This window comes from Armigeres subalbatus, chromosome 2 (assembly GCF_024139115.2).
Source record: "Armigeres subalbatus isolate Guangzhou_Male chromosome 2, GZ_Asu_2, whole genome shotgun sequence".
NCBI classification, from domain to species: Eukaryota; Metazoa; Arthropoda; class Insecta; order Diptera; family Culicidae; genus Armigeres; species Armigeres subalbatus.
This window is the reverse complement of record NC_085140.1, coordinates 395243905-395351615: the sequence shown is the minus strand read 5'-3', so window position 1 is coordinate 395351615 and position 107711 is coordinate 395243905. Positions and strand designations below refer to the sequence as shown.

At 40.8% G+C, this 107711-nt stretch overlaps 4 protein-coding genes across 14 annotated transcripts; all 4 read right to left on the bottom strand.

The window, feature by feature from the left end:
• Window positions 1-18962: 18962 nt before the first annotated feature.
• LOC134217449 (cytochrome P450 9e2-like) lies at window positions 18963-21408 on the bottom strand. 2 transcript variants are annotated; one of them, XR_009981042.1, is made up of 3 exons: window positions 21176-21408; window positions 19648-21116; window positions 18963-19587 (listed from the first exon to the last, which is right to left on the bottom strand). XR_009981042.1 is itself a non-coding variant. In XM_062696215.1 (2 exons), exons 1-2 carry the CDS (start codon window positions 21385-21387, stop codon window positions 19721-19723), a joined length of 1608 nt encoding a protein of 535 aa, XP_062552199.1. In that variant the 5' UTR covers window positions 21388-21408; the 3' UTR covers window positions 18965-19720. The 2 variants fall into 2 exon arrangements, 1 of the variants encoding a protein (XP_062552199.1); XM_062696215.1 differs by having other exon boundaries at window positions 18965-21116.
• A 4241-nt stretch (window positions 21409-25649) lies between these two features.
• LOC134217448 (uncharacterized) lies at window positions 25650-30276 on the bottom strand. 2 transcript variants are annotated; one of them, XR_009981041.1, is made up of 2 exons: window positions 29859-30276; window positions 25650-26166 (listed from the first exon to the last, which is right to left on the bottom strand). XR_009981041.1 is itself a non-coding variant. In XM_062696214.1 (2 exons), the coding sequence occupies exons 1-2, from the start codon at window positions 28669-28671 to the stop codon at window positions 25882-25884; spliced, it is 306 nt and encodes a 101-aa protein (XP_062552198.1). In that variant the 5' UTR covers window positions 28672-28676; the 3' UTR covers window positions 25650-25881. The 2 variants fall into 2 exon arrangements, 1 of the variants encoding a protein (XP_062552198.1); XM_062696214.1 differs by lacking the exon at window positions 29859-30276 and adding an exon at window positions 28651-28676.
• A 2272-nt stretch (window positions 30277-32548) lies between these two features.
• On the bottom strand, window positions 32549-70244 carry LOC134213217 (endothelial lipase). Of its 9 annotated transcripts, none has more exons than XM_062691963.1 (8): window positions 61769-61908; window positions 48993-49189; window positions 34097-34163; window positions 33761-34010; window positions 33539-33696; window positions 33251-33468; window positions 32773-32938; window positions 32549-32708 (listed from the first exon to the last, which is right to left on the bottom strand). In XM_062691963.1, exons 2-8 carry the CDS (start codon window positions 49012-49014, stop codon window positions 32630-32632), a joined length of 960 nt encoding a protein of 319 aa, XP_062547947.1. In that variant the 5' UTR covers window positions 49015-49189; window positions 61769-61908; the 3' UTR covers window positions 32549-32629. The 9 variants fall into 9 exon arrangements, with proteins under 9 accessions (XP_062547947.1, XP_062547948.1, XP_062547949.1 ...); XM_062691964.1 differs by having other exon boundaries at window positions 61735-61870; XM_062691965.1 differs by having other exon boundaries at window positions 61813-61830.
• Window positions 70245-81611: 11367 nt separating this feature from the next.
• Window positions 81612-98813, bottom strand: LOC134213216 (serine/threonine-protein phosphatase PP2A 65 kDa regulatory subunit). The gene is made up of 6 exons (XM_062691959.1): window positions 98649-98813; window positions 98352-98464; window positions 84950-85597; window positions 84124-84889; window positions 82367-82636; window positions 81612-82298 (listed from the first exon to the last, which is right to left on the bottom strand). Exons 2-6 carry the CDS (start codon window positions 98442-98444, stop codon window positions 82291-82293), a joined length of 1785 nt encoding a protein of 594 aa, XP_062547943.1. The 5' UTR covers window positions 98445-98464; window positions 98649-98813; the 3' UTR covers window positions 81612-82290.
• Between the last annotated feature and the right edge of the window lie 8898 nt (window positions 98814-107711).

The following is a 107711-nucleotide window of genomic DNA, read 5'->3' as shown; positions in this document are numbered from 1 at the left end:
TCCAAGAAACCCCTGGAATAGGCCTTAAGATCTACACGCGTAACCAGAAATCTTTCGCCTTGTTTCACAAATGGTTCAACCCCTTTGTGGTACAAAGAACAGAATGCGTCCATTGCATAGGTTCACAGTCATCCAAGAAAACCCTGGAATAGGCCTTAAGATCTACACGCGTAACCAGAAATCTTTCGCCTTGTTTCAAAAATGGTACAACCCCTTTGTGGCACATAGAATAGAATGCGTCCGTTGCATAGGTTCACGGTCATCCAAGAAAACCCTGGAATAGGCCTTAAGATCTACACGCGTAACCAGAAATCTTTCGCCGTGTTTCACAAATGGTACAACCCCTTTGTGGTACATAGAATAGAATGCGTCCGTTGCATAGGTTCACGGTCATCCAAGAAAACCCTGGAATAGGCCTTAAGATCTACACGCGTAACCAGAAATCTTTCGCCTTGTTTCAAAAATGGTACAACCCCTTTGTGGCACATAGAATAGAATGCGTCCGTTGCATAGGTTCACGGTCATCCAAGAAAACCCTGGAATAGGCCTTAAGATCTACACGCGTAACCAGAAATCTTTCGCCGTGTTTCACAAATGGTACAACCCCTTTGTGGTACATAGAATAGAATGCGTCCATTGCATAGGTTCACGGTCATCCAAGAAAACCCTGGAATAGGCCTTAAGATCTACACGCGTAACCAGAAATATTTTGCCTTGTTTCAAAAATGATACAACCCCTTTGTGGTACATATAATAGAATGCATCCATTGGATATGTTCACGGTCATCCAAGAAACCCCTGGAATAGGCCTTAAGATCTACACGCGTAACCAGAAATCTTTCGCCTTGTTTCACAAATGGTTCAACCCCTTTGTGGTACAAAAGAATAGAATGCGTCCGTTGCATAGGTTCACGGTCATCCAAGAAAACCCTGGAATAGGCCTTAAGATCTACACGCGTAACCAGAAATCTTTCGCCGTGTTTCAAAAATGGTACAACCCATTTGTGGTACATATAATAGAATGCGTCCATTGCATAGGTTCACGGTCATCCAAGAAAACCCTGGAATAGGCCTTAAGATCTACACGCGTAACCAGAAATGTTTCGCCTTGTTTCACAAATGGTACAACCCCTTTGTGGTACAAAGAACAGAATGCGTCCATTGCATAGGTTCAGAGTCATCCAAGAAAACCCTGGAAAAGGCCTTAAGGTCTACACGCGTAACAAGAGATCTTTCGCCTTGCTTCAAAATGGTACAACCCTTTGTGGTACATAGAATAGAATGCGTCCGTTGCATAGGTTCACGGTCATCCAAGAAAACCCTGAATAGGCCTTAAGATCTACACGCGTAACCTGAAATCATTCGCATTGTTTCAAAAATGGTACAACCCCTTTGTGGTACATAGAATAGAATGCGTCCATTGAATAGGTTCACGGTCATCCAAGAAAACCCTGGAATAGCCCTGAAGATATACACGAGTAACCAGAAACCTTTCGCCTTGTTTCAAAAATGATACAACCCCTTTGTGGTACATATAATAGAATGCATCCATTGGATATATTCACGGTCATCCAAGAAAACCCTGGAATAGGCCTTAAGATCTACACGCGTAACCAGAAATCTTTCGCCTTGTTTCAAAAATGGTACAACCCCTTTGTGGTACATAGAATAGAATGCGTCCGTTGCATAGGTTCACGGTCATCCAAGAAAACCCTGGAATAGGCCTTAAGATCTACACGCGTAACCAGAAACCTTTCGCCTTGTTTCAAAAATGGTACAACCCCTTTGTGGTACATATAATAGAATGCGTCCATTGCATAGGTTCACGGTCATCCAAGAAAACCCTGGAATAGGCCTTAAGATCTACACGCGTAACCAGAAATCTTTCGCCTTGTTTCAAAAATGGTACAACCCATTTGTGGTACATATAATAGAATGCGTCCATTGCATAAGTTCACGGTCATCCAAGAAAACCCTGGAATAGGCCTTAAGATCTACACGCGTAACCAGAAACCTTTCGCCATGTTTAAAAAATGGTACAACCCCTTTGTGGTACATAGAATAGAATGCGTCCGTTGCATAGGTTCACGGTCATCCAAGAAAACCCTGGAATAGGCCTTAAGATCTACACGCGTAACCAGAAATCTTACGCCATGTTTCAAAAATGGTACAACCCATTTGTGGTACATATAATAGAATGCGTCCACTGCATAGGTTCACGGTCATCCAAGAAAACCCTGGAATAGGCCTTAAGATCTACACGCGTAACCAGAAATCTTTCGCCTTGTTTCACAAATGGTACAACCCCTTTGTGGTACAAAGAACAGAATGCGTCCATTGCATAGGTTCACAGTCATCCAAGAAAACCCTGGAATAGGCCTTAAGATCTACACGCGTAACCAGAAATCTTTCGCCTTGTTTCACAAATGGTACAACCCCTTTGTGGTACAAAGAACAGAATGCGTCCATTGCATAGGTTCACAGTCATCCAAGAAAACCCTGGAATAGGCCTTAAGATCTACACGCGTAACCAGAAACCTTTCGCCATGTTTCAAAAATGGTACAACCCCTTTGTGGTACATAGAATAGAATGCGTCCGTTGCATAGGTTCACGGTCATCCAAGAAAACCCTGGAATAGGCCTTAAGATCTACACGCGTAACCAGAAACCTTTCGCCATGTTTCAAAAATGGTACAACCCATTTGTGGTACATATAATAGAATGCGTCCATTGCATAGGTTCACGGTCATCCAAGAAAACTCTGGAATAGGCCTTAAGATCTACACGCGTAACCAGAAATCTTTCGCCTTGTTTCACAAATGGTACAACCCCTTTGTGGTACAAATAACAGAATGCGTCCATTGCATAGGTTCACAGTCATCCAAGAAAACCCTGGAATAGGCCTTAAGATCTACACGCGTAACCAGGAATCTTTCGCCTTGCTTCAAAAATGGTACAACCCTTTGTGGTACATAGAATAGAATGCGTCCGTTGCATAGGTTCACGGTCATCCAAAAAAACCCTGGAATAGGCCTTAAGATCTACACGCGTAACCAGAAACCTTTCGCCATGTTTCAAAAATGGTACAACCCATTTGTGGTACATATAATAGAATGCGTCCATTGCATAGGTTCACGGCCATCCAAGAAAACCCTGGAATATGCCTTAAGATCTACACGCGTAACCAGAAATCTTTCGCCTTGTTTCACAAATGGTACAACCCCTTTGTGGTACAAAGAACAGAATGCGTCCATTGCATAGGTTCACGGTCATCCAAGAAAACCCTGGAATAGGCCTTAAGATCTACACGCGTAACCAGAAATCTTTCGCCTTGTTTCAAAAATGGTACAACCCCTTTGTGGTACATAGAATAGAATGCGTCCGTTGCATAGGTTCACGGTCATCCAAGAAAACCCTGGAATAGGCCTTAAGATCTACACGCGTAACCAGAAACCTTTCGCCATGTTTCAAAAATGGTACAACCCATTTGTGGTACATATAATAGAATGCCTCCATTGCATATGTTCACGGTCATCCAAGAAAACCCTGGAATAGGCCTTAAGATCTACACGCGTAACCAGAAATCTTTCGCCTTGTTTCACAAATGGTACAACCCCTTTGTGGTACAAAGAACAGAATGCGTCCATTGCATAGGTTCACAGTCATCCAAGAAAACCCTGGAATAGGCCTTAAGATCTACACGCGTAACCAGAAACCTTTCGCCATGTTTCAAAAATGGTACAACCCCTTTGTGGTACATAGAATAGAATGCGTCCGTTGCATAGGTTCACGGTCATCCAAGAAAACCCTGGAATAGGCCTTAAGATCTACACGCGTAACCAGAAACCTTTCGCCATGTTTCAAAAATGGTACAACCCATTTGTGGTACATATAATAGAATGCGTCCATTGCATAGGTTCACGGTCATCCAAGAAAACTCTGGAATAGGCCTTAAGATCTACACGCGTAACCAGAAATCTTTCGCCTTGTTTCACAAATGGTACAACCCCTTTGTGGTACAAATAACAGAATGCGTCCATTGCATAGGTTCACAGTCATCCAAGAAAACCCTGGAATAGGCCTTAAGATCTACACGCGTAACCAGAAATCTTTCGCCTTGCTTCAAAAATGGTACAACCCCTTTGTGGTACATAGAATAGAATGCGTCCGTTGCATAGGTTCACGGTCATCCAAAAAAACCCTGGAATAGGCCTTAAGATCTACACGCGTAACCAGAAACCTTTCGCCATGTTTCAAAAATGGTACAACCCATTTGTGGTACATATAATAGAATGCGTCCATTGCATAGGTTCACGGCCATCCAAGAAAACCCTGGAATATGCCTTAAGATCTACACGCGTAACCAGAAATCTTTCGCCTTGTTTCACAAATGGTACAACCCCTTTGTGGTACAAAGAACAGAATGCGTCCATTGCATAGGTTCACGGTCATCCAAGAAAACCCTGGAATAGGCCTTAAGATCTACACGCGTAACCAGAAATCTTTCGCCTTGTTTCAAAAATGGTACAACCCCTTTGTGGTACATAGAATAGAATGCGTCCGTTGCATAGGTTCACGGTCATCCAAGAAAACCCTGGAATAGGCCTTAAGATCTACACGCGTAACCAGAAACCTTTCGCCATGTTTCAAAAATGGTACAACCCATTTGTGGTACATATAATAGAATGCCTCCATTGCATAGGTTCACGGTCATCCAAGAAAACCCTGGAATAGGCCTTAAGATCTACACGCGTAACCAGAAATCTTTCGCCTTGTTTCACAAATGGTACAACCCCTTTGTGGCACAAAGAACAGAATGCGTCCATTGCATAGGTTCACAGTCATCCAAGAAAACCCTGGAATAGGCCTTAAGATCTACACGCGTAACCAGAAATCTTTCGCCTTGCTTCAAAAATGGTACAACCCCTTTGTGGTACATAGAACAGAATGCGTCCGTTGCATAGGTTCACAGTCATCCAAGAAAACCCTGGAATAGGCCTTAAGATCTACACGCGTAACCTGAAATCATTCGCATTGTTTCAAAAGTGGTACAACCCCTTTGTGGTACATAGAATAGAATGCGTCCGTTGCATAGGTTCACGGTCATCCAAGAAAACCCTGGAATAGGCCTTAAGATCTACACGCGTAACCAGAAACCTTTCGCCTTGTTTCAAAAATGGTACAACCCCTTTGTGGTACATATAATAGAATGCGTCCATTGCATAGGTTCACGGTCATCCAAGAAAACCCTGGAATAGGCCTTAAGATCTACACGCGTAACCAGAAATCTTTCGCCATGTTTCACAAATGGTACAACCCCTTTGTGGTACATAGAATAGAATGCGTCCATTGCATAGGTTCACGGTCATCCAAGAAAACCCTGGAATAGGCCTTAAGATCTACACGCGTAACCAGAAATATTTTGCCTTGTTTCAAAAATGATACAACCCCTTTGTGGTACATATAATAGAATGCATCCATTGGATATGTTCACGGTCATCCAAGAAAACCCTGGAATAGGCCTTAAGATCTAAACGCGTAAACAGAAATCTTTTGCCTTGTTTCAAAAATGGTACAACCCCTTTGTGGTGCATATAATAGACTGCGTCCATTGGATATGTTCACGGTCATCCAAGAAACTCTGGAATAGGCCTTAAGATCTACACGCGTAACTAGAAATCTTTCGCCTTGTTTCAAAAATGGTACAACCCCTTTGTGGTACAAAGAATAGAATGCGTCCATTGCATAGGTTCACGGTCATCCAAGAAAACCCTGGAATAGGCCTTAAGATCTACACGCATAACCAGTGCTCTTTCGGCTTGTTTCAAAAGTGGTACAACCCCCTTGTGGTACATAGAATTGAATGCGCCCATTGCATAGGTTCATGGTCATCCAAGAAAACCTTGGAAAGGGCCTCAAGATCTACACGCGTAATCAAAAACCCTTCAGCTTGTTTTGAAAGTGGTACAACCCTTTTGTGGTACATATAATAGAATGCGTCCATTGCATAGGTTCACGGTCATCCAAGAAAACCCTGGAATAGGCCTTAAGATCTATACGCGTAACCAGAAATCTTTCGCCTTGTTTCAAAAATGGTACAACCCCTTTGTGATACATATGATAGAATGCGTCTATTGCATAGGTTCACGGTCATCCAAGAAAACCCTGGAATAGGCCTTAAGATCTATACGCGTAACCAGAATTCTTTCGCCTTGTTTCAAAAATGGTACAACCCCTTTGTGATACATATGATAGAATGCGTCTATTGCATAGGTTCACGGTCATCCAAGAAAACCCTGAAATAGGCCTTAAGATCTACACGCGAAACCAGAAATATTTTGCTTTGTTTCAAAAATGGTACAACCCCTTTGTGGTCCATATAATAGAATGCATCCATTGGATATGTTCACGGTCATCCAAGAAAACCCTGGAATAGGCCTTAAGATCTAAACGCGTAAACAGAAATCTTTTGCCTTGTTTCAAAAATGGTACAACCCGTTTGTGGTGCATATAATAGACTGCGTCCATTGGATATGTTCACGGTCATCCAAGAAACTCTGGAATAGGCCTTAAGATCTACACGCGTAACCAGAAATCTTTCGCCATGTTTCACAAATTGTACAGCCCCTTTGTGGTACATAGAATGTAATGCGTCCATTGCATAGGTTCACGGTCATCCAAGAAAACCCTGGAATAGGCCTTAAGATCTACATGCGTAACCAGAAATCTTTCGCCTTGTTTCAAAAATGGTACAACCCCTTTGTGGTACATAGAATAGAATGCGTCCATTGCATAGGTTCACGGTCATCCAAGAAAACCCTGGAATATGCCTTAAAATCTACACGCGTAACCAGAAATCTTTCGCCTTGTTTCACAAATGGTTTAACCCCTTTGTGGTACAGAGAATAGAATGCTTCCATTGCATAGGTTCACGAACATCCAAGAAAACCCTGTAATAGGCCTTAAGATCTACACGCGTAACCAGAAATCTTTCGCCATGTTTCACAAATTGTACAGCCCCTTTGTGGTACATAGAATGTAATGCGTCCATTGCATAGGTTCACGGTCATCCAAGAAAACCCTGGAATAGGCCTTATGATCTACACGCGTAACCAGAAATCTTTCGCCTTGTTTCAAAAATGGTACAACCCCTTTGTGGTACATAGAATAGAATGCGTCCATTGCATAGGTTCACGGTCATCCAAGAAAACCCTGGAATATGCCTTAAGATCTACACGCGTAACCAGAATTCTTTCCCCTTGTTTCACAAATGGTTTATCCCCTTTGTGGTACATATAATAGAATGCTTCCATTGCATAGGTTCACGAACATCCAAGAAAACCCTGTAATAGGCCTTAAGATCTACACGCGTAACCAGAAATCTTTCGCCATGTTTCACAAATGGTACAGCCCCTTTGTGGTACATAGAATATAATGCGTCCATTGCATAGGTTCACGGTCATCCAAGAAAACCCTGGAATAGGCCTTAAGATCTACACGCGTAACCAGAAATCTTTCGCCTTGTTTCAAATATGGTACAACCCCTTTGTGGTACATATAATAGAATGCGTACATTGGATATATTCACGGTCATCCAAGAAAACCCTGAAATTGGCCTTAAGATCTACACGCGTAACCAGAAATATTTTGCTTTGTTTCAAAAATGATACAACCCCTTTGTGGTACATATAATAGAATGCATCCATTGGATATGTTCACGGTCATCCAAGAAAACCCTGGAATAGGCCTTAAGATCTAAACGCGTAAACAGAAATCTTTCGCCTTGTTTCAAAAATGGTACAACCCCTTTGTGGTGCATATAATAGACTGCGTCCATTTGATATGTTCACGGTCATCCAAGAAACTCTGGAATAGGCCTTAAGATCTACACGCGTAACTAGAAATCTTTCGCCTTGTTTCAAAAATGGTACAACTCCTTTGTGATACATAGAATAGAATGCGTCCATTGCATAGGTTCACGGTCATCCAAGAAAACCCAGGAATAGGCCTTAAGATCTACACGCGTAATCTAAAATCTTTCGGCTTGTTTTGAAAGTGGTGCAACCCCTTAGAAAAAGGCCTCAAAATCTACACGCTCAACCAAAACTATTTCGCCTTGTTTCAAAAGTGGTACAAGCTCGTTGTGGTACATAAAATATAATGCGTCCATAGCATAGGTTCATGGTCATCAAAAAAAACTCTTGAAAAGGCCTTAAGATCTACACGCGTAACCAGAAATCTTTCGGCTTGTTTCAAAAGTGGTACAACCCCTTTGTGGTCCATAGAATAAAATGTATCCATGGCATATGCTAATGGCCATCCTAGAAATTTATGGAGTAATACTTCTAGGCTTACACCAATAACTAGTTGGTATTTAACCTGATATAAATACGGTACATGGTCTATGCAATATTAGCCCGTTTTTTTCCTTACGTTTCCGGCGTGAAGTTGTCTCGTTCCAATTTATTCATATTTTGCATTTCCAAGGAATAAACAGTTAATTACGTGATACGAATGAATTTTGTATACTACCTGGAACCCATGACAACAAGAACTACTTGGAATGCAAATATTTCAAAATGAGGTTACACACCGTGTTTGTTCTTCAATAACTGCCTGAAGCTAAAGACAACAATTTTAACTACTTGGCATGCACACATTCCAACAGATGGAGTTGCGCAACTTGTTATTTTTTTCAATCAATGGTTCCATCATGAAGGGTAACCAGTAGACCTTGACTCTACGGAGTTCGTAGATTACTTCGAACCCATGACAATAACAAGCAGTACATGGAATGCGAAAATATACAGTTCATTTTCATTTATTTAGTCTACATCTAAACAGATAACACTGAATCAACAATTTGACGCCACAATACACGGTTCGAGGCCGCATCTCTCCATCCTCGAATACGCCCCACGCTCGCCTAGTCATTTTGCACCTGATCTGCCCAACTCGCTCGCTGCGCTCCCGCAATCTCGTACCGGCCGGATCGAAAGCGAACACCATCTTTGCAGGGTTGCTGTTGCAACATGTCCTGCCCAACGTACCCTTCCGGCTTTAGCTACCTTCTGGATACTGGGTTCGCCGTAGAGCTGAACGAGCTCGTGCTTCATTCTTCGCCGCCTCACACCGTCTTCTTGCACACCGCCAAAGATGGTCCTAAGCACCCATCTCTCGAATACTCCGAGTGCTTGTAAGTCTTCCTCGAGCATTGTCCATGTTTCATGTCCTTAAGGACAACCGGTCTTATTAGCGTCTTGTACATGCCACATTTGGTGCGGTTGCGAATCTTTTTTGACCGCAGTTTCTTCTGGAGCCCGTAGTAGGCCCGACTTCCACAGATGATGCGCCTTCGTATTTCACGACTAAAATTGTTATCAGCCGTTAGCAATGATTTGAGGTAGACGAATTCCTCGACCACTTCGAAGGTATCCTCGTCTATCGTAACACTTATATACAGTATTGACCCGATTTTGTCATCTACCCTACTCTGATTTTGTCGACCCCGCATTTTTGTCGTTTTTATTATTTTCAAATAAAACCGCAAACTAAAATGATTTTCGTGAAATAACGTTCACCGCCTGTGGTTTATTATGAATTAATTCAGAGAACCTGTCAAGAATTTTGTAAGCCTCTTCGACAAGAAATTACGGATTCCGTTCACGTATTTTGCCTTTCCAAGACATAAACTGATTCATATTAGAGAAACAAAAAAAAAATTAAAATAAAAATTGTTCCAATTTTGTCACATTGTCTATTTCATCACCCAGAATTCACTAGGAATGATAAAATCGGGATATTACTGTACCAAGAAGAGGCCACAACAAGTGTTAAACGCTCAATAACTGCGTCCATTACGGAGCCCACGACCACAAAAAGAATTACTTTAAAGACAAACATAGACCAAGAAGGGGTCACACAACTTGTTTATTTTCAAATAACTGCCCACATTAAGGAGGTTGATTCACCGACCTTGACTCTATGATCGTAGACTACCAGGAACTCACGACAACAACAAGAACTACTTTAAATACACACATATATAAGGAAGGGGTCACACAACTTGTTTATTCTTCAATAACTGCCTCCAATTCGGAAGTTGATCCACAGACCTTGACCCTTGGAGTTCGTAGACAACCTGAAGGTCACGAAAACAACAAGAACTACTTGGAATAAAAAAACATACCAAGAAGGGGTCACACAACTTGTGCACTCTTTGATATCTGTCTCCATTATGAAGGTTGATCCACAGACCTTGACTCTTGGAGTTTGTAGACTACCTGGATACCACAGCAGCAAAAAGAACTATTTGGAATACAAACATATACCTAGGAGGGGGCCACACAACTTGTTTATTCTATAATAACTGGCTCCATTACTGAGGATGATCAACATACCTTGACTCTACGGATTTCGTAGACTATCGGGAACCCATGACAACAACAAGAGCTACTTGGAATGCAAAAATATATCAAGAAGGGGTCACACAACTTGTGCACTCTTCGACAACTGTATCTATTACGGAAGTTGATCCGTAGTATTTGACTCTATGGAGTTCGTAGACTACCTGTAACTCACGACAATAACAAGAACTGCATGAAATACGAGCATATACCTAGAAGAGGTCTCCCAACTTTATTTATTTTTTAATAACTGTCTCCATTACTGAGGTTAATCCACAGACCTTGACTCTATGGAGTTCGTAGATTACCTGGAGCCTACGACAACAACGAGAACTACTTGGAATACAAACATATAACAAGAAGGGGTTACACAACTTGTTTATTCTCCAATAACTGTCTCCGATACGGAGATTGATCCACAGACCATGACTCTATGGAGTTCGTAGTCTACCTGGCGTCAATGACAACATCAAAATCTACTTGAAATACAAATATATACCTAGAAGGGGTCGCACAACTTGTTAATTCTTCAATAACTGCCTCCATTACGGAGGTTGATCCACAGACCTTGACTCTATGGAGTTCGTAGACTACCTGGCATCAATGACAACATCAAGATCTACTTGAAATACAAATATATACCTAGAAGGGGTCGCACAACTTGTTTATTCTTCACTAACTGCCTCCATTACGGAGGTTGATCCACAGACCTTGACTCTGTGGAGTTCGTGGACTACCTGGAGCCTACGACAACAACAAGAACTACTCGGAATACAAACATATACCAAGAAGGGGTTACACAACTTGTTTATTCTCCAATAACTATCTCCGTTACGGAGGTTGATCCACAGACCTTGACTCTATAGAGTTGGTAAATTTCCTGGAACCCACGACAACAACAAGAACTACTTGGAATACAAACATATACTCAGAAGGGGTCACATAACTTGTTTATGCTTCAATAACTGCCTCCATTACGGAGGTTGATCCACAGACCTTGACTCTATGGAGTTCGTAGACTATCTGACATTAATGACAACATCAAGAACTACTTGGAACACAAAAATATATTTAGAAGGGGTCTCACAACTTGCTTATTCTTCAATAACTGCCTCCATTACGGAGGTTGATCCACATACCTTGACTGCATTGAGTTCGTAGACTACCTGGAGCCCACGACAACAATAAGAACTACTTGGAATACAAACATATACCAAGAAGGGGTCACACAACTTGTTTATCCTCAAATAATTGCCTCAATTACGGAGGTTGATCCACAGACCTTGACTCTGTGGAGTTGGTTAACTTCCTGGAGCCCACAACAACAACATGAACTACAAGGAATACAAACATATACCCAGAAGGGGTCACACAACTTGTTTATTCTTCAATAACCGCCTCCATTACGAAGGTTGATCAACAGACCTTGACTCTATGGAGTTCGTAGACTACCTGGCATCAATGATAACATCAAGATCTACTAGATCTTCACAAATATGTACCTAGAAGGGGTTGCACAATTTGTTTATTCTTCAATAACTGACTCCATTACGGAGGTTGATCCACAGACCTTGACTCTATGGAGTTCGTAGACTACCTGGCGTCAATGACAACATCAAGATCTACTTGAAATACAAATATATACCTAGAAGGGGTCGCACAATTTGTTTATTCTTCACTAACTGCCTCCATTACGGAGGTTGATCCACAGACCTTGACTCTGTGGAGTTCGTGGACTACCTGGAGCCTACGACAACAACAAGAACTACTTGGAATACAAACATATACCAAGAAGGGGTTACACAACTTGTTTATTCTCCAATAACTGTCTCCGATACGGAGGTTGATCCACATACCATGACTCTATGGAGTCCGTAGACTACCTGGCGTCAATGACAACATCAAGATCTACTTGAATTACAAATTATACCTAGAAGGGGTCGCACAACTTGTTAATTCTTCAATAACTGCCTCCATTACGGAGGATGATCCACAGACCTTGACTCTATGGAGTTCGTAGACTACCTGGCATCAATGACAACATCAAGATCTACTTGAAATACAAATATATACCTAGAAGGGGTCGCACAATTTGTTTATTCTTCACTAACTGCCTCCATTACGGAGGTTGATCCACAGACCTTGACTCTGTGGAGTTCGTGGACTACCTGGAGCCTACGACAACAATAAGAACTACTCGGAATACAAACATATACCAAGAAGGGGTTACACAACTTGTTTATTCTCCAATAACTATCTCCGTTACGGAGGTTGATCCACAGACCTTGACTCTATAGAGTTGGTAAATTTCCTGGAACCCACGACAACAACAAGAACTACAAGGAATACAAACATTTACCCAGAAGGGGTCACATAACTTGTTTATGCTTCAATAACTGCCTCCATTACGGAGGTTTATCCACAGACCTTGACTCTATGGAGTTCGTAGACTACCTGGCATCAATGACAACATCAAGATCTACTTGAAATACAAATATATACCAAGAAGGGGTCGCACAACTTGTTTATTCTTCAATAACTGCTTCCATTACGGAGGTTGATCCACAGACCTTGACTCTATGGAGTTCGTAGACTACCTGGCATCAATGACAACATCAAGATCTACTTGAATCACAAATATGTACCTAGAAGGGGTTGCACAATTTGTTTATTCTTCAATAACTGCCTCCATTACGAAGGTTGATCAACAGACCTTGACTCTATGGAGTTCGTAGACTACCTGGCATCAATGATAACATCAAGATCTACTTGAATCACAAATATGTACCTAGAAGGGGTTGCACAATTTGTTTATTTTTCAATAACTGCCTCCATTACGGAGGTTGATCCACAGATCTTGACTCTATGGAGTTCGTAGACTACCTGGCGTCAATGACAACATCCAGATCTACTTGAAATACAAATATATATCTAGAAGGGGTCGTACAACTTGTTTATTCTTCAATAACTGCCTCCATTACGGAGGTTGATCCACAGACCTTGACTCTGTGGAGTTCGTGGACTACCTGGAGCCTACGACAACAACAAGAACTACTCGGAATACAAACATATACCAAGAAGGGGTTACACAACTTGTTTATTCTCCAATAACTATCTCCGTTACGGAGGTTGATCCACAGACCTTGACTCTATAGAGTTGGTAAATTTCCTGGAACCCACGACAACAACAAGAACTACTTGGAATACAAACATATAATCAGAAGGGGTCACATAACTTGTTTATGCTTCAATAACTGCCTCCATTACGGAGGTTGATCCACAGACCATGACTCTATGGAGTTCGTAGACTACTTGGCATCAATGACAACATCAAGATCTACTTGAAACACAAATATGTACCTAAAAGGGGTCGCACAACTTGTTTATTCTTCAATAACTGCCTCCATTACGGAGGTTGATCCACAGACCTTGACTCTGTGGAGTTCGTAGACTACCTGGAGCCCACGACAACAACAAGAACTACTTGGAATACAAACATATACCAAGAAGGGGTCACACAACTTGTTTATTCTTAAATATCTGTCTCCATTACGAAGGTTGATCAACAGATCTTGACTGTGTGGAGTTCGTGGATTATGCCAACAGCTAATACCACTGCGCATGCAAGCCTATATTTTGTTTCTAGAACATCCGCAGTACTTAGATCATCTAAAACCAACCTCCGAAACTAATCCAAATTTGCCTCATATAAATGCTTGAAACTTTTTTTACGCTCCTATAGGGCGTAAAAAGAGGGAGCGTTATTTCGAATTTGGAGCGTAAAAAGAGGGAGCGTTATTTGGAATTTTGAGCGTAAAAAGAGGGAGTGTAAAAGGAGGAAGCGTAAAAGGAGGGAGCGTAAAAAGAGGTTTTACAGTATTCCATTTTTTCCACCACTTGATTTTAGAATCAACAACCAAGTGGTGAAACTAAATGGAAAAGTACTAACTCGTCTTATAATAATCATGATTGGATCTCAGTCGATTTAAACATTTCCCCGTTCAAATCAAGTTTCAGTAGCGCCAGATATATATGCAATTTAAAGCATGTGCTGCTTTCCAATGCAAAGTTTTCGCCCCGAATTGGCGATTTAGCGTTGAAATAAACGAAGAAGAGAAGAGAAGACATTCGAAAATGTTGTTGACTTGCTATGGGATAACATCGCTTCTAACGTTCTTACACTTCTGCTTCCACTGTAGTAGAGGATATCGTGTAGAAAGGCAAAGATTTGAAATTAGTATGGAAAAACGCTTCAAAACTAACCAGGTTTTAGCTACATCGAGTTAGAGAGCATGTCGAGTAAGGGGAGTTCACTGTACATACTAATCTAAAACATCCCTAATTTTGGACCACTAAAAGGTTTTTGGGATCACCGTTAAAACGTTAGAGGAGAACAACCCTATATGAATCCCTTAAGCTTCGTCGATGTTTTCACCAATTAAAACGTGCAGAGGCAAAACTTACAAAACTATTTAGGGGAGAACGGTCAAAGATGCACCACTTAGGCTTTTTCGATGTTTTTACCAATATAAACAAGAATACCGAACCATTTCAAGGTGTAGATGCAAAATTTACAAAACCTACATTTCACAAAGAACTCCTATTCAAAACGATTAAGTTTTCATGACTTTCTAACTCATTTAAAAAATGTTTAAAATACAGGCCTAGGGCAAAACGCCCGAATCTTGGTGTAAAATGACTCAATTGCATGTAAAATAATGGTAAAAGTATGGTTGTTTGTTTTTAGATTGAATTTGTTTGGATTGGAATTTGTTAATGGATTGAACTACAATTTTACGGGTGAGGTGGAATAATCGCAAATCGTTAAATTTGAGTGAATATTAAGGGATTTTGCTAACTTTTTCCAATGGAGTTTAATAATAGATAACTAATTATGAATTTAAATTTAGGGCAGCAGGGACTATGTCCAAGGGATTGACGATCCCTTCCCAGGCCATCTGCGAGTTGTAGCGCCTGCCTAGGATGTGGTGGGGTTTGACAGTGGGCCCTGTTAAACCTCTATTAAAAGCTGCATGAATCCGCAAGTAGGCTCCGCCAAAGCGACCGTGTGCCGCTAAAAGCGCACAAGCCCAAGTCCTGGTGTTAGGTGGGACGCTAAACAGCCCTGACACGACGGCCCTCCGACGAGACAGGAGGTTTGCGCAGGCCCAATAAGCCGCCTAGAAAACCAATCATTACGAACAATATAAGAGATAATACGACTCGATACAATCGGCAACGACCTAGGCGACGAATAAAGGATCACGATTGGAAGCTTGGAACATGGAACTGCAAGTTGCTAGGCTTAGCAGGTTGCGACAGGATAATCTACGATGAATTACATCCCCGCAACTTCGATGTCGTAGCGCTGCAGGAAATCTGTAGCACAGGACAGAAAGTGTGGAAAAGCGGGCATCGAGCGGCTACCTTCTACCAAAGCTGTGGCACCACCAACGAGCTGGGAACCGGCTTCATAGTGCTGGGAAAGATGCGCCAACGCGTGATTGGGTGGCAGCCAATCAACGCAAGGATGTGCAAGCTGAGGATAAAAGGCCGTTTCTTCAACTATAGCATCATCAACGTGCACTGCCCACACGAAGGGAGATCCGACGACGAGAAAGAAGCGTTCTATGCGCAGCTGGAGCAGACATACGATGGATGCCCACTGCGGGACGTCAAAATCGTCATCGGTGACATGAACGCACAGGTAGGAAGGGAGGAAATGTATAGACCGGTCATCGGACCGGATAGTCTGCATACCGTATCAAACGACAACGGCCAACGATGCCTAATTTTACAGCCTCCCACGGAATGGTAGTCCGAAGCACTTTTTTCCCCCGCAAGAATATCCACAAGGCCACATGGAAATCACCTAATCAAGTAACGGAAAACCAAATCGTGCGAATATTGAATCCGACCACTACCTCGTTGCAGTATGTCTGCGCTCAAAACTCTCGACGGTGATCAATACGCGTCGGAGTCGTCCGCCGCGGCTAAACATTGGGTGGCTACAAGACGGTAGACTAGCCCAAGACTACGCGCAGCAGCTGGAAGTGGCACTCCCAACGGAAGAGCAGCTAGGCCCAACATCTCTTGAAGATGGCTGGAGAGATATTCGATCCGCCATTGGAAGCACCGCAACCGCTGCACTAGGCACGGTGGCTCCGGATCTGAGGAACGACTGGTATGACGACGAATGTGAGCAGTTAGTTGAGGAGAAGAATGCAGCATGGACGAGATTGCTGCAACACCGCACGAGGGCGAACGAGGCACGATACAAACGGGCGCGGAACAGACAAAACTAGATTTTCCGGTGGAAAAAGCGCCAGCAGGAAGATCGAGACCGTGAAGAGACAGAGGAACTGTACCGCGCTAATAACGCACGAAAGTTCTTTGAGAAGTTGAACCGTTCACGTAAGGGCCACATGCCACAGCCCGATATGTGTAAGGACATAAACGGGAACCTTCTTACAAACGAGCGTGAGGTTATCCAAAGGTGGCGGCAGCACTACGAAGAGCACCTGAATGGCGATATGGCAGACAACGGTGGCGGTATGGTAATGATCCTAGGAGCACGCGCGCAGGACATGCGACTTCCGGCTCCGAATCTCCAGGAAATCCAGGAGGAGATCGGCCGGCTGAAAAACAACAAAGCCCCTGGAGTTGACCATCTACCAGGAGAGCTGTTTAAACACGGTGGTGAGGCACTGGCTAGAGCGCTGCACTGGGTGATTACCAAGGTTTGGGAGGATGAAGTTCTGCCGCAGGAGTGGATGGAAGGTGTCGTGTGTCCCATCTACAAAAAGGGCGATAAGCTGTATTGTTGCAACTACCGCGCAATCACATTGCTGAACGCCGCCTACAAGGTACTCTCCCAAATTTTATGCCGCCGACTAACACCAATTTCAAGAGAGTTCGTGGAGCAGTACCAGGCGGGATTTATGGGTGAACGCTCTACCACAGACCAGGTGTTCGCCATACGTCAGGTATTGCAGAAATGCCGCGAATACAACGTGCCCACACATCATCTATTTATCGACTGCAAAGCCGCATATGATACAATCGATCGGGACCAGCTATGGCAGCTAATGCACGAAAACGGATTTCCGGATAAAAACCTTCGAAACGCGTAGAGGGTTACGGCAAGGTGATGGTCTTTCGTGTCTGCTATTTAACATCGCTTTGGAGGGAGTAATACGAAGTGCAGGGATTGACACGAGTGGTACGATTTTTACGAAGTCCGTCCAGTTATTTGGTTTCGCCGACGACATTGATATCATGGCATGTAACTTTGAGAGGATGGAGGAAGCCTACATCAGACTGAAAAGCGAAGCTAAACGGATTGGACTAGTCATCAACACGTCGAAGACGAAGTACATAATAGGAAGAGGCTCAAGAGAGGTCAATGTAAGCCACCCACCACGAGTTTCTATCGGTGGTGACGAAATCGAGATGGTTGAAGAATTCTTGTACTTGGGCTCACTGGTGACCGCCGATAACGATACCAGCAGAGAAATTCGGAGGCGCATAGTGGCTGGAAATCTTACGTACTTTGGACTCCGTAAGACGCTCCGATCGAATAGAGTTCGCCGCCGTACCAAACTGACTATCTACAAAACGCTTATATATAAGACCGGTAGTTCTCTACGGACACGAGACCTGGACGATGCTCGTGGAGGACCAACGCGCACTGGGAGTTTTCGAAAGGAAAGTGTTGCGTACCATCTATGGTGGGGTGCAGATGGCGGACGGTACGTGGAGGAGGCGAATGAACCACGAGTTGCATCAGCTGTTAGGAGAACCATCCAAACCATCCATCGTTCACACCGCGAAAATCGGAAGACTGTGGTGGGCCGGGTACGTAGCCAGAATGTCGGACAGTAATCCGGTGAAAATGGTTCTCGACAACTATCCGACGGGAACAAGAAGGCGAGGTGCACAGCGGGCAAGGTGGATCGATCAGGTGGAGGACGATTTGCGGACCCCCGAAGACTGCGGTGGGCCGGGTACGTAGCCAGAATGTCGGACAGTAATCCGGTGAAAATGGTTCTCGACAACGATCCGACGGGAACAAGAAGGCGAGGTGCACAGCGGGCAAGGTGGATCGATCAGGTGGAGGACGATTTGCGGACCCCCGAAGACTGCGTGGTTGGCGAAGTGCAGCCATGGACCGAGCTGAATGGAGAAGACTTTTATGTGCAGCACAGGCCACTCCGGCCTTAGTCTGATAATAAATGAAAATAATTATGAATTGTAATGGTAATATTCGTTCATAAATGTCTTACAACAGATTATATAAATGATTTTATGAGTGAAGCCATTTTGCCCCGGGTTGCGTTATGCACTATCCTACATTTTAGATTATCACCAACTCGAAACGACAAGTTTTTGTGACTTTCTAACGCATTTAGAATATGTTTTAAAATAGACTAAATTGTATGAGAAATTAAAGGTAACGCATGGTTGTTTGTTTATCGAAACGATTAGAGGGAAAATTTCAAGAATGAGGTGAAAACGATGGGATTTTTTTTAATCTTTCATTGTACTTCAATCAAGAATAACTAGTATTGACTTGTAATGGTAATATTCGTGTAGTATAAAGTGTAAAATGTAATAAAAATGATTTTACCGGTGATGTTATTGGTTGGACCATTTTACACTATGGGTGCATGGGTTACACTCTCCCCTTCTTCCAACTCTTGCTTAACAGTAAACACGTAGGACAACTCATCTCCGATCTGCGGTAGATGAACACAACTCAAATCAATCACCTTTTAAGACTGCATCCTGATCCATTATTTCCTGTTGATACACAAACAAAGCATTACATAATTATTACCGCTGGATGGATTTTCTGTGGTAAAAATCTGTGATAACTGTATTGGCTTAATTGCGGCTTGTTTATTATTTGCATTTTTATCTTATCTTCCAGACAGCACAGCTTGAATGAATAGATAACACAGTTTTGAACAACGAGAATTGTCTTAGCATTAGGGTAGAGTCATCAATATTATGTAGCAGTTCTACTTCATGTATAATTGAGGAGTTTTTACATTTATAACTAATTCATTCTTCTTCTTTGAATTGAAGTAAACTAAGCATTTTCTGTTTTTTTTTCTAAGTTTTTCAGGTTATGTGGAGTGATACCGCAAAACTAGGCTCAAGGAAGTATTTAATCTTACTGAAAAGGATAATTTTCGATTACACTGAGGTCGTTTTTTACGCTGTAAATATCGTTTACCATATCAACATCGTTTTACACAAATCAATATCGTTTTACCATAACCGAGCTGATTAAAAACAATCTCCTGAGTTCATGTCCTCAGCTTCAATCGTAAATGCAACCCATTTTCAATCTTCAGTCCGATGAACCCTTTCGAAATATTCAGGGGTATTTGTGTTTTATCATTCTTTTCTATTGAAAAGTCCAACAGAAGGGCATACATCAGTGCCTTTATCTCCATCAGAGCAAACCTCGATCCAATGCAGTTCCTTGGTCCACTTCCAAAAGGCATGTACATAGTCATGTCAATGTTTGTTTTGTTTTCTTCACTGAACCGCTCTGGATCGAAACGTTCCGGATTGGGGTAGTACTTTGGATCATGATGGATTCCATACACCGGAACCCAAATGCATGTGCCTTTATCGATGGTGAACTTTAGACCATTTCCATCATCCACCACGTAATCTCTAGAACATTTTCGGTCGAATGCTGGTATTGGCCACATACGCAAGGACTCGGAAACTACCATATCCATGTACTTCATCTTTTGCAGCGTATCGTAGGACAAAGGCTTCCCGTTGAGCTCTTTATTTGTTGTAACTATCTCCTCGTACAGCTTCTGTTGGATGTCATAGTTTATGGCAAGCTCATACGCCATGAACATCATTGCAGTAGATATAGTATCGAATCCTGCTAGGAAAAAAATTAGGCACTGAGCGATAAGCTCTGGTTCAGTCATAGTTTTACTGACAACAGTTTTGCCGAGATCCGATTCTTCAACGGTAGCAAACCCTGCACTTTCTTCTGCTGTTTCTTGATGATGCTTCAAAATTCCCTTTCTTGCTTGCATTAACAGATGGATCATATCTGGTCGAACAATTCCATGTTGTTCTCTTGTCCGGACAGCTTCCTTGATTATATTAGAGAAGTACTGTATATGTTCCCTGTCAATAAAGTCAACACCCATTTTGTTCATCAATCCAGGGAAAAATCTAAATCCTAACACACGAAACAGAACAATCAATCTGTTGAAATTCATCATATTCTTTCCCATCGAGAAGAATTCGTTTTCACGACTGCTCAGTGATTCAACTTGTAATCCGAACGCACATGTGGCTATGATGTCGTTGGCCATTCTAGAGAAACAATCTTTCATTTCGTAGTCTACAGAACCGCTTTCTTCTGACTGCTTCTTCAATATCGAAACCATTCCTCCGCACTCCACAATCAATTCAAACATTGCGCGCATTTTGCTCCCAGTGAACGCCGGGCTAAGGATCGCACGCATATCGCGCCACTTTTGATCATTCAAGCCCACTAAAGTTTTAGCGAACAAGAAGTTTTCATTGTCATCTTCATACTTGGTATCACCGAATATTGGTCGTCGGTTTACAAAGTGGTCAAAATCCCTTACGGTAATCTTCTTGATGAGTTCCGGATCACGTATGACAAATAGTTTCGTCGACATGTCGAACAATCCAAAAATTCTGTAATGCGTAATTTATAACCATGGCTAGTCATTAAAATTTAATTTTACTGAACTTACTTCACTCCTGGATATTTGTTGTAGATAGTAGTGATGTAATCATTAAAAGTGCATTTCTTCAGCATCAGTGGGCCAGTGCTTCCGAACAACGGATTTGTAGCCAGAGAGGGTATGGGTTTGTCGTGGAAGTAATCAAAGTGCTTTTTCACCCGACGGTAAACTGCAAAAATGATCACAACAATAATTACTAGATAGAGCAAATTTATCTCCATGATAGCCGTATGATTTGATTGACTGCGGAAGCTACACTGATTGCAGAAACGAAGCGCAATTGCGACCCCTGAAGGAATTGACTGTTTGAGTGAGCATAATATGTACTACTCGATAAGGCAGCCGTTGTTGTGTTGGATTCGACAATATTTCTAAGAATAAGCGATTCATAGGGTAAGACGGTATAATATGCCCCCCTAAACTAATACCTATGATAACTTTTTACTGTTCAACGCAATTTATGCAAACTTTGTGTTAATTGGTAGTCCAAAAAGTGAATTTGCCTGTACCTTTTTTTTCTTGAAAAGTCGTGAAAAAATGGATATCAACAAGTACCTGGGCCAAACGCCCCACTGTAAGCAAACACGTTTCATGGACCTTCATTAGTATTTTATCTATCCCATAATAAAAAGGTTCCAAAACCCTATGTACTTGACATTAAAAAATCAACATAAGTTCATACAAGCAGGTTTGATTTACATTTCAATAGTTTCCATATCATTTGGAAGCAACTGCTGCAGGCTCGCCGCGCTTGTGTGTAGTTGATAAGGACATGTCGTCCTCCCTACACTGGGGCGTGTTGACCAGTGAAACATATATTCGTAAAACGTTATATTTTTGTATTTTGCTATTATTTTCATTTTGTAATACAAAAAACTTTCACATTAACATAGTTTAATAATACATAATTCCCTAACAAAGTTGTGACAAAACGTTCTATGCTAAGACAATGTAACAATAAAACGGGACATGCTAAGACAATGTAACAATAAAACGGGACTTAGTTAAATACTTGATAAAGGTACAATATATGTAACCGAAACGTCGGATAAAAACGTAAAACCCGTTTCTGAGAATAAGAAGACTGAAAGCCATAACCTCAAATATTTATTGATGTCTCACAATCTGTAAATTGTTGTTTTTATTGATATACCTACAATCGAAATGCTGTTTAAAATCGTTTTATAATCTTCCTAATGCTTTAAAAAAAAGTTACACATTGTGCATTGGGGTCCACTTGGACCCAAGATTTCATAAGCATTACAATTAGCATTTAGCAGTTCGCACAAATTCGTAGGTGGTACAAGCCAAGGGGCCCTCCTTAGCCGTGCGGTAAAACGCGCGGCTACAAAGCAAGACCATGCTGAGGGTGGCTGGGTTCGATTCCCGGTGCCGGTCTAGGCAATTTTCGGATTGGAAATTGTCTCGACTTCCCTGGGCATAAAAGTATCATCGTGCTAGCCTCATGATATACGAATGCAAAAATGGTAACCTGGCTAAGAAACCTCGCAGTTAAAAACTGTGGAAGTGCTTAATGAACACTAAGCTGCGAGGCGGCTCTGTCCCAGTGTGGGGATGTAATGCCAAGAAGAAGAAGAAGAACAAGCCAAGACTATTGTATGAGAGTAGCATCACTTTCATCCGTTACCACAGATATTGATTTGGGACTAATCACTAACTCTTAGATGGAAGCAATGCATTCTCTAATAGTTGAGATCTGTCCTGGCCACGTCCTTGCGAAGGAGAAGGATGGTTTGTTGGACACCTACTTAAGAAAGATGCAGAGAACTCTACGACCTCTCATAGGTGCCACGGGGGGTTTTTTGATTGTGTGGAAGGTTATAACAGTAGGAATCGTTTTAGTATAACGCTAAACACAGAAAGAAATAAGATATAAATACAAAATAGGTCCTAAGCCTCTTACCCAGCAACTCCTATCCCTACCTCCCCGTGGTGCTGGCCGGGATACGAACAACTTTAGGGAAGATCGGGTAACCAACCCCGGTGGGAACTATGGTCCGAGAATAAGGAGGAATGGTCCACAGGAAATTTAGGGGGTTTGGTGTCAGGCCCTGCAAGCCAGCCTTTAAAAAAACATACGCAACGAACAATCAACAATATAGTACGGACCGGAAACATCGGCGAAGACCACTGCGACGGAAAGGGACTAGCGATTGGAAACTCGGTTCGTGGAACTGCAAATCTCTCAACTTCATCGGGAGCACACGCATATTCGCCGATGTGCTCAAGGACCGTGGATTCGGCATCGTAGCGCTGCAGGAGGTTTGTTGGAAGGGATCAATGGTGCGAACGTGTAGAGGTAATCATACCATCTACCAGAGCTACGGCAACACACACGAGCTGGGAACAGCTTTCATAGTGATGTGCGATATGCAAAGGCGCGTGATCGGGTGGTGGCCGATCAATGAAAGAATGTGCAGGTTGAGGATCAAAGGCCGTCAACTTCAGCATAATCAACGTCCATAGCCCACACTCCGGAAGCACTGATGATGATAAGGACGCATTCTACGCGCAGCTGCCCAAGCCACGACGTCAAAATCATCATAGGAGATTTGAACGCTCAGGTTGGCCTAGAGAAGGAGTGTAGACCGACTATTGGGAAGTTCAGCGCCCACCGGCTGACGAACGAAAACGGTCTACGACTAATTGATTTCGCCGCCTCCAAGAATATGGCCATTCGCAGCACCTACTTCCAACACAGCCTTCCGTATCAGTACACCTGGAGATCACCACTGCAGACAGAATCACAAATCGACCATCGATGTTCTGATTGATGGACGGCAGTTCTCCGACATTATCGACGTCAGGACATATCGTGGCGCTAACATCGACTCTGACTACTATCTGGTGATGGTTAAACTGCGCCCAAAACTATCCGTCATCAACAATGTTCGGTACCGACGAACGCCGCGGTACGACCTAGAGCGACAGAAACAACCTGATGTCGCCACTGCATACGCGCAGCATCTCGAAGCAGCGTTGCCGGAAGAGTGTGAGCTCTATGGGGCCTTTCTTGAGGACTGCTGGAATACAGTCAAAGCAGCCATTAACGACGCAGCGGAGAACAACGTCGGGTATATGGGACGAAGTCGACGGAACGATTGGTTCGACGAAGAGTGCAGACAGATTCTGGAGGAGAAGGACGCAGCGCGGGCGGTCGCGCTGCAGCAAGGTACCCGGCAGAACGTGGAACGTTATAGACGGAAGCGGAGACAGCAGATCCGCCTTTTTCAGGAGAAGAAACGCCACCTGGAAGAAACGGAGTGCGAGGAGATGGAAAAGCTGTGCCGTTCTCAAGAAACACGCAAGTTCTATAAGAAGCTTAACGCATCCCGCAAAGGCTTCGTGCCGAGAGCCGAAATGTGCAGGGATAAGGATGGGAGCATCTTGACGGACGAACGTGTGGCGATTGAAAGGTGGAAGCAGCACTACGAGAAACATTTGAATGGCGCTGAGAGTACAGGCAGTGAAAGTCAAGGCAGAGATGACTACGTCAGTCCATCGGACGATGGAAGCCAACTAACACCCAACTTGAGGGAAGTTAAGGCTGCCATCCAACAGCTAAAGATCAATAAAGCAGCTGGTAAGGATGGTATCGGAGCGGAGCTCATCAAGATGGGCCCGAAAAAGCTAGCCATTTGCCTGCACAAACTGATAGTCAAAATCTGGGAAACTGCCCCATCAACAAGAAAGGCGACAAGCTGGATTGTGAGAACTTTCGAGCGATCACCATCCTTAATGCCGCCTACACAGTGATATCCCAGATCATCTTCCGACGTCTGTCACCATTAGTTTATGAGTTTGTGGGAAGTTATCAAGCCGGTTTCGTCGACGGCCACTCGACAACGGACCAGATCTTTACTGTACGGCAAATCCTTCAAAATGCCGTGAATACCAGGTCCCAACGCACCATCTGTTCGTTGATTTCAAGGTGGCATACTATGGTAGAGCTATGGAAAATTATGGACAAGAACAGCTTCCCTGGGGAGCTTACCAGACTGATCAAAGCAACGGTGGATAGTCTGCAAAACTGTGTGAAGATTTCAGGCGAACACTCCAGTTCGTTCCAATTGCGCCGGGGACTAAGACAAGGTGATGGATCTAGATCCAGTAAATTTATTTGTTTCGCGGATGACATGGACATTGTCGGCCGAACATTTGCAAAGGTGGCATAACTGTACACCCGCCTGAAACGTGAAGCAACAAAAGTTGGACTGGTGGTGAATGCATCAAAGTAGGGGAGGTGGGGGTAAAATGGACACGGTGGGTAAAACGGACAGGGGTCGCGTTTGAGCTAAATCGTTACAAATTTGGCATTCCATCAAGTGGATCTTATTACTTTTAAAGAGTATACTTAAAATGAATAAGGGTATTTAACTAAATGGGTTCCTCGATCAAGAGCGGTGAAATAAAGTAAACTGTTTCAGTTGAGGTTTCAGAACAGACTGACTATCTGGTTTTATTAATTATATACTCGAGCCCTTCGACTCAGTTCGTTTGTCCGAGCGACAAACGTCAAATGACATTTCAGAGCGCATAGGGGTGCGCAAGTAACTATAACAATTCTCCCCCTTTTACTATGTTATAACAATAATCGGAACGCGAAATAAATCCACGAGAGTTCAAACAATTCAAGAACAAATATCGAATTCAAATCATTGAGAAACTAAATCTAATCCGAAAATTTCCAAAATTCAATCATAATGATAATCAGCACTTCGGTGTTCTTTCCTAGGGCGTTTCGATCTTCGGAGCTCCACCACCCGAGCCTGTTCCTCTTCCACTTCGCCACTGGCCAGTGGGCTACTCGTCACATCGCCAGTGGGCGGCTCGTCTCCCGGGGTACTCATATCGTCGTTCATTCCGCTGGCTCGCTCCTCCCTCGTAATCAAAACATTCGGCCCTCGCCATTGAGTTGTTGCTTTAGAGATCCTGACCTGTGATCTTTGCGCCATTATCACCACGTTTCCAACGCATATCTGTAAAACATGTTGAGAGTACTTTTTAATAAACGTGGCTTTAATCCATCTGGTCTGATGTTGGGGACTATTATTTTTGTACCACACTTCATCCCCAGTCATCAGATTGTCAATAGCATCATGGTAAATTTTAGGAGAAATTCTATTCTGATGTTCTGTATGACCTTCATCATCTACATGTGGTACTTCCATATGACGTTTAAAACTATTTTTAGGATTAACTAAATCTAAAATAGTTTTTGGTTTATACGAAAATATTCTTTCAGATGGAAAATGTCCATCTTTCGTTAAATTATTATTTCTAAAGTTGAATAAAAACAAATTTATCTGGTCTTCCAGATCCAACTCCGAAATCTCTGGGTCCATTAGAAACCTTTTAAGTACTTCCTTTACCGTTCTAACCAGCCTTTCTGCTTGACCATTACTTGATGGATTATATGGTGGGCTTTTCATTACTTTAATGCCTTGCTTTTCTAAAAAGTCAACAAATGTCCTGGAGTTGAAAGGAGGACCATTGTCCGAAACTAAGACGTCCGGTAGACCGAACCGCGCAAAAAATTCTACCAGTTTTTTAACACTTTGTTTCCATCCGTACCACGTCTCATCAATTCAATTTCGATCCACTTGGAGAAACTATCAACCAATAACAGGTAAGTACAGTGTTTGTAAAAGAAAAAATCAATATGAATCCTGCTAAACGGTCTCGTAGTTGGTATCCATTTAGATATTTCTTTTGGCTTATGAACTATTGACATACTGTTACATGCCTCACAGTTATTAACATATTTGTCTATATCTGCATTAATACCATACCAATATACTGTACTGCGTGCTAATTGCTTCATTTTGATAAGTCCTGAATGATTTCCATGCAACAGTTTTAAGATGTTTTTTTGGAACACCTGGGTATAATGACTCTGTCCCGAAAAAGGAGACATCCGTCTACCAATTCTAAATCCAAAAAAATTGAAAAGACATCTGAAAATTGTTTGTCTATTCTTTCGGGCCACCCATTGACCATAAAACATATAACTTTCTGCAGGAACGGGTCGTTTTTTGTTGCTTCCGCTATTAACTTAAAGTCGATAGTTATTTCCTTAGTAAAATTTATACTTTTAATGGCTTCTGTATCCAAATAATTAGGAACTTCTTGTGGTAATGGAAATCTTGAACAGAAATCAGCGTTCCCTAATTTATTTGATGGTCGATAGATAATGTTGAAATTATATATAGCCAAATCTAAAACAAATCGTTGCAATCTCGTCACATAAATCGAGTTTTTTCCTTCTTTTCCGAAAATTCCCACTAAAGGTTTGTGGTCTGTATAAACAGTAAAACTTTGTCCGTAAAGATATTTGTGGAACTTTTTAATACTACATACTAAAGCCAACGCCTCCAAATGTAGAATAGGATACTTTCTTTGTGCACTGTTTAATGAGAATGATGTAAAACAAATCGGTTTTTCTGTTCCATCTATCACGTGGGCTATTAAACCCCCAAGGCCGTAGCTCGACGCATCCGATATTACAACAATCGGTTTTTTAGGGTCAAAAAACTCTAAAAAAATTGTTTTTACATATCAGTAAACTTTTACTCTTGGAGAAAGCTCTCTGACAATTGTCATCCCAGATGTATTGTACTTTATTTTTCAATAAATTATATAATGGAAATAATTCAGAAGATAAGTTGGGAATAAACTTGTGATAATAATTTAGTAAACCTAAGTATGATTTCAACTCTGACTCATTTTTAGGAGCATTTGCTTTCTCTATAGTTGATATTTTATCGGGACAAGGCTTAAGCCCTTTGTCACTAATAATGTGTCCTAAATGTTGAAGCTCCTTAACAAAAAATTTGCACTTTTCAAAGTTTACCTTTATGCGAGCCTTAGCTAAACGTTCCAATACTAACAAAAGCTTGATCTTACAATCCTCAGCTGTCGTTCCAGCAATTAAAACGTCATCCAAATAACAAGAAACATTTTAGATACCTTCCAATACTTTATCCATGACTTGTTGAAAAATAGAGGCACTTGAGGATGCCCCGTTTTTGAATTTGTTTTTCAAATCATCAACGGCAATTCCGCCGGATTCATCAATTCTGTTGATTTGTAAGGAATTTGTAAAAAAAAATGTCTCCAATCGGGGTAAAACATGTCCAGCCAAGTTCGACCAAAAAGCGGGTAAAAATCATTGTCACAATCTAACACTAGTAGCTGCATTACCGCCTCTTTACCGTTTATTTTTACCAAAACCCTTGCTTCCCCTTCAATTTTCAATTTTGTTCCGTTAACAACCATTAATGGTTCATTGTTTTTATGCAGTTCATTGATAAAATTCGACGAATATTGTCTTTTACTAATAACAGACACAGACGCGCCCCAATCAATTTCCATTTTCAAACATTTTTGCTCTATTTCCACTTCTACTAAACAAGGGTTACTAATTTTGTTTATAGACGCCACCATCATACATTGAAGATTACCTGAGTCGCTGTCGTCATCATCTTTGTTGTCCCTAGTACGCATTCTCTCCAAGCTCCGTAATGTGACGGTCAGCGGAGGGTCCTGGTCTATACGGTTCAACTAGCTTGACTGCATCACGGTTAAGGTTCTTTAGTTTGAAGCACTTTTTACGGATGTGACCTTACACACCGCAAAAATTGCATATCATTTGTGAATATTCAGGTCGTGTCCACTGTCTTTGTCTTCCAAACTGTTCTCCCTGCTGCCGAAAATTCCATGCCTCCGATCCTTGGATTCTGTGCGTTCGCTCTGCCGGTCGAAACCCTAATCTGCTCCTTACAGGCCCTCTGCTATTGCTTTCCCTACCATCACTTCCTTCTTGGTCTTTCCGAACGAAATCATAAACCTTGGATAACCTTGTCGCCGCCACGCTCATGTGTACATTTGGCCTATTTGCAACTGCGGCTAACATAGCTGGATGCACTAAGTTCGGTTGATTAGCTGTCCCTGCATTCGCTCGAGCTACTTCCCATGTAGCGATTATTTTCTCTGCATTTGCTTCACTTAATAGGCGCTGCCTAAGATTGTTATCAGTAATGCCGGCAATAAGGCAGTCGAGAATTGCGACCTCCTTAAAGTTCTCAAAGCAACAGAATTCTGCTTGAAGTTTCAAGTTTAAAATGAAATCTTCCGTTGACTCATCTGGGTTTTGTACTCTGGTACCAAATTTGTACCTTTGTACTGGATCAGGGTCTGTTTTGTCCAGACGATTCTTCAACTTGGACACAATATCATCTAGTGCTGCATGTTCAAAGTTTCCCCCCGGAAAAAGAAGCTTCATTTCTGCGAATATTACTGGACCACTCATGGTGATGAAATAGGCCAGTTGGTCTTCTTCCTTCACCTTATTCACCCTGAAGAAATATTTTAACCGGGTGAACCAATCGTTAAACGATGTTCCCCTACGGTAGGGTTCTAGTGAGAAGGCTACACTGGAGCTCATTGTACGAACTACCAAAGCCAACAAGTTTCCTGAAATACAAGTAACCAGTCTGCGGCTTGCTTTTAGATTCCGTCGAGCACCACTAAATTTCCGTGAAAACCAAAGGGACTGAATTCTTCAACGGATGGAGAGAATTATCTCGAATCCAGCTATCCGACTCCGTTGAGCCCTTTTGCCTGAAATACCGGAACGAGGCTCGATGCTTAGCACGCTGCTTAAAAAAACGATTCAGCGACGTCTGCGGGTTTCGGATGATTGGTTGTAGAATAAACTCAATATCTTAATTCTCGCCGGCGTTAGGAGATAGTTCAGCACACAATAATGGCTACACCAACGATGTGCGCGGTTGGTAGTTTCCGATGGTTATTCGCTTCCAATTTGCACCGTCGCAATCAATAAACTAGTGGGTTTTTAGTCACTTTTTGCACACGCGTTATGTTCTTCTGCTTGTCGCCACTTTTAAAGAGGATACTTAAAATGAATAAGGGTACTTCACTAAAGGGGTTCCTCGATCAAGAGCGGTGAAATAAAGTAAACTGTTTCAGTTGAGGTTTCAGAACAGACTGACTATCTGGTTTTATTAATTATATACTCGAGCCCTTCGACTCAGTTCGTTTGTCCGAGCGACAAACGTCAAATGACATTTCAGAGCGCATAGGGGTGCGCAAGTAACTATAACAATTGCTTGTTTCAAATTATGAGTGTAACATGTTTTACTACATACAAATAATGAAAACTATTCTGTTTATTAAAGATTTAATGTAAACTATGGCTGAAATGCCATGGTGATGTAATTTTTGATGTGCAGTATTTAAGCTTTTAAAACAGAAATCGGCAAAACTATTCGGTAAGATCCTCGAGGATCTTAAACTTAGTCTATCCAAAGATTGTGTACGGGTTGAATTGATGATTTATCTCAAAATTCGATTTTTTGAGATTTTTTAAAGAAATTGGATCATGGTGGGGTAAAACGGACACGTTATGATGTGGGTAATATGTACCATATGAAGTAGGTTCCAATCCTTTTTTTCAACGAAATTTTATTTCGAAAAGCTCGTATTGTTTACCTCCGAAAACATCAAGCATTCATTAGGAAATTCCAATTTCCGAGTTTTGTTCAGACAAATGGCATTTTTAAGTGATTTTTATTTATGTAACATGCTGTTTTAGTAAAATCAATGTAAGTTACCAATATATTTATTATTATCCAACATTTTTATTTCCAGAGACGCATTTTAGAGATGCTTAGCCTATGCATACAGGGTGTCTGCAAATTATCCGTACAACAAGACAGGTTTTTAAATATTTTTTGGAATAAATTAAAGAACCAGCATGCATTGCATGTTATTATAATAGGACTACATAAACCAAGCTGAATTTGTTCACATTAAAATGACCCCTGTATCCTGAGTTGTACGCCTTCGATCGTGTTGGAAAAAAATCACGATGGCCGCACGTTTCTATACAGATACTTTTCACACATTTTTGACGATTGTGACATGATTTCAAATGTCTCGATAATATGTTCGGTGTTTTGATGGCTGTTGATTTCAAGATGGACCATACCGAATGATAAATTCAATCCAAATCGGGTGAGTAGGAAGGCAATTCCTTTTTGTTCGGAAAACCGGAAAAAAAGCATTCACAAAGATTTTTTTTTATACATGAAATGACGCTCAGTGTTCTCAGAATATACATCTGTTACAGCCTGCTGAGTTGTTATGCCCATATAGCTACCGATTCAGTCCATTATTGTCTGTTTTTGATTTGTAGAAGCAAACTATCAAAATCTGTACGGATAATTTGCAGACACCTTGTACAATTCATCAACTAAATTCATTGTTTTAAGCTTAATTTCTTAACATCAATGCGATTAAAGCCCGGTACATACGAAAACTAATGATGAAGCTGGTTTTGGAGAATGAAGACTTGTCTCTAGAACAACGTCTGAAGAATGTGTCGTTACGACAGAGTATTGATTGGGTCTCTGACGCGTGGGATGAAATCAGTAAAGCCCTCAGTACACTGTTTGTCATGATGACAAATATTTGTCAAGTCAGCCTGAAATCCATGTCGATTTCTAATCAGTCTAATAGATGTCCAGATAAACTTGACAAATATTTGTCAATATGACAAACAGTGGACTGCAGGCTTAAAGCCGCTATTGAAAATTCTTGGAAGAAACTCATTGATGAATATCCGATTTCTGAATGAAGCGAAGCAGGACAGGCAGAACACATTTCTGATCAAATTTCTGATGATTTCAAATATATCTTGTGTCGTCAATCGACATTCTTGCCGGTCCAAACACTACTAAAAAACAAATGCGACTCTGGCTGGAGGACCGAGTTCTTGATAAGGATGGTAGAGCATTTAATAAACTTAGTTTTTCACAAAGGAGTAGACTGCTTGAATGAAGAATGGGCAAATACTTCGGAAACCTTGGAGGTCAGCGTCGGTGAATATGATGAAAATGAGGATGCTGTAAACATTGATTTTGGAACCGCTATGGAATCACGTCATCCAATATAACGTCATCCAATATGTAGAGACAACCTTCAGCGCATGGCCGAATGTGAGTAAACAGAGAGAATAAGAGTAATTGTGTTACTGTTGCTACATGTCCGTGTTGGGAATGCATGAACGAGATTGGTTGGTTCTGATATGTTTACTGGGTAGGACAAGAATTGAAATTTTCAATAATTTATTGCAAATCATGAAAAGTTTCAATGAAACTGACAAATTGCTTGAGAACTTCCGAGTCGAGTGATATATAAATCTTGAAAATCCATCGAAAGATAAAGGCTCTTATAACGTTCAAAATGTTACATGATTTCGTGACGGTCCCCAATTTTAGATTCTGATTTGACACCCAGTACCTTCGGGTAACGCGTTGTCCAACGTCAAAAAAATCCTTTGTATATGATTCCAAAATATTTATTAAATACAATTTGTACTAGTCTAAAATTGGTAATGCTATTCAAAACACGGCTATGCTATTCGTATTTCGCTCCAGCCACTCCTTTGGAGTACGGAGGACTTCCGTTCGTCTGCAAATAGTAATCTCCTTTGGCCCTGAAAAAAAATATTTTAATACAATTTGTTTACGTTCTGTATCCTCAAATATTATGCTACTAACTCTGGACTGCAGTCGATTCCCATATGTACAATTTGACCAGACCGATCCACCTTGCCCTCTTTGAAGTCGCTCCAGGATTTGCATCGGATCGAATGGAAGCAAGGATTTGATCCTTCGGCCACGCTTTCCGCCCAGAACCACCATGACCGCCGGTGACTGCAGAGGTCTGTAAAATACACAGATCGGTATGACTCATTTGTAAGCATTGAAAATTGATTAATGCAAGAAAAACAGTTCGAACTCGAAAGTATCGATTATGATTACAAACATGCATAGCTACAGGCATGGGCTTCAGGGGAATCCGACTTGTATGGCACGTCTGGAGTAGGATGGATTAATTAGTTAAGTAGGATATAGGGTCCACACAGAAGGAAGAAAAGGCATAATAAAAGCAAACTAGTGTTAGAAAATTATATCAATTACAAGTAAACAATAAGATAACACCTTTCACCATATTTTCAGCAAAGACAAAAATTACCGTTGTCCGTCAATGGTTTGTAATTCCTTTTGGGACAGCCAGGCTGCAATGTTTTGCCGTTGTTGGGCCAAAAGTCGGCCGTACCAGTACTAACTGGAGCTCCGTACAACCAAGCGTCCGTATGGATAACATCCACAAATTCTGCATCTTTTTCGCTCAAATGTGCCACTAACACACCCGGATAAAATGGTGGGAAGGCTGGATCTAAAGCTGAAATTCTAAAACCAATGATATGGTGGATTAATGAACACTTCCTTCCTGAGGAAAAATAAAACCAACGCAAAGTACCTCTTAAGCTTAATCTTCTTATCAGAAAGCGATATCACAGTTCTACCAGCAAATCCAGCCAGCTGACCTCCAAGCGAATGTCCCACGAGATGTAGTTTATCAACGTCTAATCCGGAGTTGATCATCGCCAGTATGATGGATCCGAGCTTGTATCCAAACTGTATGACGTAAAACGATGTGTTTATCAATTTGTTTTTAATGGTACGTCAACAGCATTCATACCTTTTTACAGTTCGGCACAGCTTCGAGCAGGTAATTTCCGTCGACCAGTTGTGTCCAATCCAGAATAATCACGTTGTGATCATTTCGCTTTTGGTATGCATCGACGATCACGTGAACGCTCTCGACCTCCGGCGATTCGATATATCCGTGGAAGTACATGACCGTTTTCTTCGTTCGATCAAATCGTGGGTGCTGGATAATATCCTCCGCCCGGCTCAGGTCGAACACTTCATGGTCTTCGAATTTGGATCTTAGAAAAAAGAGCAAGCAAACGAGCGTAATCGTAAATTCGTAACTCGCAAAAATGTTTATTTTCACGAAATTTCACCACCTTACCCGTAGAAAAACATAAACTTCGCCGTGTCCAGTTTCGCTTTGATTGGCTTCATGCCGACCCACAATCCTGTGTTTGAAGAAATGATAAATAATAAGATATGAAATGTTAGCGGTTGTATATCTTATGTATAACACAGAGAGCAGTTTCAATATTTATTTAAGCTTTGCATGACTTTTCAAAAGCAATTGAGCAAATTAAGAATCATTGACGATCATGGAACACATATTCATGTAATCATCGTAGAGCCCAACCTAAACGAGGTATGAATTAATCACGACTTTTATTCTGTCAATCCACCTCTGGATTGGCTATTTTAGCATGGTCTGCATAGCAGCTCCAGTTCCAGTTTTTATTTTACACTAGCCAAATAGTTACAGACTGTAGTAATCTTAACCCTATCTCGCCCACGAATTTTTTCAAAGATCTCAATTGGAAGGAATCATCTTTAAGAAAAATGGTGGAACAAAAGTGATTTGGCATAGCTAAAATGATTGAAAACGAAAAAAAAGTCTTCTTTTGTAAATCAATAGTTAACTGATTGTTTTCAATATTCACTATTTGTACTCAAAATTGATTATATGTGCAGTCTAATGAAACCATAAAGATGTGCGAAATATGATTTTTTATTGTTGACACAATTCGCTAGAAGGTGCACAATTTGATGGTGCTCTACATAGACACTATGGGTGGAAGAGGGTTAATGACATGCATGTAACAAATTTTCTGGTGGCTCTGAATACAATAATAACTTGATCGATAAAATATAATATGGCAGTATTTTGGGATTATGCAAGTAAACCCCTAAACATGGAAAAAAGATTCGACATTCCATTCACGGTTGGACATTTCAACCTGTGTGCTCAAACTGTCTTGATTAAATTTTATTTAATTTTGATAAATTTTGCATTCACCAAGCAAAACAAAAAATATGCTAAAATATGAGTTTTCTGACATAATCAATTTGCCTTCCATCTCTTTATGATCACATAATCAGCTAACATATTTCCGTCAACGAAATTTCTATTCCGGTACACGCGTCGAATGACCTTGCAGACTTGTTCACAGATCCGTTCTATGCATGGAAAGCGCCAGTACGTACAGGTCGATTAACACTTGACACCAATCTCCGTAGGGCATAGACTCTAGTGAATAGGGGCCTATGTTCGAGTATAATCAACTCTCAGGTTACTTCCCTCTTGCTTTGCATCGCAGCATGAGTCCAATTAAATATTCCATACAGTCGCCGCCACTTGCCAACGGCAGCGATGATGATTCAATACGTTGAGCATCCAGCCAAGAGAGATAGATAAGTGCGGGATTTGGAAGGTTTAGCCGCGCGACGTACTCAGAGTACCGCTATCTGTCGTAGGCGAAAGACGCGATCAGCTGTCACAACACAGTGACGGCTAAAAGATTATGAAGCAAGAAGAATATACCTACATCAAAAAGTGTTATCTATTGACCAATAAGACATAATGAATGTCATGTACACAAACATTTTTTTATAGATAAGATATGACAGGATTAATTACGCTAAGGTTCATATAAAGGCACAATACTGCTTTTCAAAGTGCAACAAATTAGATTGATAACAAATATACCTAGTTCGTAGATTGCCTTGACAATGACCTACACGCTAAGCCAGATCTATATACCCAAATTAAACATGCTGTTACACCCGAGAATTATTTACAATTTGTATGGTAAGAAAATTATTTTGAGCTTTTAGTGGAATGTCTTTACTTGTCACAAGACGAATTCCACCACTTGATTGTGCCTTAGACAGATACGTATTTCGACCTCAACGAGGTCGAGACACTAAAGATGGCCTTACTGTCAAAGGTACAAGTGGTGGAATTAAATGGAGTACGAACTCGTCTTATGACAAGTACAATTTGTATGTTTTATGAGGGGCCTTCCTTAGCCGTGCGGTAAGATGCGCGGCTACAAAGTAAGACCATACTGAAGGAGGCTGGGTTCGATTCCCGGACCGGTCTACGAAATTTTCGGGTGGGAAATTTTCTCGACTCCCCTGGGCATAAAAGTATCATCGTGTTAGCCTCATGATATATGAATGCAAAAATGGTAACTTGGCTGAGAAACCTCGCTGTTAATAACTGTAATGCCAGGGGGATGTCGGACTGGTCGATTGAAGAAAACTGAACTGAACTTTGAAACTTTTTGTCATCGTTTGAAAAAATCATGTTTGCTCAGCAAAATGCGAACTATCATGTTTGTTTATTTGGCAAAAAACAACTTGGAATTTGTTTTATACAAATGTTCTGCGCTCATTTGTTTACTTGTCTCAAACACTCGACGGTGATGATCCTCGGTGTAAGTGCTACTTGCTGTTCATCGCACAAACATACCGTCTCATTGAATATGGAAGCTGTGCATAGGTTAACATTTCCATTTTCTATTTCCCGCTCAACACATGTTGATTCCAGCAAACGAGCGTACTAGAGATGAGATTTACTGCTCACAGTGTTTGCAAAACTGGAGCTCCTTGAAGTAACATTATTCCTCGATACCGACTAGCTTTTCTACTTTTGATTCCATTCATCCCACCGTGTGATGCTGGGCAGTTTAAATTGACATGTCCGAGCTTACATGAAACAGCATCAACGTTTGCGGCAAGAGATAGCCAAATAAGCTGCAACCAATCACAACAGTGATCAAACAGGAAGAAGCCCTGTAATCGATTTTATTGCATTTTGCAGCATCAGTCGGTCTCGGTTGGTGCATTTGTTGGCTATCCATAGGCTGACAAGTTGTCGTTGGAAGCTAGCGTAGCTAGAAGTATTAACAACGTGCAACATGTGCAGATTGAAACTAACTGTGAAAGATTAATGAACTATCTAACAGCGTTTCCTTGTCGATGATTTACAGCAAATGCGGAAATTAACCTTTACGGTTCAGATGAAACGGAAATCCAACATGATCAGTCAACACCGTCAACACATTAGAAGCGATATCTCACAGATGTTCGTCTTTAAAAACTTTGGTTTATTTAAATAGTGGTGATTCTTTATAATTAACCAAGACAATAACCCTTATGGTTTGGTGCTCTGCATTCGTTGTTTCATTTAGGGGAGGAAAAGATTAAATCTCAAATAAATTATATCTGATATGCAAACAATGGATTTTTTCTCTTCGTATGCAACTTTTTGCATTGCATTAACATATGTAGCTCGTGGTCTCCACAAGTCAATGCAACAATGTTTTCACGGACCAATTTGATTGAGCATCAGATTACGAACGTGTCACAGTTCAAATAGTTAAAAGTAAAATGGATTTCCTTGGAAGTCATTTTAAAGATGACATATTCTATCTGTCGGATACGGAAGAATCCAGGTGCTTGAAATGTTTCAGAAATCAAATATGATTCCAAATAGTGTAAAACTGCGGGCAAGATTTATCAAACTGGTTAAATTTGCACAACGTACTGACGAGTTGATAAGATAGTAAAAAAGTAGTATTTCTACAAGTAGTATTAGTAGTAGCTGCTACAAGATGGTAGACTGGCCCAAGACTACGTGCAGTAAGTGCCACACCAGTGAGTGTTGAAAAATGTCATCTGCATGTTATTTGACTAGGGTAGATGTACCAGTCGTGGTCGTGGAAGTCGTGGTCATAGGACCAGTTGTCACCCTAGTGCATTATACACCAAGTGCCACAGCATATCACCACAGAACACTTACTGATCATTGAACCATATTCATATGACATGACATCACCTTCCATTTCCTACAAAACATATGGTTTTCGTACGGCCAAGTGGCCGAAGAATATGCAATTAATTATAATTGTTATTTTTTTTCACGCTGGGCGTTGAAGTCAGCGTTTTGTACTAAAACGCAACGCCAATGAACGTGACGCCAATGAACGTTCACGACCACAATGCAACGTTCGCGTTGTGCGTTTATTTAACAACAATAATGGATTTTAAAATGCATGATTTATTGCTCATCAGATATTTTTAAATAAAGTGAGAAAATTATTAACGAACTTAGTATTCAGAAAGAATATAAAATCGGCTATAACAATTATTATAAAAATCCTGCATTCTTCCATAAGTTTTAGAAAACTAGAATCATACATCTGAATTTCTAAACAAATCCTCTCTGAAATAATATTTATTATAAAATAGGAAGAAAAAACAATATCCAAGCTTTCTCCAGGAATTCCTTCGACAATAGCTCTAGGCATTCTATCAGGAATTCTATCAGGGATTCTTTAGGAATGCCTCCAGCAACTACTTCGTCAATGTCTTCAGGAATTCAACCATCAATTACGCCGGGAATCGATCCGAAAATTCCACCATTATTTAGTTGTATTGAACATTCATATATTATGGATCATGGATACCCTAATAAGTTTTTGGGAATCTTTTAAATTTCAACCGACTATTTCTGAATATGATTGGATCGTAAAGCGCGCATGTTTAAGGGAATTAATTTCAATATCCCTTCAATCTTATCACCCCCTCTGGCTACCCCCTTGTTTCTGCCAATATATAGACATCACAGGAAATGTATTTCTATCAGTTGTTATGGATCTGTCAGCCACTATTCAGTGGCGTCTAGTAAACTCACTTTTTACCTGTTCAACGACACAAAAATTGAAAATTTGGATATTTTGACATCCCGAATAGGAAACAAAATAATCAGAATCCACTAAACTTATTGAAATCTATTTATTCCATGCATTTACGCGTCGAAATTTCTCAAATTTGAATTTGTTGAACAGGTAGATTGAGGTTAAGGAATCGCCACTGCCACTATTACTGGTATTAGTGACTCTAGTGCGTGCTGTCGCCTTTGGTATGAGAGCGTAAATGGAACATTTCCTGCAGCGATCCAACGACAATATCGCGACGACTATTTGTCGGCCCAACAAAAGCGTCTGACCCGTAGCGGGCAGCTGAACAAGAAATGCGATGTCTCGTCAGCTATTCCTAAAGTGGCAGCCCCATCACTTGACTAGGTATCGAAGCCCTGGTAAGGCGACATAACGAAAAACCATCATCTTCTTCTTCTTATTCTTATTGGCATTACATCCCCACTAGGGCAGTTCAAATTTCAAAAATGTTCGAAAATTCCAACTCCCATATGTCTATTAGCATCATTTTGATAATATAGGAGTCCTGGCAAAATTTCAGGCAATTCGGTGGCCATTTAGGGGTGGCGCGAAGTCAATTTATGTTTATATGGAAATTTGTATGGAAAAACTTAAAATTTATTCAAATCCCCCTACAACTCTTAAATCGTGATGAATTCAAATAAACATCCCCAACCTCCATTTTTGGAGTCTATTGGAGCTCAACCAGTGAATAACTCATTAATTTTGATTTATATTTTCACTGCTACGTTGAGGCTAATTACACCATTTTAGCCATTTATCTCATATTCACACTGTTAATAGAACCGTTCAATCCACTCATAATCAATGTGTTATTCGGGGGTCCCTTTTATATAGATTCCAAAAAGGGAGGTTGGGGATGTTTCTTTGAATTCATCACAATTTGACAATTGTAGGGAGACTTGAATAAATTTAAAAATTTTCCCATACAAATTTCCATATAAACATAAATTGACTTCGCGCCACCCCTAAATGGCCACCGAATTGCCTGAAATTTTGCCAGGACTCCTATATTATCAAAATGATGCTAATAGACATATGGGAGTTGGAATTTTCGAACATTTTTGAAATTTGAACTGCCCTAATCCCCACCCTGGGACAGAGCCGCCTCGCAGCTTAGTGTTCATTAAGCACTTCCACAGTTATTAAGGTGGTTATACAACAAAGCCACAAATCGGCCATCTTGGAAACCACGTGCTTTTTCTAGTGATTTTTCAAGAGCACGAATTCAGAGAACCACAACGCCCATGTGGATGAAGCATCCGTAGATCGTTTGCTTACTTATGCTGAACAATCGACTTTAATTTCAGCATTGTACGAACATTATTACGCTAGATTTGAACTTTTGATAATAGCAGTAGAAAACCGTGTGGTGAATTTGAAATTCACCACATGGCTTGATTGTATAATCACCTTAACTGCGAGGTTTCTAAGCCAGGTTACCATTTTTGCATTTGTATATCATGAGGCTAGCACGATGATACTTTTATGCCCAGGGAAGTCGAGACAATTTCCAATCCGAAAATTGCCTAGACCGGCACCGGGAATCGAACCCAGCCACCCCAGCATGGTTTTGCTTTGTAGCCGCGCGTCTTACCGCACGGCTAAGGAGGGCCCCCAAAAACCATCAATCAGCCCCATAAAATGTAATTGAAAATACAGGATGAACAATCAGCAAAGGATACGAAAATGTTGAACGGAAACTGATTGGAAACTCTGTATTTGCGGGCCCTCCTTAGCCGTGCGGTAAGACGCGCAGTTACAAAGCAAGACCATGCTGAGGGTGGCTGGGTTCGATTCCCGGTGCCGGTCTAGGCAATTTTCGGATTGGAAATTGTCTCGACTTCCCTGGGCATAAAAGTATCATCGTGTTAGCCTCATGATATACAAATGCAAAAATGGTAACCTGGCTTAGAAACCTCGCAGTTAATAACTGTAGAAATGCTTAATGAACACTAAGCTGGGAGACGGCTCTGTCACAGTGTGGGGATGTAATACCAATAAGAAGAAGAAGAAGTATTTGGAAAGTTGCCGCTCCTTGCCTGATGTGTGGCCCCAAATGGCCGGAGAGAAATGCAATGACAACAGCTCTCCGTGGCGTGGGTGCGTGTGCACGCCACGGAGATCTGGCAAGAAGAGACCGAGTCATGGCTTGCTGCTCACCGATTGACACGCTGAGGTGACACATTCCTCTTCTTCTCTCACGAAAAAGGCAAAAAATCTAGCATAGGATGCAAATGCAACGATTTTTGTTATTTGCGCGAGTTGAAGATTGATCTCTCAAGAAATATTATAGATTGCAGCAATAATCTAAACATCTTATTTCGTCTATCTAATCCAACTATCAGCCTCGTGTATTGTAACACCATCAAACTGCCCTTCAACAAATAAATGTTGAACCGTTTAGAAAATTATGTTTATCTAAAATTTCGTAGAGATATCATACTTCAATGTATTGCTTTTGTAACTAATAGTATTATTAGCCAATAACTCCAAACTAATACTCTTGTGAATGCCTGCACGGTTTTTTAACTCCCAGAATTCCGGATACCTGATCCAACGAGTAATTCCACTATGACTACTAAATCAGTGAATTCCAAAAAAAAACCTTCCAAACAAATTTGTAGCATACACCCAATATTTTTTTTACACGGTTGGTATTCTTTAATTTCCCGGTTAACCTGATTCGTCACAGTTTTTTAAATACCACCTGGATTTTCTTTGAATTTTTGTGATTTTTTCATGGAGTTAACTTATAGTTTTATCAACGCTAAAGGTCGTAATCAACTAAAACCCACCCGTGTAAAAAAGAACCGGGTGTACGATAATTTTCCATATCTATCAGTTTTCGTTAGAACTAGCTTAATTGGTAGGCTCAGTTTCATATACACTGAAGCCGCCAAGTGTATAAATTTCAGAACTAAATTTATTTTAACCAAAATCAATGCTTTCAGGACTTACTTTGGGATTTTCCTGATCATCAACCCTTTTATCGGTAGTCTATCGAGCGGAGCGCACCTTGTGGTATTCTAAGCCACAAACTATTTTCCAGCGGTCTTTCAGACGCGCCTTGTGGATTTTCAAACCACAAATAATTATCAGCGGCCTTACAGCCGCGCTTTATGATTTTCCAAACCATAAACAATTCTCCAGCGGCCTTCCAGACACGCATTATGATTTTCCAATCAACAATCCATTTCCCAGCGGTCTTCCAGACGCGCTTTATGATTTTCCTCACCACAATCCATTTACCAGTGGTCTCTCAGATGCACTTTGTGGTTTTCTAAACCACAATTGATTTTCCAGCGGTCTTCCAGACGCAATGCGTTGTGGTTTTTAAAAAACCAAATATTTCAAAATATTTTAATATATTTGCACATTAACCACTTGAATTCAACTCATCTTTTGAAATCAGCGTCAGGATCCCAAATAACTTAGTAGGATAGGATCGCCAAAATGTGTGGGTGTGGCCCAAAATGGCCGGAGCGGAATGCAATGACAGCTGCCGCTCTCCGTGGGTGCGTTTGCACGCCGCATAGATCTGACAAGAACAGACCGAGTCATGGCTTGCTTTTCATTGATTGACACGTTGAGGTGTTAATTTATAATTTATAATTTTAATTTATGGTAACTTACTTAAACTACTACAGCAACGGCGAAAAAGCGGAGCATCGACTTGGTTCCGTAGTGCTTGGTAAGCAGCAGCATCGAATCATTAGATGAAGGCCGGTAAGAAATCGCATCTGCGTATTGAGAATTAATGGCAAATTCTTCAACTACAGCTTGATCAATGCATACGCACCATCCAACGACAAACCCGGTGATATGAAGAACGAGTTCTATGAGCGTCTAGACAAGACCTACGGAGTCACGAGATTAACCGAGTTAGAGCCGAAAATCTCGTAAATAAAGATAATTCAATTCAATTCAAGACCTACGGAGAATTCCCAAAACACGACGTGTAATTCATCATTATTGACGCAAACACACAGGTCGGAAGAAAAACGTTCATTCGTCCAGTCATTGGGAAGGAGAGCCTTTACGCAACTATCAATTACAACGGTCTAAGGCTAGTTAATTTGGCCGCAGTCAGAGGGATGGCTACCTGTAGCACCTATTTTGCACGAAAGAATATTCGAAAGCACACCTGGAGACACCCAAATGGCGATACGTGTTCTCAAATCGATCATATTTTAGTATACGGTCGGCATTTCTCAGATGTCATAGATAAGGTCTTTCCAAGGCCCAAATATCGACTCTGACCATTGTAAGATTCGCGCAAGGCTGTCCAGCATCACCGATCCTAGGCGTGAAGAAACAGCGACTATTATGCGAGGGCGTTACGGAGCAATTCGCCCAAAAGCTCGACGAAGGAATCGAAGGACACCCAACTGGAGAAAATTTGAACGCATTTTGGCAACAAGTCCACAAGACGGTCAATTCTACAGCCACAGGATACTTGGTACCACACAAGGAAACCCACGGAAAGGCCGGCTTGATGTGGAGTACCAAAGAGCGACCGAAAGAAAAAAAAATCAGGTCAGAAGCCGCATGCTAGTGGCGGCTACACGCCAAAATAGAGAACGATATAAATAACTAAGGTGGGGCCTTCCTTAGCCGTGCGGTAAGATGCGCGGCTATAAAGCAAGACCATGCTGAGGGTGGCTGGGCTCGAATCTCGGTGCCGGTATAAGCTATTTTCAGATTGGAAATTGCTCGATTTCCCTGGCAACAAAAGTATCATCGTGTTAGCCGAGGCGGGTCTGTCCCAGTGTGGGGATGTAATGCCAATAAGAAGAAGAAGAAGATAAATAACTAAGGGCAGCTGAGGAAAAAACTTCACCGGCGTGAGAAACGAGGGTACGACGAAAAAGTACTCTCGGAGGCAGAGCGAAGCTTTGCCAGAAACGTTGCACGCAAGTTCTACAAAACGATCAACAACATGCGCAAGAAAAGCGTACCGGCACCAGTCCGGAAATCTGTTGACCGACCAAGCGGGGGTAGCTGCTAGGTGGAAGGAGCAATTTGAGTTATTGTTGAAAGGGCAATCGGACAGAGAGGGCACAAACAGAATCAGGATTGAGGATAATGGACAAGCAGCGGAGCCACCAACGCTAGACGAAGTGAGAAAAGCTGATCGAGAGCAAAAAAAGCAAAAATATTATCTCTATTTATCGTTCATGTTTCTCTCGGCTTCAATCACACGCACGTGTGAACGCTCTCGAGTGTGAATCAATACACTTCTCTTTACTTGTAAAATCTCTACACATTTTAAGACGAAGTGTGAGAAATGACCAACCCTACTCATAAGTGGGGTTAGAGAAAATTTCGTTTCTTTTACCTTTCAAAAGAAATAAATTCACTCATAGCATAGCATACCATAGTTACGGTGTACTTCGTAGATTGGACATTGATACTCATGTTTTTCTTTTGAAATCCTTATTCAGATTGCTATCAGAAATCAAGGTGGCTGTGGTCCTTGTTATAAATCTAGGATAAAAATCACAAAAGCATGAGGATTACTACTCCTTACCACGCTCATCTTCACCGTAACTTGGGAGGGGAAGGAAGTCTTGGTGTAGTACTTACTTAACGAGAGGCTTCCAACTCAGCGACACCCTCATATATACAACGGAATTGGATATTGGGGAAGGTATTCGTTGGGTCAAGATTTGCCTGTAGCTGACAATGTGACCGTGATAGATCTTACACCGTGACTTACCACGCAAACGTGTCTACCCAGCGTTACGGGGGAATTGAAAAGAAATGAATTCACCCATCTATAAGAACTGAATGAGTATCATATTTCCTCATAGTAAATTGTGCCGTCTAGCTGCAAATCACTGGTTTTGGATGTTTTTGCATATTACATTTTTCCATATAAACTTCCAACGAGTTTAGCACCGCCCAAACGTTGACCGAATTGGTTGAAATTTTATCCAGAGCATCAATGCTTCAAATAGAACGGAATAAGAGGGCCGGCTCATCAAAAAATTTGAAAAAGTGTTTTTTGAGCCACCTTACTAGACACTAATAAGATAACCGCTTATAAGACACTTTTAAACACCACAAAGTTTTTTTTGTTGGGGCGTAGGACCACTGCGTCCATTGAGTTGAACTTTTGTGGAACTATTTGCTATTAACTACGCATCTTGTAGGTTGATCACCATTTCTCAAGTAAACAACCTAAGACGCGTCTGTTCCCAGTCCGGCAAAATTGAATTAATAAAACTCACTACCTTTCCAGGATTTGCGTTCCAAATTTCACCTGGTTGCATAAAGCCACTATTTAGAAATTTGGATCTACATTTGTACAATGCATAACAACTGCAAAGCAGATGTTCCGAGGTTTCACTTTCCATGTTACAGAAACGACAGATATCATACTCGGGCAGTATCCGGTTATTAGGCCAGTTAAGGTACAAAGAGCCCTCTTATTGAGCTCCAAAAGCTTGTTGGTTATTGAAACATTTGGAATTATAAATCTCTTTGATTGAGCACACTTTTTGGCGACCATCCAGTTGGTCATCAACCTTTGTGCTTCCCAGGATTTCAATTCCATTTTCACGGTACAGTATGATATACCACAGAAAGGTTCTGGGCCAATGAACTGTATGTTTGAACCTTGTTTCGCAAGCTCGTCTGCCTTTTCATTACCTTCAATGCCACAGTGTCCCGGAACCCAGTATAGGTTTTCCGAAATTCTCTTGGCACACCTTTCGCAATGAAAGAATGCATTCCCAGACCAGTTTTGACGTACATTTAAAGCTAATCAATGCTTTGAGTGCCGCTTGACTATCAGACAAAATACAAATATTTGCATATCTATAATTCCTCTTAAGACAGACATTAACACATTTCATTATAGCAAAAATCTCCGCTTGAAACACTGTTGGATAGTTTCTCATTGCAACTGAGATCTCTACCCCAGGGCCGAAGATTCCTGCTCCCGTTTTTGTTCCAATTTTTGAACCATCTGTAAAGAATTTTATGGAACCGTCACGAACAGTGGGACCTCCGACTTCCCAATCCATACGTGATGGCTCACATATATTATAAGGCATGTCATAGTTCTCCACAGGTTTCATCCAGTCTCCATTCATATTCATTACTGGCCCATATTGGAAATTTTGTGAAATACTCAAGTGGCCAACTAAATCTCCAGGCTTGAATAATTTCAATCGTTTGAGTTGCATATTCTTTTCCGCTTCTAACAGCACGAATTCATGCAATGGTAGCAGATTTAGAATTGCATCTAACGATTTTGAAGGAGTGCTACGCATCGCTCCCGTTATAGCAATGGACACTAACCTTTGCAGTTTTGTCAGCTTCTTCTGTGCAGTAGCCTCTTTTGTTTTTGGCCACCATACAAGAGCAGCATATGTCAGTTTTGGACGAATAATGGCAGTGTAGATCCAATGAATCATTTTTGGTCTTAAACCCCATTTTCTTCCAAATGTTTTAGAGCATATCCAGAACGCACTGGTTGCCTTATCGATCGCATACTCAATTTGAGCATTCCAGTTCATTTTGGAATCCAGAATGACTCCCAGGTATTTGACCTGTACACTAAGTTGAATTTCTAGTCCTCCTAGCCTCAAAGCTTTTAGACTAAATTTCCTTCTCCTAGTGAATGGTACAATCACAATTTTAGATGGATTAATGCTAAGGCCCTCCTGAATACACCATAAATGCGTAAATTTTAGGGCCCATTGCATTCTCTCTGAAATGATATTGTCAAATCGCCCCCTCACTATGATGACTATATCATCGGCAAAGCCTACAACCTCGAAACCTTTTCTTCTAAGCTTCTTAAAAGATCGTCTACCATTAAGGACCACATTAGTGGTGAGAGGACTCCTCCTTGAGGACAACCTTTCGTTGCTCATACTGTAATAGACGAACTTCCCAGCTCTGAAGAGATTTCCCTTTTTGCAAGCATGGTGTGAATCCATTTTGATAATGTTCGTGTGAAAGTTTCTTTTCTTAATTAACGAATAAGAAGCGTTATCGAAAGCTCCTTCGATATCTATGAATGAACAAAGCGCTATTTCCTTTGCCGATAGAGCTTTTTCCACCTTAGATACCACTGTATGATGTGCCGAAATTGTCAACTTACCGGAGTGGTAGGCAAACTGGAACTTAGACAGTGGATGTTTGATCATGTAATTTGAGTTGATATAATCACTCAAAACTTTTTCCATAGTTTTCAACAGAACAACCACAACGTTTAGAAATGCTTATATGTTGTCCCTTTTTTTCCTGTTCGGGTGTGCCACTGCGACCAGAAGAATTCGAGTCTTTCAACTGTCTGCAAGGTAACATTAATTATGTTTTATTTCTGAGACTGCTGTTGGTAGCGAGGACTAAATACGATAAATCCTTAATTACCACAACTTATTGCCCTAGCTAAAAAAAATTGATTAAGTTAGGGCTCTGTTTGGTAGATCTTACACCGTAACACACTACGTCAAAGTGATCTACCGTGTTACGGGAAATGTTGTCCCTTAGATTCAGGCAGAAAGATTACAATATTTAGATGTTATTTTCAACACAAAATTCAATTATTGATAATTCGATGATCAACACTAGGGTAGTTGATCTGATAGTCGGGTGTGTTCCTATAGTTTCGGTAGTGTAGTTTCTGTCGAATATACGCAATAAACGCAGCAACCCACATTATATAACTATTTGTTGACCTGTCATTACGTGAAAGAGACGAAACAGTTTGGGATTTCTCAAATAATCGGTAAAGTATAATTGAAATACTATAATTTCTTCTCTGCTTTGTACCTATAGTTGCGGTAGTGTTCCTATAGTTACGAGTCCCGTATGAAAACAATGGGATTCACAACTATAGCAACACGAATTAGAAACATCGCAACTATTGGAACATTGCGCCAATAATTGGAGGATTCATTTTAGGTGATAATGACGGGAGCTGCTGCTATTGCAATACTTTTTAATCAAAATACAAGTTCAGATCTTTCGAATGCACCATTGAGGTAAGCGAAATAATGTATAGTTTTTATGAAAGCGAACAAATAGTGGTGGAACGTGCTTAGTTCCTCCACTATTGGGTCTTTTACCCTATCTGAATATGAGATAATTCCCTCAAAATCTTTTGTTAGTTTACAAAAAAAAAGATTTTCATAGTATTATACAAAAATTGCGCAAAATGTTATAAGCTATACCTCCGCAAAGCACAAACACAAAAATCGAAACAAACGTAAACAAATTCATTGCTCACAACCGGTTTCACCGACTTTTCGAAAAAAAATATATGTCTTTTAGGTTAGATAGATAGTGACTCAATAAGTATCAAATGTTTACATATTCAAATTTTGCCCCTTTTTAAAATATGCATTATCTGAGTACCTATGCAGCAATTCACATGCGGAAAATTTCCATAAATCAAATGTGATATGCATTCAGTACCGTAAAATGGGTCATAATTGATCATTTGTGTAGCATTGCTTATAGTTTACAATTCACATGAATGCATACATTTTTATATAAAAAACAAGCACTATGCCAGACACTATTGTCCTACACTACTCTACTACTATATCACTTCAATAAGCAATGCTGATATTTTTTCTTGCATAGTTTTGCATGACTAGAATTGAAAACCTATTATAGGTGAATTTTGTAAGGCATTGAATATAATCAGTTTTTTCAACAAAGTTTTTTGGCGGATAACAACGGATTTATTACTCATAATAAGTAGCTTAGGCCTGTATTCATAATATTGTTTGTACCATTTCCACAGTTGTTCATAAAAGTTTCCCATGTCTGTCATTACATTAACTCATATTTAGTGTGGCAAACACAGCGGAGACGTTATGAACAGTGTTGTCGTGGATGATTCCTACCTAGCTGAAAACATCGTTGACCGGACCAAGAATCTAACTCGCCATCTCCATATTGGCAGTTTTACGTTTTGCTTGTTTCTAGATCATCATTTCTTATTTAAAACGTATTTACAGTTTCAGCTGTAATCATTTGGTTCAGTACTAATTTAACATTGATGCATGCCGCATTTTCAAAAAAAGTGTTCTATTTAACAAAAGAAATATTTAGCCTAAACATGATCAACTTTACTACGAATTACGGTGTTTGGAACTTTCCCACGCTATTTGCATTATTATCATTATCAATGCACGCAACTGCAATTTCCAGCACAATAAATTTCATATCTTACAACTAATTACCACTGCACTATGCACGTTGCGACTTGCGTCAATAGCTTACGTGGATTCTTCATCTTTTTCATCTTTGTTGTTGAAGGCTGCCTCTTCCGTCACTTGTTGCTCAATTCAATCATGAATCACAGAGTAACCGATCACTATCATTACCGCCCCCAGGTAAGATGTCTATCACCTCCCGAGCTTCTGCTTCGACGACACTACGAGTCAGGAACGGTCAACCAGCGCACGATCACAACAAAGCTACCGAACGGATCAACGTTTGAATTAAAACTACAACTCCGCACAAACTGGCTGCTCTCACTGCTGTCTACCCTTCCCACTGACACGCGATTTGATGTCCAGCGAGTCGAACCCAGTCGATTGGATTTTTTTCGCGTCGTTTCTCGAACGGTTGCTACTGACTAATGCTGCCCCAACTTGAACCTTTACCACCTTCGATGAACCGGAATGGTTCCGAAGCGTTTTGCAATATCAAATCGTTCGCTCCCGTCCACCAACCAGCGCTGCAGCACCTACACCAGTGGTAATTATTAATGTCTAATGCACTGCTAACTGCTTCGCGAATTCGATTCCAACTAGGCCAAAGCGGTAAAATTCGAATCAACTGATGCATCTACGCGCCCACCAGTGACTGACAGTAGTCTCAGTGCCCGCGACACAACGTTAACCAGATGGACGATAGTGCGCAGAGCATAGATCGACCTTGCAGAAGCAGAAAATGGCTATTAGAATGCAATCCATAGACACCAAACCAAGAATGTAGTTTACCCATGTGATTACACGACAACTTCAAATGTTATCGGAAAAAAGCAGTTTGGCGTGTCGTTTTTGGCCACAGAACAACGGAACCGGTCCGGTACACCGCCATAGTTACAGCCATGCCACCACGGATGGGTTGTTGAAAAACCACAGGTGGAACGCGACTTGGCGGTTAGAAAATCAGTTAGCACCGTGCTGGCCGATGGCATGATGCACGATTAGTGTTCATTGAGAGTGAAAATAAATTTGCTCAACGTACGCTATCAGACGGATTTTCCTGTGTGTTCTCTGATGCGGAACAATAGACGAAGCAGTAGGTTTCTTCTTCCATTCTACCCATGACCATGGGCAAAACTAAAACATTGGGGTCAAGATAACTTATTTGAATTGCATGTTCTTGACATTGAGGTACTTTCAATATGAGCAGGTTGTTATCATGAACGTGGAACTCAGCCATGCGTTTCCTTTATAGCAGGAAGTATAATGCGATCGGCAGATGGTTTGATATGCATGAAAATAGTAGGTTCTTGAATAATTTCGCATCTAAATTGGCACAAATGTAAATCGGTGCATCAAAATATCGCGGGAAAAATGCAACTTGTTCGATGAAGAGGGTATGAATTGTGGTTTCACAGTGATTTGGATAATGTCATCACTAGCACTGCAAATGTTAAACAAAACCTAACCGCGCTATAAAATCATCCCCAGTGAATTGGATAGCAGCACCAGATGTCTCATTCTACTTCTACTGCATGTTTTGATGAACCGTTGCCAGAGAAAAAACATTTTTGTCAATTTTGAATTTTTCACATGAACTGCTTTGTTTGCAAAGATCTAGTTAGGGAATAACTAAAAAGTAAAATCCCATCGAAAATTGCTTTGAATATTTGGTCGGAATTCCTACGAAAAATTCTTCGGAAGTATCTATGGCAATTGCTTCAATAAAATCTTCCGAAATTGCCTTAGAAAAATTCTTTATGATTTCTTTTGGAAATGGCTTTAGGAAAATCTGCGGAAATTGGTTTGAGAATTCCTTGAATAAACTCTTCCAGTATTCCTATTATTGATATTAGAGTTCTTACGCAATTCAGAACATCATTCAGAAATTCCCTTGATTTTTTAAAATTCCTTCGATTATTCCTCCGGAAATTCAATTAGAAATTCCTTGAAACCTTCGGATTTCCTTTTTTTGTAATGTTTTTGGTAGAACATTCCAAAGAACTTCTAGAAACCTTCTCAATAAGTTATACCCGGGCTGCCTAACGTAAGACCCCCGGGCCGGATGCGGCTTTTGACTCTATTTTTGTGGCCCGCGGCGTGTAAGAAATAATACTTCATAACTGGCCCGAAAACTTTTCTATGCATCTGGCTCGAGAAGCTCCTTCTTACTATTTATGAATATATACTGTAGGTTCTCACTGGCTCTAGGAAATGCATATTTATTGGCTGGTGGCGACATCGTGTGCTCTAAACAAGTATTAGTTTCTAGTAAAGCACGGTGAAGAGTTAAAATTCTTACAGAAGATTTAAAAATTACGTTACGTTAAAAATCCACCTGCTTCTGATTCTACCTGTTAGCAATCGATAAAAATACCTTATTTAAATAAACAAGACTCATGTAGCTGTCTTCATAAGGGGCATTTATGATCATCTTTAAAACAGAGGAATTATCAGCTTTGATCCCAATGAGAGAAACGACTACCGGTATTATAGACCTGAGGAAAGCTGTTAAGACCTGTATGAAGGAGCTTGAACTCTTCTTTGAAAGCTTGAGGCCTATCAACTGATGGAGCTCCAACAATGACGGGTAAGAACACGAGCGTTGTGAAACTTGAAGATTAAAGCAATTTGTTTATGTTTTAATCAGCTACAAAAGTTAATTTGTGATATTTCTCTACAAATAGATTTTTTCACCAAATATATCTATTTGTAAAAACGATCAATATTCGGCCCTCGTTAATTAGAAAATCAACTAAGCGAGGAAACTCAACCACCACTAATTCCAAATTATGTTGACGAAAATGGAAACAGAATACGAAGATTTGTTATGTTAGTTCGTTGGCAAACCCATGGTACCTTGCTTGAGATTTTATTCTCTTCGAAAGGAAATCACACTATTTTTACAAGATAAAGCAGAATATGCTGGTAAACTCGAAGTCTTTCGACAGAAATTTTTCTCGAAGTCTTTCGACAGAAAAATGAATAAAAAATTTATACCGAATATTTCCTGGCCCGCCAGCTAGTGGTCATTCTGATAATTGTCCCTTGACTTAAAAAGGTTGGGCAGGCCTGGCCTAACTGTTAGACAGTTGCACAAAAATTTCGTAATATTTAAAACTGCCTAACATTTTTTAAAAATTGTTTTATCGTTTGAATGATTACGCACCTAATTGTAGCTACTACTGATGCCATATTATAAATTAACCAATTACAGTACCCGTTCGATAACTGCAATGTGTTTACTTTTCAGTTAGTGAATGCCGTTCGATAACTGCAACGCATTTCAGACGTCAAACGGTTGTCAATCGACGTCAGATGCAATAAAAATGCATCTGATCTGATTGTGCAGCGCAATGCAGCTGTCATTGAGTTTGACATCGCTTTGAAGTTTGGCGGTCCGATAACTGCAAAACTGTTGCAACTATCGAACTGCAGTTAAAAAGCATTGCAGTTAAATGACTTGCAGTTAACGAACGTCTACTGTACGTCAAAATTCTGGTACCAGAGCTCTGGCACCACCACTGTATTTCTCACTACTACGTGCAGGGACATCAACCATAACTTGTTAGTTTACGTTCACCTGTCATACAGACGAGTTTAGTACTATTCCATTTAATCCCACCACGTTTTGTAAACTTTCGACCTCATCTTTGAGGCCTTCTTCAGTCTCGTACTTGACTCGACTCGATTCTGATTTACACAGTGAGAGTGCTTGAAACAGTTTTTCAGGATAGGTTATACCATGGGGCAAGTAACACTAAACTTTGCGATAATATCACTCATTGTCTCGCAATAGTATTTCGTGATATTTCTAGTATCCACGAGAAACGGTTGCTAGTTCGGTTGTTATGGCGTTTGTCAGTTTGTTGATGAAAGTGACCCCCCGTACTGGAAACACCTGATTTCTACTTCCTGCAGATTCCAGACAACTTTCAAACCGAATTTTAGATTTCTAATGCCATCAAACCAAAACGTGGGCTAACGATTGCTCAAAAAGTAATAGTATTAGAAATAGTTATTCAGTGATGTTTTAAGAATTTAAAGGAAACTGAAATCATGTGTTGTTAAAAACTGGTTGGACTGTATCGGCTGGGTGGCGTTGTATTTCATACTTCCCCAACCAGGGCTCTTCGAGCAATTTACCGTAGATACGACAGAGTTGAGCAGAATGGATACGTTTGCGTGCGTTTTGACAGTTTTACCATGGGAAAACTGTCAAAACGTACGCAAACGTATTCATTCTGCTCAGCTCTTAAGTTTTTCGCCATCGAATAAGAAGAAGAAGAAGAAGACCATTCCGGACGAACGGCATTTTTTGCCACATCCCAAGTAGCATGCGCAACATCTTTTAAATAGCAGGTTCGCACAGAAGAATCTTGTACGATTGAAACTACTATTTCGATTATGCGTTCTATTCGTCACAGTTGCAGTTGTTTGAACGCTGATTCACTGCTTTGTTTAAGCGAACATTATCGTTTTCTTTGACAACAAAAAAAAACAGTTTAAACAGATCAACATAAAATATACTGTCTACACGAAGTAAGCATGGAATGGAGGTAAAGTAGTCATCCACTTATGTAACTACTTCGATTCAGTTTCTGTTACTTTTTCCTCTTTGTTGATCCCATCGTATCTTCATCGATAAGCATTTTCGAAAGTAACAATAATCATGAATTTTGTTATTTTCTGATGTATTATTTGTCAGTGACAGCTAGAAAACGTGATTAAAACATGTTGTATGTATAAATACGAGAGTCAATCACATATGGTTGATTCAATCCTATTTGTACATTAAAAGTTAGTTGCCTATGTTCCAGGTATTAAACCACCCGGAGTTGAAATTGATTACTATGTCTGAAGCTCGATTATGCATTTGTACAACATGTGATAGATTCAGTTCGGAAAAGGTATTGGTTGGTAGCTGCTCCTTTCGGTGGGGTTTGATCCTACGAAACCAGTACGCTAGATAAGTGCAACGGAGGACCTCCGTCGTCCTCAGTATTTTTGGGCATTGCGAGTACTGTTGAAACCAAATTCCCTGCACCGGGCACGGGGTAGGAAAAGCACATGTCTAGCGTACTGGTTTCGTGGGATCAAACCCCACCGAAGAGAGCGGTTACCCTCCAATACCTTTTCCGAACTAAATCTATCACGCATGTTGTGCAAATGCATAATCGAGAAGAGCAACTCCCGTCGAATATCCTTCAGATTAGTTGAGCCGAATTAAGTTCGTTACTCTTAATAACTGATGAGTGGTTGAATGCCCATGGCGAAAACCAAATTGCTCATCAGCAAAAATAGAATTGTCATTAATATGAACCATCATTCTATTTAAAATAATCTTTTCAAACAGTTTGCTTATTGAAGAAAGCAAACGGATTGGGCGATAACTAGAAGCCCCAGCTGGATTTTTGTCCGGCTTCAAAATTGGAACAATTTTGGCGTTTTTATCTTGGAAGTATGCCAATTGAAAAACATTTGTTAAATAAATTAACCAAAAAGGATAAAGAGCACTCAGGAAGTTTTTTGATAAGTATGTAGAAAATACCATCATCACCCGGGGCTTTCATATTTTTAAATTTTCTAGTAATAGATCTCACCTCATCCAAATTAGTTCCCAACGAAGGGTCAAAAACATTCTCTTGATTGAGAATGTCTTCAAAGCTCCGAGTAACCTGATCCTCTATTGGACTAGTGAGACCTAGACTAAAATTATGGGCACTCTCGAACTGCTGAGCAAGTTTTTGAGCCTTTTCACCATTTGCTAATAACATTTTATTTCCCTCTTTGAAAGCTGGTATTGGCTTTTGATTTTTCTTAGGAATTTTCGTTAATATCCAAAAGGGTTTCGAACTGGGATCCAACTTCAAAACATTATTCTCAAAGTTGGTATTTCTCAGAATAGTGAAACGTTTTTAAATTTCATTTTGCAAATCTGGCCAAAACATTTTCAACGCGGGATCGCGAGTTTTTTGGTATTGCCTTCGCCTCACATTTTTAAGACGGATCAGTAGCTAAAGATCGTCGTCAATAATAATGGAGTTGAATTTAATTTCACATTTAGGAATTGCAATGCCTCTGGCTTCGACAATTAAATTTGTCAAAGATACAAGAGCATTATCAATATCACTTTTGGTATCGAGAGGAATATCAACATCATAATTCCTATCGATATACGTTTTATATAAATCCCAAACAGCTCTATGATAATTAAAAGTAGAGCTGATTGGATTATAAATGGCTTCTTGTGAGATTTCAAATGTCACAGGAAGGTGATCAGAGTCAAAGTCACCATGAGTTACCAATTGGCCACACAGCTGACTTGAATCCGTTAAAACCAAATCAATTGTCGAAGGATTTCGAGTGGATGAAAAACAAGTTGGGCCATTGGGATATTGAATAGTATAATATCCCGCAGAACAATCTTCAAATAAAATTTTGCCGTTGGAATTGCTTTGAGCATTATTCCATGAACGGTGTTTCGCATTGAAGTCACCAATTACGAAGAATTTTGATTTGTTGCGAGTCAGAATTTGAAGATCAGCTTTTTTGCTGCCCATTGCATTGAAAAGGCAAGTATGCTGCAATGAAGGAAATCTGCCCAAAATTTGTTTCAGAAACTCCCAAGATTTCAAAACTTTGGTTTCGAACGAAGAAAATAATTTATGTTTGATACGTCTATTAATGACATTGGCGATCCCACCACAAGCGCTGTCAAGACGATCATTTCTGTAGATAAAATAATTTGGATATCTTTTAATGGAGAGTCCTGGTTTTAAATATGTTTCAGATATAATGGCAATATGCACATTATGAACTGATAGGAAGTTGAATAATTCATCTTCCTTACCCTTTAGAGAGCGGGCATTCCAGTTTAGAACTTTCACACAATTATTTGGATCCATTAAAACGGAGTCCGATAACAATTTTTTGTGTGTACTTTATACCAACCTGAACAGCTTCAGGTATGGTATTTGCTTTGAACATTGCATCAATCATGTGATGCAATTGTTCAGTTAAAAAAATCAAAATCGGAAGCAGACATGCTACCTGAATCGGAGAAATTTCGTCTACCAGCAGCGATGTTTACAATGGAAAAATTGGAGTTTACTGAAGTGCTCGCTACCCGTTGAGGAGCGGCAAAATTTGTTCGTGAATTGCTCGACCGGTAACTGGTTTCGAATTTTGAGCGTTTGTAAAATTTCTACCCGTCGAATCTGGGATCCGATCGGAACTTCCCGTCATCAATTTTGCACGGGAATTCAAAACTTTTTTGCGTGAAGGGCATTCCCAGAAATTGGATTTATGATTGCACCCACAATTTGCGCACTTAAATTTATTGGAATCTTTTCTCACAGGTCATGCGACCTTGGCGTGAGAGGTTTTACCACAAATCATGCATTTAGCATCCATGTGACAATGTTTGGTTCCATGACCGCACTTTTGGCACTTACGGCACTGGGTGGGGTTTTGGAAATATCCCCCAGGCCTGCGGAAATGTTCCCATGTAACACAGACATGGGACATAATACAGGCCTTTTCCAAACTTTTCATATTATTTAGTTCACTTTTGTTAAAATGAACTAAATAAAATTCTTGAGAAATGCCCCTCTGGGAAGTACCAGAGTGGGATTTCTTTTTCATCTTAATTACCTGGACTGGTAAAAATCCAAGTAATTGAGAAATTTCAATTTTAATCTCGTTCAGTGATTTATCAGTGCACTGGGGAGGCCTTTCAAGACGACTTTGAACAATCGCTCAGTTTTGTCGTCGGGTGTGAAGAAATTATGGCGCTTCTCAGTTAAATACTGAAGAAGACGTTTGCGATCGTTAAAGGATTCCGGCAAAACGCGGCAGTCACCCTTCCTAGCAATCTGAAATGAAACCTTGATCCCCTGAAGGTTACTCAAGATTTCATTCCGAAAGCCAGAAAACTCGGCAACAGATACCACAATTGGCGGAATCCGTTGTTTCTTCGCATGAATCGAATCACCTGGGCTAGAAGTAGATTCGATTTTCTCAAATTCGTCATTAATTAAATCGAACTGATTGCTCAGTTCGATAGGAAAAGAAATAATGTCAACGTTAGATTTAGAAGGAATATCTGAAGTCTCCAGCTTCCTTCTATTTTTTCCGCGCTTGGGCAGGACGGTCTTGAAACCTTGTTTCTTTGAAGGAAGTGAAGAATTCAGAGACTCCCCCTTCCTCTTGTTTACTTTAATGCTCATGGCTGAGCGTGGAGACGTGACCTTCTAAGAGGTTTTTTCCCAGAACGGTGTCCCTGCAGGATTACCACCGCTTGTCGGAATTTCACTTCCGCAAACGGGTCCAACGTAAAACGAAGGCACGGGTCCTTGCAAAGATCGTAACGGGATCAGTGGGTACAAATAGCGCTGATAAGCACTGTTGAAATTAAAATAGCTTCGGGTAGTATTAGAAACTTCTTTCCACAAAGAGAGAAAAGAACCCCACAGCACGAAAGCACGATGCGGTCTTAAATAAATTAGTTCGCGTTCGATCGTGTTCTATGCAGTAAGCAGAAAGTTTGTCCGATTCATTCTAGTTTGTTCGGGCGGTCGAAGTGAAAATTAAACCGGGTTACTTTATTCTGCTCTGGACGGTTCGTAAGTAAATTAATGAATATATTTCAATAACTTTTCATCATAAATATTGTAATTGACAAACCCTCTATATTGTCGAATAGAGTTCGCTATTGTACCCACTATTAACACAAATTTTCCATCCCGAGATATCTATAAAGGCAGTGTGGGTTCTTGCATCTTTTCTAGTATAGTATTCCTTCTATGGTTATAGGATCGTGGCCAGGTATACAACTGCTTCTCCCTAGGAAAAGGTACTAATCCCAAGTACCAATTTGCGATACTATAGGGGAAGGTGGGTAGACTTGATCCCCGGGGAGACTTGATCACCCCCTGTTTTATCGAGAACTAAAGTAGTTTTGTTCTAGCGTATTTTTTAGCATAGATCCTCTAGACAAATGACCTTTATGTGGTGAGTTATTTTTTGGATTGACAGCTTTATTTATTCTGCAGGGCGGTTTGTATGCTTTGACCTTCTCAAAGATTTTTTATTGGCCACGCCAAATTTGACCAACTTTTCATAACTATGACCAAAGTCTTTCGTTTTTTCACAGCAACAAGCCATAAATATGCTTATTGATCTGTACTGTTGAAAATGTCAACATTCCATCAAAGTTTTAGGATATTTGGATTTGAAGTTATTGCCTCAATATGGGGACACTTGATCCCCCGTTAGTCACCCATACAAAAATTTAGCGAAAAAATTCAAAAAAAAAATAAAAACCGTTCTTAGGCTTCTAATTTTTTGTAGATTTGATGGATTTGATGAAGGGTTGACAGGAAAAATGATTTATTGCGTAAATCTCATAGAAAGGGGATCAAGTCTCCCCAAATTTTAAAATTGCATTTGCTGTCGAATTCAATAACAAAAATCGTTCATGTATACGCACAGCAATTCGAAAATTCCACGTATTTTGAAGGGAAAATATTTAAAAAATCTGAGGGCACGTTTCTAATTTTATCAAAGCAAGTTCTTGGAGAGGGATCAATTTCCCCCAAATATTTTCAAAGTCGATTTTTGACAGCACTCCAAAAAATCGATTGTGTATCAATAACAACAATAATTTAAGGACTGTCATACATCAGTAAAGTTAAATACTATATTTCTTAAAGAGTCTGTGCGGAAATCGCTTATGTTTATTTATTTTTGGTTGTGATACATCGGAAATCAGAAAAGGGGATCAAGTCTACCCAGTCTCCCCTACCGAAAATTGCTCAGTTGAGCATTGTATAGTCACTCATGACGTGTACAATCACCTATGCTGTGCTATGTTACTTTGAATTGAATGATGATAAGTAAGTTCGTAAAGTAAAGTTCGCCGAAGAATTTATTATTCAAGTATGGTTTGCAGTTCAAAAGCACCTAACTGTTATCTAATTTATTTTCATGTAGAGTGAAGACAGGAAGATGCGATGCGTGGCGAAATAAGATTCGTCGAATACTGAAAGTTGACTTCCCACTGCTGTGCATTAATTGCCAAAACCACATTTAACGAAATTTTGTTTGTCTTCGTGAAAAGCTAAAAAAATATAGAAAACCACCAATTAGAAAGTTTTCACTGTTTTATCAATTCTCTCTCTCATTAACTGAAAACTCGCTAAACTGCCCACAATCGCATATTTGTCCCATATGAATAGAAAATCCATCACAGATGGGACTGATATGCGATCATAGGCAGTAAACGTCATCGTCATTAAGTCAGCAGACCAAAAGACTTGCACTGCAAGTGCACTGAATTTCGCAATACCCTCGTCAGCTCGAGCAAATATTTTAGCCTTTGCCAACTAAAGACTTTTAAACGGATTCACGTTCTCATTGGCTTTTGCTGCGCTTTACATTCGATCAATCAAAAAGAGCTGCGCTAGAGCGAACCCAACGATCAAGTGGTCTAATAGGCCTGAATGTCGAAGCCCTTGACGCTGAAGCGGTATAACCACTAAGATAGATCAAAACATGATTTGTGACCATCAATATTATAGCCTTCTGGTAACGCGCAGATAACTAGCATTTGCGGTACACGAACTGAACGGGATACCTTTACCTTCACTTAATTATGCGCGTTATTACAGCCAATGTATGCGCCGTCGTTGTAACTCGCGCAGATTGATGAATGCATAGCATTGACCGTTGGATGCGAAACTGTGTTTGAGATAATTTGCAGCCTCAAGGTCATAAACATACCAATGGAGCAAAAATGCTTTAATGGAGATGTCATAAAGTGGTATTTGGAGTGATTGTTTGTGTTTCAAAATCTATCGAAATGGCAACAGAAAGTATGACCAAATCTGATTTTGGAAATAATGATCAGTAATTGCCATTTGGCGTCGAACTTTAAGTACGCAATAAAAAATCCCAAAAAAACATATGTTGTTTGTACGAAATGATTAATCATGTGAAACAAAAAATCCATTTTATCTGCAGACTTTAAAACTCAAACCATATCTAGTCCTAAACCGGCAACGATAGCACTGTTGAATTTCTCCGAAAATTCTCCCCTCGATTTTATTTGAATTTTGACGCGGTGAGCCAGAATGTCGGAAAGTAAGATGAGGTGCGCAGTCAGCAAGGTGGGTGAATCATTTAGGTGCCAGACGATTTGAGGGCTAAGTGGTTGGCGACGAGCAGATAATTTCTAAACAGACACGATTAATACAATTTTGATTGTGTCTTTGTTAACAAGCTTCCTGCAACAACTTCATTTGGTCCTTAGCGAACTGAAAAGGGGAGAACGGTCCAAAATACACCCCTTAAGCTTTTTCGATGTTTTCACCAATATAAACAAGAATACCGTATTTCAACATGTAGATGCCAAATTTACAAAACCAGCTGCATTTCACAATGATCATCATCATCATCATTATCATCTTATTGGCATTACATCCCCAATACTGGGACAGAGCCGCCTCGCAGCTTAGTGTTCATTAAGCACTTCCACAGTTATTAACTGCGAGGTTTCTTAGCCAAGTAACCATTTTTGCATTCGTATATCATGAGGCTAACACGATGATACTTTTATGTCCAGGAAAGTCAAGACAATTTCCAATCCAAAAATTGCCTAGACCGGCACCGGGAATCAAACCAAGCCACCCTCAGCATGGTCTTGCTTTGTAGCCGCGCGTCTTACCGCAGGGCTAAGGAGGGCCCGCAGAATGATTTCCTATTCAAAACAATAAGGTTTTCATGACATTCTAACGCATTTGAAAAATGTTTTAAAAATAGGCCTGGGGCAAAACGCCCGAACGGTGGTGCAAAATGACTCAATTGTATGTAAAATAATGGTGAACGCATGGTTGTTTGTTTTTTTCTTAATGGATTGAACAACAATCTCATGGGTAAGGTGGAATAATCGCAAATCGTTAAATTTGAGTGAATATGAAGGGATTTTGCTCACTTTTTTCAATGGAGCTCAATAATGAATAACTAATTGAGAATTGTAATGGTAATATTCGTTTTGTTACTTTTCTAGGGTTAAATTTTGAGACTTTGACTTGTGACCAAAGGTATAAGACTGCCGATCTAGATTGATGTTCAATTTTAACATCTTCAGCTATACGTGGCTATACCTTATGCATAGACATAGATATTTTTTTCCCTGACAACGACTTGCAGAAAATTTGGGATGAATCGTAAACGATCGTAATAAAATCTTCAGACCGAATAACCGTAACCTCGAATATCGTTAATACAAACCGTCGAACTCTTAATCATATAAGTAATTTAAAGCCTTTTAAGTTCTGAGAGTTTAAATTGCTGTTACTCAGCTATTGTACAGAGTTTGAGATAACCGCGTTAAATTGTCTTACTTTTGTCAATCGATCAGATCTCACCAATATTCTTTTTCGATCAATCCCTCGATTAAACACATAAAATTCGCTAATTTATCGAGAAGAGTATGTACTAGACAATTAAATTTGAATCCCCGCAACCAGTAGGTACACCAGAACGACGCGACGACGCGAGAATGCTTCTACATCAGTCCACATATTGCAAATAAACAAACGCAAAAGCGGCATTTCGCGGTTTATTTACGTCGCCGAATTTCCACCACTTTACAAATAGCATGTACACTGAGAGGAGCGGAGAGCAAATACCAGTGAAGCGGAGCGGGTTCGTAGCTTCACGCAATGATCAAAGGTCTCCCGCAGTTTGCAAGCGATCTGTTATTTGCGCATAGCTAGTAACGATTCAACAATCTAAAAACTAACACTTTATCACAATCTTATCCGAATCAATACGCACGATCTCACGCGTGTTTTGGGTGTTTTCAGATCGCCGACACTCACTACTTGAACTGGGGAGGACGGATGTAAAGAGAACTGATCGACACAACGTGATCCGGATTACTAAACCGAATGGGCGACGCACTCACTTCTCTCGGCTTCAGTCGTTCAAGTGCGGCGCGGTTTTGATAGGAGAAGTCGCTCACAGACTGATGGTGCGGCGTGAAACTAACCATCGTCATCGCGATTTGGCAAAGCTGATTCAACAACAAGAATCGCATCCGCGGCGCTTATTCATACAGATTACATACTGGACAGTGGTGGTGGTTTGAGCACTATGTTCGCGGAATACAACTGTGCCTTGTATAGATATTAGACTGGCCCAAATATGCATTGTAGAGTTGTTTTATTCAACTTCAATAAACTCATATAGATATACGCTATACGCAACCAGCTTAGAGATTACGGGTTTAAGGTTTTGAGAGTTTACGGGTCTCGGCAGATTTTTCATTTAGGATTAAAAACTTAACTTTTTTGCTAAAATTTCTCCTTATCGAAGCTTTTGTAAATTCATCAGGAGGCACGTTCTGATTAGAAAAAGTTATTTTTTGTACACGGCGCTCCATGCTCGCGAATTTGGAGGTTGCCCTGCCGCTTAGCTCGCTTCGTTCCTCGCCTTCTTGTACAAATGGAATCTGAAGCAAATATTACCTTTGCAGGATTGCTGTCCGCCATGCCCATCGTATCCCTTCAGCTTTTGCAAACTTTTGAATTCATGGAATACAGTCCCATCCCGATTTTGGCCACACCCGTTTTTGTCTACCCCCGATTTTGGCAACACCCGTTTTTGATAACATTTTCTTCACGATTTTGGCAACAACCTAGAAAATATTTTTTTTATTACTTTTTAGAGCTAAAACCTTTTTATTAATATGTAATAGAATAAACAAAACCAAAAGTGAATGTCATTATGGTTTATATGCGTATTATGCGCTCTGTACGAATAGTGGGCACTTTCACTGAAATAATGAACCACCACTCGTATTACCGCTCATTGCAAACAATGTCTATTGAAACTTATCTACTCTTTTTATTCACGTTTTCCATGTCCCTATTCACACTACCCTAATTTAACCAGCCCACCGTAGAATGTCGTATTTGTTTGGTATTCTCACTGATTATTCGTGTTATTCTACTGATATTCTCACTGGTATTCGACAAGCTGACTCATACCTATTAAGCGCAGCCAGCTGTTTATATCACAATGCAACTGATACTGCATTAGTGATCCAGGAGCAAGCATGCCCCAGTAGGTATAATTGCTAGTGATTAGCACATTCGATTTTCTAAATGCGCTATATAACTATATGCGCCTCTTTTCTGATACCAGCCGAGAAACTGTCATTTTATCATTTTATCCCGTATAGATAATAAGCAACAATTTTATTTCAAAGAGTCTTATTGTTTAAAATTGACGCGAATTTGTCTAGCGATTAATATCAGAACACTGTTGGCTTTTCCAGTTTCCTGATGTGTCAATTGCGTAACGAGCCTTTTGATTCCAGCATGTTTGCCAACAGTTCAACAGTAATTTTTTTTTATACTTTTACAAATATTAAATTTTCTTTATGTCTGACAGCTCTTGGAAAACACAAGGGGGGGGATAAAAAAATAACAAGGAGACGAAAAAAAAGTTCAAAATGGGAATAAATGCATGAAAAATTTGGAACTTAATAGAAAAAGAATTTTTGGAGAAAGCAAAGAATATGAATATTTGGTACATATTTATCCAGTAATGAACTTAGCACAAACTTTATATAATTTAAAAAAAATACTAGAACTTATTTCCGTAGAAATTTTAGTTTTTTTTTTTGGGAAAGTTTTTGCTGATGGACTCTAAACTGTTGAATCCATAACACTAACATTTTTAAAGTACGGCTAGAATTATAAGCTTTTGTTAAGGTTAAGTATGAAGCTCAAATTGGTTGTACTGGGGCAATGGTCAGGTGTACTTCTGAAATCAGAGATGTGTTGTCTGAAAATGGATGTTTTATGAAGGTTCGGAATTGCCGGCTTCCCGGACTATACGGAATAGATAGGTGAAGTTTGAAGAAGAATCGGTGAAGCACGTCATATCAGATCACGTTCCTTCTTCTTCAACTTCTTCTTCTTCTTATTGGCATTACATCCCCACACTGGGACAGAGCCGCCTCGCAGCTTAGTGTTCATTAAGCACTTCCACAGTTATTAACTGCGAGGTTTCTAAGCCAAGTTACCATTTCTGCATTCGTATATCATGAGGCTAACACGATGAATACTTGTATGCCCAGGGAAGTCGAGACCGGCACCGGGAATCGAACCCAGCCACCCTCAGCATGGTCTTGCTTTGAAGCCGCGCGTCTTACCGCACGGCTAAGGAGATCACGTTCCTAAAATTATTGAAATGCCATGCTACTTGTTAGCGGCAAGTGTCGGTTGCAGATTTTGGTTTATCTTACTCCAAGGTACGATACACTGAAAACAAGCTTGCTTTCTGAGAGTTACAGCTCCACTTGTTTTATGAAAAATAAAACATTCTTCCAAACAAGTTCTAAAATAAATCTCTATTACTTAGCTAATCAAAGTTACACAATTCATAGGCTATACGGCACTAGGATTGGTTTCTTTCTCAGCACCCATGTACATGTGGCATTCATTAAGTGGGATCCAATTCTCACACACCCACTCTTGTGTTCTGAGCCCAAGAGTACTTTTAAGGTACATGGGGCCTCCGTTAAGGATCTCCATCCTTGGCTTGAGCCCAAGTCCGATTCCCATCGACTTTGTATATTTCTCTGTTATGGTTTTGCCGCCAGGCGATCCTGGGTCTGCCTCTGCTGCGATGTCCTGCCGGATTCCAGCGCTTGCTTGCAGGTTTCATCTCTGCTCATATGTTGTCTGTGGCCGGCCTACGCCCATTCGCACTGTTGAGTTACCGTTGATATTGGATCGTCGATTGGGCTCAGTATTCGGGATCCAGTAGTGAGCCCACCAGGCCAGGCCCGAACTGTAAAACATAGACATCGGGTGATGAATACTTGCAAATCTATGTGACCTCTGCCAATACGCACCAAGTCTCACTGGTGTATAACATCACAGATTTCACGTAAGAGTTGAGTTTTGGAGGTTTGGTGCATTTCCGAGGCGGAATCCTGCCTGTTGCCGTCGGAGAATTGTCAACCTTTCCCTATATCTGCATTAAGAGAGGTTGTCAAAACTTGAAGAAGTTGTTGTAAGTTGTCGAGCCAATGTTTCAGCTAATCAGCTGGATCGATGAGTGACTGACATGTTGCTTCTTTATCTATCATCCACGGATTTTTCCTTGCTCCATTCAGGCGTCGTGAAATATCGAAGAAGAAATGAATATTGCCGGTTGTTGCGAGCTTCCTACCATGGTCGGCCAGGGAGTCCTCCTGAGCCCGCTTCTCATGTCTGCAGGCATTTGACTTACTTCCCAGACCAGATTTTAGTTGGCAGGACTAGTATTTAGCTCCTCCAGAAATGGATCAGCTGAAAACGGAGACCTTCTTGAGTTCGTAATAAACGCAGTGCTGACATCGCTTTTGACTATCATCTTCTAATTGGCGACACCGCATTGCTTGGATTCAGCGGTATCAGGAGAGCGGTGTCGAGCTTGGGCGACGAATCAAAATAGAACTCGGGTAGTGGATGTTCTGCAAGGTGGCAGCGTCGAAGATAAGTGGGCAGTGAAGAATGCTTTTATCGAAATCGGCAAGAAAAACTTGGGTGAGCTGCACACTCTCCGATAAGAATGGAATACAGATGTAACCCGACGGAAGATTGAGGAGCGTAGAGAAAACGGTGAGGATAGTGAAGAATCAGAGAAGTAAAGTAGAGTCTGTCAACGGTATGTATTCCTGTAAGTGGGAGTCGGGCGCTGCTGCAGAGAGCACAGGCGGACATGGGTGGACTTCCTGACCGATGAAGAAAAGATGGCTGCAGCAACCGGAGGTTATTGCCTCAATTGCTCTTTGACTTGGACAGCTGAAGTGTTGGTTCGAGAGCTTCGAACAGCATCTTCAAGTCTCAACCAGTGTTCTCCAAAAACCGCCCATCCGAGGCATACAATTTGAAGTATTCTCGCTTAACTTTTCAAAAGGACCTAAGTAACATTTTTTTCATGATTTAATTTGAATAGCGCAATCAACAGAACAACATGATATCTATCGATTGCAGTATTCAAATTAAATCATGAAAAAAATGTTACTTAGGTCCTTTTGAAAAGTTAAGCGAGTATTGGCTAATGATCACGAAACGCTATATTAAAGCCTGTCCACGTTAAATTTTGGACACTTAGGTACTGTCCAGTTGATTTGTGGCCATTTTTATCAATGGTTCAAAACATCTGAAAGCAGCACATAAAGTGGACAGATTCAGCTGTCATGTAAATTGATCAGTGGTTTGTGAAAATTTTCAAAAATTGCCTGATAGATGGGTGTCTGAAATTTTACGTGGACAAGCTTTAGTACTGCGACGCTCATTTATGCTGAGTGGGCTCAAAGGGCTGACCGTTTGCTTTTTTGCGGCGTCTTACCCTCAAAGTCAGCAGCAAAACCCAACCGGATTGATCCACTCACCAAAGTTTGAATGTACCACTCAATCTTGAAACGTGTAGAGTATATAGGCAAAGATAACGCAGATGATGTTTAAAAATTACAATTCAGACGACCTTTCAGCTGGATAGCGTATGCCGAGCAACATAAAAGCCATCAAATACCGATAACAATATGTAGATGTTCGAGAACATTGGTGGAAATGGGTAGGCCACATAATGCAAGAGAGCTTAGGGGAAAGTGGGGCAAGATGGCCATTCTAAGCGGTAACCCTTGTAAAATAGTGACACTTCTTCAAATTCTGCTGATTTGTCCATGAAACACCTTTATGGTGACCCGTCTTTGACATAAGTATCAATAAACACTTATTAATAACGTTTCAGTATCTTATAAACTGGTTTTGAAAAAGGTGTTTTTATGATGCCTGTATTTACCATATGGGGCAATATGATCACCCCCTCGGGGCAAGACGAGCATGGACCAAAAACTATATCAAAAGTGTGCTAAATTTATTTAGAATAGGGGACACATTTCTTGCACTTCTATGGATTATGTTCAAATGATGCTTCGTTTAAAAATGTCGTATTTCATATTGATTTCTTGACAACTGGCACTACAACAATATCAGAATTTGCCTAAAGCTAATTTTTACTGTTAAAACCATATCCTTTGTTTTAAATCATCTCTGATTCACGCAGAAACTATTTTGATCATTTTTAAAATGCATTTAAGGGTTAGGCGACTCTTAATCCTGGAGATGACCTTGTTCCTATACAGTTGGCAATACCGCCCCAGGCCGACGTGTATCCAAAAATTTATATCCTATCGAACCTAATTACTGTGAATCTCCTCAAATTATTATTGTATATAGGCTATAGTTATATGAAAGCTTTGGTAAATATCAATTTGTCCTGAAAATGAGTAATTTAGGCTTTAATTGTTAAATTATGTAACTAGAGAATTATAAGAAAATTCGAATTTCAACTAAACCATCTTCAAATCAATATTACAAGAACAAGTGAGGTTGTCAAAGTGCATTTTTCAGTTGTATAGCCCTTTTACATTATTGTTATCCATCCCTTGTAATAATAATGTGAATATAATGCTCACTTAAGGCATAATTAACGTTGGCTGTCTTGCCCCATATGGCCATCTTACCCCACTTTCCCCTAAACGGAATTTGTAAGCAAGAGTCCCTTTAATATGCGTGACCTGATAGGGTATAGAATATTTATGCCGATGCTGTTATTTTCGTCTGAAATACTCTTGGTGTCAAATGTATGGTCTATTAATGACATATTTCTTACCAAGATAAAAACAGTGATTTAAAATTAAAAAATCAAAATTAAAAAAAAAACAGCAAAAAAAAAATTTTTTCGCCCCCTCAATATTTTTGGAAAGTTGAAGGGGGGGGGGTGACTTAAAATAAATTTAATATTTGTATCGGCCTTATTAGAGTAAAAAAACAGTAATGGTAAGAGTTTGGTAACATGTAACAGTAAGGCTCTCGAGCAGACATTGATAATCAGATCATGAGACAAAATCTGGTTAATCTAAGCCATCTTGATGCTCTGCGCGGGACAAGTTATGAGGTTCCTAAGATCTTTGAAATTGGACATTCGATGATTCACCTTTTAATGATCTTCAACGCTCACCAATGGAAGCCTATTGAGTGAAACGAATCACGAATCACAATGAGCGTCGTTATGGTGCGCTGATAGAAGAAGCCATTCAAGCATTCTAGAAATGAAGACCTCTATGAGTCTGGAACTCTAGCACACTGAATTGGAGGCGTTGATACTTTCTCTCGACCATCTTATCATTTTGAAAGAAGAGCGAATAAAGCAGAACGCATGATGTGGTTTGATTGTTTGGTTTCTTTGTAATAGAGCAAGCGGGGTACGAATGCAAAAATCTTAGCTGGTTTAATTCTAGCTGCTTCGATAGGCGAGTAATGTGTCACATGTGGTTTTATTATTACACCCGATTCTGTTTTTACACGGATTTTTTTTACACGGCCGTGTAAAAAAAATCCCATACAAACTTTTTGCAAAGTTGCTCCATTTTGCATGATTCGTGGAGAAACCATAAAACTTTTTTTACACGGATTTTCAAATTTTGAACTGAAAACTTTTTTTACACGGAACGCATCCCCCGTGTAAAAAAAAGAATAGGGTGTATTTATTCAGCCTAAGGCCGGAGTGGCCTCTGCGGTACTCAACAGTCGTCTCCGTCCACTGCTGTACGTTACCAGTCACGCAGTCCACGGAGGTTCCATAAATCGTCTTCCACCTGATCGATCCACCTTGATCGCTGCACACCTCGCCTTCTTGTGCCTGTCGGATCGTTGTAGAGAACCATTTTTACTCCAAGTGCGCGTTGGTCCTCTACAAGCATTGTAAAGATCTCGTGTCCAAGGAGGACTACCGCCACCGGTTTAATGAGGGAGTCTGTTCGGTACTGCGGCGAACTCTATTCGATCGGAGTGTTTTTTGGAGTCCAAAGTACGTACGCTTGCCACTGCCACGTTGAGTCTTCGAATTTGTCTGCTGGTATCGTTATCGGAGGTCAAGTGAGCCCAAGTACACGAATTCTTCAACCACCTTGATTTTGTCGCCATTGATACAAGCTCGTGGTGAATGACCGTTGTCTCTCTTGAGCCTACTTCGTCTTAACCGTGTTAATGACTAGTCCGATCTGCTTTGCTTCTCTTTATTTTTAGGGTTCTTTCTAAAATTACGTAACGCTAAATTTGGTAATTTTGGACCCCACCCTTCCCCTCGTAACACTTTTTGTATGGAAGGTTTAATTTTTTTGTATGGATCGTAACGCTCGGCTTGACCCCCTCCCTCCCCATTCAGCGTTACGTAATTTGTGAAAGGACCCTTAACTCCAACATTGTCGTTAGGCAGCATAGTATGAGAAACCTTCCTCCATTATCAACAAACTTTCCTTCTCAGTAATGGCAAACGTAAAAAGCATCTCCATAATCTTCACATGTTGCATACACACCCCACTTGTCTCCCGTCTACAAGTCTAGCAGTATTACACTGCGTAATGTTATCTGCATTCGTTTGATAATAAATTAAATGCCTGTGCTTTGTAAAGAAAGAGATTCAAATAATACCAAAAACGGCCGGTTGCGCTCCACAACTTGCATTTCCAAGGGCACGTTCCGAGCGATAGGTTTTTTATTGCAGCGAACTGATAGTGCATCTAAATGTAAATGTAAAATACTATATGTAAAAAATGTATTGAACTTGCACTTATTGATCTTATATCGAACTAGTATGAAATACTGATAATGTTCTAACAGTTTAGAAAGAAAAATATATATTCAACAAGTTATAAATAAATTAATGTAATGAAGTGGTATAGAACGAAATAGTATTTACAATTTGTTCAATTGCATGCAATACTATTGATCAGTTCGTTTCTGGTATAAACAAATAAACAACTCAGTCCGACTATTACAGCTAGCTTATATAATAAAAATAAGCAACACAATTTACTAACCTAAAGCCAAAATTAGAGACGATGTAACGACAACTATTTTCTTGGTGAGGCCCATCGATCCACTGTTGAGTTTCTAGGACAGGGCACAAAACAGAAACGCTCAAATCACTGTACCGTCCAAATGACGATGGTGTTACACATTCACTAAACTCCAGCAGAAACCGGTGGATATATTCATTAGAGACCACTTTATTGCACGTCGCGTGAATTCACGACAGATACGCGTTGAACTGGTGAGCCTACCAAAAAATCGACCGTTGCTCTACCATGGCGCGGCTAAATCTCGACTGAAACGGGTTCGGTCGAAATCTCGGCTTTCGCGATTTGATATTCTGTGCACACACTCAATCCAAACGCCGACGGACCGCAACTGTTATCACCCGGATGGGGCTTGTGTGTAGCAAAAACACAATGATAGAGCACAACCAACTCATCCTCGTTCACCTTTCGCAAGTGAACTCGAACCTGGGTCGATATATTATCGATTTAGCCATCGCGATTTAATCAGATTAGAACACCATATATAGGGATGGGATGTCACTTGCAATGATGTTATGCAATATTATTTTTGAAGTTATGAATTTTTAGTAGCGAAAATAATGTACATAATAATTATTATAAACTATTATTTGCACAATGAACGCAAGTTTTTTTTTTTCACTTTGAAACAAATATTAGACAACGTTTAGTTTCTCGCCTCACAGTTTCAACAAATTTCGTCAGCTCGTTTTAATAGCTGTAAAAATTACAAAAATTAAAAAGCAAGTCTGTTTACTTTTCAACTCCATGAGATAAAAGATCAAATGAGAAACCTTACTTTTCCCAAAACTATTGCAAACCGCCTTTTTACCGAATAATCCGGTAGAGGCAGAGATCCCAAAACATCCTGGAGCTTGACGTTCCTATGCCATTCCGATATATACCTACCTGGATACCTGGTTGGCTACACATATGCCTGGCGTATTGAAGAGCACAATCGTCGGTCTTGGGCGATGTTCCTCCAATTTACCCGAACGTTTAGGGTCCCCAGGTCCGATTCCACCGCGTGCAGCCAGCGTGCTCGTGGCCTTTCACGAAGTCGCCGACCTCTATCTAGTTCTCTGTTGAATATTGTTTTCGCTATTCTTTCTTCCGTCATTCGCACTAAGTGACCAGCCCACTGAAGTCTGCCGTATCTTATACAATTCACAATATTTTCTTCTTTGTATACTTGTATATGAGCTGTACGCAGCACTTTTCGCTCTCTTTTAACGTCCATGCTTCATGTCCATAAAGGGCCACTGATAGAATCAGAGGTTTCCGTCTGCAATACGACTTTACACTTCACGGGAAACATCATTGTCACAAGCGTTCCAACGAAAAAAAAAATTCATCTGTTAGATGCACTCACTCAATGAATTTTATTTGATTGTTAAAAATTGTGAAAAATAAAAGAGCAGATTTTTTGCCAACTGTGTAGGACATCTCTGTTCACGTCATTAGGCTTATCGTTCGTTGGGGCATGGATGCTGATCAGGCTATAGTTGAAGAATTTGCCCTTCATTCTCAACATGTAAATACAGTCACTTATCGGCAACATTGATCAGTTTCATCATTTACAAGAAATGAATAAAATATTATTTCCTATTATCACAAATGCTTATTGTGAGTTAGGTATCTTATTCTTGACTAAATTTGCTGCTGAATGATATAACCTTCGGGTGAATTTGCATTTATTTTTTGTTAAAATTTTAACAATAAAATCAACATTAATTATTGAACTCACAGCAAGCTGCCAAAAAAGCACTCAAAACATGAATAATAACATAAAAAATTAAGCTCGTGCCTATTGTTATGTGATAAGCAATCTTATTTTCTTGTTAATTCATAGTTTTTGTTTCTAAATTTTGATATATATTGTTGAAAAACCACTAGCGGTGATGATGTCTTTCTCGAAACAATCGATGCACATCGCTTCAGCGTAAGAGATTTCAACTATAATTGCATACGCTTCTCTATAGATAAATAATTGATCAAAGCTAACTCAAATTGAAAAATAAAAAAACTCGGCAAAAAACATTTTTTTAAAACAAGTTTAAAATTAACAAATAATTAAGAACAATAGCCTTAAACGTTCTACATGTAGCAGTACTCGTTTTAAAAACATGAAAAAACTATGATTTCACTTACGGGGGAGATATTTACAAAACAATTTTAAAAAATGATCAATGTTCCCCTGGATTACTGTAAGTGTAGAATCTTCGGTAGGCTACCTTACCAGGGTTGCGCTACCTACATCGCGTTGAAGATGCTGACACGATGCAGAATGGTGTGCATAGTTTTGCTTAGAGTCCCTCGCTGGCACTCGGACGATGTCCAGCCTCTCCTAACACGGGGTACAGATGCTGTTGTGAGCCGCTCCTAACATGGAGAAAAACCGCTTGATCAGATTTGGGCTTCCGGAGAGGAGCAAATCCCTCCTGCCCTGTCAGCATACGACCATAGTTCCCACCGGGGTTGGTTACCCAATCTTCCTTATGAGCAACCCGGTCAGCGCCACGATGTGGTAGGGATAGGAGTTACCGCGAAACGGGGTCTATTTTATTGCTTCAGGTACGCATTATACAGCATTTGCCATGCCGATATATACATTTTATTTATTTATTTATTCATTCAGACTAAGGCCGAAGTGGCCTGTGTAGTACATAAGAGTCTTCTCCATTCGGCTCGATCCAGGGCTACACGTCGCCAACCACGCAATCTACGGAAGGTCCGCAAGTCATCAAGTCATCTCGCCTTCTTGTGTCTATCGGATCATTGTCGAGAACCATTTTCACCGGGTTACTGTCCGACATCCTGGCTACGTGCCTCCACCTGCCTCCGCGCCTCCGTCCGCCATCTGCACCCCACCATAGATGGTACGTAGCACTTTCCTTTCGAAAATTCCCAGTGCACGTTGGTCCTCTACGAGCATCGTCCAGGTCTCGTATCCGTAGAGAGCTACCGGTCTAATAAGCGTTTTGTAGACAGTCAGTTTGGATGCGTCTTCAAATTTATCTGCTGGCATCGTTATCGGAGGTCACCAGTGGACTCAAGTACACGAATTTTCCAACTCGTGCTGAGTGGCTTACATTATCCTCTTTCGAACCTCTTCCTATCATGTACTTCGTCTTCGACGAAGTTGATGACTTGTCCAATTCATTTAGCTTCCCTTTTCAGTCTGATGTAGGCTTCCTCCATCTTCTCAAAGTTACGTGCCATAATATCTATGTCGTCGATGAAACCAAATAATTGGGCGGACTTATTGAAAATCGTACCACTCGTGCCGATCCCTGACTTTCGTATTACCCCTTCCAATGTGATGTTGAATAGCAGACACGAACACCATCACCTTGCCGTAACCATTTGCGCATTTCAAAGAGACTCGAGAATACCCCTGAAACTCGAACTACGTACATCACCCGATCCATCGTCGCCTTGATCGACCGTGTCAGTTTATCGGGAATTCCGTGTTCATGCATTAGCTGCCATACCTCGTCGGAAGTCGATGACAAGATGATGTGTGGGCACGTTGTATTCACGGCATTTCTGCAATGCTTGGTGAATGGCGAACACCTGGCCGTGGTAGAACGTTCGCCTATGAAACCCGCCTGATACTTCCTCAATTAGTGCTAGTCGACGGTATAAAATTTGGGAGCCCAAGTTACATATTAAATTTAACGCTTTTGAAGACCATAATTTACTCTATAGGAGTGTTGTAAAGTTAGAATTAGTTGTTGCCACAATCCTGCTTATCGCCCTGTTTGTAGATGGGACACACGACATATTCCATCCACTCCGGCGGCAAAATCTAATGCTTCCAAATTGTGGAAATGACCCAGCGTAGCTCTAGCTACTTCATCACCACCGTGTTTAAATAGCTTCCCTGGTAGTTGGTCAACCCCCGGGGGCTTTGTTGTTTTTCCGCCGGCCAATCTGCTCCCGGATTTCCTGGAGATCCGAAGCCGGTAAACGTATGTCCTGCACGCGTTCTCCCAGGTTCGTCACCATACCGCCATCTTCGCCTGCCACATCGCCATTCAGGTGTTATACATTTTGTAATAACTTATTCAGACTACAAGACTCGAAAACATCCTAGAGTGGACCGATATTCAACCTCGCCATCTCAGGATTAGCAATTCTAAGTATTTGCTTGCAAAACTAACTTTTTTTTTTTGTCTTTATTAAGGAGACTTTCAGCCCTAGGCTGGCTCGTCTCCGGCAAAACTAACTGGAGTCCTACTATAACCAGTGTTGAAACCTATATTTCAGATGAAAAAATATGAATCCATTGATTTTGGAAATTTGGAATTTTCCAAGCTTTTATGCGGAAAAGAACAGGCCTAAAAACAAATTCTGGTCAAGTAGAAAATGAAAATAATTTGTAAGGACTTGGCGGGTCACGCATCGCTGAGCATGGAAGAATGTTGGAACAAACTCCAGTTTATTTAAAAAAAAAAAACAAATATCTTCTAATACAGGCACACCAGATGCCCAGTGTTTTGACTTTCAAAAAGTATCACAACAGATCAAAATTATGCTCTATTCAATATAATTATCGTTTGCATGGAATATATGAACAGGAAATGTGTTTTTATATTGGAAAATCCTCTTTTAAAAGTATGTTTTTACTTACCCTATAAGGGGGTAAATGAAAATTTGGTTTTACAATTATTTTTTATCCTAAAATTATTTTTCAAAAATCTTGTTCGCAGGCATATATAGAATGGATAGATGATTAGTTGTGTCATAAATATCATCAATTTCAATATTATACTTAACTTCTATGACTTAAAGAACATGAGCTATGCGATTCCCTTTACCGGCTTACCCCTCTGTAAATTACTGAACTCCATCTTCTACAGTCACTCTCAAAATTGAGCGTACAGCATGGATTAGATGAATATATTCAAAATTCCAAAGGAAATTTAATTGTTGGCTCGGTTGTTTTTAATGCATTTCAATATTTATCCCTTCCTTCAATGTATGCGTACATAAAATGGTTGAAATTTTTTCTCTAAAGTTCATTTATTTGAAAATAATCTCAAAATACGCCTATTAGATGTGACAAAATTGAGCGTACAGCTAATGTTTTTCTATAAAATTTCTTATTATAAACACGATTAATGTATTTTAATATTGTTTTTTCATGATTATATTTATAATAATAAACATCCGCTACTTAAACATTCAATGTTTTGAAATTAAACCATGTTTTAATCAAAATGGCGAACAAATAAGATGTATAAACAATACTATTTAACAATTAAATGCTGCTGGGCAAAATAGATGCTCTAAGATATAGATTTCACCGGCATCGTGTCTTATATATGATAGATAATCGAAATCGAGCGAGACATACGATTAGTTTGGGAAAATTCAGTCGGTAAATGATGAAAACAGATGTAAACATACAAAGAAAACGACAAATGTTGGGAACGGCATATTTCAAAATAAGTATAACTTTATTTAAAAGTCGATGTATAGGTAGCTTATAAGCTCAGGACACTCATTAATAATAATATCCCAACAAACAATTTTAGCTGAATAAGCTAGATTTTTAGCTGAAGAACCATATTTCGAACGAAACAAGCCCTTCATCAGCTTCCGATGTTTGTTGGGATTAATAAAAGAGCAGCATACGGATACATTATAAGATATCATTTTATATTTGAAGACTCAGTCACCGTAGGAACAAATTTGGTTGAATCATTTAAATTCACCAAGATATCATTAAATAAGCTGCCGAACTCTTAAAAAAGTTTATTTTTACTCGCCACATGGAAATCATCCAATTGTATCCCTTATGGTAACAGACCGTGTAGTTCAATGCAAATTTAATTATGAAATTACGATTTTAGGCTATCTTTTCAATATTCAATCAGAAGTGCTCTACGGGATTGAAAAGCTGTTTTTATGTTCGGTACCTTAACATGCACCTTGTACTTTTAGAATTTGACTGTGAATGATTGGATTCAATAATATTACTCTTAATGATAGACCTGAGACAATAATCGAGCTTTAAAACAAATTTATGTTAAAGACATACTAAATTTGAATTATGTCATTTCTAACATTTGTCGTTTTCTCTGTATGTTTACATCTGTTTTCATCATTTACCGACTGAATTTTGACAAATTAATCGTATGTCTTGCTCGATTTCGATTATCTATCATATATAAGATACGATGCCGGTGAAATATACAAATTAAAGCATTTATTTTGCCCACAGACATTGAATTGTTAAATAGCAATGTTCTTACCTCTCACTTGTTCGCCATTTTGACCAAAACATGGTTTAATTTCAAAACATGGAATGTTTAAGTAGCGGATGTTTATTATTATAAATATAATCATGAAAAAACAATATTAAAATACATTAATCGTGTTTATAATAAGAAATTTTATAGAAAAAAATTCGCTGTACGCTCAATTTTGTCACATCTAATAGGCGTATTTTGAGATTATTTTCAAATAAATGAACTTTAGAGAAAAAATTTCAACAATTTTATGTACGCATACATTGAAGGAAGGGATCAATATTGAAATGCATTAAAAACAACCGAGCTAACCATTTAATTTCCTTTGAAATTTTCGAATGTAGTCAACTAATCCATTCTGTACGCTCAATTTTGAGAGTGACTGTATATAATAAAAATGAAATGGTCTGCGTTCGTATCCGCATAACTCGAAAACGGCTGGATGGATTTTCTTCACCCTTTCAGCAGATATGTTTGTTTGCGTTTCCGACGGGTTTATATGATATTTCCTGATGCGAAAATCAAGAGTAAGGTTGTGTAAATCGTGAATAACTAAAATTAATAATCGTATGGAAATTTCTCATGGGCAGTTCAGAACGCGCATTTTCGCCTAGGACAACGTCTGCCGGGTCGACTAGTGTAGATATAAAACTAAAGATATGTTCTGAACTCCAGAACATTTTGGAGAACCAAAAAGGTCTGTAATAGCTTGTCAAAGTAATGAGTGAAATCCTATCAGCTCAATGGACCTGCTGGGGTGTTTAACGATGTACGGATACATCGCTTAGGGCTTGATTGATCGGGTAGATCACATGTGATGAGCTCCAGGACGTTCTGCAAAATCAAAAAGATCTGCAGTAGCTTGAGAAAGTAATGAATAAAATCCTATCGGCCCATTGGAGCTGCAGAGATGTTAACGATGCACTGATACATCGCACAGTAGCGGGCCCTCATACAAATCCCGGACAAAACCTGAGATTGCGTTCAAAACTTCACCACAGAGTAATTTTGAAACGTTGAATTCATTTTGAGGTTGAAATGGTTATTCAACATACTTTATGTTATCCAAGGGTCTCCGAAGCCCAAGCCCTACGATATAGAACAAAGACAGCGTCCTCATTCTAACATTGCATCAGTCAATTTCCCGCTTTGGCGCAGCTATGCGCAATTCACCACACTTAGGTACTAGCGGAAAGTAGACAAAAAATAGATTTTAATACATAATACTAGATCTTTTCGAATCTTTCCCAAAAAAGTTTAGCCAAATTTCATTTTCCCATACATATTTATTTGGGGGACACTTTGCGGAATGAACTTCAACAAGACGCCAAAAATTAAATTTACATGCTACAATTAACAAATTTTGGAACTAGCTCATTCAATTATATATTGTATATATTATTAAATTAAAAAATATATGGGCTTCACGAAAATCTCGAAAAAAAATCAGTGAAATCCTATCGGGTCAATGGACCTGCTGAGATGTTTAACGATGCATGAATATATCGTACATCGGTTTTGATTGATGGAGTAGATCGCATGTTCTAAACTCCAGGACGTTTTGGAGACCCTGAAATAGTTTACGTTTGTTCAAAACTTGATCAATTTATGTCTTTTGATCTTTAAGACATTTTTGGACATATATCTCAGCTTAGGACATTTTGTTTCTAGACATATTTCCAAATACACTGGGGTCGCTTTTTACGCGACTTTTTTTGCCCGAATTTATTTTTTTACGCGATTTTTCGAAAAAGTCTTGAAATCACGTAAAAATTATAAAAAGTTGATTTTTGATCAATTCTTGCAAAAGTCGTTTTTTACGCGGATTTCGGATTTTACTGGATTTTACGCGGTTTTCAAAAAAAAAATTTACAAGGGAAAACACTTAGAGTATTTAATGGAGAGGAGATACATACTATGCTGGGTCATTAGAGCAAAGGCTATCAGTCCCGAAGATCATTAGGCCACAGCCGTTAGACCGAATGAGAAGTGAGAAGTGAGAAATGAGGAGTAATATGTTAGATGCGGGAAGTGAGTCGCAAGAAGGGAGAAGTGAGACGGGAGAAGTAAGAAGTGAGAAGCGAGAAGTGAATATAATGAGAAGTGGGATGTGAGAAGTGGTAAGTGAGCATTGAGAAATAATATGTGAGATGTGAGAAGTGATAAGTGAGAAATGAGAAGTAATATGCGAAATCTGAGAAGCAAGGGAAAAGTGAGAAGCGAGAAGAGAGAAATAGGAAATACGACGTGGAAAATGAGAAGTGTGAAGTAAGTAGTGTAAAGTGAGAAGTGAGGAGTAAGAAGTGAATAGTGTGAATTAAGAACTGAGAAGCAAGAAGCGAAAAATGAGAAGCGAGAAAGAAGAAGTAAAAAGTTGATGAGAAGTAAGATGTGCGACGTGAGGAGTGGGAAATAGGAAGGGAGAAATGAGAAGTAAGAAAACGGTAACGAGAAGTGTGGTGTGAGATTTGGGAAGTGTGAAGTAAGGAATGATATGCGAGTAGTGAGAAGTAAAAGGTGAGCAGTGGAAAGTGATTTTTGAAAAGTGAAAAATGAGAAGTAAATAGTGAGATGTGAGATGTGAGAAGTCAGAAGTGAGAAATGAGAAGTAAGATGTAATATTTAAGTTGTGAGATGTAAGAAGTGAGAAACAAGAAGGGAGAAGTGAGAAATTAAAAGTGAGAAGTAAGAAACGAGAAGTGAAAAGCGAGAATTGAGAAGTGAGAAGTGAAAAGTGAGAAGCGGGAAGTCAGAAGTGAGAGGTGAGAAGTGAATAGTAAGAAGTGAAAAATGAGATAAATATGTGAGGTTTGAAAAATAAGAAGTGATAAGTGAGAACCGATAAATGAGAATCTACAAGTTAGAAGTGAGATTTCGAAGTGAGAAATTCGATACGAGAATATGAAAAATTAAGTAAGATGTGAGAAGCGAGAAGTGAGAAACGAGAAGTGACAATGAGGGCCGAGAAGTGAGAAGCGATAAATGAGAAGTGAGAAATTGAATACGAGAAGTGAGATGTAAGATGTGAGAAGTGAGAAGTAAGAAGTCAGAATTTATTGGAGAGAACTGAGTTGTGAAAAGTGAGATGTGTGAAGTGAGGAACGAGAAATGAAAAGTAGTAAGAAATGAGAAGTGAAAACAAGAAGGATGAAGTTAGAAGGGAGAAGTGGAGAGCAAGATTTTTTTATGTACAGGTTATCCGACTTCGTCAGTAGATGGGAATAACCAGCGCGGGGGGGGGGAAACATACATTTTCAGTGCAAAACGTAAACAAACGGGCATAAATTCCATACAAAAATCCAAGATGGCTGAGTTGGGGATATTGACAAGTCGGATAACCTGTACATAAAAAAATCTTGGTGGGGAGTGTGAAGTTAGAAGCGAGAAGTGGGAAGTAAGAAGCAAGGAGCGAGAAGTGAGAGGTAAGAAGCGAGAAATGAATAGTGAGAAGCAAGAAATGAAATGAAGGTGTGATATGTGAAAGAAGTGAGAAGTGAGATTAGAATAAAAAGTGAGAAATTTGAGAAGTGAGAAACGAGAAGTGATAAGCGAGAGCCGAGAAGTGAATGGAGAGAAGTGATTTGTGAGAAGTGAGATGAGATATGAGAAGTGAAGAGTGAGAAATGAAAAGCAATATGTGAGATGTGAAAAGTGAGAAGCAAAAAGAGAGAAGTTAGAAGAGAGGATTGAAGTGTGTGATGTGAGAAGTGAGAAGCAAATAGTTGAGAAGTGAGAATCGAGAAGTGAAATGTGAGAGGCTAGAAGTGAGATGTAAAAAGTGAAAAATTAGATAAAGATGGGAGATGTGAGAAGTGTTTTACGTGAATTTTATGTCACACGTTCCATTGCTTGGATTGCAATCGTATGACGTCATGCTCGTTTGGCTACACTAATTGAGAATTCGTTTGGCTACACTCGTTCACAGAGTATCTATAATCTAGACTTTCTGATTTGGGTACAATATTTAGACCACTACCCGGGATGCGGGTAGTTGTCGAGCAACTCGATAACATTATCGAGTTCGCAAGCGGAAGGCAGAACATCAGTAAGGAATTGAAACAGAACCTGCTGGTGCAACGCCATGCTGTACGAGTCGCAAGACAAGAACAGGACGTTTTTATAAGCCACCCGGGGGAAGCGAGAAGGCCGGCAAAGGTGCCAAAACCGAGGCCTACTCCTTCCTCAGAAGAGCAACTATGGCCGAAGAGGCGATTGATTTCGCCCTGACGGCCAACGAGGAGAAGACTGCGCCAAACCAAAAACGGCTCAGACAGCAAACAGGCGAAGGTGATCAGAGCAAAGCCAAACAGTAGGCGACCATAATAGCCAAACGTCGTCTTGACGGAGCAGATCGGGGTGTAGTGGAGCCCGAAGGGCTTGGCCCAAAAAAGCGAAAAACACCAACCAGACGCAATCGCCGGGCCGCAATAAAGTACCGGCCGGCAGATATCATCGCACAAGGGACCGAAAATCCCTGGTAGCTGGTCAGTAGTTCGAAGCGGAAGTGGAGCGCATCTCGAGTTGCAAAGAAAGTTGTTGGTGAATGATTCTTGGAAAGCCAAGAAGTTATGCTTTGTACACATCCTATTATATGTAGCACAAGGAGCATGCCCCGAATTTGAAACAGGTCGACAGACCTTTGGTTACGCGTGTAGATCAAAAGCCAAAGGCCTTACTCCAGGTATTTCTTGGATGGACAAGAAGTTTTTTATTATAAAAGAGGCTTTCAACTCTTGGCTGGTTCACCTCTGGCGTGGCCGAGAAGTTATGCTTTGTACGCATTCTATTCTATATACCACAAGGAGCATGCACCATATTTGATACATGTCGATAGACCTTTGGTTACGCGTGAAAATCGCGAAAAATCAATTTTTGATTAAAAGTCGTTTTTAACGCGGTTTTTGGGATTTACGCGATTTTTTTACGCGGATTTTTCCAAAGGTTTTTTACGCGTTTTTTTTTTAAGTTTAGGAAACACGTGAAAACCACAAAAAATCGATTTTTCCTAAAGTTTTTTACGCGTTTTTTGGGATTTACGCGTAACGCATCCCCCGCTTAAAAACCGACTCCAGTGTACATCAAGGATAAGTATTTCAGAACGGTTTGGATGGCCTAGGAAACCCAAAAAAAAAATTTCGAAGCTCATTTAGTTATATGTATCTATACTAACTAGTTTTGGCAGGTTCCAGTAAAAAAACCAAATACGTACGTTAAATCTCCGTAAAAAAAGTCGTCCTGAAAGGGTTAAAGGTGTGACTACTGGTCACTCGCTACCCAAGCAGTCCTCATTTGAGGTGGTACCGTTTCTTCGTTTCGTTGCCGTTTCTGCAACAGACGACACCCCTGTCATGAACAGACCTCTCAATCTATGATCAATCTCAATCGCTGCATAACAGATTAGAGAAACTTTCCACGGCTGGTCGACAAGATGTGAAAAATAGGAAAAGAAATGAAATGCATTTTTTTCAGTTGGGCTTTTATTGTTTGTTAAATTATTATCTTCTTATACGTTAGGTGTTGTCACCATTAAATTGTAAACTTAAGCTTATTTAATGTAACTGGATATATTTCCGGTTCTCCTTTGTGTATGTCATATGATCTTTTGTATTTATTCACTTTTCGAAAATTTGTGATTTTTATCTGCATTTATAAAAAAAAACTTAACCCGCAAAATAGGAAATACCAAGTACTAAGTAAATTAATGATGATTCCAAAAATGCGTTTTGTCTGATAACAGCTTTCCCCTTTTATTTCGGCAGAACTAACTAAGCTCTCATTGAAAAAGGGGTGTATTCCTATTCGCGAAAAGAAAATTCTATTGTATTTTCAGATAAATTTGAAATTACGAAATGTCATTTTTATACAAATCTGTCCGGACTTCCAATTTATTAAATTGTTGTTTTTTTTCACTTTCAATGATGTTTTCCTAATTACATATCTTTCCTGCTTTTTCTCAGTTATGAAGCTATCTTTATTTTCATGAAGCATAAGGAAATAAATAGAATTGAATCGTGCTGCTTGCGTCTAATCGGATAAGTAGTTTGTTGTAGGTATATCGCTGAATTAGTAATGGATTTATTTCCTTCTAACTTACACATTAACAATGCATACAAAATTTATCCTGGATACACAATTTAGGCGGCTGAAAAGAGAAAATAAAACCAAGATAAGATGATGAGGAAGCCGTGCCGATAAGTCAACAATACTCACCAGCAATTCCAACCATTGCCTCAGAGGCGAAATACTTTACATCGACGTCCGTGTCGGTGTTTAGCTTTTCTAGGATCGGTTTAACATGCTCGTCGATAGCGGCCTGGTCCAGGAATGGAGACAACTTCTGTAGCGTTTTGGCGACATTGAAGCGCACATTGGCAACCGGATCCGTCGACAGAACCTTGATCGTGGGCAGGAATAGTCGCTTGATAATATCGGCTCCGACGACATCAGCCAGGGCGTTGATACAAAATAGACAAGTCATTCCTGAAAAATGGGAAATAAACATATTTCAATACCATATTTTCAAAACGACGTCAATTTGATGAATCTGATAACACCTCCACGTAAACCAGCACCATCAATACGTAGGTGAATGGTTCGACTACCTGTTGCTGGTGTTGTTTTGCGTAGGAGTGCTATCAGATTCGTCAAATCGACGTTTGAATCTTTGTTTATAGAAGCAGATAAGTTTTGAAATATTGGCATTGATTTTATATTAACAGTACAACCACAGACAAACAGACACATTGAACATTCTCTTTTCAAATCTATCGTCGCGTTGTATAAACACCAACGACATCTGTTGTTTTCACTAATGTGAGTAAATCACGAACCAGATGGCGATAGTGATCAAACGTCTGTTTGTCTGTGGTACAACTGGATAGCCATGTGGCTGGATAGCCAATGGAAAGGATAGGATGAAACTCTTCTAAAATATAAGTTTAGTTAAAAATAATTAGCAGTAGGTACGTCACACTTTACTACATACAGCATATGAAAAAGCCACACCCTGCACTGCAAACCGTTTTTAAAGGTGAAGATTTTGAATTTTTAAGGGCCAATTTCTTCACCTCCGCTTAGTGCTTAAACTAGGTTTAATCGTATGGGTAAGCATCGCTTAAGAGTTAAGCGGAGGTGAAGAAATTGGCCCTAAGAGTTTCAAACATTTCTTCCGATTTACCCTGAATATGGTTCATAAAATAGAAAAAACGAAAAAATATTGCATGCTGAAATTACAAACAATTTAGCTAATAATTCGTTTCAATTTTTTTAAAGAGTTGGCGTAGTTTTTCAGATTATTTTTCATAATTTTTTCTCAAATCATAAACCATCTTCAAGTCAAAATTGTATGAAAAACTTCCAGATCTAATTTTTCAATTGCTGGGTAAATTTGAGAACAAAAATCAAACCGATGTTGTTGATGAAACAAAAAATTCACTACAACTTAGCGCATTATAAAACAGCGAAGTTCAGCGTTAATTATCTGGTAAAATGCTTTTCGGGCCTACAACACAGTAACGTTCTAATAATACACCCCGGAAATAATTATAAGGCATTCGCTGATTCGCAAAATGATCATGTTCGAGGACCAAAATCTCGATTTCTAGCAATTATAATGAGGACATGTTTGGTATCCCAGCCTAAAATTTTCAATAAATAATCATTTTTTGTATGCATGTTTATTGAAAAGGCATTTTTCAGTTGGAAATAATTATAAAGCCACTTTACTTGTACGGAGCTCCAAATTTAAGTCAATTATAGGCTGGAATGCCAAATATGTCCTCAATCTAATCGCTAGAAATTGAGATTTTGGTCCTCAAACATGACCATTTTGTATGAAAATCAGCGAATCTCATTGGATTCAAATCATTGGCAATAAACCGACACGAAATAAACTATAAAGAATCTTTCGAATATAATCCAGATACCCCAGAAAACTAACGCCAACATCACAAAAAAAATATACTCACTGTGCAGATAGTTGCTGTTTTTGTACATGACCAAAATCTGATTGATGATATTTGTTTCTGCCCATTGCGTTCCGAAAGTCTGTACAATCTTCTTCATGTTCAGCGTGGCAGCCTCGCGGATGGCGTATACATGGTCATTTAGCCAGTTGAAGCAGAGATCTCGCAGTTTCTGATTGAAATATTCCTGTCCCAGCTGCCCAGCCAACAACGGCATGTACTCAATAATTGCCAAGCGTACGCGCCATTTGGTGTCTTCGGCCAGCTCAACAATGGCCGGTAGCAGCGATTGAGACAATTGTTGAATTCCAATAACGTCATTGATACAGTCCAAGGTGGAAATAATATTCAACCGCACCTCTGGCCATTCGTCCTTCAGCTGAAGCAGAAAGAGCTGCAGCAAATGCTCAATGGTGTTGTTACGGCCCAGTATCGGACTGAGACCCATAATAACCGAAGCAAGTGCCGATTTTACGTGTTGGTTCGGATCGGCCACCAGTTCTTTAACGTACGGCAGAATCGAACTCATTATGATTTGCTCTTGACTGCTCTTCTCAAGATTTGAACAGAACTCGGTCACCTTAGTTGCAGCTGAGGCCCGAACTTCAGCTTCAGAGTCCTTCAGTAGGTATTGGAATGCCGGAACCAAGTCAGTTTTGGTTATTTCCGGACCAACAGCCTTCTGTAAGCCTGTAAACTTTTCTGCAACCATATATCGCACCCGCCACGAAGAATCGTTGACACACTGTCGCAGAGTTGGCATAACGCTCTAAAATAAAATAATCAATGTAATTCTTTATAATCACCCGTCCATCAAAATGCAACTTACATGTTCTACATCATTCTGAGGTAACAGCTGGGCAATGCTGACACAAGCCTCAACCGCTAACAGTCGGACTGAATCCTGATCGTCCTGGGCCATCTGCACAAACATCGGGATCAAATCCGACTCCAGATATTCCAATTCGACGACCTTGGCAAATTCACCGAGCTTTCCAGCGGCAGCTCGTCGAACCATCGGAGTTTCATCCTGGCAAAGCTGACGGAAGTTATTCCTCAGTTCAGCTTTGACTGCAGCCGACACTCTTGGGTAGCACACCGAGAACAGTCCACAAGCGGAAGTGCGAGATGTGAACCAATCTCCCGAAACCAAACGCTGTAGGGTTGGTACAACGTGCACTTCCAAATCCTGGGCACTGTGCTGAGCCGCCACAATTCGCAGCGATTCGACTGCCTTGTCGCGGACGACGGTTTCCTCTACGGTCGACAATGACTCCAGCGGAGGAATCAAATACATGGCGTACTCGGGACCTCCCACCAAGGCGGTGAAGTTGCCCAACTGCTCTGCCAGCGCCAGCAGCACTTCATCTTCGTCGTAGATGGTTTCGGTCAGGAATGGAATCAGCTCGGTGCGGGTACGCTCCTCACCCAAGGCCAGGGCGATGGTGGATAGCTTCTTGATCGAGTTTAGGCGTAGCTGAAATAAAAACGGAAGGAAGACATGAATGGATTTCTTGGTTTTTGTAATTTATTTAGTAGGAGAGAAAAATTCCTGAAGATTCAAAATGTAATGAAAGCATTTATTCTTCAATTTGTGAATAAGGTTTTATTAAATACCCACATTTATGGTCTTCCCAATCTTTTGTTTGGTATATGAAGGATCTGAGTTCTTTAGAAAAAAAGGACTTTCATTAGTTACACGGGAAATAATTGGTCGGGGTTCAGCCAAACCGCACCAAGCGGCTTTTCGACTGACTTGTAATATTTTGTTCGTACAAGGAGTACGGAAATAGTTTCATATCAATTTAAGCATACATTTGCAGTAGGATATCCTCAGTTCTGGGGTTGAGGGATATTCCATGCGATTTGCGATCTATTAAATCTGTTAAACGAAAGTTTGAGCAGAAAAATCGGCAATTTTTCGTTGGCGCTTGGTGTGATTTGGCTGAACCCCGACCAATTGTCCCAACAATTAATGTCAATTCTTGGCTCATGGAAGCAATAAAACTGCCATAGCTCAAATATTGGCATCTATAGCGCTCAAATATCGAACTATAATTTTTTGGTAGCCAAAGAATGTTGTCGGGGAACCCGGGGCAAAAAGGGGTAAGGACACCCTTTGATTTCCCTGTAAAACAGGACAATTTAGCATGGTCAATGACTTCTGAACCTTCTTCGCAGTCTTATATTGTAATATTCATCATATTTTGTATTGAATGTCCAAAATTTTGCAAAATATTGCTGTAACAATTTTTGCTTCTTAGACCTAGGTAAAAATTATAATAATCACATCACAGAAAATAAGGATTTTCGAAAGGCATTTTACATTTAGCTAGAGTTAATCGAAGTAGGAACCAAGTTTACAATAATTACAAATATTTCTAACACAACACTACTGTTTGTAGTGTCTTTTTTTGCGAAAATATGCATTTAAATGTACTATTGACAATCCGGGGCAAAAAGGACACCTCTGCCAGGGGCAAAAGGGTCACTCTATGAATCGCACTTCGGATTGAACATAACCTTGAACACAATTGTCAAACTGTTGTTATTGTTACGATTTTAAAGTGACTGGTCGATAATGGTTCGTAAGTATAAGCGAATTTCGACGCGGAAACAATGGTCATCCGCCAGCATGACCGCGGCCATAAAAGCGGTAACCGAATTCGGAATTCCGGTGAAGCGAGCGGCTACCCAGCACGGTGTTCCTCGTCGAACGCTGATCAACTATTTGAAACATCCGGATCGACAGATTGATACTTGCGACTTGGGTCGCTTTCATCCAGTGTTTAATCCGCAGCAGGAGGACGAGCTCGTTCAGCATATACTAAACATGGAGCAACGACTCTTTGGACTGACAACTCGCGACTTCAGAAGCTTGGCGTTCCAGCTGGCGGTGAAGAACAATATTAAACATCCGTTCAACACCGAGTCCCAATTGGCCGGTGAAGATTGGTTACATGGTTTCCGTCATCGCCACCCTGAACTGTGCCTGCGTATTCCTGAGGCAACATCCGCGGCCCGCGCTGCAGGATTCAACCGAGTGGCGGTATCGAATTTTTTCGCTTATCTTCAGACTGTCAAGAAAGCTAAAGATTTCCCAGCGAGCCGAACGTACAATGTTGATGAAACATCAGCTGTGACCGTAAGTAAACCGGAAGTTGTTGAAATTTAAATTGACCTTATCACAAACATTTTTATAGGTGCAAACCAAAAAATCAAAAGTGCTGGCGCTGAAAGGAAGACGACAGGTGGGTTGCCTGACTTCCGCTGAGAGAGGTGTCTTGACCACAGCTTGTGTATGTATGTCAGCAACGGGGTACTACATACCTCCTATGCTTATATTACCGCGAGCACGCCTCACGGAGTCCCTAAAGACTGGTGCCCCGCCGGAAACTCTATTCAGTTGCAACGGTAGTGGTTGGCTAACAATTACCGATTTCAATACGTGGTTCGATCACTTTTTGGAACACAGCCGGCCGACTGCTGCAGCTCGAGTGTTGCTGATTCTACATGGGCACGTCACGCATACCAAAAACATAGCCTTCCTCGAGAAAGCCCAGCAAAACCACGTGACGGTGGTTAGTTTGCCTCCTCATTGCAGCCATCGTATGCAGTTTCATGGCTCCCCTCGAGCTTTTCGAAAGCAATCGAAGCTTTCCTCAGGCGGAATCCAGGAAAGGTTGTCACAGTCAATGATGTGAGTGCCTTGTTCGGAGAAGCCTACTTGAAGACCGCAACAGCTTCTGTGGCACAGAGTGGATTCAAAGCTACAGGAATTGTACCCTTTAATCAGTTCATTTTCACTGCGGCCGATTTCGCACCGTCCGACGTAACTGATGTTCCGGAAGCCATGGACCAACCCGCTGAAGATGACGCTCTTACAATACTGCCGCATCCTGAGCATGTCGATCAATCTGCCGAGCCATCAATACCATCTACCAATCCAATTCATACATACCCATCGTTGGAACTTCATATCGAAGATGACGACGAGGGCTTCTTCCTCGGATTCGACGAATCTGACCAACCGATTTTTCAGAAATTCGATGGGGTCTATGTCGATGAACCTATGCCTTGCTCTAGCAAGGCAGCTGCCAACGTGTCATTCGCAGGGAGTGCGTTTGATGTCACTCCTGAAGATATCCTTCCGTTACCAAAGGTAACCGTCGAGAAAATTCGTAAGAAGTCAAGGCGTGAAAAAGCAACAGAATTGACTTCAAGCCCCTACCGGCGAAGTCTCAAAGGATTTCGTGCTTCGAATGACAGAAGTCGAAACGCAGATCTAGAGTTACTCCGAAATATACGCGAAAGTCAAAAGTTGGTGAGCAAACCTCATTACAAGATACACTGTGCGACAACTGTGGAATGGTTTTCAGTTTGTCTGAAAACGGGACAGGTTGGAGTAAGTGTGGACAATGTGGTCTGTGGTTTCATACATGCACACAGAATAAGTGCCCGTCGTGTTTGATTTAAACTTGTATTATTCATTGGATCGTTTTGTATGTATTTTCATGAAATAAAATCCTATAACATTGCGGGCAGCAGGGACTATGTACAAGGGCTTGACGATCCCTCCCCAGGCCATCTGCGAGTTGTGGGGCTTGCCTAGGATGTGGTGGGGTTTGACAGTGGGCCCTGTTAAACCTCTATAAAAAGCTGCATGTATCCGCAAGTAGGCCCCACCAAAGCGACCGTGTGCCGCTCAAAGCGCACAAGCCCAAGTCCTGGTGTTAGGTGGGACGCTAAACAGCCCTGACACGACGGCCCTCCGACGAGACAGGAGGTTTGCGCTGGCCCAATAAGCCGCCTAGAAAACCAATCATTACGAACAATATAAGAGATAATGCGACTCGATATAATCGGCAAAGACCTAGGCGACGAATACAGGATCACGATTGGAAGCTTGGAACATGGAATTGCAAGTCGCTAGGTTTCGCAGGTTGCGACAGGATGATCTACGATGAATTACATCCCCGCAACTTCGACGTCGTGGCGCTGCAGGAGATCTGCTGGACAGGACAGAAAGTGTGGAAAAGCGGGCATCGAGCGGCTACCTTCTACCAAAGCTGTGGCACCACCAACGAGCTGGGAACCGGCTTCATAGTGCTGGGTAAGATGCGCCAACGCGTGATTTGGTGGCAGCCAATCAACGCAAGGATGTGCAAGCTGAGGATAAAAGGCCGTTTCTTCAACTATAGCATCATCAACGTGCACTCCGTGGAGATCCGATGATGAGAAAGAAGCGTTCTACGCACAGCTGGAGCAGACATACGATGGATGCCCACTGCGGGACGTTAAAATCGTCATCAGTGACATGAACGCACAGGTAGGAAGGGAGGAAATGTATAGACCGGTCATCGGACCGGATAGTCTGCACACCGTATCGAATGACAACGGCCAACGATGCATAAACTTCGCAGCCTCCCGCGGAATGGTAGTCCGAAGCACCTTCTTTCCCCGCAAAAATATCCACAAGGCCACATGGAGATCACCTAACCAAGAAACGGAAAACCAAATCGACCACGTTCTAATCGACGGTAAATTCTTCTCCGACATCACGAACGTCCGCACTTACCGCAGTGCGAATATTGAATCCGACCACTACCTCGTTGCAGTAGGCCTGCGCTCAAAACTCTCGACGGTGTACAACACGCGTCGAAGTCGGACGCCGCGGCTTAACATTGGGCGGCTACAAGATGGTAGACTAGCCCAAGAATACGCGCAGCAGCTGGAAGTGGCACTTCCAACGGAAGAGCAGCTAGGCGCAGCGTCTCTTGAAGATGGCTGGAGAGATATTCGATCCGCCATTGGTAGCACCGCAACCGCTGCACTTGGCACGGTGCCCCCGGATCAGAGAAACGACTGGTATGACGGCGAATGTGAGCAGTTAGTGGAAGAGAAGAATGCAGCATGGGCGAGATTGCTGCAACACCGCACGAGGGCGAACGAGGCACGATATAAACAGGCGCGGAACAGACAAAACTCGATTTTCCGGAGGAAAAAGCGCCAGCAGGAAGATCGAGACCGTGAAGAAACGGAGCAACTGTACCGCGCTAATAACACACGAAAGTTCTATGAGAAGTTAAACCGTTCACGTAAGGGCCACGTACCACAGCCTGATATGTGTAAGGACATAAACGGGAACCTTCTTACGAAGGAGCGTGAAGTGATCCAAAGATGGCGGCAACACTACGAAGAACACCTGAATGGCGATGTGGCAGACGAAGATGGCGGTATGGCGATGGACCTGGGAGAACGCGCGCAGGACATAATTCTACCGGCTCCGGATCTCCAGGAAGTCCAGGAGGAGATTGGCCGGCTGAAGAACAACAAAGCCCCTGGGGTTGACCAACTACCAGGAGAGCTTTTTAAACACGGTGGTGAGGCACTGGTGGTGAGAGCGCTGCACTGGGTCATTACCAAGATTTGGGAGGAGGAAGTTTTGCCGCAGGAGTGGATGGAAGGTGTCGTGTGTCCCATCTACAAAAAGGGCGATAAGCTGGATTGTAGCAACTACCGCGCAATCACATTGCTGAACGCCGCCTACAAGGTACTCTCCCAAATTTTATGCCGTCGACTAGCACCAACTGCAAGGGAGTTCGTGGGGCAGTACCAGGCGGGTTTTATGGGCGAACGCTCCACCACAGACCAGGTGTTCGCCATTCGCCAAGTACTGCAGAAATGCCGCGAATACAACGTGCCCACACATCATCTATTCATCGACTTCAAAGCCGCATATGATACAATCGATCGGGACCAGCTATGGCAGCTAATGCACGAACACGGTTTTCCGGATAAACTGACACGATTGATCAAAGCGACGATGGATCGAGTGATGTGCGTAGTTCGAGTTTCAGGGGCATTCTCGAGTCCCTTCGAAACCCGCAGAGGGTTACGGCAAGGTGATGGTCTTTCGTGTTTGCTATTCAACATCGCTTTGGAAGGGCTAATACGAAGAGCAGGGATTAACACGAGTGGTACAATTTTCAATAAGTCCGTCCAGCTATTTGGTTTCGCCGACGACATAGATATTATGGCACGTAACTTTGAGAAGATGGAGGAAGCCTACATCAGACTGAAGAGGGAAGCTAAGCGGATCGGACTAGTCAGCAACACGTCAAAGACGAAGTACATGATAGGAAGAGGTTCAAGAGAAGACAATGTGAGCCACCCACCGCGAGTTTGCATCGGTGGTGACGAAATCGAGGTGGTAGAAGAATTTGTGTACTTGGGCTCACTGGTGACTGCCGAAAATGGCACCAGCAGAGAAATTCGGAGACGCATAGTGGCTGGAAATCGTACGTACTTTGGACTCCGCAAGACGCTCCGATCGAATAGAGTTCGCCGCCGTACCAAACTGACAATCTACAAAACGCTAATTAGACCGGTAGTCCTCTACGGACACGAGACCTGGACGATGCTCGTGGAGGACCAACGCGCACTTGGAGTTTTCGAAAGGAAAGTGCTGCGTACCATCTATGGTGGGGTGCAGATGGCGGACGGTACGTGGAGGAGGCGAATGAACCACGAATTGCATCAGCTGTTGGGAGAACCATCCATCGTTCACACCGCGAAAATCGGACGACTGCGATGGGCCGGGCACGTAGCCAGAATGTCGGACAGTAACCCGGTGAAAATAGTTCTCGACAACCATCCGACGGGCACAAGAAGGCGAGGTGCGCAGCGGGCAAGGTGGATCGATCAGGTGGAAGATGACTTGCGGACCCTCCGTAGACTGCGTGGTTGGCGACGTGTAGCCATGGACCGAGCCGAATGGAGAAGACTCTTATATACCGCACAGGCCACTTCGGCCTTAGTCTGATTAAATAAATAATAAATAATAATAACATTGTTAAGTTCATAAGAACGTGTATTTTTATTTACATACTTTATCTGAATGAAAAGCATACGCTATATTTGATAAACTACTTTATTACATCTTTTTTCGATGTGTGTCCTTTTTGCCCCGGCAGGGTGGCCTTCTTGCCCCGCTCATTGTTTTTCAATAAGAAAAACATCAAAAATAAAACATCAAAGATAGATTGCCGTTTCCGTCGCCGTTCCGGTGTATTGCGTTTGGTGCTTGAGAGCCGCATTAAAACTATCAGGGAGTTCTATATGGTCAAACTTCCATAGAAGACCTGTCTCAAAATGGTTACCGATTCGAACACTAACAGTTGTATCCTCCAATATTTGTTAAGCTCGTCGTTCTTCCTTCGACAGGAGTGGCACCACAAGTTGTGTACCACGGTCTTCTTCGGCCATGTGAGCTCAAACAGTTTCTGAAAAAGACCGCTTGGTTGGATACGCTTCCATCGGTCGTCGATGGAAAGAGACTTGAAGCTGCGACAATCCTGGACACGGTGACCAGCGCCCTTACAAACTGGACACAACTTAACTTCCTCCCGCTTTGTAGAAGGAATCATTTCAACACTATACTTCATATCACTACTCAGAGGGCATTCACATTTCCTTTCGACTTGACCACGCAAGCACTAGACCTTCCACTGATGGTGTTGTAAACTGTCACTATACTCACTGTTCTCACTACGCTGGACTAAAGGTTTTAAGGTTCACTTCAGGAAATCCCTGCAGATAAGAACCCCATTCCAATGAATCGCCTGCTTTGAGCGTGCTTGCAGCGGCACACTAGGAGTTAACTTTCGGAAATCAGTATGGCGAAAGGCATCTAATGTTTAATATCTCAAAAATAAGCACCTTAATAGAAAAAATATTTAGTTGGCGTAGTAGCGGACAACTTCTTGCATAACCGGTACCAAATAGTTTTCCGTGAAAAGTTCCTACGGTTAATAAAACCCGCGTTAGATGTCTTTCGCCATACAAACTTCAGGTGGTTAACTCATGCTGGCTATTTTGCGGATATACGATAGCGCCTGGATGTGACAGCGGCGGGTAGAAAATCAGCCAATGCCAATGATTCATTGTAGATGGGGTGGTAATTTGGCGACAAGTTCTGCGAGAAAAGAGGGGTTTAACAGGTGTGCGATTTGTCTAGCAACTTCTAAATGATCGCATAGGCTCTGTACGGACATCCCAAAGTCAATGATAGTTTAGAATTTGTCTACTTTCGGCGATGGAGCTGATCGCACTTTTTCCAGTATGGCGTCAATTAGCAACTCCGGTCTACCATAAAGTAGATGGAGTTACCATTATATGAGGAATCGATTCGGGTAGAAGTAATCGGCTTTGAACTGCCTCGTATGCTACGCCTTTAAGGCTTCGCTGAAGACGGCATAAGAGTACCCACAAGCTAGTGTAGCGTTTATAAAACTATTTCTCGGGTACTTATTCAAAAGGACGTATGTGATTTTGTAAACAAAGATTCAAACGTCGGTTTGTCCAATCTGATGGCACTCCCCCGCAAACCAACACCACCAACAGGTAGCCGAAGGCTTCCTCTACCTGTCTGTGGTGATGGTTTGCGTGGGAGTGCTATCAGATTCGACAAATCGGCGTTTGAATCTTTGTTTACAAAATCACATACGTCCTTTTGAATAAGTACCCGAGATTTACATATGAACACTGGCCAATCGGCTGGATTGCCAGAAAAGAAGGGCATGACTTGTCTAGCAGCTAACTGCGAGGGAGCGAGGCTGATGTGTGCACCAGCGTTAGAGGCGAGGCGACTATTGAAGGCGGCATGTCGGTCGAAGCTAGTTGTGGTACTACGTTGGCCTAGTTATACACCTGCTCATGCGTTGGAATCGATTGTACCACTGGTATTGTGGCGGCAATTCTATTGAAGATACCATTACTATTAGTATCCTCGATATGTTTCAGACCTGTTTCCGAAATTCCTGCTTGTGGAATGTTACCCGGCTGGCAACTATTTCGATGGGTTAGCAGCAATGGGTGCTTGAGCGAGCTGTTTCACAGGCGGACTTTTTTCTTACAAAACCACTCTCTATGGGGCAATATGGGCATACCTGCACAGAGCAAGATATTAGACCTTAATATGCGAACAAGTTCAAATTTTAGTAACCGAATACAAGAATATTATCAAGGATTATATATTATCAAGGATGTTAGATTCATTACGGATAAATTACAACACCGCATTACTGCGATCGGAACAGAAAAAATGACCATAGATCAATTGAAATGTGTCTGTGCAAGCGGTGAAGAGTAGCAAATCGGTTCAGTCCGCTGTTGTGCGGCTTATTAATCTCATTTTGTATGTAATACTATAAGCTGTTGTTGGAATATCATATTCATCTATATTACGACACTTTTCTCTCCCAAAAACAAATTTTGGATGGGTGGCCCATACTGCCCCAGATAGTGGACCATATTGCCACGTATAGTCGGGAACACACATTAAAATTAGTACATTTTCAAAAGTGCATTCCAATTTTCAAAAACTTTTTTCATCATTCATCGACGTAATATGAAAAGTAACTCTCCCTAGTATAAGTCAACTACGTTTGAATGAGCTTTTCTGCGCTTTTTGGAACGATTTCCTTAGGCGGCCCATATTGCCCCGATCACACCTACCATAATTGGCAGCCGTCACATTGCACCATAGATTCTTCACTGTTCATTCGTTCGCACATTGCGCATTCTGACCGATATTCATCGAGCGTGTGTGCGATGTTCGATCAAATGTTCTGGTGGATCTCCGGAAGGGATCCATCGGGATTCTGACTTATATCGACGCGTTACTAGAAACTGCTGACGATTTATCAAAATTTTGTTCCTAAAGTTTTCGGCTAAAGACGTCCTCCACGCGGTCGATTTTACTCACATAAATCGGTTTGCATGAAAGCTTAAGGACGGTTTTACCGATCGGAATGAGTTCCGTATGCTTCCTGCATGAATAGGCTAAGGTAAGTTTTAACAATAGAATTAAGTAACTTACGATTTGCATGAAGCTCGAAATAATTTAGCTAGGAACAATTAATCTTAGTAACTAACTTGACTTCCTTGACTTAATGTACAGTGTAAACTAAAAAGTTGTCGTACCCAATAAAAATTACAATTACAACTAACAATTTTAGCATGTAACTAGTTGTAAGAAATAGTTTAATTTTAATTTTATCAATATAGTTTAAAGTAGTTATCAAATTATCTCCACCTTAGAATTATCAACTGTTGCAAGCACAATAAATTCACTTTTAGAATTACTTATAAAGTGCATGACACACCAATCGTCACGGTCTAATTATTTGCTGTTATCCTGACAGGCCTGTCAACGAGCGCTCCGCCGTCACGGTATTGTTACCAGAAGGGCGGTTAGTACCAACAGTCCCTAAAATATTCTTTGAAGACATATAATATGTGTAGTTGGTCAAGATTTTCATTAAAAAATGTTTATGTTTTTAGAAACTTTCTTTTGTAATGCTGATTTCTTATGAAAAAATCCAAGTTTTCACCAACTTTTGCTAATTTATCTGTATTTCAGATTCATTCAATTTTTATAATATTTTTTTAGTGTCAAGTCTTTTATTGGACTATAGTTTAACAGTGTGCGGGGTTATTTAGAGACAAAAAGGCAACAGTAAAAAATAGGGCTGCTTTTCTTGCTCTGGGTGGCGATCTTGCTCCATCCTCCCCTATTACTATAGAGCATTTAAACAACTTTGATTTGGCTGTTAATATTGCTCTACTAACGCAACGATGCTCTGAATTCTTATATGTAGAGTAAGCTGAACAACCTAGCCGAACGCACCTCTATGGCGGGTCCCAATATCGCCGTCAATTAGACCCAAAATCGTTAAATACCAACACGAAGAACCCATCCAACATTACGACAGCCAGTTAGCGTCGAACAGTGGAACCAAGATCGACATAGGCGCACGAATCAAGCTAGCGCTGCTTTTGCAAGTTTAAGAAATATTGTCTATCCGGAACAAAGTTAGAACGCTTTTCATACCGAAGCTGGATTTTTCTCCAGATGCAGGAAACTTTTTTAAACAATTAGTTTGACAGACAAAACTTTGGATGAAAGTTCGGTTCAGAAGTCCCGACTTCCGAATTCTAAGTTGGTGCTACGCTACGCCGGCAATATATGGATATCTAATTAAAGCTAAGCTCATTCAAATAAAAATCCATCGACGATCCCATCAAAAACCTATTTAAATGGAAATTCGAGAGCGTAAATAGAGGTGGGTTGGCCACTCATTACGAAGGTCGGCGACAAAATCTGCAAGCACTGGACTGGAATTATGCAGAACATCACAGCAGTGGCAGACGCAGTGGCGGCGTGGCGGCGCAGACTCAATAAAAAAACCCAGATTAATCCACCTAGCGTTGGTGGTGCCTTTCTCGCCTTTAGTTAAGACACCAACCTTATATGGAGTTTATATGGTCCGATGTACCATTTTCTTAATAACTTTTAAACGCAATGACCGATCGTTATAAAATTCAATAGTCATCAACAAGGCTTTGTCCCCTGTCGAATAAAACTTGTTGCGAGAAAATCGGTTAAGGATTACTGTACGAAAAGTTGTCTAATGTTTTTTATAGCTTTTGTGCACACACATACGCACACACATACACACTAGAGTGGGGCGTTATGGTCATTTTTTCAAATCAATGGTTTTTCGAAGCCATTCTGGGTCCCGAACAACTGTGCAGAATTTGGGACCGATTGGTTGCTTCCTCGCTTTCCGCATCGCGTTTGAAGTTTGTATGGAAATTAGTATGGGAGAACGTATATTTTTGCATTTCTACTACTAGAGGTTTCAGTTCATGTTAAACCAAGTGGCAAGTTTGTATGGAAATTAGTATGGGAGAACGTATATTTTTGCATTTCTACTACTAGAGGTTTCAGTTCATGTTAAACCAAGTGGCACATTGCGTTAAAGTATAAACCAAAGGATGCCGAATAACTTTGCTGAAGAAGGCACGTTGCTGGAACGTCCACGAAAAAAGTTATAACGCTTCGAGCCTTGAGTGTTCAAACCATATGCAAAAAATCGTTTATTCTGCCAGCACTGCCATACTACGTAGAGCAATAATTTAACTGAGTTTTATTTCAAAATAATTGATCTTATAGGGCTTTAGAGCTAATGGGAGCTATCCGGAATTATTTCACAAAGAAAAAAATTCAACAAGAAGCAAGATGGGTTTTGCTCTTCGATAACCATAGGTTGTCCGGTAGTGCTGGCAGAAACATTGATTTCTTGCATATGGTTTAAACAATCAATTTCCGAAACGTAATAACAATTTTTGTAGACCTTCCAGCTACGTACCTTCTTCGGCAAAGTCTTTCCGCATCTTCCAGACTATATGCTAACGTATTGAGTCACGTGATTGATGATAAATTGAAGCCGCTAAGAGCAAAAATGTAGAAAAGTACGTTTTCCCATACTAATCCCCATGTAAATTTAAAACGCGATGCGGCATGCGAGGTTGCAACCAATCGAGCCCATATTTTGCACAGTTGATTGGGGTCCCAAAACGGTTCAGGAAAACCTTGATCTCACTTGATCGGACGAAGTTTGCGTTTTTCCATACAACTGCGTCCCACTCTAATACACACATACATACACACGGACAGACAGACATGTGCTCAGCCCGTCGAGCTGAGTCGATTGGAATATAATACTATGGGTCTCAGAGGCTTCTATAAAAAGTTCGTTTTCGGAGTGAAATGATAGCCTTTCGGTACAACTTAGTTGTACGAGAAAGGCAAAAATATGTATTTAAAAAGTAAGTCGACAGGAATCTGACCTGGGCCCAAATCAAGATGGAAACCTTTTCGTTGGCCCTATGTACCTCTAGAGGTACTTAGGATACATGATTGATGTGAAACCCTCCATTTGTCAGAAAAAATCCTTAGTAATTATGCGGCAATTGGGTCTAAACCTACTTTCTATATTAAATTATCTTGTGGTTCCATATCAAAAAGTTATACCGAAGAATGAACCCCTGACGAATAAAGGAACAAAACCTGTTAATTCCATAATTTGCTATACGTGAAAACTTTTCAAACGTAGGTATATCTATAAAACAACGAACGCAGAATAAATTGCATGTTGCGAATCAATTAACTCAATCGAAAGTTTTTAAGAGAAATCAATGTCTCTCGTTTCAACAGATAACACCCTCCCTCTACTGTTGATGATATAAATAAAATGCTAAGCATCCGACTACAAGCACTCTTTCTCGGAAGCACCTTGACCCGTGCAGCGGCGACCTCTCTTCAGGTCGCATAGTGCCGAACTTCCTTCCCAAAGAAATTTCCTCGACCCCGGTTCACTAACCTGAATATCCTCGTTCTTGAGCTCATCGATAAGCACCGCGATCGGGTAAAGTGAATCATCCGCCGCTTTATCACCGCTCGTACTGGCAGCCATGTTTTGTTATGTGCTGTGTTCTGCAAAATACACACGAAAAATCCTCGATGAGAAAAAAGGTTCTCGCCTTCGCAAGACAGATCCGCTGTTTTCTTCTTCTTTTTTCTAACACCAGAAATCCGTCGTAATCGCACCAGAAAATTATCTTTTTCCTCCGGAAAAAACACACCCCCGCATCCAAAAACACCACCGATACAATCTCACCTGTTGGGGTTTCGTTTTTGAACTAGTTCCAGAACGATCGCACTATTTTTTCCGACGGAATTTCGCTCACGGTGATAACACTTTTTTCCTTCCCCCGAAATCGCGCAACCGAAAGGAGTGTGTAGTGCAGCACTCAGAGTAAAGAGATGAATGAAAAAATGTCACTTCGCGAGTTTGATTCGGCATCACGCACACCGATTTGAAACTTTTTTAGCTTTTTGGTTGGTAACGCCGCCTAGCTGTCAAGAACTGTCACTTTCGACATAGGGATGATCAAACCGGTTTTTAAATTTCTTTAGTCGCGCCGCAACTAAACTCGCCGAATTCGTAAAATAAAAAAGCGAGAACATGCGAGAGTATTGGCGATTAAAGGTTGCATGAAGAAGAAGAAGTCGAAGGATGATATTAGAAAAATATTGCATGGGGAAGCATACGGAAATTTTTTTAAAACTCTTCTCAAAAATTCTAGAAGCGATTTAATTAAAAACGGAAAGCAGTACGGGGTTGGACTTTTCTTATACTGTGTATCAAGTATGATATCATAAAATAAAATTTGAAATCGAAAAATTGCGTTTATTATGCAGTAGAAGGATAGTCCAACCCCGTACTGCTAACCGTTTTTAATTAAATTGCTCCTAGAATTTTTGAGAAGAGTTTTAAAAAACTTCCCGTATGCTTCCCCATGCAATATTTTTCAAATATCATCCTTCGACTTCTTCTTCTTCATGCAACCTTTAATCGTCAATTGCGAGAAGATAGAAAAATTCGAACGAGGGTCCGACAGTCGACCGTCGGAAAGTTGTTCCGCAAACATCCAGTCACTTGATGCACGGAATATAATGTTGGTTGATTTTTTCAGTGTAAATGTTAATTATTGAAATCAAAGAAAATATGTAACTTTAAACGATTGTTACGTGCCGCCACAGAGAAACAGACGTCTCACTCAACATATGTTCCATCGTACACCTTTTTAACGGTTTATTTAACTTTTTGTAGGTGGTCAATCGGCCACCGATGGCGCTTTCATCGATTTTGCTTGTGTTTGACGTTTGCACACTACCGCCATCTGGTTGCCGCTTGGCCACTCACCGGGATTTTAGCATTGGGCGACAATGTTTTCGTGACGATGATTTGGATTGCAATTTGTTCTAAGTGAGACGTCTGTTTCTCTGTGGTGCCGCTATCCAGCTTTCCACGCTCGGTAATGGCGGCTTGTCGATGAGCAAAAATCAATCGGTCACTGTACTTTTTGACACTAGCTGGAGGAAAACTCACTGGCGAAAAGGCCTTTTTCCCCTTCCCCTCACCCAGGAACGCCAGTGAGCTTTCCTCCAGCTAGTGTCAAACAGTACAGTGAAGGATGGATTTTTACACACCGACAAGCCGCCATTACCGAGCGTGGAAAGCTGGATATATTTTAAATAAGTTTTATGATACTTTCAAGGCATTTCGAAACGTTTTTATGCGCTTTCGAAACATTTTAGACTTCTCGAATATTCTTGGTATCAAGGAATATCAACATTTTTCGCACAATGCATGTCATTTGTGTGGGGTTTGAGTAAGTCACCACCAGCGTGCGATTATACATTAACACCTCAGCTCTTCTGGTCAGACCTGCGTGGCGTGCACACGCACCCACGGAGAGCTGCTGTCATAACAGTTCGCTCCGGCCATTTGGGGCCACACATTTTGGCGATCCTGCCAGGTTATTTGTTGGATCCTGACGCTTATTTCAAAAGGTGAGTTGAATTCAATTTGTTTATGTGATAATGTGTTGAAATATTTGATGATTTAAAAAAAACACAATAAAATGGGTTTGTATTGCTACAAAGCGCGTCTGGAAGAGCGCTGCAAAATGGATTGTGATTTGGACAATCACAAAGCGTGTCTGGACGACCGCTGGAAAATGGATTGTGGTTTGGAAAATCACAAAGCGCGTCTGGAAGACCGCTGGAAAATGGATTGTGGTTTAGAAAATCACAAAGCGTGTCTGGAAGACCGCTGGAAAATGGATTGTGGTTTAGAAAATCACAAAGCGTGTCTGGAAGACCGCTGGAAAATGGATTGTGGTTTGGAAAATCACAAAGCGCGTCTGGAAGACCGCTGGAAAATGGATTGTGGTTTGGAAAATCATAAAGTGTGTCTGGAAGACCACTGGAAAATGGATTGTGGTTTGGAAAATCACAAAGCGCGTCTGGAAGACCGCTGGAAAATGGATTGTGGTTTGGAAAATCACAAAGCACGTCTGGAAGACAGCTGGAAAATGGATTGTGGTTTAGAAAATCACAAAGTGTGTGGAAGACCGCTGGATAATGGATTGTGGTTTGGAAAATCACAAAGCGCGTCTGGAAGACTGCTAGAAAATGGATTGTGGTTTGGAAAATCACAAAGCGCGTCTGGAAGACCGCTGGAAAATGGATTGTGGTTTGGAAAATCACAAAGTGTGTCTGGAAGACCACTGGAAAATGGATTGTGGTTTGGAAAATCACAAAGCGCGTCTGGAAGACCGCTGGAAAATGGATTGTGGTTTGGAAAATCACAAAGCACGTCTAGAAGACCGCTGGAAAATGGATTGTGGTTTGGAAAATCACAAAGTGTGTCTGGAAGACCGCTGGAAAATGGATTGTGGTTTGGAAAATCACAAAGCGCGTCTGGCAGACCGCTGTAAAATGGATTGTGGTTTAGAAAATCACAAAGCGCGGGAGATCGCTGGAAAATGGTTTGTGGTTTGCAATACTACAAGGCGCGTCTAGGAGACTGCCGAGAAAAGGGTTGAAAATCTAGAAAATTCAAAGGTGGGTCATGGAAGCATTAATTTTGTTTGAAATGTACAACTTGGTGACTTTAGTGTACATGAGACTACCAGTTTAGCTAGTTCTTACGAATTCGGAGAGCTTTGGAGATCTATCGTTCGTATGCTACAAAGTTTTTTGGAAGGCTTAATATATTATCTCGAAGTTTATTTTGGAGTTTACTGGCTTAGTAGTCGTAGCGGGATTACCTGTTGGATGAGATTCCAACATTCACGAAGCTCAAAAACGTTGCCAGCATTCACAAAGTCATAAGTTTGTACATGCGACCCACCTAGCAGAATCGCATATTGCTTGCGACCCTCCCACATTGGCTTTTAGAATTTGGATAAAAATGAGCTCGCGTTAGATTGTACAAACCATTATGAATTGTTTCATATCCCACCATTATATTACTTTGAATTGATTGGAAATTATTTGAAACTCGATTTGATTTAGATAAGATTTGGATTAGAATTTGGTTGGAGTTGGACTTGATTGGAATGGGTTTGAATTGGATTTGGATTGGATTTGAATTAGATTTGGATTAGGATTGCATTTGATTGCATTTGGAACGGATTTAGATAGGATTTTGATCGGATTTGGATTAGATTTTGATTGGATTGGATTTGGAATGGATGTGGATCGGATTAAGATTAGATTTTGATTGGATTTGGATTGGATTTAGATTGGATGTTGATTAGAATTGGATTGAATGTGGCTTGGATTTTTATTGGAATTGGATTGAATTTGGATTGTTTGGATTTCATTGTAGGGTAAAGTGACCAATAGTGGACCCCCAACCAATAGTGGACCCTCCAGCCATTTTTGCATTATTACTGCACAATGTCAACATTTTGCTATGAAATTCTACCGGGAGAACCTACCTTACAGTCCTATGATTTGATTACATGCGTTGGAAATGCTATGGAAAGTCAAATTAGATGATTTTTTACAATTTTATAAAAAATAAACACGAGAGTGTCCATTATAGGAATATTTTGGGGGGTCCATAATAGGGAAGAAGAACGTCCTGAAACGGGACATGAAAATCAAATGAAGTGTCGACTATAGGGAAGCAATTTCCTATTATGGACCCCCAGGGGGTCTACTATAGGGCGAATTCAGTTAGACTTTAAAATGTTAATTTCAACGAATAACGTCGCATAGTTTGGTGTTTTATGTATGTATCGTGAAGAGGGGATGCAGAGCTTGTTGTTAGATATCAAGCAGAGTTAATATTTTGAAAATTTCTAAGCCGTATGATAGGAAGAGCAAAATTCCGCTACTAGGGGGTCCACTATTGGGCTTTTTACCCTATTTCAAAAAAATCTCAAATTTTATAGTTCTTCATTTACTACATAGATCCAAATCTAATGGCTGTGATAGATTTGTGGGACAAAATAAGGACAAAATCATGAATCAAGATTCGTCTTTCGCAACCCATCATTGATCAGCCCACGACCTCCCTGGGAGTCGCGGCCAACAGTTTGTGAACACATGTTCTAAGCGGTTGTTAGCAAGTACAACATCGATATGTTGAAGATCAGCTTACTGATATTACTATTTGTGATGCTGATAAATGGATTCAATGGACGGTAAAAGATATTTAGATTATTGCCACAATATAAAATGTTTCTTGTGAGATCAAAACCATAACACTAGGTACCAATTTAGTTTAACATTTAAACGATACAACCTATTGACTTGCATTTTGTTGTTCTGCGATTGAAAACCTCTATGATCAGACAAGTTTATTTTGGAGTTCAGTTTTCAAAGGAAATTATCGGTTTCTCAAAAGCAATATGTTCATCTTCGTCTCGCGTAAATAACATAAAAACTCAAAGGTGCAGCTCAATCGGGTTGTACATAAAGATGACGTTGAACTACGGAGCTGTATATAATGTACAGGTTTTCGACTTTTCTGTTCCATGAGACTGAAGCAAGCGTTTTCAAGCCCAGGGTGAATCTGTTTTCGTTGTTTATCCTGCGCTCCTGAGATTGAGTGAGCTTTGCGATCCCTAGTGATGTATATTATTTTAAGACCAACATTTGAAAAGGGTGATGAAAATGAAATTTTCAAATAATCGAGATTGAATAACACTCTCAAGCGATCACATATCCAAATTATCGATCGATAAAAACTCGTTAGAGAGTAAGTATTGTTCGATAATTGTATCTCGATTCGCAGCATTGATTAATACTACTTTTGAACTTATTTTCCCACATGACACCAAAACACAATGCCAAACATCCAATTGAACTTCATTGTTGACATTAAATTGGAATTAGTTAGGTTTACATTTGAATGATAATTAATTCCAAAATCTGAAAAGTTATCGCCTACTTTTCACACCTGAAAAGTTATCAAATGATAATTCCAATAATTATCGTATGAGAATTAGAGTACCGCTGCAACCGACGCAAACTGGGACCGAGACTAAGCACTATGTCAGTCTTAAAGCTCGGTGCCTCATTACAGAAAAGCCCATCGTAAAAGCTGGGCTGTCAACGGCGTTTGTTGGTCAGGTCATCCTATGGAGGAAGTCAGAGTTGACGCGATGCAACAAGACGCGACAAAAAAAAAGTTTGAGAGTTTATTGATAACTATTATAATAATTATTATTCCTTCAAATGAGTTGCGTCAGACTTTGCGTTTACTCCGGCAGACACCTAGGAATCAGCAAAAACGAGCCGAAGAAAGTTTACCAGAACTGGCAACAATAGACGTTAGCTAGAAGTTGTCGTCAAAAGCCCCCAAGCTTTCGAGAGAAAACGCGCGTGTAACTTAGCAGAAATGAGCTGCATCAGTTAAAAGCCCTCTAAGTTGCAATAACTTGACGTCTATGCTGGCTAGAGGTTTCCAGTCAGCCTTACGAACAATAGCGCAAAATCCAGAGATGGCGAGATCGATTCTTGATCCGATCTAGGATGTTTTCGGGTGGGAAACATTCTCGACATAGTGTTTCCATTGACTTTGCGACACAAGATGGTAAAGATGCAAAGGCAGGCATAGAAAGCTTTCAATTAATATCTAAAGAAATGCTAATAGATTGTTAAGTTGAAACGCAGGCCAAGTTTCAGTTGGAATGTAGTGCTATGCAAGAAGAAGCTTGCGATGCACTTATGAGATTGACTGATTCGCCGGAGCCGATTGCTAAACTATTAGCATGTTTTCAAAAGTAAAGAATCATACATGTAAATATTGTAACACTGGAGTTGGTTTTCACGCGGAGGATATAAGCCGCGTCAATTAAAGCAACATAAAAAAACTGCGTAAATCCCAAAATTCAAGTGAAATAAAATCGCATAAAAAAGCGATTCGTGTATAAAAACCGCGTAAAAAAACGACTTCAGTATACATCGGGTATGAAGCGTTGACTCTTCCTTGATGGAATGGTCCAAGAAAATTGAAAATACATCGGAAACGGCTAAGATATTAACGATCAAAGTCTATCATATTTTCATGAATTTTTCGAGTTTTTACAATCGTAGTGTACCACAATATAGAAAAGTCAGACGTAGCTCTACGTCAAAAAAAAAATCATTGCGTTCTATGCTAGAGGATTTTTTTTTTCCTTTTTTAATGAGAGAAGAAGGGAAATGTGGGGTTTGAGTAAGTCACCATCAGCGTGCGATTATACATTAACACCTCAGCGTGTCGATCAGTGCGCAGCAAGCCATGACTCGCCCTCTTCTGGTCAGACCTGCGTGGCGTGCACACGCACCCACGGAGAGCTGCTGTCATAACAGTTCGCTCCGGCCATTTGGGGCCACACAATTTGAAGTTTCAGACACTCAGTCTTCTTCTTCTTCTTGGCTCCGCAAAAATAGAAGTTTTCTCTGTTCTCGCGATATTGAGGTCTCCAAGCAGATTTTACCAACACTATCACTGAGTGAATTTTTTTTTGCTGCACACACGGAAGCTGGCAAATACCCATTTAATGGATTTTATGTACCCATTTTTGGCATCAATACCAATATGTCAAATAATGGGTAAATTTTTATCAACACGAAAAGAGTATTTTCACCCCATTATAGAGAATGACTTCTGGTAAAAAATAATGGGTAAATCGTACCCTCCCAGAAGTTTGAAAAGAAAAGCAGTCATTTTACCTGTCTTCTGTAGCAGAAGGAAAAACTTTAAAAAAATCGCATGAAAAAAAGAGTAAATTGGCACAACTTGCCAATGAGGCACGCCGCATGAAGCTTGAGATCCTAGGACTGAGTGAAGTCCGTTGGCCAAACTTTGGAGAACACAGAACGCCGTCGGGACAAGTTCTGCTATACTCTGGTTTACGAGGTGAACACGCTCCCCGGCATCGCGGAGTTGGCTTCCTACTAAGCGCTCAGGCACACTCTGCGCTTATGAAGTGGGAACCTATAAGTGAAAGGATAATCGTTGCCAGATTTAGAACACGGGTCCGAAACCTTACTATAATCCAATGTTATGCGCCAACCGATGCTGCCGATCTGCAAGACAAAGAGAACTTCTACAGTCAACTCAATGCCGTCGTAGATAGAATTCCGAAGGGTGATATCAAGATCTGTTTGGGCGACTTCAATGCGAAGATCGGATCCGACAACTCGAACCATGAGCGCATTATGGGACGCCATGGTCTCGGAGACATGAGCGAAAACGGAGAGCTGTTCGCAGAATTTTGTGGTAATAACGACATGGTGATCGGGGATCGCTCTTCCTCATCGACCGGTTCACAAGGTCACGTGGGTCTCCCGTGACGGCTTTACAGAAAATCAAATCGACCACATCTGCATCAGCCGAAAATGGAAACGGAGCCTTCTTGATGTACGGAATAAACGTAGTGCCGATATCGCGTCTGATCATCACCTCCTCATCGGCGAAATACGCCTGCGCATTGCGCGGATTCGTCGGCAGGAGGAAAGAGTTGGACGACGATTCAACACACGCCGACTGGAAGATGCCACGGTGAAACGGTCCTTCGTTGAAGAACTGGAGACGCGTGCTGCAGATATTCCGGAAGGTGGCAGCGTGGAAGACCAATGGACCGCCATCAAGAATGCCTTCATCACCACCAGCGAGAACAATCTGGGCGAACTACGCACCCAGAGAAAACAATGGATCACCGATGAGACCTGGAGAAAGATAGAGGAGCGAAGAGAAGCCAAAGCCGCGATAGAGCGATCGAAAACCAGAGGAGCCAAAGTCTTAGCCCGTCAACGATACGCGGCTCTTGAGAAGGAAGTAAAACGCTCATGTCGACAGGACAAGCGAGCGTGGGCAGACTCTCTGGCCGACGAAGGAGAGAGAGCCGCCGCAACCGGGGACATTCGCCTCCTCTACGATATCTCACGACGCTTAAGCGGGGCGAAGATGAATGCAACGATGCCTGTGAAAGACGCGAATGATCAGTTATTGACCGACCCAACTGACCAGCTGAAACGCTGGTTCGAGCACTTCGAACAACTTTTTCAAGTGCCAGCCAGGCCATCACCACCTCGGCATGACCTGCCTAGGATCCGACGTATAACACGCGTCAATACCGAAGCTCCATCACTGCTAGAGATTCAAACAGCCATCCAAAGCATGAAATCGAATAAAGCCCCAGGGGTCGACCGCATATCAGCCGAGATGCTCAAAGCTGACCCCATGACATCCGCTCAACTACTGCATCGTTTATTTCGTAATATCTGGGACACCGCAACTTTCCCGGTCGACTGGATGCAAAGGTATCTTAGTGAAGGTGCCCAAAAGGGTGACCTGACTGTATGCGATAACTGGCGAGGCATTATGTTGCTGTGTACCGTTCTCAAAGTTCTGTGCAAAATTATCCTAGCCCGGATTCAGGAGAAGATCGATGCGACTCTCCGGCGGCAGCAAGCCGGATTCCGTGCCGGAAGATCCTGTGTGGACCATATTGTCACGCTCCGCATCATTTTGGAGCAGGTCAACGAGTTCCAAGAGTCCCTTTACTTGGTATTCATTGACTACGAAAAAGCTTTCGACCGTCTCAATCACGAGAATATGTGGGGCGCCCTGAGACGCAAGGGGGTTCCTGAGAAAATCATCGGCCTCATCGAAGCACAGTACGAGGCCTTTTCGTGTAGAGTGCTGCACAATGGGGTCCTGTCCGGCCCTATCCGGGTCGTAGCTGGTGTGAGGCAAGGATGTATTCTATCACCGTTACTGTTCCTCATCGTAATCGATGAGATTCTGGTAGATGCGATTGACCGTGAACCAAACCGCGGGCTGTTATGGCAGCCTATAACCATGGAGCACCTAAACGACTTCGAA

Excerpts from the sequence above, each read along its gene's own strand:
- LOC134217449 (XM_062696215.1), bottom strand. The coding sequence starts at position 21,387 with ATGGAGATAAATTTGCTCTATCTAGTAATTATTGTTGTGATCATTTTT. Across the intron at positions 21,117-21,175 it reads AACAAATATCCAGGAGTGAA|AATTTTTGGATTGTTCGACA; the intron begins GTAAGTTCAGTA and ends TACGCATTACAG.
- LOC134213216 (XM_062691959.1), bottom strand. The coding sequence starts at position 98,444 with ATGGCTGCCAGTACGAGCGGTGATAAAGCGGCGGATGATTCACTTTAC. Across the intron at positions 85,598-98,351 it reads TCAAGAACGAGGATATTCAG|CTACGCCTAAACTCGATCAA; the intron begins GTTAGTGAACCG and ends TTTTTATTTCAG. Across the intron at positions 82,637-84,123 it reads AAACAGCAACTATCTGCACA|GAATGACTTGTCTATTTTGT; the intron begins GTGAGTATATTT and ends CCCATTTTTCAG.
- LOC134217448 (XM_062696214.1), bottom strand. The coding sequence starts at position 28,671 with ATGATGACGACAGCGACTCAG. Across the intron at positions 26,167-28,650 it reads TGATGACGACAGCGACTCAG|ATATGCGTTGGAAACGTGGT; the intron begins GTAATCTTCAAT and ends CATGTTTTACAG.
- LOC134213217 (XM_062691961.1), bottom strand. The coding sequence starts at position 69,933 with ATGGGCCTCACCAAGAAAATAGTTGTCGTTACATCGTCTCTAATTTTG. Across the intron at positions 33,469-33,538 it reads AAGAAGATTAAGCTTAAGAG|AATTTCAGCTTTAGATCCAG; the intron begins GTACTTTGCGTT and ends CATTGGTTTTAG. Across the intron at positions 32,709-32,772 it reads GGAATCGACTGCAGTCCAGA|GGCCAAAGGAGATTACTATT; the intron begins GTTAGTAGCATA and ends ATTTTTTTTCAG.